The 144,179-nt window shown below is 43.7% G+C and overlaps 2 long non-coding RNA genes across 2 annotated transcripts; both read left to right on the top strand.

Annotated features, from left to right (window-relative positions):
• The first annotated feature begins 41,581 nt into the window (after nt 1-41,581).
• On the top strand, nt 41,582-140,474 carry LOC122461801. The gene is made up of 5 exons (XR_006283991.1): nt 41,582-41,629; nt 132,573-132,691; nt 134,196-134,260; nt 138,938-139,086; nt 140,186-140,474. It is a non-coding gene; the product is annotated as an uncharacterized LOC122461801 (long non-coding RNA).
• LOC122461802 lies at nt 78,140-100,443 on the top strand. The gene is made up of 3 exons (XR_006283993.1): nt 78,140-78,320; nt 82,307-82,460; nt 100,304-100,443. It is a non-coding gene; the product is annotated as an uncharacterized LOC122461802 (long non-coding RNA).
• Nucleotides 140,475-144,179: the final 3,705 nt, after the last annotated feature.

Genomic DNA, 144,179 nt, shown 5'->3' with positions numbered 1-144,179 from the left:
GTTGCCAGGCAGGAGCTCCCCTGCTCCTCTCACCTTTCCCCAGCCCTGCTCGGTTGCCTGCACCCTCAGCTCCCAGGCAGCTAGGTCCTGCTCTCTCTGAAGCTCAAGGGAGAGTCCTGAGCCAGCTCCTCCCTGAGTCCTTATAACAGAGCCAGGTGTGGCCTGATTGGGGCATGGCCCAGCTGCGGTTGCTTCCCCCAATCAGCCTAGTCTTTGCTCGCAGCCCCAGCCTTCTCCCAAGGCTGGCTTTAACCCTTTCAGGGACGGAGCGGGTGACCACCCCGCTACACCTTGGTACTTATGGAATAGGAATTATTTTGGAGAAGTTCTATGGCCTGTGCCTATATAGGAAGTTAGACTAGATGATCAGAATGGTCCTTTCTGGACTTAGATTCTATGAATCTGTGAAAGGCAGTGGGGAATCAGGCTCAGTTTGAGTGCACTAGTACAACTGGCCTTTTCATCCTTTTCAAGTGGCCTGAACACAGAACTAGGAGCCAGGAGAATCTGAATTCTAATCTGCACACTTACATTGATACCATGTGGACTTGGGCAAGTATCTTTGACTCCTGCATCTATAATAATAGTTAGAAGACCCACAGAGATGCTGTGAAAATTAGTTAACGTTTGCCAAGTTCTCTGAAAATTTAATGACCTAAATAAGTGCTTGATATTTTCTGTAAAGTACCAGCTGCATTACAGAATCACTGAAGTCTGGAATATCAAATAACTGAAGGAATTTGACAGTGGTAAGGGCTAACAACTGTGGTAGTGCCTCTTTAAGGGCTTGAATCTTAGGGTTAGAAGGGACTGCAAGGGTCATCTAGTCAGGGCCGGCTCTACCATTTTTGCTGCCCCAAGCAGCGAAGCAAAAAAAAAGAAAAAAAAGCAGCCGCCGAAGAAGAAAAAATGAAAGGAAGGGAGAAGGGAAAAGGAAAAAGCTGCCACCGAAGTGCTGCCGAGGAAGGGAAAAATATTTAAAAAGCTGCCGGAGTGCCGCCCCAAGAACGGCCAAAGTGCTGCCCCTTCTGATTTGCCACCCCAGGCACCAGCTTCCTTAGCTGGTGCCTAGAGCAGGCCCTGCAACTAGTCTAACCCATTAAGTCTGAGATCTGGTGAACAGGTGTCAGATCTTAGGAATGCTCACTGAAAATGCCCTGCCACCTCCTGCTTAAAGCTGAGGCTGTTGGCTTTAGGGCCTTACCTGATCACAACTGTAAAGCACAACCTAAGAAGAGACGTGGTTCCTCAAGACATCAGGGCCGCTATAGAGCTGGGCAGGAAACAGTTTTCCCATCCCACGAGTTTTCAAGATTTTGAAATTTCTTCCTGTCTAGAATTGGGATGAAAAGTTGAAATCTCAATATATTTCAAAATATGCTCTTTTAAAAGAATAAATTAACTCCATTTTTAAATGAAAACTCATTTTGAACCGAAAAATTGAAAAAATTAAAACCTTTTCATTTTTTTTTTCAAATTGGGAGATTTGTTGAAATCAGCCTTTGCCTGTAAACAGTTTTGGTTCTGACAAATCAGCATTTTTCAGTGGAAAAACATTTCATCAGAAAATTACTGACCAGCTCCAAAATCCAATGTCTTCACCTTTGCCTTCATCAAGAAACCAATATATAAACATAGCTAACTAGGATGCATGGCTGGTGTAAATGTTCTCTCTGCTACTGGTGGGGGAATTCTGCGCTACTGCACATGCACATAATTAATACATAATTGCTGCGGTTCTGCCTTTTACCCATCAGAGGGCACTGTCTCGAAAGAACAGCAGCCGCTCCCAGCAGAAAACAACTTCTTCGGTTCTACCTTTTGCCCTACAAAGGGAGCTGTGGAGATAGAACAAAGCAGCAACTCCCAGCCAGTGAGGGAAGAGAGAGAGCCTGCAGAGCCTTCTTCGCAGAGGGTCAGGTCAGGAGACAGGGGTTATGGGCACTGGGGAGATAGACAGCGTAGGGTGCTGGGGGGTCAGATGGGGGCTCATAAGGACAAGTTGGGAAGGACAGACTGTGACGGGGCTAAATGGGAGTGGAGGTACAGGGCCACGGGGGGTGGGAGGTGCAGGGCCACGTAGTGATGAGGGAGGGGGTGCAGAGCTACATAGGGATGGGAGTGGCTGGGGGTGGGTGCAGAGACAAAGTGGGATGGGGAGGGGGGAAAAGGACACAGAGGGACAGGGGAGTGGCTGGGTGGGGGCACAGAGCCACATGGGGATGGGGGCAGTGTGTGTCTGAGTGGGGGTGAGGGACACATAGGGGTGCAGGGGCCCATGGCGACGGGGTAGATGTGCCTGACTGAATGGGAGGGGCTAAGGTCTGCATGGGGGAAGTTCCCTAACAATCCCTCCCTGCCCCCCCAAAATACCTGGTCCATACTTTTCCCACCCATACCCAGCAACCCTCCAAGTTCACACCCAGGCTCCTTCCCAGCAATTTACATCCCTCTCCCTCTCTTATCCCTGACTCCCCCAAGCCTTTGCACTGCTTCTGAGGGGTGCAGGATATACGGTTCTTTATTGTAGTTTAAATGAATTATTACTCAGAGTTCTGTATTAATATGCCTAGTAAGGAATCTATCTGTCAAAAAACATTTCCTGAATCCTTTTTGTTGTCTGTATTGTTACCACCTGCTTGCTGACAGATATTTTGAAATAAATGACAAAAAATAATTGAAACTGGTGTGATTATATTGTTATTTTGACAAATAAAATATGCAGAATTTTGCTGAATTTTAAAATATTGTGTGTAGAATTTTTAATTTTTTGTTGCAGAATTTTTAGGTGCAGAATTCCCCCAAGAGTAAGAGTCTGCATAAACATCCACTTAATAAGTAGAGAGCCCCATTCTGCACTAGCTGAAGTTTCTATGAGCCCTTCAATACTTTGCTCATATAGAAGGCATTGCTGTCATCTAACATGGAGGACAAAGGCATGGAGAGTTTTGGCAAAATTTCCAAACGAAAAAGTCTCAATCTATTTGCGCGGCAGATGTGAGTAAGTGTTCTTGGCCACTGCTACTGCCCAGATAGCCTGAAACAGCTGACATGAATATGCTTGCAAACTTGAGTAAAAAAAAAAAGAGGTGTATTCTGTCGATGGATGGAGTAGAAACTCTGCTCTGCTTTTATCTCTGCTTGCTTTCCCCAGCCTTTGGATGTTTTACCTCTGTGCTGAGGAAGGATTGCATGGTTTTTCTGAAATATATATTATGATTGCATTGTCTATTTGATACATTTATGCTTTGTGGTCTTTTCTTGATTTCAGTGGCTCCAAGTGATGTCTAATAGATATCAAAGGGAAATGGAATATATATAAATATTACAAAAACAAAACAAAAAACTCAGCCTGCTAAATGAATATTATTATGGTTGCAAAGTCTAGCACTCAGAAGTTAGGAAATTCCAAAATAACATTGCTTATGCAACTTTAATTCAACCTTTTTGTACATATGCATTATGATAGTCTTTAATTAAATGAACACATACTGTTTTTTCACAGGACCCCCGCGTCATTCAGCTTACAGGATGGATTTTGCTCACTTAAATAGCAGCTATTCAATACTTCATCTTCATTGTTCAATGTACGGACCCAGGCCTTGTTGCTGCACACTATTCAAACACTGCTTTGAAGAAAGAATTATTCATTTCCTCATGGGGTTTTCCACCATACTTATCACTACTGTATCTGAATGCTCCCCTGTCATAAACATAAAGGGAGGGGTAACCACTTTTCTGTATACAATGCTATAAAATCCCTCCTGGCCAGAGGCAAATCCCTTTCACCTGTAAAGGGTTAAGAAGCTAAGATAACCTCACTGGCATCTGACCCAAAATGACCAATGAGGGGACAAGATACTTTCAAATCTGGAGCAGGGGGAAACAAAGGGTTTGTCTGTCTGTGTGATGCTTTTGCTGGGAACAGATCAGGAATGCAGCCTTACAACTCCTGTTAAGTTAGTAAGTAATCTAGCTAGAAATGTGTTAGATTTCCTTTTGTTTAGTGACTGGTAAAATAAACTGTGCTGGATGGAATGTATATTCCTGTTTTTGTGTCTTTTTGTAACTTAAGGTTTAGCCTAGAGGGATTCTCTATGTTTTGAATCTGATTACCCTGTAAGGTATTTACCATCCTGATTTTACAGAGGTGATTCTTTTACCTTTTCTTTAATTAAAATTTTTCCTTTAAGAACCTGATTGATTTTTTCATTATTCTTAAGATCCAAGGGTTTGGGTCTGTGTTCACCTGTACAAATTGGGAAAGGGGGTGTAGGGCTTGGGGGGTATTTTGGGGGAAGATGTCTCCAAGTGGGCTCTTTTCCTGTTCTTTGTTTAAAACACTTGGTGGTGGCAGCATACTGTTCAAGGACAAGGCAAAGTTTGTACCCTGGGGAAGTTTTTAACCTAAGCTGGTAAGAATAAGCTTAGGGGGTCTTTCATGCAGGTCCCCACATCTGTACCCTAGAGTTCAGAGTGGGGAAGGAACTTTGACATCCCCAAGCTTTAATTCATTTTTCTCCACAACAACTCTGTGAGATGAGGAGGTCATATTATCCCCAATTTACAGATGAGGAGTTGTCACAGAGATTAAGATAAAAAGTTTTCAATAATTGTGGGTGCCCAATCTGAGACACCTAGGAACTGATTTTTCAGAATCCAGAGCATTATATAGCATGTTCTATGTTCAGCATACAATCCCATTGACTTCAGGTGCAGGCCTCAGCACTTCTGCTAATCAGAACCTGGAGCAGGGGTGCTGGAACAGGGGGAACCAGGGGGCCATGGCCCTCCCACTTTTTGAAAGTGGACAGGCCTGGCCTGTCTACTTTTCACTACGGGCCCTGTCCCTGCTTTTCTCCCCCAAGGCCCCACTCCCCAGCCAGACTGGCAGCCACTGTTCCCTCTAAGCTGTGAGTGTGTGCGCACACACATAGATTCTAAACCCCGTGCATGCAGCAAAACACCACGTGCACAAAAATTTGCACAGAAGCACAAAAATTCTCACAGAAGAAATTTTTTGCACACATGGCCTGTCAAAAATTTGCACAGAAGAAACTTTTTGCGCACACAGCCTGTCAAAAATTTGCAGGGCAGATGGAGGGTCTGCGGCTCCCCACAGCTGCAGCTCTTACCATGGCCAGGCTGCGCTCTGAAGCTCAACCCCCTGGCTGGAGCCGGGTTGGGATAAGAGCTGCATGGGGAGCTGTGGGGAGCCTCGGAACTTCCACCTGCTGTAGGTCAGGGGATTGTGGGGGCGGGGACACGGGTCAGCAGCTGCTCTCGGGCTCCCTCACCCAGGGCAGTTGGAGGGTCCTGGGCTCCCTGGCCTGCTCCAGCTTGGCTGGGGGCAGGGCCTTGTGGGGAAGAGGAGGGGCCACGGTGGGGAGTCCCTGGTCCCCCACTTTTGGGAAGACTCCACCACCCCTGCCCTGGAGTATCAAGTTGGGCACCCAGGAAATGCCTACCCAGTCCAACTCCCTATTCCTCAGGCTTCTCATCCTAGACTCAGTCTCCTTGCCCAGCAAGTGCTAGTGCCTTCCTCCGGGCTCACTGTCTATGTCCTAAATTCCCACCCACTCTGTCAGTCCTCCTGCCCACACCCAGTTTCAGTCTCCTTGCCTAGCACTCCCACTTCCCCACACCTGCCCCAGTTCCTTGTCCCCAGTCCTTCCCCCCAAGATCCTTGTTCCAGTCTCTTTGTCCAACCAACTCCAGTTCTCTCCCCACACCCAAGCCTCTTGTCCAATCTGTCTCCCCTCCCTGCCCTCGCTGGTTCTTAGACCCTGCTTCTTGTCCAGCAAGTTCCAGTCTCACCATGGATCCCTAGCTCCTCATCTGATCTCAGTATCCTGCTCCACCGCCCCACACCCCATCCCAAGGTCAGCTGGCTCCCAGTCGTTGTTTCCCTCTCCAGCTCTCAGTCCCAATCTCTCTCCACCCAGCTCCCAGTCCCAGTATTTCTTCACTCTTCCAGTCCCAGTCTCTATTCCCAGCCAGTCCCAGTTTCTCCCCCCCTCCCACCAGTCCCAATTTAAGACTAATTGTTCCAATATCCTCCTTTCCATCCCACCCTACCCAGCCTTTTCCCCCTCTGCAGTCACATCAGATGGGTTACTCTTCCACACTGCCTGCCAACAGGGGTATAACTGAGAGCACAGGAGACACAGGCTTCCAACTCTTATTTTGGGTTCCTGGCCCCATCCTAGCCAGAGTAGCCGGAAGCAGCCATTATAGAGAAAGTCCAGGTTCTCAGCTGTAGCCCTGGGCTGGAGCTTGCTCAGCTGCTCTGTGGGAATGCTGCATACGTAGTCCAGTCACCTATGGGAGCTTTAAGGGGATGGAGCATGCTCAGTTGCTCTGTGGGGATGGTTCATATGCAGCCTGGTTAGCACTAGGACCTGTGTGGGGATGGTGCACGCACAAACCAGTTAGTGCTAGGAGCTGTGAGAGGCTCAAATATGCTCGGTGAGGGTGGAATCTTTGGAAATTGAAGAAGACTTTACGGAGCATGTGGGAACTATGATATTTCGAAGGATTATAATATGGCCAAATCTGGGCAGATTTTCACAGGGGTGGCCAAAGGCCAGACACAAGAGCCACTCTCCTGCTAAATTTCAAGTCCTTGCTCCAAAGCATGAAGGCACTAGAATAGTTCAAAGAAAGGGTTGCCGGAGTTTTTTAACATGTGCCAAACAACATATTTTCCCCTAGCCTCATTCTCAGAAATGGCTGAACTGTTTTGGCTGAGATGTTCCAAAAAGAATCGGCCTGAGGCAGACACCTTGCATAGAAAATTTCAGCTTGAATGGTTAACATTTGGCAAAGTGATAAGCAATTTAGAACAGGATCTTATAATGAGAGTTGTTGGGCAACCTTAATAGGTGGTGCTACCAGGCCTGCCTGTAATATGTACATACACATAGAGACCAGTTACTCATACCCAGTACATCTCAAAAGATGGGAGAACAAGGTGGCTGTAACCTCCTTCTTGCTCCCCTCGTCCTGGGGAATAACAAAGAGCTTCCCCTTGAAGTCCTCACCTCAACATGCTCCCCAGGCCAGAGGTGAGGGAATAGATGGTACAAAGCCAGTTTTATGCTGGGGGACTCTTCAGTGGCCCCTTTCAAGCTGATATAAGGTTCCTTTACTGTGACTGCCCCCAAAAGACCCCACCTGAGGTTGAGTATTGGGATCATAATCTTTGGGCAAGCTTTCTAGCAAATGTATTCATTCTGCAGAGTATCCCATTTGAGCAAACTGAGCTTGTTTTAAAACCAGAGCAGCGCTTAGTTTAGAGGTAATAAAAAGGCAATATATCATACCTCAAATGAGAATAAGAATTAGGTACATTTTTGTGGTATGAGCCTGTTTTAAACCTGAAGCTTAATGTTTAGTGGAATGCATAGCTGAGACTGACACTCACCTTGTATTGGTATCAAACCCTAGCATTACACTTATGTTCTCTCCAATGGAAAAACTGACATCAAGGAAACCAGCTCTTGGCTTCAGTTCACTGGAATGCTCTAATGATGCTTGCTACCAATTTTCTTTGAAACCCTACCTATTACAATGATTCAGAAATTCATTCCCAGTTAAAACAGACCCATAAATTATGATCCTTGATCATATGAAAACTGTCCATTCCCACTGCGCCTGCCTGACTCCTTGGATATGGATTACAGCTCTGATACTTGGAAAAACTCTAGTTTCTCTGGTTGATAGAACTGAAAAATCATCAGCCAACTCATTATCAGAGATGTGATGCTGTCTCTCCCAGAGGGCATTAGCACTCACTCAGCAAGGTCCCCATCATGCCTGTGGTTGCTAGAAGAAGCAGTGGTATTGCGTATAGTAATGTGTCTGTCAGCGTCATGAATCAACCTTCAACAATAGCGACTCTTCTGTATACAAATTCCATGAGATTCCTTTGCTGTTTTATGTCATGAACACTTTATAGCACTAATAACACTTGCTCTACAGGAAGAGTGTACTTAGACTCCCCTCCCTATTTAGACTGTCTAAAGTGAGATAATGTTACTATGCTCATTCACTTCCAAAATTATGCTAGTTATTGTGCCAAGTAAAAGACGCGTGCTGCCAGCCATTCCAGTAAGCTAGAAAGGATAATAAAAATGTTTATGGATGTTGTGGATTTCAACTGTTTAACATTTTTAAAGACCTCTACTGCCTGGGCCAATTTACAGCTGGTTTAACTCTTAAAAAATATCAAAACACATTACATACAAAAGAAATTAAGGAAACCATAAGCTACATACTCAAAGAGCTTTTGGCTGTCTTAAAAAAAAAGAAAAGAAAAGAGGTATAGCTATAAAATGTAATATCCCACCAAGTGAGGGAGAGGGTTATTCTTGTCTGGCTAAGGAAATGTGTTGCAATAATGCTGAAATGTAGCTCTTGTTTTGCCTCAGTACAGTCCATGGCATTGACTCTATTTTTATTTTAAAGGTGGGGTTTTAAAATTTCCTTATTTATGTTTTGATTCTCAGCATAAAGGATTTATTAGAACTATTCTAAGTATATTCTGGATGTTAAGAGGGCTCTAAATTCTAAATGCAGACAAGTCTCTAATTAATGCAACAGCCATGGGGTTGAGCAATGGCATCTGGAAGTTTAGCATAAACAACATCAAGTTTGTGAAGGAAGTAGCAAGTGGTTCATGGGGAGTCCCTCCCCAAACAGCCAGGTGTGGCCCGGACCCCGCCTCCATCCGACACCCCCCTGCTTCTCACCCCCTGATGGCCCCCCTGGGACTCCTGCCGCATCCAACCCTCCCTGCTCCCTGTCCCCTGACTACCTCCAGACTCCCTGCCCCTGACTGCCTGCCACCGCCCCATCCAACCCCTCCTCTCATTCCTGACTGCCCCCCCTGGGACCCCTGCCACATCCAACCACCCCTTCTCCCTGTCCCCTGTCCACCCCTGGAACCCCTGCCCCTGACTGTCCCCTGGTGCCCCATCCAACCCCCCGCCCCTCCTGACTGCCGTCCCAGGAACCCTGCCCCCATTCAAGCCCCCTGTTCCCCGCCCTCTGACTGCCCTGACCGCTATCCACACCCCTGACCACCACCCCGAACTCCCCTTCCCTTTATCCAATCCCCCCTGCTCCCTGCTCCCTGCCCCCTGACCGCGTTGCCTGGAGCACTGGTGGCTGGCGGCGCTACAGCCGCACCACCGAGAGCACCAGGACAGGCAGCCGTGCCGCCCAGCTGGAGCCAGCCATGTCCCTGCACAGCACAGAGCACCGGGTCAGGCCACGGCTCTGCAGCTGCACTGCGCAGCAAGAGCTCGCAGCCCCGCCGCCCAGAGCATTGCGCCGGCGGTGCAGTGAGCTGAGGCTGCAGGGGAGGGGGAATAGCAGGGGAGAGGCTGGGGGCTAGGCTCCCAGGCCAGGAGCTCCGGGGCTAGGCTCCCAGGCCAGGAGCTCCAGGGCCGGGCAGGAGGGTCCTGCAGGCTGGATGTGGCCCACAGGCCATAGTTTGCCCACCTCTGCTTTAGAAGAATATTTGATGACTCAGCAAAGAATAACATTCGGTGTAGATTTTCAAGAATGACTACGGATTTTGGCTGCCCAAATTCTTGGGCTCCCAACTCTGTCACTTTAAAGGGGCCTGGTCTCAGAAAGTGTTGTGTCCCTGCCCTCTAAAATATCAGCTCCTTTTGAAGTGTCTCGGGCTGGGGCACCCAAAAACCACTACTCACTTTTGAAAATTTAGGCCTATTAAAAATATAGGGACTCCTGTACCGCTTCTGGTGTAAAACTAATACTTCAATCTCACAATAAAGTCTGCTAGTGTAGACTGTTATGCTTCCACAGAGTGAAATTCTGGCCCCATAGAAATCAATGGCAAATCTTCTATTGACTTGAATGGGGCCAGCATTTCACTCCAGGAAGTTCGGTTTGCACTCCATTGGGACTTGATGCAGGTGTCTGTGTCCTCACTTGTGGGCCCCGTGGCAGCCTAAATGTGTTATAAAATAAACGTAAGATAGCAATCGGATGAAATTACATTGACTTCCAAAGACTTGTGCTAAATTTGACCCTCTGTGTCACAGTAACATTTGGAGAGAAGAGATATCTTTCTCACTAGATACTGTAGAAATCTTGAGGGGGAAAATGCTTTCTTGCAACCTTTTCGGTAAAACGTAAACTCTTAGCAAATTTCTAAGATAGGTAATATTTGGTGACTGTTGTAGGAAATGGCATATCAATAAGAAACATTTTTCTGAATTGTTCAGAGTTCCACACTCTTCATACAGTACTTGTGTAGTTGGAAGCTTTGCCCCATTTTGAATTGGCTCACTGAAGCTGATCTTGGAAAGAGTTTTTTCCTTCAAAGTCTAGTTGTCTGTAAACCTAGTACAAGCTTAATGGGTGAATTAAATGAATTCAGAACTTATGAAGAAAAGGCTGGACTGGCAGCTTAGTAGTCTGAATTCCTCTATACAGACACAGAACATGTAGAACCTAGGAAGAATCAGTGCACTTTCTTCCACACACTTCTCCACCAAGGTATTTTGACAATGCCCTGGAAGAAGGCAGGTTAGACTCCATGTTGTTCCTCCAGTCCTTGGTGTGTGCTAACACTCAACAAAGGTGCTTATCAATGCAATATAATAAAAATTGCATTGGTAGTTTTGTGCATAATAGATTGCTGTCTCCTTGGAACAGCTTGGAGACTACCAGCTCTTCTGCTCAGACTGGACTCAGAATTTTCAAGAGAGCTGACTTCAGCATTACTTGCTGAAGTAATGGCCACAAGATCAGAGGAAAGATGCTTTTGTGGTTACGGCATCAGCCTGTGACTGAGGTGATTTGGGTTTTGTCCGGGGCTGAGCTATGCAGGACCGGATCTAGGCACCAGCAAAGCAAGCATGTGCTTGGGGCGGCACAATTCCTGGGGCGGCCTTCGGGCCATCCGTTTTTGTTTTTGTTTTTTGCTTGGGCAGTTGCGTTCTCGGAGCTTGGGGTGGCAAATTTTTTGCTTGGGGTGGCAAAAAACCTAGAGCCGGCCCTGGGTCTATGGACTTCCTGTGTGACCATGGGCAAGTCATTTTATCTCTATGAGGGGGATTTTCAAAAGTACTCAGCACTGCCCTAATTCTGTTCCCATTGAAGTCAATGGGAATTTCACTCTTGATTTCACTGAGAGCAGAGTTAGGCCAAAGCTGAGTGTTTTTGAAATTCTACTTTCTGTGCCTCAGTTCCCCATGTGTAAAATGGGGCTACCACTCTTCCTGAGTGAGATGCTGTGAGGATTAAATCATTAACGTCTTTGAGGTGCTCGGATACTGTAGTGCTGAGTCCCATAGAAAGTCATATACATAAATGAAGAAAGAATATGGAAAACTGTTCCTTTAAGGTTTCTGCCAGAAGCTTACAGGATTTCATGCTCTTTTTCATTAATCAACATTTCAACAGCCTTGTTTAATCTCTGTTATTTCACGTGTGACATAGAGTTATAGAACTCTGAAACTGACACTGGCTTTTAACTATAATTCTGGGAAAAGAACACCAGCCCTGATGAAAAACTGCACAAAAGAACATTACTAATGACATGCCACTTATTAAATAGATGCAACAAGATGGAACACTACAAGATTTTGCAGAGAAGGCACACAATAAAATGATTTCTCTGGCTATAATTTTGATAGAAACATAAGAAAAGCCATATCAGAGCCTACCCTTGGAATTTCTAGTCCATTGTCCTCTCTCTGACAGTGGCCTGGACCAGATGCTTCATAGGAAGGTGTAAGATACCTCCGCACAGACAATTTTAGAATACTCTGCTTATAGGGGTAGTTTCTTCCTGACCCCATCAGTTAATGGTTGGTTCCTGGCCTGAAGCCTGCGAGTTTATTAATTAATTAATTAAAAAAATAAATATGGGATAGCTGTGGAAGTTAGTTTATATTATGGCCAATCCTTTCTTTGAATCCTGCTAAGCTCTTGTACTCAGTGTAATCTTGTGGCAGTGAGTTCTACGGTCATGCTTCCCTCTAATGCATTGAGGAAAATAGTATTTTCTTTTAATAGCTTTTAACTTTGTCTCTTCTTTGTCACTGGCAGTACCTTTTTCTCATGTTTTGAAAGGGTGAATAGGAGCACTCCATGTACAAAATAATGAATGGTAAAGATAAGGCATATTGCTCCCATGCTTGTCCCTCTCCTTTCTGAGTGGAATGGGACTAGATCCTCTGCTATGGCCAAGAACTGCACTGTGAAACTTCGTAGGAGTCTGAATGCAAAGATGGTCTTTGCTCTCCCTTGATTCTAGGCCGGCTATGTTCCAGGCAGCTCTAAGTTACACCAGCTACCAATAACCCAAAGGGCCAATTGCAGGACAGAAGGGCCTCTACACCAGCAGCAAAAAAGGTTAGGATAGTGGCCACCATGCAGCTTATGGGATCTTCCCAAGACACAAGTTTTGGATAGGCCAGACAAGACTTCCAAAGGCACAAAGGGCAAATGGGCACCCAATTCCCATTGAAAACCAATGGGAGTTGGGCACCTAACTCCCATTTGTGCCTTTGAAAATCCTCCCTGCTGGCTCTAATTGCTTTCCCCTAGCAGTGTGGGGCAACTGGAATAAAGGGTCTGGGGAGGCCCAATCATTTCAGTCTTTCTTTATCTGAAGATCTTTCCATACCTCTGACTAGTTCATCAGCCATCTGTGGGTACCTTTTTAATTTCTGCTATATCTATTTTGAGATAGGGTGACCAGAACCGAACAAAGTATTCCAGATGAGAGGTGAAGGTATATAATGGCATTTTAATATTTTCAGTATTAGTCTCCATCCTACTCCTATGTAACCTAATATTTTACTTGTTTTTTTTGACCATGAGTACATACTGAACAGATATATATCCATTATCATGAAGGTCTCTTTCCATAGTGGTTACAGTTCCTTTAGAACCCAGTCATTTTGGTTGTAGTTTAAAGGAAATACAAGCTTCCAAGATGTTAAATCCAACAAACTATCCCCTAGAAATTTACATACCCTCCCCGCCCAAACCTACCAGTAATCTTCTCTGGTCAAGGTAGCTAGCAATGAGATCAAAACCACATGAATGCTCTGGAGAGTGTAAAGGAACTCAACCACTCAGAATTGGCTCTGAAGGATTACTACAGGCTCATTCATCTGCTGATTATCAATGAAATCTGAGCCTTGTACCAACTTGCCAAAGGTACTTTTGACCCATTAACACATCATCATAATTCTGCAATAGCCTGAAAAAGGGGAGGAAAAGCCCACAAAAATATTTTCCCTTGACTGTAACTTGATTTGGTAAGTAACAATCTTTTCTGAATGCAATCTATGTAAGTCTCATTACAACAGTGGCCTTAGATAATTAATTAATTAACATGTTTACAGCAAAGTTTGTGTCAGTGTTTTCATCATAAACCCCAAGTCTTCTAGAGGTCAGGAATGAATGGCAGAGTAAGCGAGGCCTTTTAGACTTGTCTCTTTGAACTCCTATGCCTCTCACCTCTTCCATGATCTGTAAATCTGCCCACCATTACCTCCAAAACATTTTCCCACCGAAAATGTCCATGACCATTCCTCCTCTGATTCATGGGTTCATAAAATCTTCACCCTCCTCCCTCCCACACTAAATGGTCCCCACTAAGGCCAGTTCAACCCACTTCAATCCATCCTGGAAGCAGGAATCTTATCCTCTGTGATAATGACTGGCTCCCTGAACATTTCAGAACCCAGTATAAAAAATTATTCTTTCAGGTCTTCCGGACTCTCTCTGGGCTTGACTTTCCTCACCACTCTGATCTCATTCATCTCTCTTCCTATTTTCCCTCCACTACTCATGACAGAATTCATTTTGTTCCCCCATGTTTCCCTCTAATTCAGTTCAATTCATTGAGACTTTATTGCCATGACAAACTATACAAGCGTTGCCAAAGTGCAGGAAAAAAACATACCTCTCAGGGGTCTATTAGAGGCTTGGTATGACCCATCCAGGATAGGGTTACATGCTGTGTTTGGGTTTGATCCCCTGTGTCTATTTGTCATTATTGCCCATGCCTGATCCAGTGACAGATTGATACATAGTGTGATGCCAATTCTGTTGTCTATCTCCTTTCTCTCTGGGTCAGGAACAGTTTATCCTCAGTGCTTTTTTTATTAGATGTGTTTTATGATTCCTGATAGTTCGAGGAAATATCTTTCTTTCACTTTGTATTTTTGACATTGGAGCAGAATTTGTATTTCTGTTTCATTCTCTGCTCAGCCACAGTGGCTGCATAGTTGGTCTTCTGTGGTTGGGGTTTACACCTCCCAACTTCTACCTCTGCTGTTGTCACTGAGGCCTTGTAGACACACAAAAGTTATACCACCTGAAATGTCAAGGTGTAGGTAAAGGGGGATACAAGCACCATAGTTTGGATATAGTTACTTCATCTGCTTCCTCCTGGACCTGTCAGCCACCTTCAACATTGTTGACCAGTTTCTTCTTCTTGAAATCCCATCCTCCATTGGCTTCCAGGATTCTGACTCTGTCCTCTCTGGCTTCTCTTCCTACTTCTCTAATTGTTCCTTCAGCTGGTCTTGCACAAGATCCTCCCCATCCTCCCTCTAACTTTCTGGGAGGGTTCCACAGGGCTCTGTCTTTGATCCCTTTCTCTTCTCCCACTACACTTTGTTTCCAGATAATTTCATCTGGAAACACAAGTTTATCTATCATCTCGATGCTGATGACTTATAGAGCTACCTCTCTGCTCCATACCTGTTTCCTTCTGTCCAAACTAAAATCTCACATTACGTCTCTGATATCTTCTTGTGGATGTCTAGCTGTCAGCACAAGCTCAACAAGCCTAAAAGCAGCGCTCTTATTCTTTCCCTCCCCCAAGACCTCCCCACTACTTCCTTTTTCAGTCATTGTAGACAACACCACCATCCTGCCTGTCACTCAGGTCCATCCCCTGGGCCATCATTTCGATTCAGACTACTGTCTAGGTCCCCACATCCAGGCCATATCTAAGTCTTGCAATTCTTTCTGCTTAACAAGTTTAAGGTATGGCCTTCCTATCCATCCACTCAGCTAACGCTCTCAGCCAGGCTCTCATCTTCTATCTAAATTACTGCAACATCCTTTTCTCTTTCCTTGACAAATGCAATCTTGCCCCATTCATATCCATTCAGAATGCTGCTGTATTGTGACTCCTCTCTTTGAATTCCTCCACTGGCTTCCTCTTCCCTCTCGGCCAAGAATAAGTCACTTGTCTTCACTTTTCAGCTTATCCCCAGCCGAACTATCATGTCTTGTTCACTAACAAGATATTGACTCCCACCTCTGACATGAGGCCAGCCTCCAATCCCCACAAGCACCTCTCTGCTTTCTCCCACTTGGGAGAAGCTCCCCATAAACATCTGCAAAGCTACAACATTTTCTGCCTTCGCAACTCTCCTTAAACCTTACCTTTGTCATGGTCCCTACAGAAAAACTGACAACAGTGTGATGTGTTGGGGATCACCCAGACCCGTAAGGAGTTCTGTCACTGCCTGCCCTGTAACCTGAACGCTATGCTTCTATGGCTCAGATCCCTGACCTCAGTAGCTTGCCTACAAGCACATGCTCTCACCCTGGCTTCCACTATTTACTCCTTGCAGGGTGACAGGGTGACAGCAACAGCCCTTTCAATCCCGAGTCTCTCCAAATCCACTCTCCCTGAGTTCTTAAATACCAGACACTCAGATAATTTCCCCCTTCACAAGTGAAACCAACCCCCCAGTTATCGGCTCTGTTTGGCACCCACACTCCACACAGTTCGCACAACAGACTGTTAGAGGATACGCTAACAGTTTGCACAACAAAGACCTGCCCTTCTGTTTCCTGTTGCGAAACCTCAGACACAAGCCTTCCTTTAAAAGGCTTTATTCTCTTTTCTCTTAGCCTATGGTGACTCACTTTTATTCAGAATGTGGAAACCCTCTTGATTTGGGAGCGGGCATGTCTAAGTTCTGCACTTAGGAAGGAAGAATCCCATGAACCGCTACAGGCTGGGGACTGGCTAAGCAGCAGTTCTGCAGAAAAGGACCTGGGGATTACAGTGGATGAGAAGCTGGATATGAGTCAGCAGTGTGCCCTCATTGCTAAGAAGACCAAGGGCATATTGGGCTGTATTAGAAGGAGCATTGCCAGCAGATTGAGGAAAGTGATTATTCCCCTCTATTTGGCACTGGAGAGGCCACACCTGGAGTATCGTATCCAGTTTTGGTCCCTCCACTACAGAAGGGTTGTGGATAAATTGGAGAGAGTCCTGCAGAGGGCAACAAAAATGATTAGGGGGCTGGGGCACATGACTTACGAGGAGAGGCTGAGGGAACTGGGGTTATTTAGTTTGCAGAAGAGAAGAGTGAGTGGGGGATTTCATAGCAGCCTTCAACTACCTGAAGGGGGGTTCCAAAGAGGATAGAGCTAATCTGTTCTCAGTGGTGGTAGATGACAGAACAAGAAGTGATGGTCTCAAGTTGCCATGGGGGAGGTATAGGTTGGATATTAGGAAACACTATTTCAGTAAGAGGGTGGGGAAGCACTGGAATGGGTTACCTAGGGAGGTGGTGGAATCTCCATCCTTAGAGGTTTTTAAGGCCCGGCTTGACAAAGCCCTGGCTGGGATGATTTAGTTGGTGTTGGTCCTGCTTTGAGCAGGGGATTGGACTAGATGACCTCCTGAGGTCTCTTCCAACCTTAATCTTCTATGATTCTATTATTCTATTCCATTAACTTCAGTTGTCCAGCATTGTCCCTTCCTGAGCTGATGGGTACTTGAAGTTGGTTTCATGTAAACAACTGGCTTGGGAGGTGCTTCTTGCTGTCTGATCACTCCCTGGCTTGCTGTGCGGTGGTGTCAGAGCAGTACATAGGTGGTGTGACCTACTAGTCAGAGCTCAGAGTAGAGATAGGATCATGGATGGTCGCGCCAGAGGTCCAGCCGGAGTCAGAGTTAGAAGCCACGCCAAGGGTTAAACTGAAGTCAAAGTCAGAGTTGCACCAACGGTCAAACCAGAGTCAATAACTGGAGTTAGGGCTTGGGAGCAGGAACACGGTGAGGTAACCGGTCCAATGAATCTATATAGTTCACTTGTATTTGCAGGTATGGACTGTGATAAGCTGTGAAGTGTTTCATGGTACTTTTGAATGGAAGATGGTATACAATAAAACTTTGTGTTGTACTCTGAAAGCCGGCGCTGTGGAGCCCACAAGAGACAGGCTGTAGCAAATGGAAGTGATGCAAAAATGACAGGGGTGGTGGTGGTGGTAGTGGTAAGGGAATACGCATGTGAATGAAAAAGAGTGAGAGAGAATGTGTGAATGGATAGGAGAATGTGTAAATGGCCTGATGAATGATGAGGGAATGTGTGAGTGAATTAAAGAACTGTGAGCTGATAGATGGGAGAGTAGGTGGGTAAACCCTTGAACCAACTGTACTGAGTATTGATAGACTAGCCATGTAGGGCTGCAGTGGAACCTAGCAGAGAGAGGAGACAAAGAATAGAGGTATCGGTGGCAACGTTGCGGAGGCACTCAGCCCTAGAGTGGCAGACAGAACAGCTGAAGGAAGGGCTCAGATTTCCGAGGCCCACACCAAAAGAATAGTGCTGGGCAATTAGTTAAAGGCTGTTGTGGGGCATATAAAGAAGACTTGGAGCACTTTCTAACCCCCAAATAAAAGGCACTGCGACATACAGAGGGAAAACAAGCAATAGCAAATAGCAAAACATCAAGCAGAACATTCAGCTATTTTTACAAGCTTCTATCAGGGAAAATATAGGGGCAGAAAGAGAAGAAAAGCTGCTCACCCTAACGTGCTAATGACAATGGAAAGAAAATATGTACAGTAGTTGTTCTGAAAAACATGATTATCCCCATGAACCCTTTGGGGAACATTATTTATTGCAAAAAGAACAGGAGTACTTGTGGCACCTTAAAGACTAACCAATTTATTTGAACATAAGCTTTCATGAGCTACAGCTCACTTCATCGGATGCATCTGATGAAGTGAGCTGTAGCTCACGAAAGCTTATGCTTAAATAAATTGGTTAGTCGCTAAGGTGCCACAAGTACTCCTTTTCTTTTTGCGAATACAGACTAACACGGCTGCTACTCTGAAACCTGTCATTATTTATTGCAAGTCAACAGTTGCTTAGGCCAGAGGCTATTACCTGTTGCCAGATGAGATAGATTTTCTTCTGGCATTTGATTGAGGCCCAGTTTTCCAAATGCAGCCTCTAATTTTGCACATACTAATTTGCATGCTTAGTAAATTACACATACAGTATTTCCTGTGCTGTTAGATCAGAACAGGGAGGTGTAATAGACTTTGACTTTGGCCACAAGGGTACCAGGATGATATTGACAACTGAGAGAGAGTACAGCAAAGTTATCAGGGCAGGGGGGAAAGGATTGACTCATGAGAAATGATTGCAACAGCTAAATGTGTGTGAGTGACGGCTAAGAGAAGATTAAGAATCTCTTCACTTACACCAGTTTTACCCCATTGTAGCTCCATTGACATCAGCGGAGTTACTCCTGATTTACACCATTGTGAGCAAGAGGAGAGTAGTCTTTGACTGCCATCATTCAGAATACCCTGTGTATATGGATTCCTAGAGCTGCAGAAACACTGCAAGGGCAATGGATGTTTGCTGGCAACTGACTGCTTTATCAGTCTCCTTACGATTTGCTAAATGTTAGGCACAAGTTATAACTCATTCCCATTATTCAAGCCAAAGAGAGAGTTCCTGTAATAACTTACCACTGAATGAACTCAGTGAAAGTAACACAATAAATCCACAACAAAATAAGATTTACAACCAATGTTTATTTTTCTTTATAATTTATGGGTGATGTATTTTGTCAGAGTAAATGACAAATCCTGAAGCCATCCTATTTGATTGCTATAACCAATCAATATTATTAAAAACATGAACACTTCAGTGTATGAGTGACAATTCATAACACTGCATGCAGCAGGCTTTTTCCAGATATGACCCCTAGTAAATAGTCGGGTGGTAATGGCTGTAACATTTTGAAAACATTTTTTTAGGGGTGACTATTAAAGTGGCACTAAATGTTGACCATGCTGTGATAGTTGCCTTCTAACAAAAGGAAAGGGTAGAATTTTTTGTAATATATTCTTGAAAAATACTATTCATTTCCATTTCCTGAGCTAAGTACAATCTGACCTGAGCTATGTGAAATGGCTAACAAAAGGAGAATAAAGAACGAGGAATACTTGTGGCACCTTAGAGACTAACAAATTTATTTGAGCATAAGTTTTCGTGAGCTAAAACCCATTTCATCGGATGCATGCAGTGGAAAATACAGTAGGAAGATATACATATACACAGAGAACATGAAAAAAACCCATGAGTGTATGTATATATCTTCCTACTGTATTTTCCAATGCATGCATCCGATGAAGTGGGTTTTAGCCCACGAAAGCTTATGCTCAAATAAATTTGTTAGTCTCTAAGGTGCCACAAGTACTCCTCATTCTTTTTGCTGATACAGACTAACACAGCTACCACTCTGAAAAGGAGAATACTCTCTGTCAGTTGCGCACACACAGATACATACAGGGAGGATAAAGGCTAGTAATTGAGATCAGGGGACTGAGTGCCCAAATTCGGACTGCATGTATCTTACTAGTTTGTTCTTCTACAGGGTGAAATTAACTTTTTTGGTCTATTTTGATTCTCATGGGTTTGTACCACGTGAGTTTTCTTTAAAAGTTTAGATTTATTCCAATCCAAAATGGTGTGAATGAAGCTCATTACTAAACCAGCAGTATTTTGTTGAGCATTACTCATTGTCTATAGGTTAATGAGATTTTGATCAGTGTGGCTGGAAATTGAAAGTGGAAGTAGCTAAATGGATGATCATAGTTCTCTCTGTGCATCACAAACCCACCATGCAGTTAAAGATGACTGGCAAGCTATGCTCCAGAGAGATCCAAGACTAGAATAATGGGCCTGTTGCACAAGTCAGATATAAGATGTATTATCAGAGCTTTGTAGCCAAGTTTGTACAGTACAACTATAACTACTTCTGTCTAGTGTGCACAATTGCTCATTTGAATGAGCTCTAAAATTATTCTCAATTAAAAAAATTGTTATTGTCACACCTAACTTGGCCTCTGCAAAAAGTCCATAAAGCAGATGAGGTAGATTAGAAAAAAAATCAATATCAAGTAGTCATCACCACTAATCTGATGAGGGAGAAACTTTGACTACTGTATAAGCAATAAATCACTAATCACACAAAACTCCAAGGACTTGAAGGACTAAAGAGTCTGGCAAGTTTAAAAACACTCCTAATTGCCTACTTCACTTTTTAGCCAAATCAGTTGACTGAGAATGATTTGTAAGAGCTACGCTGACTCAATTACAAGTCAATACAGCACTGAACTTTAGAGTTAAGTGATTAGAAAAATAACATGGACCCAAACACTTCAAGTCTTTGTGATTGATTTTTGTTTCAAGGAGAGGAAGTTAGCACTGCACTGTATCTTTTCTAGCAGCTTCATACTACATCTTATACAAAATAATTGTGATATAGCAGTAACACACAGAGGCACTGATCTTTGTGGCTGCTTAGCACTTACCAACTCTCTTCAGTAAAGAGTTGACTTCTTATATAGACATTTTCCCAGCATGCATTTCTGGGTCTATCTTTTCATATTTAGCACTGTCAAGTAGCATCAGCTTTCAGGTGGCCAGGTGAGATCCTCTTTCCTGCTCTGACCCCTTCATACTGCTGGGTAAAAAAGCTGGAGTGGTGTAAAGGTTGCAAAAAAGGGGGGAGAGGTCCTGCAATACAGGAAATGTGGAAGACAGCTTTAAGGCTGCCCCCCAGGTTTGCAGCCCATACAGTAGCTCAGGGAGGTTATAGTAACTAAGGCAAGCCCCCAGGGCTAGGGTAGTGCAAAGATAGTTCTTAGAAAAGCAGCACAGAATCTTACCTACCATTTTGCGAAGGTCTGTTGCTTGCTGCATCTCCTTCATTGCTCCTCATCCTTCTTCTTTAGCTGGTCCTTAACTTTTGTTGTTTCCCTTTTCTTATCCCTGAAGAGCTGGCACTTTCTCACAAAGATAGAAGCTAAGGAAAAAATACAGGTAGGTTCAGTCAAGCCTGAATTGTGTTCATTTTCTGACCTCTTTTGGGGTTCTTTGCTTTGATTTTGAAAACCTTCCATTAGGGTGAGTGAAATGATTGTGTCAAAGCACTGCCAACCCCTGTGCTCAGGAAGCATGAGTCTGGACCAAAGAAATCATGACAATGACAGAAAAATCATGAGATTTTTAAAATAAATATTAAATTTTGGGTTTTTATTCTTTGCCTTCTGGTTTCTGAGACTTCAAGAGGCACACAGTTCACATTTTCAAGCTTTTCTCTGCAACCTCAAGGGCTAGAAACTTACTTAGTCTTTTGAATGAAAGCTGAGATTCTCTTGATTCCAGCAGCTGTGGCCGCAGGAAAAAAAACTCCAAAATATTGTGAAACTTGCAATACAATCATGAAAGCTGGAAAATGTGGAGTCATCTATTTATTATGATGATTATATACATTGGAGTAGTCACTTGTTTTCGAGTGCATTTTTCACACGGCTCAGACTAAAGCACACAAATTCATGTGTGAATTTTCATCCATCAGCTAAAGCATCTTAGTCCTGGATGGGCATTTTTAAGCTGAAGCTTGGACCAAAAGAGTCTATTATGCTACACCTTGGTCCTACATACAGTTTATCACACGTCTTAGGCCTCCTCTTTTCCATGTAAACATCAGCCTTTAAAGTTAAACAAAAGAAAATATCGGAAACATTTCTAAGTAATCTTCCCCCTAATTAAATCAGTTTTCAGGAAAATGGCAGAATTGCTTGTCAGGAGCTGCATGCTACTCTTCTGGACGCAATACAATATTCATATTCAGTACCTTGTTTACACTGGAATTTTCCAATAAGGGTCCCTTTAAGCTAACATTAAATGACTAGCTGAACCTCTCATCACTGAGACAGATGCAAAACTAGCTCAGCTTGCTGGGCCTGGGTTTCATCTACACACCTGCAAAACTCTTTGAAAAAAAAACTCAAGGGCAGTAGTCAGTAGCTAAAAAAATTATGATGGATAGCAGCAATTATAAACCAATAATATATGGGAAACAGAAAAGATTGCTAAGAATTTCCTGCCACATGCTTGTAGGAGGCATCTGGACTACATCTGGGAAAGCACACACTCAAGGAACTGCAGCCAGTTGGAGATACATGTCTGTGCTATCAAAACTAATGATAAAAGGTGCAATTTATGCTTGCTACTTTGTACAATAAAGGGATGGCGGAGGGAGACGCAAGCCAAAGCATTTCTCTGAACAGACGGAATATAATACAACATTAATTGGCTGAAAAACGGTAGAGATCACCTTGTGAGCTGTTCGCTCGCTTTATTGTTTAATTATGTCCAAGATGATTGATAACTTTCCTTAAAGAATGTGGTGCTGGGATTGCTATTAGCATAAGTGGTGACATGCAAATATGACTGACCTGAGCATTCAGATTTTGGCTCACGAGAGGCGGGTGCAGTCTAAAATGAAGCCTGGTAAGAATGCATTTTGCTAATGAGTCATTAAAAGGAAGAGGAATGGAACCTATCTGAAAGGTTTCTCTGCTGATATTCCAGAGCAAAATAATTGCTAAGAAAAATTTGGTTGACTGCACAAAAACTATTTTTTTTAAAGCATTTTCTATTGTGTGAAAAAACTTTTCTGATAAAATGAGAGCTTCTCAGTGATTCAGCACCTAACTGAGCTGGTTAACTTAAAGGCTACATAAAGGCCATGTCTACACTATAAACTTACAATGGTATAGCTACATCACTTAGGGGTGTGAAAAATCCACATCCCCTGAGCAACGCGGTTATACCCACCTAACCTGCAGTGTAGAGAGGGCTATGTTGACAGGAGGGCTTCACCTGTCAACATAGCTACTGCCTTACGGTCTCTCGTGGAAGTGGATTAACTATGCCAACATGAGAGCTTCTCCCATTGGCATAGTAGCATATTTGGCAGCTGTGCCTCTGCAAGGTTTTAAATATAGACCTGCTCAAATAATTGGGTAAACTACCCTCTCTGTTTTGTCTATGCATGCCTCTGCATGCAGATAAAGCTTAAGACCTAAACTATTTCATTTTGACCTAGAACATAAATTAAACTGAAGAGGTAAAAAGGAAAGTCTCAGATCTTAGGGCCAGATTTTAAAGATGCAGATGGTGCCTGGTGAGATACCTAACTCCTACTGATTTCAATGTAAAATCCCAGTAGGTGCCTAGCAAATTTGATCTTCATGATTCTGGTAGGGTCAAAAATCAGGGCATAGGGCTATAATATATAGAAAGAGGTGAATCTTTCTCTCACCTTTGACACAAGCCCCAGGCTGATTCATCAGTCCATTAATGCCACGTTGTGTTGCAAAAGTCGCTCAGATCGATTGGAGATGACCAAAGGAGAATTTCCCCTGTACCCCACTGGTGAAAATCTGGCAGACACAGCTTCTCTGGCTCCTACCCAGTCACCCCTTTCCTCTCCCCAGCTAAAACTGAAGGAGGGGGCATGTTGGGACATTATGGGAGCAGGATGCAGCTAGGACACCAATAGGAGGGGGTGTGGCAGAGCAGAGCTTTGCTACTCCTGATTCTCCACTGGTATAAGTTAGCACTTTCCTTGTGCATCCCTAACTTGCACTAGGGCCAGGCGGCTCTGAATTAGGGACCTGCAACCTGCTGCCTATTGGCCCTCTCTGCTTCATCCAAGTTGTGTTTGGATTGAGTGGAGAATCAAGGCCAATGGTTTTGTTTATGTAAAGTTTAATTAACTTACAGGTTTCCTTTATCTCCCTGAATGCACTGAAATGCTCAGCCACTGCTGTGTAGACAACATGGAAATATTTGATTACAAGTTAAATTCTTTTATTGGGCATGTGCGATTAAGTGTTTCTGACAGTAATGTTAGATCAAGCACAAAACAGATTTTCAGACATACAATGCACATGTGTTATATGACTCATGCATGAGACTCAGGGAGAATGCTGTTTCAGTGTAACTAATACATACATATTGAGAATTAACACTGTGCAGGCTGATTGCTGGATCCATGAATAATTGACTGTTATATCAACACTAACTAGATCCAATCCTATCTACCACATAAGTATCTATCAGTGGAAGGGATGCAGAACTTTGCTCTAAAGTTACAGCGGAAACATAGTTTCTACTCCAGGATCACATTTTTTGACTACATCTCTTTCAGGGGAAAAATCTTCCTTTGAATCTGAAATCTTTCTTTCATGGTTATAAAAGAATGTGTTACCAGCCCCTTTCATTGCAAAGCTAGTCCTCTAAACACAGCTAAATCACAGTGACTGCTAGGGTTGTTTGCGGAGGAAGTTTGCTCCTTAGCAGGGTTATTCACTGTGGGCTCAGCTGTGCCTTTAAGACACAGCCTGTGTTGGAGATGGTGGCACAGAGTTGCAGTTCCGTAGCAAATACCTCTACTACTGCATACCTGTATGAGGTTCATCATAATCTCCCCTGCCCACACTGGGGTCTGCTTTGGAAAGGGAAAGTATTGATGACCTTTTCTCTCTGACCGTGTCCCTTTCTGACTAATGTGCCCTAGGGATTACAGAGGCAGCACTGCTCAGCACAGGGACAGCAAATGAGCATGGCCCTTATGTGGGTTGTGGACATCAGAGAAGGCTTCACTGTGCCTGGCTCTCACACAGGTGGACAATCTCCCTTTTCAGGAAAAAATGTTCCTGTTCCCCCACTAGTGCCCTCTGGAGAGTTTCTGTAGGGAGGGGTAGCTTTAAAATCGCAGCACAGCCAGTGGGAGGGTCCCTGGGAGATGGGTTGCATCAGTGCATCCTAAGCCCACTGTCTTCTTGGCCAGCTCTGCTCATTTTTGGAGCTAGACGTGCAGACCCTGGGATCTCAGTGCAGTAGGAGTTGCAGGTGGCTTGGCTAGTGTGCCCACTTAAAGGCTACATAAAGGCCACGATAAGCCTTACTGTTGCCGATAAGCTGCGAGTAAGAAAGGGGTACCGATGCATTCATTCTGAAAGACAAAACAAAACTCAGTAAGTGTTGGTTCAGATACTGGGCACTCAATACCTAAATTGCTCCTGTGTGGCGTTGGTTAGACAATGGCAATCTCTGGCTTCTGATTTTCTGCTAAACTGTTTTACTGATGTCTCATCCTCCCAACCCACTTCCACCTCCAGCTCATTTGTCTCTTGCACCCTCTCTGCAATGCTGCCTCAGTGTTCCAGAGGCACTACCCACCTCTGCCCTCTGGAGGGAGAACCTGATCATTGGTACTGATGCTAATAGAGCTCTTGATTCTCCCCTCCCCATTTTTAATAACATAGGACATTGTTAATAGCACAAGTTCTGACCCTTACAGCAAGATCTGTATTTTGTCTTGGCAGGGTTTCCCCTTAAGCACTTTTTCCTTCTGTTTGTTCTGTAATGTCTACTTTAAAGCCTTTAACTAGAGAATACTTCCTGGCTAATTGCAGTTTGTTAATTCTCTCCACCGCTACACACAATTACAATAAAAGCATAACTTTTCCTCTCCAAAATAGACACTAATAAGGAACCTCTTTCCTCACCTGTTTGTGCCATTGTTTCAGCATTATTATTCCTGTGACAATTCCGCGCCTGATGGGGAGTTTTGTATTCTATGATGTATGTATTTGCTGCATTAAATCTAAACTGGAGAAAGTAGAAAAATGAACTGTACTGTATCCTGATGTTATGCTATACAAAGTACACAGGATCTTTTATAAGAGAGAAGGCAAATATGCCATATTTATTGAAAATACAACAGTTAGCATATGATTTTCAGGCACACAACATACACACACATACACGCAAAAGTTCTGCAGATGGTCTTTATTGTTACCAGTCTGTTGTAGCTCAAGTCAATCTAATGGCCAGTTAGATTGAGCACGAGTGAGGAGCTAGGTTCTGTCGGTCTTGATCCGATGCTCCGAGGCTTTGCAGGACCGAACCCAGAATTCCATGGCAAAACACCCCATCTTTATAGTTGTAAATTCCCAGTTGAGTCCATGCATTTTGCAATGTCATCCTATAATCATTAGTCCTTAAGTGGTGGTAATCTTGCGGTTTTCCGCTGTTATCATTTATTTGTTGTCTCGCCTTCAGGAGTGCCTGTCTCACCTCTGAAGTCGTCAATGCTGCTAACATGTTTAGCTTCGGATAAAATGGATATTTTCTGATTGTCTCCTGGTGTTTCCAAGTGTCTCACTTTTTCTTGACCATCTGGACATCTGGCTTTCACACCTTATCTTTTCCTGATGCATGCATTCCTCATTCACACAAACAGTCTCTCACAGAAACCTTCAGAGGTATACAGAATACATTGTAAATTAAGTCTTGCTAAATCTTATAACTAAAACAATTCACATTGGGGCTTCAGGCCCTCAACATTTCTCTAATATATTTATCATAGGACACAATACAAAATCCTGTCTTTTACTTACTAAACTTAAAACAAAGAAATGTATATTTAACTAGCGTGCCTAATTTGTAATCCATCTAGGAAACCATAGTAGACATTATAACTTATCCTAAAACAAAAGGGTGACCATAATCAGTCATAAAGATTGTTCTGGTCTGTCACTGCCTTAACATCACTACATATACTGGCAGTTTGTTAAATGCATTCCTACCAATGTCCCAGAGGGTCATTCTTAAAATGAAATCAAGACATACATTAGTACCTCTATTCTTATAGTTCAATTATAAAATCCTGCTCCTACACTGAGACATTGTTGCTGTTTATGACAGCAATAAGTCAGCTTGCTCTGTAGGTGCTTTGTGCACGGCCTATTTGTTTTGATTGTTATAACTGGAGAGTTTTATTTTTTTAATAACGTTTCAATGTATTTTTAGCAATGTTTTTCTTATGTTGTACAGCAGCCTGAGCATACTGAGAGTACTTCAGAAGTAAGTACTAGAGGGCATGATTTCACCCCTGAGATACATGTCTAGGTGGGTTCCTCTGCATGAACAGCTCCCTTCTTGTGGGCAAAAGAGACTAGCTGCCTCCATGGGAGAATCCTCCTACTTCCGTATGACTCTCCAGAGGGCCATGGGTGCAGAGTCATGTATAGGGGAGAAGGTTGATAAAATGCACATGGAGGAGGGGTGGGGCAGGGCAAAGAAGATGTACATTATCTCCTCCCAGCCACCACAAATCTTGCGAAGATTCTCTGGGAAATCATAAGACAGCCTGCAACATAGCCCCATTGGACCCCAGTGCAACACTCCTGTGGTGCCAGTGTGTGGAGGCTGGGTGGGTGGGGGCATATAGACATGGTACACTCTGTTTCCCTAACGGGGTCAGTGGGCAGGAATCTCTGAACAGGGAATGTTGTAGTCCTCTCCATTGAGTATTGCTGCAGCATGGAACTATAGGGACCCATTAGCGGTTTTGACACATCGGGGGACTCTAATGGAATGGGGCACAGGCAGCCTGGCCTAGCAATCATGGCTGGGCTGAGGTCTGCCCACGAGGGATGCTAATTGCCAGGTAGCAGCTGGAGGAATCGCAAGAGCCAGGTTCCGTAAACAAGAGCCAGGGTCAGAATCAGGCTGGAGTTGGAGACTGGAAATCAGAGGCATTACCCGGTTAGAACGGGAAGGCAGGAATCCGTGTTAGAATCAGGCTGGAGTCAGAGGCTCGAGATCAGGAGATCAAGCAAGGACTGGTGTTGTAGCAGGCCAAAGTCTGTGTGATTGTCCAGACAATTTCCTGGGGCAACCCATGGGGTTAAACAGGGGGCTTGACCAATCAGAGGGTTGCAAGGTACCATCACTCTCAGTGTTGCCAACTCTGATGATTCTGGCATGGGTCTCATGATAATTATTGTTTTCCTTAAAGCCCCAGCTCCTGGAGTCAAGGGGATATGTGATGATTTCAACCTTCACTCTTAAAGAAAAAGTAAGTCCTTGGGGCTGTGGAAAAAGGTTCAAAATGTGACCCCAGTGCACCCTAAAGGACCAAAAAGCAGAAGGCAAATAAAAAGAACCCCAAATCTGTTATTTTTACATAACCTCATGATTTTAAAGCCAATCTCAGGATTTTTAGTGAGCCCGACTCATGATTTTTGAACATTTGGGGTTGGCCCTACTGACTCTGACTCTCCTGAGGGCACTTCCTGCAGCGCCTACTCTCCATAGCGTTCCCTTGCTGTACCTCTGCATGGCCTCACAGTGGCACTATGGGAGTATCAGCCATCACAGGCTCCACAAACCTGGGTCCTTACAGGTACTCTTTAATAATGATTGGTATTGTATCTGGAGCTGTCACAAGGGTGGTATGTCCATTTCCATAACTGGGGGTGGATATTTCACCTCAGCGGTCTGTCTGGGTAGCTAAGCCAGCCTACGCACAAAGAGAGAGGCGACCATTTATGGGTCATTAAAAGAAAATGCCAGGGCAAATAGCTTCAGTGGCTCTTACCTGCTTTCCCCCAAACCAGTCTGAATAAGAGGGAATCAGACTGAGAGGTCCAAAGACACACAGTAAGATCTTTCCTGGTTAGGAGAACGTGAGTTGGTTCAGTTTGATTCCTTCAATTTAAGAAGAAAGTCTGTGTAATTTAGCTTGCAAGAAAGCTTAATATACGAGTAGACTGTTGTTTTAAAATCCTTTTACTTTCATGCTTTGTTCCAGCTGCTAAACAACTATACTTTGTTTGGGGGAAGGCTGCTGACCAATCTTGTTTTGTGTGTATTTTATCCAAAATGTATTGACAGTCAGATGGGTGAGGCTACAGGGACAGTACGAAAGTCATGTTCTCCCTGGTCACAGGTTCTCACACAGAGGTAATGCAGGTGCCTGAAACCCAGTTGGACATACAGGATGATAGGTAAGGGTAAGAACACATGAAGTAAGTGAATTCAGAAAGACCAGAAAAGGGGCTAGCCCTGTACTTGTTGCACCTGTATAATTTTTTCTAAGGCTTGGAGCCAATGGATTGAATTGTACTCTCTTACACGACGTAAATGCATAATATCTTCTCTGAAAGCAATGGGGTTACTCCAGATTTACACACGTGTAACTGAAAGGAAAACTCTGACCCAGTAGTTCTACTGAAAATGGAAAGTCACTTAATATCAATCATACGGTATTGGAAACCTCTGATTTGGAAGGTCTTCAAAGCAGAGGGTAAATCTTGTAGACCTCCCTTCCCTCCTCCCACCACTGCATATAAAATCGATGTTTTACTAGGATCAGTAAATAACTTGCATCAGTCAAATTCAAAGAGACCAGGCCAAATTCTACCCTTAGTTATGCTTGTGAAATCAGTTGACTTTAATGGGGTTGCATGGATGTAGTGGAGGGCAGAATTTGTCCTTGCATCTTCCATATGCTACTGCATCAAATACCTTTGAAATTACTTTTTGAAGTACACTTTTAGAAGGAAATCTGCAGAACATGGCGTTAGCCACAAGTCCTCAAACCTTCCAGCAGGCTGTGCTTGTGATTGTGTGACAGATCTATGGACAGCCTTTCCCACTGCCAGCTTTCAGACCTTTATTGAGCAAATATTTGATTTTAGTTGCCAATTCTTCCTTAATATAATGAAGTTGGATGCCTGTTTATAACCAGAAGGAAGTTTTGAACAGAACAAACTCGGACTGTTGAGAGGTGGCCCAGGATGACAGCCACTGTGCACTAGCTTTCTTCACTGGGGTGTGTGCCGTGCTACCAGACCTTGATGAGCACTTGGGAAAAGAGAAATATGATGATTCTTGTGTATTTTGTACTCAGGCTTTGCCTTGGCTTGCTTACAGGTGAAGTTAAAAAAAAAATCAGGGTCTCCTAATGTTTCATTATTTTCTTTTGAGGCTTTTCCAACCTTTTCCCCCCTAGGTCTCTTCTTGTGACCTCATTGTGTTGCTTGCCAGCTGTTGGTAGACACCAGAGCAGATTGAATCAATTAGTGAACTCCTTTCCCAGTGCCTGAGCTTGCTCTTGTGTGTGTCCTACACATTGCGGTAGCTAAAGTCTGACCTAAGACAATGCTGGTTAGTAGTTGGCAGTGTTGTTGGCAAGCAAGCTAAAAAGGAGGCTTCCTTTGTCCAAAAAGGGTTTGTCCCATTTGGTAGTTGTAGCTCATTGTATAATATACAACAGTCTGTCATATCCCATAACTGCATTTAACTTTCATTTTTTGACCAAGGAAATTATTGCTTATTAATTTCCTAACAATTTTCAATAAAAAAGTTATATTTGGAAAAGTAACAGGGAATAGTAATTTTTGCACACTCATTCACACGTATACTATACCCCTCATACACATGCACCACAACATGTGTGTGATTCTCACCTCCCTTGCACTGGGTAGATATAGATCTGGAGCAACTCCATGTAAGTCAGTGTGAAATCCCATCTGTGTTTATTGACCAGCCTGAAAAGAGACTCCATCCCAAATTTGTCCATACAAAGACAACGGGAAATCTTTTCATTAACTCATTCCCACTAATAGCTAAGATCAGGCAATTAATAACCAGTGAGAACCTTAATTTGCCAGATTTTGTTAAAATGGACAATAATATTGGGAAACTTAACTCTCACAGGTCTGTCTGTTTAAAAATTCTGAAGCTCAAGACAATTTTACATTTACACATATCTTTAATCCAAAAAAATGGATCAGAGTTTCCCACTCAAAATTCTTGCCTTCCCTTTAAGATTATAAAACACAAAAGTATATCATACTTTGGAAATATGCACTGCCTATCCTTGTGGAATAACTTCATTCCAATTGCCCTTAAATAAAGGTCCCACAATATGGGCACACTGAAAGAGTTAATTCTTGTTACAGAGATATTAGTGGGTACCAGTCGAACTCTCCATTGGCAAAATGGGGAATACTGCTCAAACCAGTATTAGCTCTAGACTTAGAATGAACATTTTAAGTGCACCCACTCTAAGTCACTTCAAAGACACTTTGGCTCCCATCCCATAACAATGCTCAATAGCTGCCAAAGGCAAGGAACGGCATGGACATATTACCCAGCCCTTTGGTCCTGAGAAACTGTCCACCTCAAAACAATGCAAGAACTACAATAAACTGACCTTCACATTTCTACCATTTATAGTAGTTTTTATGATCTAACAAGAAATATGTCTGAACAGTATCAGTCATTTCAGACAGGAAATGCAAATAACTTGAAACATGAAATAACATGAAAACCCAGACGCTATAATCTGTCCAGACCCTGCTGGCCTTTCCATCACTATCATCCTCCCATAGTTAGTTCATTAATAAGGATTGCTCTTCTGTTAGCACCAGCTTTCTCATTCCATACCTATTAGCAAAAGAACACAAGACATGCTGGCTCACCTTCAGCCCACCTCTAATACTGTCTGGCTTCTGGGTTTTTGTCCATCAGAGTTCTTTTCCGGTCCTGCTGCCTTTAGACTTTTATACACCAATCCCAAACCCCTTTTCCTTTAATAGTCTACCAAGGTCAAATGCACTGCACGTTTGAGTCACATTTTAAGAGGCCATGCTGGGATGATGAGAAAAGAGACAGGGAGATAACTGACAACTCAGTAAAACAAGTAAGTTAAGTATCTGAGCACTAGCTACATGTCTGTGTTCAGGCTGCCTATCAAAGGCTTTTCCACAGATTTTCTTTTTGCAGGGGAACACTTGAAATAACTGGGTTAATAAATGAGATGTGACTTGTGTGTGTGTGTGTGAGAGAGAGAAGGTTTGTGTTTGTGTTGTGCTGAGAGACAGAATGGGCTGAGGCAACACTCGTCTTGTTTGGAAGAATTCCATCTCTGATTCATTTATTTGATTAATTAATGTTTATGAAAGGCTTTGGCTCATCTCTTGTTAATACTGTAATGTAGCCCTTGGAATCTTTGTGAAAATACTGCATAAGTAAGGGAGACTATTATGGGAAACATCCAGAGGATAAATACAGTCGAAGAGTCTCTGTGAAGCATTAGGTGGTATTTTTATGATATTGTACCTAAGCACCCGTGTCGCTATTTGCTTTTCTTATTCAAATAGCAATATATTAGATCTCAGATGCACAAGTAATTTCTTCATATTTTAAAAATAACCATATTTCATGGGCGGGGGGGGGGGAGGGGGAAGTATCTAAAAGTCTCTGAGAGCTAGATTGAGCCTTCAAGCTCAGCTCTGAGTAGGGGATAGCACATATCTGTTCCACCCCAGGAGCAGCTCTGGAAAGGAAATGTGACTCAGTTTCACAGCTCGTCCCCTACACCTGTCTTGCTCAGGCTGGGGGGTGGGAATGCCCCTGAAAGGGCACAGCTTACTTTTCCCATGTGCTTGGCCAACTTCTCTGGTCAGCCAAGGTTCTGTCCCCTCTGTGCCCATAAGGAGGAGTGACCAGAGAATAGGGGCTACATCAGACCCACTGTCCAGGTAGGCAAAGCTAGGTGATGACAGGACTCTTACTCTACATTACTCCCTCCCTTGGCCAATAAGAGGGGCCCAGTCCAGCCATAATGTCCTGATATTCTGTGTGCTACCTTTGCTGAGCAAAGGGCAATAGATTCACTTTATCTTCAGATTGTAAACCCTGAAGGGCAGAGATTGCCAATTTTCTATATTTTTAACAGCACCCAGCACAGTGGGACCCCAATCCTGTTTGGGGCCAGTGGGCACTACCATAATATATTTCATTACATTTAAAAAACTATGTTACAAGGACATTAGCTTGCAAAGTCAAGCATGCCAAAGTTAGGAAATGACAGAGTATGGGCCTAAGTAATCTTAATTCATCCCCCTTGTACGCATGCATTATGATACGGTCTTTAATTACTTGATCATGTACTATTTTTTTCCACAGGACCCTGTCTCATTTAGTGAATGGATAGTTATTCACTATTTCTTTTTTATCCTCCACATTCAGTGTGTGGCCCTAGGCCTTATTTCCCACACTGGCTGTTATTTCTTCCAACACTGCACCAAATAACAGTATTCATTTCCACTTGGGTGTTTCTATGGTGTTCTCACCATAGTAATCGAGTGCTTCACAAACATCAATTGATTTATTTTCACAATACACTTGTGATAGGTGATGGTATTCTTAACACCATTTTACAGCTGTGAAGTTGAGGCTCAGAAAGATCCAGGCCAAAATTGTCAAAAATGTTCACTCATTTTGGGTGCCCAACTTGAGACACTTACACTGTACTCTGAAGAATGAGGGGCTATGTTTTCTGAACTTTGTTCCTGTAAATAAAAGCTTAAACTTAAAATTCAGCCCGAGGCAGACAACAAGCATGGAAAAATTCAGCCCAAAGAGTAGAATTTGAGAGCATTACAAACAACTGAAAACAGGGTCTGGGAAGTGTTAGACAATCTTAACTATAGGCAGTGCTATCCGCTCCCCCTACAATAATAGTAAAAATAGAAATAATGGAGGCAGAGAGGAGCCATCAAGAGACTCCAGCAAATAGGGGCAGAAGCAGCCAAAGCAGGGTCTGTTACACTTGAGGGAAGAGGGTAAAATGGGGGCTCAGCCAGGGCCACCCCTGCTCCTACTCTCCTAGACCCAGAATTGTGCAGGAGACACGCCTTACAATCTGGACTCAAGTGGTCTCCTCCTGTGTGGGCTGCAGAGAGGAACCAGCCCACAGGGGCAGAAGAATTGAGCGAACTTTATACTGTTTTGACTGCATTTTCTCTGCCCTGTGCTCACTGAGTTTGTTGCAGCCTTCGCCCTCTCACAGTCCTCTCCACACCTGCCTCTCTTCCCATCTTCTCCGGTGCCCTGTCTCACTCACATCCCTTTCTGTCCTTTCTCTTTCCATTTAGCTGATCCCCTCCTAAATAAACCCACCACAAAATAAAATATTAATTTAAAAATATTAATTAAAAACACAAAAATATTGTGAAACTAACATTGTTTGCTGCCATCACATTGTTCACTCTGCTGTTTTGTTCTAGCCCTTCCCCCAGTGTTTGCTGTCTTCTCTCAAATGTAAGCTCAGCTGGGTAGGAACCATCTAATATTCTGTTTGTACAGCACCTAGCACAATGCAGTATTACCAAATTCAAGAGATCAAAAATCATGAATCGACCACCAAAAGTCATAAGATTCGCCCAAAAATCATGATATTTTTTAAAAAAGATTATATTGTGCTATTTAGGTCAGTCTGTGGATTTTTGAACTCCCTCTGCCCATCCCCAGGTATGTGCGTGTGACAATTAGTGGTACCCACTCTCTCACACGTACTGGATAAGGTGATCTTTGGCTGCAGGAGCTCTTGCCCCCATCTCCTGCCCAGCAATTAATCCTGTCTCCCAGTGCCCCATCTGTTCTCTCCCCACCTAACCCCCTCAATTCAGCCCTCATCATCACTACCCCCTCAGTTCAGCCCATCGACCCCTACTGCCCTGAGTTCACACTCCCAGCACTCACCCCATCTGCTCAGAACTCACCATCAATACAGCCCCTCCACTCCATCAGCCCTCACCCTCCTCGCTTCAGCCCCCCAGCCTCACCTCTGCTCCTTAGAGTTCTTCACTTTCTCCAGGCCTGGGGGGTGGGCTGCAAACTGGGCCTGACAGCTGGAGCACCGACCGCGCCTAGGGCCGCTGTTAGGATTTCTAAGAGTATGTCTACACTGGCAGAGTTACAGTGCTGGCAGTTACATCGCTGCTCAGAGAGCTCTGAAGGGAAACCACTGTTGTGTGTTCACACTGACAGCTGCCTGCGCAATAGCATGTTCACACTTGCGGCATTTGCCACAGTGTTTGGAGCAGTGCACTCTGGGCAACTATCCCACAAAGCATCTCTTCCTCTTCTGCTGCTAAGAGTTGTGGGAAGGCAGAGGGGGTTATGGGGCATCCTAGGTCCTGTCCCAATGCCCCAAGATGCATTGCTTTGCATCCCAGCTATCCCTGTGCTTCTGTCCGCATTTGGCACCATCTTTCAGTGGTTTGTGTACGATGCAGTCTGTCTCTTCGGGCTGCAGGAAGGGATCCCACACTGTTGACCAATATGCTGCTTGCTCTCACTAACACATCACGAGTGGCAGTGGAGTTATTCCTTAAACTACAAAGGCAAGAGGAGTTCGACATTGATCTCACCACACCCAGTAGCTACAACATGAGATTGCTTGTCGTATTCACGGAGGTGCTGACCATAGTGGAATGCCGCTTTTGGGCTCAGGAAACAAGCACTGAGTGGTGGGATCACATTGTCATGCACATCTGGGATGAAGAGCAGTGGCTGAAGAACTTTCATGGGACTGTGTGAGAAGCCCGCCCCAGCCCTGCGGCGCAAGGACACGAGAATGAGAGCCGCCCTGTCGTTGGAGAAGTGCGTGGCGATTGCACTGTGGAAGCTGGCTACTCCAGATTATCGGATAACTGCTGGTTATCGGAGTGGGAAAGTCAACCGTGGGACAAATGTTGACGGAAGTGTGCAGGGCCATTAATCACATCCTGACCGTGATTCTGGGCAACGTGCAAGACATTGTGGATGGCTTTGCACAAATGGGCTTCTCTAACTGCGGAAGGGTGATAGATGGCATGCATATTCCAATTCTGGCACCAGACCACCTAGCCACCGAGTACATTAATCAGAAGGGGTATTTCTCTGTGGTTGTCCAGATGCTTGTGGATCACCGTGGGCATTTCATGGACATTAGTGCAGGCTGGTCCAGAAAGATGCATGACGCAAGCATCTTTCGGAACACTGGCCTGTTCAGGAAGCTGCAAGCAGGGACTTTCTTCCTGGACCAGAAGATCACCATAGGGGAAGTTGAAATGCCCATTATGATCCTGGGAGACCCTGGGAGACCCTGCCTACCCCTTAATGCCGTGGCTTATGAAGCCATACATAGGGAAACTTGACAGCAGCAGGGAGCGGTTCAACAACAGGCTGAGCAAGTGCAGAATGACTGTTGACTGTGCTTTTGGCCATTTAAAGGTGCGCTGGCACTGCCTATATGGGAGGCTGGACCTGGCCGATGACAATATTCCTATGCTTATAGCTGTATGCTCCATAATATTTGTGAAGGGAAGGTGAAAGCTTCACTCAGGGCTGGACCGCAGAGGCTCAGCCCTGGAGGCTGAGTTTGAACAGCCAGAGACCAAGGCTATTAGAGGGGTGCAGCGCAGGGCCATAAGGATCAGGGATGCCTCGAGGCAGCAATTTGAAGCTGAAAGCCACTAATATTTGTTGCTATGCTTGGGAGTGCAGGGCTTGTAATGCTAGGAGGTGATTGCGGTTGGTGCAGATGATGCACTGTGAAGGTTTAAGAAAATTGCCTGTTGCTTTGCAGGGCTCTGTTTGCTTTCAGTTAATGGAATAAAGATCGCTTTCCAACCCACACCATTCTTTTATTAAAAAACAACAACTGGAGGAGAGAGACAAACAAAAATACACATCAGCACTGTGGGGGATGGGGGAAGGAAGGTCCCAGGAGGAAGTGGGGTCCCAGGACGGTTAAAGATTTGTGTATGTCTAGGTATCATATGCAACTTTGGCCTTTGGAGTACAGTGCAGTGGGTAGTGTACTTCAGCAGGGCCAAACTGCAGTGGGAAGGGTGTTGAGTGCAGTGGATACTGGGAGTCCGCAGGGCTGGACTGTGACGGAGAGGAGTGGAATGCCGTGCGGATACAGACTAGAGCCAGGAGGTTGATAAGAGTGTGTTGGCAGTGTCTGGGGAGGTGGGGGGGCGGGGAGGAGGCATGGGAAATAGTTTTGCGACAGTGGCTGCAGAGGGCACAGAGTTGCTCGGTTTGCAGTGCTAGTAGCGCCTGGAGCGTGTCCACTTGGTGCTCCATAACATTTCAGAGCCGCTCCGTGACTTTGTTCTGGTGCGCCATGTTCTTCTTTTGGTCCCTCTTCTCACTGTCCCACCACTCCTTCAATTCTTGTTTTTGGGCTGCAGAGTGCATCATGACATCATGCAGAAAGTCCTCTTTAGTTCTTTGTGGCCATTTTCTAATTCTCCGCAGCCGTTCAGCTGGCAATAACAAAGAGGGAGGCTGGGCTCCCAAGGTCATATCTATGAAGCCAAAATGCAACATTTTACAGAAGCAGTATTGTTTGCAACACACAGACCACTGATTCAGTGATTTAAATCCGAGCCCATATTCACATACCTGTCGCTAACTGGCTGACCGCAGGCAAGCACATGAGCCACAAGACCCCCAAAATCGTGAGTAACCACAGGGGTAGTGGAAATCAGTGTTCCAGGACTGTACTGTACACTGGGCATGTGGCTCTTGGGGAGAGCCAGCACTATAGGGGGCGTGTTACAATCATTCCTGTCCCCACATTTTCCACAGGCTGTGTTCATTATGGAAGATATCTTGTTGCTGAGGGTGATCAGGGAATCAAGGGAGGGTCTTCTCCAAGACTGTGGCTTCTGTTCTGGCCCTTATGAGGCTCATCTGTGTCCAGCAATTGTCCCCCCTCCCCGCCCCAGTGACGGCAGAGTGGTGCGGGAAAGTTACCCTTAATGGGGCAAGAAACAAAGGAACTGCAGCAGCGGATTGCCCAGAATCTCCATGAGAGTTTCCTGGAGATCTCTGAGGCAGATTCCCAATCAACACCCTGTTCTTCTGCTCAGACTAGGCATGTGGTGATACGCGCATCATACAGAGACAAGCCTGCTTTCTACAATTGTCCTGTCCCCAACAACTCTTTGCAATGATTCCCAGAATCAAAGCCACTTACCAGGGGCCTCCTCTCCTGCTTGTGCTTTGCCAAGCTCTGACAGCTGTGGCTGGCTAACCTCTGGGATAGAGAAGAGCTCCTGACTCATGCATCTCTGACCTCCTAATCATCCTCTGCCTCTGGGTCTCCCTCCCCCTCCTCATGCAAGATTTCCTCCTCCTGGCTCAGTCCACTCTCAACTGGCACAAAAGCCTCCGAAGTATCCACAGTGGCCTTCGCACTGGAGGTAGGGTCACCTCCAAATATTGCGTCCAGCTCTTTGTAGAACTGGCAGCTCATGGGTGCAGCACCAGAGCGGCAGTTTGCCTCCTGCGCCTTGCGGTATGTGTTCTGCAGCTCCTTCACTTTGAACCTGCACTGCAATGTGTCCCGGTCATGGCCCCTTTCTGTCATGCATCGTGAAATCTGTCTGTAGGTATCATAATTCCTATGGCTGGAGCGCAACTGGGACTGGACAGCCTCCTCATCCCAAATGCTGATGGGGTCCAGCAGCTCGGCATTGCTCCAAGTGGATCTGGTGCATGGAGCTGGCATGGCCACCTGGAAAGATGCACTGAGACCACTGCACGAATCACCGAGCAAACAGGAAGGGGACTTTCAAATTTGCAAAGGAATGTATGGGGTGGGGATGACGGCTGGTCACCTGAGGGCAGGGCAGTAGAGTTCAAATTGATGACCAGAGAGGCAAGAACAGTCATTGTGAGACACCTCCCGGAAGGCAATCACAGCCTGCTGTAATCGACCAGGGATCTACACTGGCACCATGGCGCTATAGCCCCAGCGCAGAAAGCTGTTCCCCTCTCGTGGGGGTGGGTTTTTTTACAGCACTCCAACGGCGCGATTTCTGCGCACTAAGGATATGTCTTCATTGCCAACATCGAAGTGCTGCCGTGGCAGTGCTTTAACGTGGCTGTGTAGTCGCAGCGCCAGCGCAAGGAGAGAGCTCTGGCAGCGCTGTAAAAAACCCACCCTCATGAGAGGAATAGCTCCCAGCCCTGGTGCACTGTCTACACTGCCACTTTACGGCGCTGAAACTTGCATTGCACAGGGGCGTGTATTTTTCACACCCCTGAGAGAGAAAGTTTCAGCGCTGTAAAGCGGCAGTGTAGACAAGGCCAAAGTGGCTTGGCAGTGTGTACACCTTGGGAGTTACACCACAAAAATCTGCTTTACTAGGCAGAAACTTGTCAGTGTGGACAAAGCCTAAGTAAAATTAAGCCTCACTTTTAGGACTCTCAAATGTCAGGATTTTTTTTTTTCCAGTTCATTCAATTACTTATTTGAGGGTTGGCCTCACCTTCTTTATATCTCAGATGAAGTTTCTCTTCTTTGCTGGGGTGTAGCTCCCCTGTCTCTTGTTAACTTGATAGCTTTGTTTGTCTGATATGTAAATGAATTCTCATCGTCTTTCAAAGTAGTTTGGAATTAACTGCCCGGTAGAGAAACCACATTCCTTTGTTTAGGGTGGGTGGGATACGCCTGTTTGAAAGTGGAAACACATTTGTGCTGGCTGAAAAAAAAACGAATCCTGACATTTGAGAGTTCTCTCCTGAAATCATGAGTGAGGCTTAATTTTATTCAGATATCGCGACTCTCATGATCAATTCACGAGAGTTGGCATGTCTGATACTGGATCCCCAATAACCCCTCCCCCCCAGGAATCACCTTTCATGCATATCACTATCTGAGGTGCATATGGAAGGAACCATGAGTTTAGGAGACATACATTTCCCCAGTGTGCACCTCTGTGCCTTGTTTTGAAAATATGGCTCTTTAATATGAATTATGTATGACCTTTTAACTGCCTTACCCAGCATGTAGAAGTGCTGTCTTTTGCTTCACTGCAGTGGAAGCCTGGGTCACTGGGTAGTGATGATGGGTTGCAGCTTCTGAATTCCTGACCCCTTGCCTCTATCATCTTCTTCCTAAATGGCCTAGTCTCAGATTTCTGAAACATCAGCTGCAAAAATAGCAAAGAACATAGCCGAAATCCAGCTACTTAATTGTTGGGGAAACTAGGTCCATGTGTGCAGAGGAGAATTGCGTAAATGATTGCAGTGGACGAGAGATCCAAGGCTGCGCTGCTGTCATCTTTTAACCACTTTGATGAAAACTATATGGAGGAAAAGCTGCCTAAAATGAGCTAGAAAGAGTGGGGAAAGTGTCCAGTGAAAAAAAGCAAAAACTACAAATGGACACATCGCCTAGCAACACTCTAAGTTCTCTCCCTCAAAACTGCTTTCTCGATTTTTTTTCTCATGTGCTGGTTTATAGCTATAGTAAAAGTTAACATCTACTTTTGCAAGAGCTTAATTAGAATTACAGCTCTGAACACACAGATCTGATGAGATTCCAAATTCAGATGATTCACTGAAAGGAAGAGGTAACAGCATAAAACAGAGAAAGAACATTCGGAAATTAGCAAGACAAAACCCCCCAAATTCACTTCAAGAGCATAAAGAAAGGCAATAAAATGGAAATCTTCCATTTTATTCAGTCATTAACTTAAAGTGGTCTCCCAGAGGAAGCTGTGAGAGTTTAAACAATGTAAGTGACATTACAAATTTTAAATCATGTTGTTATGTTATTTTTAGGGGGTGGGGTGGGGAACTGTCTGAGGAAGATTTGCTGTGGTGTCATTTTTTGTGTTTGTTAAGGGGTCAAAGCTGGATAAAGTGGCAGTGACACTTCATCAGCATTTTAACGTTCATTCCATGTATTTTCAGCCTTTGGCGGCCAATCCTACATGCCAACATTATGCTCTTATCTAGGAGAAGCAGTGTGGTCCAGTAGATAGGCTGCTAGTCTATGAAGCTGGAGATCACGGTTCTATTTCTATTATCACTGACTTATTCTATGACTTTGGACAAATCACTTCACGTCTCTTGCCCTTCCCACCCTTTGTCTGTCTTATCTATTTAGGCGTTAAGCTCTTTGGAGCAAGGATATTTTCTTACTATGTGTAAGGTGTATGTACAGTGCCTAACACAATGGGACCCTGGTCTCATTTGGAACCTCTAGATCAGGGGTGGGTAACCTGCAGGCCATGGGCCACATGTAGCCCATCAGGGTGATTGCAGGCCAAGAGACATTTTGCTAATGATGACCATCCACAGGCACGGCCCCCCACAGCTCCCAGTGGCTGCGGTTAGCCATTCCCAGCCAATTGGAGGTGCAGGAAGCGGTGGACAGCATGTCCCTGCGTCCTGTGCTGCTTCCTGCAGCTCCTGTTGGGCAGGAACGGCAAACCATAGCCACTGCGAGCTTCAGGGGGCCATGCCTGTGAACAGTCAACATAAACAAAATGTCGTGGACCGCAATCAGATTACCCAGATAGGCTGCACGCGCAGGTTGCCCACCACTTCTCTAGATGTTACTGTAATATAAATAATAATAATAATATTATAATTGCATCAGCTGAGTGAGTTTTTCCTTAAAATAACATGAGGACAAGATGGCTCCGAGAACCTTTAATGTCTAGATTGCGGCTTCAAATGCTGCCCATTTCAGTAATAACACTTTTAAAATTTATTTTTGCCATTTTTCAAACAAACCTTTCATAATAACCTAATGGTTATTTAGTGGTTCAATATAAAATAACCCCAAAGCAACTCCTTCTTTAGGAGCTTCTTCTTTGGTGATTCCCTGGAATCTACCAGCTCTCTGTATTGCAGGATTGCCTTTGTATACAGATCTTTTCCCCAGCAGCCCTTGCTTGGGTTGGCCTTTTAAATTTGGCATAGCCAAGCAGCTGCAGTCTGTAAGTGGCCATTTTGGAACTGGTCTCTGCTTGCTGCATTCTTCTCTTTTTTAGCTGGTAAGTAGCTGTTATCTTTTCTGCTAGTTTTCTTTTCCTTATTTGATAAGGAGTTTCTTAGTACAGGATATGTGTGTGCATCACAAAAGCACTACCAGAACTGGTCCTGATTAGCAGCCTTTTTAATTGCATAAGCAGAAAGATCAGGGTTTGAATGGTAATGGAGCTCATTGCCTCACCCTACCAGCGAGGAACCACTTTTAAGGATGAGAGGGAGAGGCAATGAGGAAAACTTCTACTAATGAATTGCTTACAGGACTACCAATAATACTAATGTATTATCTCAGGAACATTCTTCTAAAGATGAAACATGTGTGTGCCTTACTGCCAGTGAGCACTTACTCCATTTGTCCTCTTGTAAGAACTTCAGTTAAAATTTTCCTAATACTGTATTTGTTATTAAAAGGTTTAATGATTTAGGAATATTTTTCTATCTTGGTGTTTCTCTGGCTTTGCATTGTTTCCTCAGTGCTAACATAGGGCCGCTGTCTGCCACCATTAATCCTGCTGAGTAGTATTTTAATCTGCAAGTTGTCCCATTGGATGAAGGGCACCACTTCTGGAATAAAGTGCTATTCATTGTAAATAAGGTTAACATAGGCTCATAGTAGGCTACCTTTCAAATAAGGTTTCGAAATACAAAGCAAATACACACAGGCAATACAGCATGTTGCCTGTATTTTCCACTTTCAGCTGCCACACCGGCTTTCCTGTTGCATCACTGACTTTGCATAGTATTCTTAGTTTTTTAATTAATGAACTGAAAAAATGCTGTGGGTGAAATCTTGGCCCCTTGAAGTCAATGGCAAAACACCCGTTGACTTGAGTGAAGCCAAAATGTCACCCTATGTTTTTATTATAATATATTCTTAACAAAGCAACATGCTTCATTATCCTGCAAAGAAATATAATACTATTTGTCTTGCTAGTGTACCAGGTTTGAAAACAATTCACTAAGAGAAGGTGTCGGATTGGAGAGAACTGAATTATTAGGTTTCATGCCCTTTGGTGATTAAAAAAATAGCTAACAGAGGGCTGAACTTGAGCTGTTTCGCATTTTTACAAGAATGTGTAAACAAAGTCAGTGGGTAGCCATGCGATGTCTTTTGTGGTCTGTCATGAAATACTGAAGATCTCTGTTGCTCTGCCCTGACCCTTCAAAACTCAGAGCGTGGGCCAAGAAAATATCAAGGAGTTTAAGAGCAAAACAGGGGTAGAGATCAGTGGGAGAGTGTAGCATAGGGGTAGTAGCCTGTGGGCTGAGTGAGAACTGAAAGGTCTGAAATCCTTTTTCAAAAAAACCCCCAAACCCTAATGTTTACTTTCTGCAAATAAAATCTCCTTTCTTTCAACCAGATTGCTATGAGTCAGAAGTACAATGAGAAGTGTCATGGCTTTTCTCCACTCTTAGAAATCACTCTTAGGTTGTTAAAGCTGAGTTGAGTTCCATCCTGAAAACTTACACCTGAAATGATATGATAAATCAGAATCAGGGACAGAGAGGAATATGTTGTTCTGTTTTCGTTAGGGACTCTGGTCATGATTGTTCCCCCTAAAGCTTGAAAGTTTAGTGCAGAAATTGCCAATCTGATATGCTGCCTGGGTTGGACAAAATTCTGTCAATTTCTTCACATCAAGAGGCATTACTTTGCAGAGCAATGTGTTTATAGAATCCAACTTCTTGGAAATTGCTCAACGAATTGCTCCCTGAGCTGGCTTAAATTTGTGAGTAACACTTCAGGAGGCATTGTCCTGAATTAGCAGATTCAGGCTCACAATGTTTTTCAAAATCCATTTAAATACAAACATGGTTTCAGAAAATCACACATCTGATTGCTTTCTAAGCCAGCAGAAACCTCTTTCTCACTGTTTCATTTCTGCTACAATATTCTTGTCTTTGGGGTAAAATTAAAGGTTTTTTTTTTTTTTTTGAAAAGAGTTGTGGGCATCTCAGTATTCCATCCGACTGGGTATATGGAAGCATCCTGAACTAGCCAGACTCCTTCATCCCAAAGCCAGAGGGAGACAGACTTCTGTAAAAGAATTCCCAATCCAGAATATCCTGGAAATCCCCTATGTGCTTTCCATGAACACAACTCAGGATGGGTATGTTTAGACATACAGCACTACAGCTGCACAACTGTACTGATACAGCTGCAGCACATCTGGTGAAGACGCTCTGTACCAACAGGAGAGAGCTTTCCTGTCAGCATAAAAAAACCACCTCCGCAAGCAGCGTACGCTATGGTGGCAGGAGACGCTCTCTCGCCAACATAGCGCTGTGCACACAAATGTTTGTGTCGGTGTAATTTATGTTAGAAAAATACGTAGTGCGATCTCTACATTTGGAAATACACATTGTATTCCGTCTTTCAGTATTGTGTCATGAAGATCAATGTGACTGAATTTCATTTTCCTGTTTCATTAAACGTGCGCATATAACAGTGGAATTGCCGTACTTTTCCCCAGAGATTCATGTTCAAGTCAACAGGGTATGAGTCACCTAGCTTTTGGGAACCTTGTGAATATTGTTCATCAGATAAGTCCATATCTTTTAGAAAAGAAAATCTACTTGATACTACTTTGTACACTTCACCTCTCCTCTTCATATGAGCTTCAAGTGTATCAATTATAGCGTAGTAAGTAGATCCGTGAAATTTATCTCCAGGATTCAATGCTGTTTCTGTTGCACTGCTATCATTTGCTTGTTTTTTCCTGATTCGCTTGTGGGACTGGGCTTCTTTGTAGTTAGTATCAGGCAAGATATCTTTTGATATGTCTTCAAATCTTTCAAAATCATTCCTCAAAGTGTTTAAGTGGTCTGCTAATGATTGACAGAGGTCTGCACATGTTTTCAAATCCAATTCTTTTTCTTGGAGAGCTTGACTTGTGTGGTAAAAGTGTTGTAAAATTTCATTCCACATGGTCAACATGAATACAAACTCTAGTTCTTGTATCTTGTTTGCAATGTTTTCTGCCTCTCGTATAGCTTCTCCTTTTTGTGATTGGTCTTCAGCTATACTTTCTAATGCGTCCACAATGTTTGAGTAGGACTCCAGAACTGCACTTTTTGCCACTGCATGTGCCTTCCAGCACGTATTAGAAAGAGATTTCAACACATGATCATTGCCCAAATATGTTTTAAGAACTGATTTTTTTGAAATATCAAATATCAAATTTAAAAAAAAAAATATTTTTTTTTGTGTGCCCCCTGCTTTGCTGGTGCCCTAAGCACATGCTTAGTCTGCCTATTGGATAATCCAACTCTAGCCAGAGGTTATACAGCAGAACAGTGATAGTGTAAGGAAAAGAGGGGAACATGTGTATTGACTTTTTGTTTGGGTTGGTAGTGGTGTGTGTGTGTGTGAGATAAAACATCTCTCCAAGCCACAAAATGTGGTATAAATATGCATGGGTAGTGCTAATTCAACACTTTTTAAAGGTGTGCCCATAAAGCACAATAGTGTCTTGATCTATCACTATATTTCTTTCCTTCTGCTTTTTATTTAACATGATTTTAGCAAATGTTACTAATAAACCATAAGAATCTATACAGGAAAAAATGTAAAGGTGGAGAAGAAAAGGCACTTTGCCTGAGAAAATCCTTTTACAAGACAAAAGATATGTATATGTCATCTTTTTATTATACCTGGATAAAACGGCGAATAGTCATAGGCATGCACCATATGGATGTGGGGAAAACATGCTGATGAGAGGTCTGATGATGGGTCTTCTATGTTTAGAATTAATCTTCAGTATCAGAATGAAAAGCTCCTTGTGCTTTGCTGTATATTCTAATTTTACCAAGTTTGGGTAGATGAGATTTATTTCTCTAAAGCAGCTAGATGACGGGGGTGGGGTGGTGGTAGAAATCTTTCCCCACGAGCAAGCGTGGCTGTAGAACTGCTGCATAGAACAGTGAAAGAAACAGTATTCACGGCTGGTTCATGGCCTTCTCCTTCTCACCGAGAGGAGACAGGAGGATTGTGCCCGTCTGGAACCTCCTGTTCTTTTTCTGACCCACTAATGCCCTTGTCCCCACCTGATGCCTGCATACTACCATGTGTGGGTTCCCTCCAGGAGCTTAGGTCTGTGTTGTGCAGGGGTACATGTCATCTGTGTGAAACTGCTGGCACTCTTCTGCACATTGCACAATGGAACAGCTCTGGCTCTCCTGCCTGAGGAGGAACTTCTGCACCCATCAAAGCTGGAACTGGATTTGGGACGAATAAAGCAAACTTTCTTCCTACTGAATTCCCATTCTTACTTTGCTGTGATAACACACTGAAATATATGTAGACATAGAGAACTAAAACAATTCAACTGGAGTGGTGGTCCCAGTTTTATGAAGTATCTTTATTGGATATACCATATAATTACTGCTCTGAGCAGGGGGTTGGACTAGATGACCTCCTGAGGTCTTTTTCAACCCTAAATCTTCTATGATTCTATTCTTTAATTTCCTTTGTAGAATTTATATAGCTTTATCACTGATTGACTGGAAGGAAGTGTAGCTAGGAGACGGAATGGCAATTGAAAATTAGGGAATATCTCACAGCAAAGGATGAGGAAGGGATAGTGATATTGCATTTGATTTCTTGGTCTGGTTTTACACTGGTGTGACTTCACTGACTGCAACTGAAATACTCCTGATTTATGCCTGGGTAAATGTGATCAGAGTATTTGACTCTAGGCCTGAATCTGCCAGCCATGATAATCTCAGTCGGGCATAGCTCCATATTCATTCATCAACTCAACAGTTCTTTATAATCCTTACACATTTTTCACTCAGTGACCCATGCGTTCTTGAGTGTGGACTGTAAGTTATCAGATAAAGAAGGGTCTTCAGTTGATTTGTCCCCACCCCCTGGTTACCTGAAAATGTACGTTCAGTCACCTGTTTGTTTGTGACCTCTCCTTTCAAGAAAAAGGTTCCGTATAGATGCAAGTTGTTTTAAAATTATAGTCTGACTCCTCTGGACATTCTGAATGACCCAGGATGAAATAGTTAAACTCACTGTGGAACAAGTTTGTGGCGGGGAGAGTAATCCACCACATCTCTGCCAGGTTCCTGCAGCTAATCTTGGTGTGACTGCAATTAGATTTGATTAATGCTGGCGACCTGCTGTCCGGGCTCCTCTGCTCCCCATTCTAGTGAAGAGAGTAAAGATGCTCTGGTGACTCATCTGAAAAACTGGAGGTAATGGAACGTCACGTTAGCTCTGCTGACACAGTTGGTTGCTCCACCAGCGACTCGGCAGAGCCAGCATTGCTTGTCGAACAATCCCATTACTTACAGTCTGACTCTTGTGGATCGGTCAGTGCAGCGTCTGGATCTCGCCTTCATAAATGGTGACATTTAATTTAATGGGAATTTTTTTGACCCTTTAGATTTGAAAATACCATGGTTCATATGCCAGTCTGATGCCTAGCTGTGCTACACATTACAGCTGTGCTATTCCACTCCGTCCCTACTAATTTCCCATTAGTATGGCCGATAGCTACTTCATTTCTTCCAAAGCCCAAATTGCTCTAAATATTAAGAACATTTTCCTAACATATTTTCCTAATATTTATTCTAAATGTTTGAGCAAACTGCTGGTTTGAATTTGAGCCTTGAAATGCAAGTAGTTGAATGCAGTTAATGAATGCCATTCCATTCCCCTGTAAACCCATGACCTAGATCAGGGGTTCTCAAACTGGGGGTTGGGACCCCTCAGGCGGTCACGAGGCTATTACATGGGGGGTTGTGAGTGGTCAGCCTCCACCCCAAACCCCTCTTTGCCTCCAGCATTTATAATGGTGTTAAATATGTAAAAAAGTGTTTTTAATTTATAAGGGGGGGGGGGGGGGTCACACACAGAGGCTTGCTATGTGAAAGGGGTCAACAATACTAAAGTTTGAGAACCACTGACCTAGATGAACACAAGCCCATTTCAGTTGTGAAATGGTAAGAATCATAATATGTCCTTTGCCCTAGGCTACGCTAGTGATTCTATTCTGCTTTCCAAGCTTTGGAATATTTGCGGAGCAACCAGGGCTGCGTAAGAGTTACATAAAAGGATCTCTCTACTGGAGTCACTATAAAGAGGAAGGGAGGGAGGAGAGTGGGGAAAAAAAGGAAGCTGGCTGTGTATCAGTCAATCACAAGAGACTTTTAATCCTTAGAACAAAGCGAGGTGGGGATAAGAGTAGTCATGCCAAAAACTGTTGCTCTACTGATCAGGAGAGGGAGATGTTGATTTCATTTCTGAAGCATCTGGAGTATCTGAATGAAGAAAGCAACACCACACTTCTTTTAAAACCTGTTCTCTGTGCAGTCAGCACACTGACTGCAAGAGTTCTGTATCCCCTCCAGCTGGCTACCAGTATCTCTCTCCCTTTACGTTGTCTCAGCTCCTTCCTAGTCCCACCCATGTTCAAATTACTGTCCTTTGTTTCAACCTCAGAAGAGAGGCATCTCTAGCTTTCATGTTGTTATTAATGACATTTAATACTGTAGTGCCTAAGGGCCAACCAAGAAAGGGGATCCATTGTGCTAGGCGCTGGACAAATATGGTGTAGTAGACAGACCTTGCCCCAAAGAGTTTATAATCTGACTAGACAGGACAGATACAGGGTGGGGGAAGGGACAGGATGCACAGAGTGAGCAATGTGATGGCAGCAAGCAGCAGGTTAGTACCATGATCTTTATGATGTGGAAGTGGGTTTCCTTAGGAGGGAAAAAGCTAAATGGAGCGGGAAGGGAAGGGGATGAGGGGGACAAGGCAGGGGCGTAGAGAGCAAGAGGGGTAGATGTGGAATGAAGTTTAGCTGAGGTGCAGAGACTATAAAGTGGGGGAGGGAGCAAATGGCCAATCAGCACAGGGCAGAGAAAGTCCAGTCTGAACTATGGAAAGTGTTCTGAATGGCTGAAAGCCCCTGCTTTGGATGCTTCTGAGGCTGCTCCTACCTCCCAAAGTCTGGCTGGCTCCTCTCTTCAGTTCTCCCCCAGGACCACGTAGTGTAGGGTGACTGTATTTCCCAAGGGGAAAATGGGACACCCCCAGCTGCTTGCCTGAGGATTCTCCCTCCCCACGAGGCAGTTGTCCGGTTGCTGGAACCCTGCCACTTCCCTTCCCCCATGAGGCTGCTGGAACCCTCTCAGCCCCTGCATGCTGCAAGGCTGCCTTCCCGCCCAGCCCTGCCTCCCCCCTGCGTGAGGCTGGCATCTCCACTCTTCCCCCATCCCGCACGTTCCTGTGCGGCTCACCCCACTTTTCTGAAAAAAATGGGCATTTGTCCCCTTTGCTCTTGCCAACTGATCAAGTCAAAAAAAAAAAAAAAAAAAAAAAAGTTGGGACTGCCATGTCAGGGCTTAAAAAAGGGACTGTCCAGACCAAAATGGGATGTATGGTCACCTTAATGTGGTAGGAGGGAGAAGAGGAGAGAAGCCACCTGGGTCCTAGTGCCCTCATACTGTGTTTGTGGGGGTTAAGTTTCCTCTCCACAGTTCTCATGTATCCTCCTGGACCCAGGATAGGGGTGACTCCGTTTTGCTCCTTCCCTCCAGTGCAGCAGTCCCTGCTTTGGCTGCTTCTGGTCTTTCTAAGTAAAACACTGACTGTGGCTTTTTGCTTTTAGTACATAGCTGTGATTGTGATGATGGTTTGTGTCGTAATAAGGATACTACCAGTCATATTGTACAAGTGAATCAAAATACCAGAAGTGCTGATTTGCTTTTTGTACTTTTTGATAATCCAGAAGGTTTTTTCATTTGGATGATAACATTTACCCATCCCTTAAAAATAACACAGACACTGGTTGAATTCTAATGTAAGCTGTGTCTGTGTGCTACGTAACATCCACATAAAGTAAACTCAGTGCACTCTCTCCTCAGAATGCTGTCCTTGGCGCCCAGAGCATCTGAACGCCCTGAAGATGTGGGGTTCCCTCAGGACCAGATTCTGTTTCCCTTACTCATGTGGATTCCAACAGAATCATGTGTGGAGTAAGGGTGCTATTCAGTGTGAATTAGAGGCCCAGAATCTGGCCTTTAATATGGGTGATTATAGCTGGGTCTAATCCTTGGAATCCAATGAGCTGCCACCTTATCCAGGAATGTGTTGTGCTTTGTGATGAGGGTAGAGTATCCTACATATTTGTTGCACCAGAAATGACATTTTAAGAACAAAAGCCCAGATCCTCAAAGGCTCTTCCATTGTAGCAGTGGATACATCAGATCTATTAATTGTTTCTTTACTCACAGTGAATAGTGCCTTACTCCACTGAAATCAATGTGGGGTAGTCAGAGTAAGATGTTTCTCACTATTAGTAATGATATTAGAATCTGACCCTATAGCATTTTATGTGCAATGCTACTAGAAGGAAGCTACTGTATGTCAGACATTTCCACAGGGCAATCTTGTGGATGCTAGAACCCAAGCTCGGAAGGTAACAAAACTAAGACCAAAGATCTAGATTGTGTTTCATTGGAAAGAATGTGTCTATGTAATCTCAGTATTCTGGTCCTAATCATAAAAGAATAAATCTAGTAAAGCTGATTATTTTTCATTGAATTTTCAAGTGTCTTAGAAACAATTACAAACTAGGGACAGTAAAGGAAAATATAAGGTACAGAACATATGACAATGCCCCTGTGAACATATGCTGCAGCATAATTTGGCTTTCCAGTGTGAATACAAAAATAGAGATAATTTACTGTGGGTTTGGAAAGTGTGTGACATGTCACACTGATCATGGCAAACTTCAGCTTGGCATGGTGCCGACATTATGTTTTTATGGTTTGTAGAACACAGAAAGAAAAGATTTTGCTCAATTTTTTTTTAAAATTCCAGGTTCAGGATTTGATGGATTGGATTCTGGTCAGAATTTGGGAATAAATATAAATGATTAAACTTAAACCTAAATTAAAATTCCTTACTTGTTACCATAAGACTATTTTATTCTTAAAAGCTGAGGAGACTGTTTGTTTTTTGTATCAAAAATATGTGAAGAAAAATTCAACAATAATGCTAAATTTCTCAATGGCCAAATTAAAGCATTTACCTGATTAGAGAATTCTAGCAAGTAGTAGGTTGTTCTAAATTTGGTGGTTTTACAATATGTGAATATATGTACCAACTTGCAACACAATCTATGTCCCAAAACTTTTTCAAACTAATTTTGATTGAGCTGTAGTTTCATTTTGAAGTACTAGTAAGTACATACCTGGTGTCACTCTTATGTTCTATTCACAAAAATCCTTGGTGTGATTATAGTTTGTAAGTCACAGCTGTTTTTAGAGTCTGAACATCAAGCTAATCTATTCTGTTATATGCAAAGTTTGTCTGCTGCATATTAAAGACCTGAGTTTACAGGTATGGCTGATCATTTGCAGAATTTCCTGATTTATATGTACTATCCTGTAGGCATGCAATTGCTTGTACTATTCATGTAGGCATGCAATTGTTAGGCCTGCAGTTGCACAGGCATGGCTTAACCCTGGTCTACACTACGAATTTAGGTCAAATTTAGCAGCGTTAGGTCGATTTAACCCTGCACTCGTCCACACGACCAAGCCTGTTTTGTCGACTTAAAAGGCTCTTAAAATCGATTTCTGTACTCCTCCCCAGCAAGGGGAGTAGTGCTAAAATCGACCTCGCTGGATTGAATGTTGGGTAGTGTGGACGCAATTTGACAGTATTGGCTTCCGGGAGCTATCCCAGAGTGCTCCATTGTGACCGCTCTGGACAGCACTCTCAACTCAGATGCACTGGCCAAATAGACAGGAAAAGCCCTGGGAACTTTTGTATTTCTTTTCCTGTTTGGCCAGCATGGTGAGCTGATCAGCACAGGTGACCATGGCGTCCCAGAATCGCAAAAGAGCTCCAGCATGGACCGAACGGGAGGTACTGGATCTGATCATTGTATAGGGAGAAGAATCCGTGTGGGCAGAACTCCAAAAGACGAAATGCCAATATATTTGCCAAAATCTCTAAGGGCATGATGGACTACAACAGGGACACACAGCAGTGCCACGTGAAAGTTAAGGAGCTGAGGGAAGCCTACCAAAAAACAAAGGATGCAAACGGTCGCTCTGGGTCAGAGCCCAAGACATGCCGCTTCTATAATGAGCTGCATGCAATTCTAGGGGGAGCCCCTACCACTTCCCCACCACTGTCCATGGACACCTGCAAGGGGGGAGTCTCATGCAACAGGGATGAGGATTTTGTGGATGAGGAAGATGAGGAGGTTGAGGATAGCGCACAGCAGGCAAGTGGAGAATCCCTTCTCTCTGGCAGCCAGGAACTGTTCATCACCCTGGAGCCAATACCCTCCAAAGGTGGGCTCCCGGACCAGGAAGCCGGAGAACGCACCTCTGGTGAGTGTACCTTTGTAAATATAATACAGGGTTTAAAAGCAAGTGTGTTTATGATTAATTTGCCCTGAAGACTTGGGATGCATTTGCAGCCAGCATAGCTACCAGAAAAGTCTGTTAATGTGTCTGGCAATGGAATGGAAATCCTCCAGGGACATCTCCATGAAGCTCTCCTGGAGGTACTCTAAAAGCCTTCGCAGAAGGTTTCTGGGGCGGTCAGCCTTATTCCGTCCTCCATGGTAGGACACTTTTACCATGCCAAGCCAGTAGCAAGTAGTCTGGAATCATTGCAGAACAGAGCATTCCAGTGAATGGGTCCAGGCTTTGGTGGTATTCAAGCAACATCCGTTCTTTATCTCTTTGTGTTAGCCTCAGGAGGGTGATATCATTCATGGTCACTGGGTTCAAATACGGGAAATTTTGTTTAAGGGGACATTCAGAGGTGCCCGTTCTTGCTGGGCTGTTTGCCTTTGGCTGGAAAGAAATCATCCTCGCTGTTAGCCATGCGGTAGGGGAAGGCCCATTCATGCTGAGCTGTTTGCATTTGGCTGACAGGGATCTTCCCTGATACTAGCCTGTGTGTGTGTGTGTGTGAAGCGATCATCCCAGAGAATTGGTGGGGGGGGGGGGGGAATGGGTTGTGCTGAACATTCACCCTAAAACTGCAGCCCCTCCTTTTAAATGGCCAACCCAACGGGCTTTACTTGGTATGGGAAAGGAGAACACTGCTGTTTGAAACCATTCCCACATGTTAGGAAGGTTGAAGAAGCCAAAACCCTTTGCCTTACCATGGCTGCCTGCAAGCCGAATTCTGTTGCCCAGCTGAGCATGTGATGTCTCACAACAAACCGGCAGGCACTCAATATAAGAGGCAAAATGCGACCTTGTACCAAAAGCACATGTGCTATGTAATGTGAATCACTTGATTCAGTGTGAAATGGTCTTCCCTTTGTTCTCTAAAATGTATCTTTTAAAATAGTATTCTCCCTTTTTTCCCTCCTGCAGCTGCAAATGTTTCTACGCACTCCCAATCATCTCTGTCCCAGAGGCTAGCGCAGATTAGAAGGCGAAAAAAACGCACTTGCGATGACATGTTCTCAGAGCTCATGCAGTCCTCCCGCACTGAAAGAGCTCAGCAGAATGCGTGGAGGCAAACAATGGCAGAGTCCAGGAAAGCGTTAAATGAATGCAATGAGAGGAGGGAGGAGCACCCCTAGAGGAGGCAAGATGCAATGCTGAGCCTAATGGGGGAGCAAACTGACATGCTCAGGCATTTGGTGGAGCTCCAGGAAAGGCAGCAGGAGCACAGACCGCCACGGCAGCCCCTGTATAACTTCTTGCCCTCCTCCCCAAGTTCCATATCCTCCTCACCCAGATGCCCAAGAACACGGGGGGGAGGCTCCAGGCACCCAGCCACTCCACCCCAGAGGATTGCCGAAGCAACAGAAGTCTGGCATTCAATAAAGTTTGAACTGTAGTGTGGCCTTGTCCTTCCCTCCTCCCCTCATCAACCACCCCACTCGGTGCTTCCCTCCTCACCCACCCCTCCTAGGCTACATTGCGAGTTTTCCCCCTATTTGTGTGATGAATTAATAAAGAATGCATATTTTGAAACAATTACTTTATTGCCTCTGAAAGCGGTGATCAAAGCGGGGAGGTCGGTTGGCTTACAGGGAAGTAGAGTCAAACAAGGGGGCAGGTTTTCATCAGGGAGAAACAAACAGAACTGTCACACCGTAGTCTGGCCAGTCATGAAACTGGTTTTCAAAGCGATCTCTGATGCACAGGGCACCCAGCTGTGCTCTTCTAATCACCCTGGTGTCTGGCTGTGCGTAATCAGCGACCAGGCAATTTGCCTCAACCTCCCACCCCACCATAAATGTCTCCCCCTTACTCTCACAGATATTGTGGAGCACACAGCAAGCAGCAATAACAATGGGAATATTGGTTTCACTGCAGTCTAACCTAGTCAGTAAACTGCGCTAGCAAGCTTTTAAATGTCCAAATGCATTCTACCACCATTCTGCACTTCCTTAACCTATAGTTGAACTGCTCCTTACTACTGTCCAGGGTGCCTGTGTATGGCTTCATGAGCCATGGCATTAATGGGTAGGCTGGGTCCCCAAGGATAACTATAGGCATTTCAACATCCCCAACGATAATTTTCTGGTCTGGGAAGTAAGTTCCTTCCTGCAGCTGTTCAAACAGACCAGAGTTCCTGAAGATGCAAGCGTCTTGCACTTTTCCTGGCCATCCCATGTTGATGTCAGTGAAACATCCCTTGTGATCCACCAGAGCTTGCAGCACCATTGAAAAGTACCCCTTGCAGTTTACATACTGGCTGCCAAGGTGGTCTGGTCCCAAGATAGGGATATGCGTTCCGTCTATTACGCCACCACAGTTAGGGAACCTCATTGCAGCAAAGCCATCCACTATGACCTGCACATTTCCCAGAGTCACTACTCTTGATAGCAGCAGCTCAGTGATTGCGTTGGCTACTTGGATCACAGCAGCCCCCACAGTAGATTTACCCCACTCCAAATTGATTCCCGACTGACTGGAAGCTGTCTGGCATTGCAAGCTTCCAGAGGGCTATCACCCCTGGCTTCTCAACTGTGAGGGCTGCTCTCATCTTGGTATTCTTGCGCTTCAGGGCAGGGGAAAGCAAGTCACAAAGTTCCATAAAAGTGCCCTTATGCTTGCGAAAGTTTCGCAGCCACTGGGAATCATCCCAGACCTGCAACACTATGCAGTCCCACCAGTCTGTGCTTGTTTCCCGGGCCCAGAATTGGCGTTCCATGGCATGAACCTGCCCCATTACCACCATGATGTCCAAATTGCCAGGGCCCGTGCTTTGAGGGAAGTCTGTGTCCATGTCCTCATCGCTATCGTGATTGCGCTATCGTCACCTCCTCGCCTGCTTTTGCAGGTTCTGCACATACTGCAGGATAATGTACGAGGTGTTTGCAATGCTCACCACAGCAGCGGTGAGCTGAGCGGGCTCCATGCTTGCCGTGGTATGGCGTCTGCAGGAGAGCAGAGTTGCAGCAGAAGCGGTGGCTGACGACGGATGCCACGAGAATAGATATTTATACAGCACGACGGGAGGACCTGTGAGGTGGATTCATGGCATCAGGAGAGCAGAGTTGCAGTGGAAGTGGTGGAGAAAGACGGTTAGCACCGTGTACGTTTCCCGAGGAAGAACACAAGTACCTGGGAGCACATGACAGAGAACATGGAGAAATTCGTTATTGAGACAAGAGGAGCAGAGCAGAGTTGCAGTGGAAGAGGTGGATGACTATGATAGTTAGCAGTCGTACTGCACCATCCTCTGACAGCAGTATGGCGTCTGCACGGAAAAAAGGCGCGAAACGATTGTCTGCCATTGCTTTTCACGACTGACAACGTGTACCCAAAAGCACCCACGACAATGTTTTTGCCCCATCAGGCATTGGGAGCTCAACCCAGAATTCCATTGGGCAGCGGAGACTGTGGGAACCATGGGATAGATACCCACAGTGCAATGCTCCCAAAGTCGATGCTAGCCATGTTACTGTGGACGCACTCCGCCAACTTAATGTGCTTAGTGGGGGGACACACAATCAACTGTATAAAATCGCTTCCTAAAAATCGACTTCTATAAATTCGACCTAATTTCGTAGCGTAGACATAATTAGACAATCAAGCCGTAAGTGTCAGCATGGAATGAGTTGCAAACCTGAGTTGAGGCTTGCAACCATACCCAATACAAACCCCATGGGAACTGACTACAAGTGTCAGGTTTGGATTAGGTTGGGTGTGACTTGTATAGCATGCATTTGGATTCTTATCCCTGAGAGCAGTTTGTGGCAAGCTGTGATGTGAAACTATCCTGAAACAGCCCACTGTGGGCTAACTGTCTGTGTGTGCACCCTGCTGATGTGTGAATGAACAGTTTGTTAATGCACTTGGATCTAATCCTGTTTCAAAGGGACTAGATCAAAGCATGTTAACAAACTGCTTGTGTGCTTGTCAGTGGGGTGTACAGTCGGTCCACAACAGGCTAGATTCATACCCTAGTTTGTTGCAAACTAATTGTTCATGTAGGCAAACCCTTAGTTTGAAATGCATATTTCCGGGATTATTATACTGGGGAGGTTGTCGGGTTAGGTATGAAACAACTCCACACTCTTGGGCTTGGTGTGGGTTTGGGATTGGCTGTGGTCTGGTTGGGTTTAAAGATTAGGCCCAAGCAGATCTTTAAACCTGATGGCATTAATGTTCCACTAAAAAAATAAAAATTAAGGGTAGGGGCGCGGTGGAACACTTTGGGAATAGGAATAACCATGTCTGACTCTTTTGCTGAAGGAAAGTTTGCAATGGGATCTAGCCTGGATGTCACTCTGAATGAATGGAAGTGAAAATTGCAAACATCCAAGTATAAAGGGACAGGAGAATTATTGCATTACAGATTGTGGAACTGCCAGCTCTTAGAATTACAAAGCAAGTAATTTTGACTCAGAATTATGTCTTGCAATATTATAAAGAGCACAACTATGACAAATGTTGATGAGACTATTAAACCTGTGTATGTAAATTACTTGTAAATAAGGCATAATTATAGTACACTCTTCTTGAATATAGAAGGATACTTGCTTCTGTTCTTGGTGTGTATTTTAGCATGGTGCCCTACCGACCTTTGGCAATCAGATGCAGTATTTGTTTTATGACTAATTTGGGCGTACATTTCAAATGAACAGGTAACTGAATTTATTTCTGTTTTTTTACGACATCTCTAATTCTGAAGAAATATGCTTTCATATCTAAAACTTTGTGCCAAGTGAGTATTTAATTGTCTTTACCAAATCTAAGCCACAGCAGAAAACAACTTCAGTTATTGTGATGGTGGGGAGAAATCCACAGCTTGTTGCTGAAGATTTGGTGCATACACTAAAGGCACTATGCTACTCTTTCAGCCCTGGAGATATGGTACAAAATCCTAATTCTAGAATGAGAAACTCTTGTTTAACTTGGGAACTTTTTTCATTTTTTCTACCACCCAAACAAATGAAAATGGTGAAGGATTAAAAATGGTCTGTTCTGTTGCAAGTGGCTGGGTTGTTCTGGTTTTTTCTTAACACGTGGTGGTATACGTATATGTTAAATGCGCGCACACAGCAGAGGAATGGAATTGCTAATACTGGCTGGTGTATGCTGTTTCTGTGCAATTTTATCCAATTCTAGAAGCTACAAAAGTGTGAGGCACCCCTGGTGCAGTGGTGATTTCCAGGTTTCCTTGTGTTTTTTTTTTTTTTTTTTAAATGGGCTTCCATGGACATTAAAGATTCTTTGCAGAACTCACAGCATTACTAGCTGCAGATAACACCCATTAGCCATGCTCTTCAGCTAATGGCACCATTCACAGGGTTTTTTTTTCTTATATTCTAATACTAACAAACTCCTGAAGTGCAGTTCTCAGACATTCTCCAAACAATGTCTGCCATTTCTGCACAAACCTATATGAGATTTTATTAATCTGAACAAATATATAAACGTAAAAGCTCATTTTCACCTCCTGCCTAAGTGAGATTCAAACCTCCTATTTCACTGGGTATTCTGTTGTACCAGTTCCTTATGGTTTAGAGAGAGCTCATTAGTATGATCTATCAGTACATTCACTTCCATCATGCTGAAGCAGGCAATCTAGACTGGGTGAAACTTTAAGGATTTGAACATAGAAAGGTGTGCTTTTTGTTGCTTCTGTTAATTTTCGGTTCTTTAGAGAGAGTAAAGGTCTAGGCCAAAGCTCCTTTGAAAGTGTTTTCATTGCCTACAAGGGGCTTTTGGATCTAGCCATAAATACATTATGAAATGTTTATTAGTAGCATATATTTATGGAGCAAAGTCATTCAAAAAAACCAAACATCTTGCTAGTCCAATGAGACATGTAATCAACTGGTTGAAATACTGACACTTTTCCCACCATATCCACTTCTGCAGTGAAAGCTGTTCTTGATGACATCAATGCATTTGACTTAATTATTTACTGAATTACTGAAACTTCATTTTGGTAGTATCATTAACTCGGCACAATAGAACATATCCACAAATACCCATCAAAAGAATATACCCATTGAAAAAAAAAAGACATTTTCCCTACATGAAACTATTAGATACAATACATCAGTGGATAACACTTAAATTACTACCTGTCAAAAGATGATACCTGTTAAACTTCTTGTAAATCAAACAATAAATTACAACAAGTTTAGTTGTTAGGGAAAAGATACATTAATCTACAAAGTGACATGATAGAAACTTTTATTTATACATGTCTTGAAGGAATAAACCTATGATTTTTTTTTATTTTTTTTTTTAAAGAAAAGTACTAGTCGGACTTTTTGAATATCTTCAGTCAGTTATTAAGATTCATGTTGTTATTTCCTCATTTATTCACTAGATGGCAGGACAAGATCAGTATGCTCAGACTGCAGAAGCTAGCAATGGTAATTTCAACTGACCAAAACAAAAAAATCACAGGCAGTACTGAAACTGACCAATTTGGATGAATGGGAATGGAAAGTGAAAAAGGGAAATAAAGTTTGTTTCACATAGGCAGAAAAATTCATAAATTTGGACTTTCAAGCTGCCATTCTCAGAAGCAGAGTACAGTAATGGCTAAATTGCAGACACTAGAGTGGCAAAGTGGAGTCTTTTTATTTAAAAGAGACAGTAGAACATATAATAATGAAAGTAACTTAACTTGCCAGTAATTTTCTCCCTGTCTGTTATTAGTGAAGACACTTATATTTGAATAAGAACTTGTTTCTTTGTCTCTCAGCTTCTCTTTCCGATAATTCAGTGTATTCACAACCTTATAGTTCTGTTGCTATAAAAATGAATTGTACAAGTTAGAGATGGAAATGACACATTTTCATCTTAGCTACTCCAGTGTAAATTCAGAGTAAGCAAGAGCACAGAATCTACCTCATTGTGGAACATAGTACATCCCCTTGGCAATATAGTATTGTTTCTTGCAGTACATTTTCTGGTGTTTTGTCCAGAGTAGATGGAGATTTTAACCGCTTCTTCTGGGACAGTATACCATAGACAAAGAATTCTCACTCTGTGTCTATACTCCAGGATCAAGCAGCAGGAAAAAATGTGATCTTTTTCCCCCCCCAATCTATATGTTTATCTCTGCATTTATACTGTGATCATCATATTATTATCAGAACTTCTATGAAGAAAGCAACTGCTGTTAAAGACAAATACCTTAATTTAAGTAGCGGCAGTGATAACTTATATGCATCTTGATAGGTTTCATTGACTTTTATATGAGAGACTTTTAAAATTGCCTTAACTTCTTAATGCCAAAATCAATACCCCTTCAGTGTCTCCCACAGATCCCTAATAAATAGTGTAATGACAGAACTGCATTTTACTGCTTAAATATAGGCAGAGTATTTTTTTTTTTTCACCACAGTAGGAAAACTTAAACCAGTTCAGGTCAGATGTGAGTCGATCAGAACACCAGCAAAGTAGACAGAAGGTTACCAAGCTATTGTTCTTGTGAAACCTCTTTCATGTGCTCTGAGGTACTTAGATCAATAGCCTAGACTTAGTGGCTTTCATGATCCAAGGACAGCTGGCTCCAAGGTGGGATTTTCAAAGCTGCCTAGGGGATTTGGATGCTTGAGTCCCTTTAACATGAAAGGGAAATTGGGCATCACAATCCTGTAAGAAGCTTTGAAAAACCTCAGCCATTGTGTTTATCTTTGCCCCTTCAATGGATCTTGCTGTAGCTATTGGAACTCAAGAGCAATATTTATCGTTAGGTAAATAATGCAGGTAGCAATGAGAAAAATATATCATTTCTGAGTGTGGGTTATCTGCACTTAAATTCAAAATAGTGTCCTCTTTAGGAAAATATCCTTTGTCTTCATACACTAATACTGTCACATAATTTACATAGGCAAAAAACAGGATGCAACATAGATTTGCATATAAAGTGCTCTTTTTCCATGATTAATTCAATTCTTTTGGTCATATACTGATTGAGACTTTAGACACTAGGCAGGAAAGCAGGTAACTTAAAAGGAAAGAGTTTTTTGCTTAAAAATAAGTTAAATTGAGTATTAAAACATTAGAAGTAAATATTCCTTGAGACCTCCTCCAAACATACTCATTCTTCAACTTCTGCATCAGCAAATTGAACTCCCCCTGTCTGGTGTTGAGTCCCTTCAATTCTTGTGAGTTCAGTAAGAGTAGGAATGGCTAAGCAACTAACAGGATTGGGCCTCAGAGGAACAGCGGGGAAAGAATGTACATATATTGTCCCAACGCTGTAAAGTAGCATCTTCTATGATGACAATTCCTCGGCATCCTCATCCTTCCAAAGGAGAGTGAATATGCTCAGCAGCTTGCAGACCCTGTTGGTTAACGATTGTGTATGCCTAAAGATGTACACAAATCTGCATAATGTGTGTTATCTGTTGCACAAGGAACTTTGTTAGGGTACATGAATGTTCGGCGATCCAGGTGGGAATTATTGGTTATCCTAAGAACATACAAGTGGATGAATTTGGATGAGATCATTGCGAGAAGACACACTGGTATCACATTGACTCCAATGAGAGTTGGGTGCCTAGTTGCTATCTAGGCCTATTATAATCTTTCCCCATGAGATCTGACTGGTAAAGTGGTTAGAGCTCATACATGTACATGGGCGGCGTCGGAGGAAAGCCCAGGACACCTGAAGCTACTACTGACTGCAGTTTTAATTTTGTTGCACTATGTGTGCAGGAGTACTATGGAAATCATATAGTTCCCATAATCAATTTAGTTATGCTTGCTAATATGACTACAGTAATTTGGTTTAGTAATCTGAGAGAATTTGATTGTGCAAGGGAAATCCATCGCTTGGTTTGGGCAGCTAGCAGAGTAGGGGATGGCAAATACTGTTAAAAGATGGTTGATCCTCAGGATGTTGAAAGGGCACAAGAAACGTTGTAGCACCCTGTGAAATTAACTTGGTACTTCTGATTCAAATTGCAGACACCAAAGATTTTGTGATTGTTGCAGAGAAAGGTAAAATGGTCTTAAAGAGAGAGGGTGACAAACTGGATGGGCAAGAATTTTTTCATATGCAGTTATGTACATTTGTTTTTACAATAAAATGGTTAAAAAGTCAAAATTTGAGGAAAACTTTATTGTATATGGAGAAATAGCTAGAATTCTGGATAGCTTTACCATCTGCTTTATTTCTCTTACATTTGTAGGTCAGAGGTTTCTATTTCCTTTCTGACTTTTTCTACCCTTCAATGGAGTGTGTGAACCGTTGCATGAAACCCAGGCTTTGATGTAACCAATGGAAAATAGCATTTTCCACACACCGCAGCTTAATCTGACATTAAATAAAGGATCACTGTTTTATATCCTCTTGTTATTAGTTCTTTCATGGATTTCATACTATTCCTGTTTATGAATAAATCCAAATGTCAGACCAACATATAGAATGTCAGGATCTATACACATCTCTGCAACCTATTGTATTTATTTAGATTTATAACAACAAGGAAAAAAGTTCCTGTACTGGATTCTAGGCACTTTTGACACAATTATTAAAAAAAACAAACATACATATGTCCCAGATGTCAAAAATAGTTCCCACCAGGGCAATGGAACTATCGTACTGAGTAGTAATTGATTATTGCTGTAGTAGGAACTGTGTGAAATATTTGTAATGAAACACATGAGATATAATAGGTTTCAGGTTACACTACAGGTTAAAAACAGTACATTTTTGTCACAAAGTCCACAAATCTTTCATTGGGCTAGTTTTCAGTGAAACAGGGAGAGTTCTGATCTTATCTTACAAATATAGCAGTGGTGTTTCTATTCTGCCCTCCACTGGCTCTGAACTGTTCACAAAACAGAAAATTTGTCACTTTTAAAAGAATTATTTTGTGGGCTTGTACACCAGGAACCCCTGGGCCAAATGACTCCAAAATTTACATCACACACTCTACCTCTGCCCCCTGACGTGTACAGCAGTTTGGAAGGTTTTTTTACCTGATAGAGCTAGTTAAGAAATTGTTTTTCTCTGAAAACTGAAAATAAGTACAGCTAGGCTGGAGCTGAAATATTTTATCTACTATCCAAATTTTTCACTTTTCTGCTTTTCAACAAAATCCTGAAAAAAATAAAATAATTGAAGATGGATGTTTCCTGTGGAAACTTTCATTTTGATGAAATAGCCATTTTTCATCCAAAAATTGATGGAATTTTTTTGACCTACTCTGCTGCCTTTATGGATTTTAGAGGCTCTCGATAGCCTCAGCTATACAGTTGGTGCTGCTTCTCCATAATTTTTAGATTTATATAATGCTTGTATCAACTTACTCCATGTGCATGCATTTAAACTTAACACATATATTAAATACTGAAACAATTGGTAGGTTGACCCAATGACAATTTAAGGACGCAACCAAAACCAAGTTTAAAAGCCTCAGCGTACAGATTTTTAACCCTTAATCCTCTCCAACCCACTCTATCAGGAAATAACTGAATAAAAAGAAATTATATGATTGTATTGAAATAAATAGTTATCTTGTTACTGGCAGAAATGGCTACCGCATTCCATCCAGGTTGCTCTTTAAGGCTGAGAGGCACTGTTAAAAACCCAGACAGGCTATTTTACATATAATGTGCCTTATTCTGCTGTTGCAGTGGAAAGCAGAAGTAACTTCACTGAAGACAATGGAATTGCAATAGTGTCAGTGAGCGGTGAACTGGGCCTTGTGTGTGGAAATAGCATAACTCTGATTTGCATGTAGTGACTTCCTTGTTTTGGGTGGATCAAGAGCCAAATTTGCTTGTCTTTTTCCTCCCCCAAAGCTCCCATGAGCTGCAATTAGTCACCAGTTTCCCCAATCTTCTATCCTGGCAGTCATAAAGAAGGACATGAATTGTGCAAACTCCCTTCTTCATCCTACACTCTATTCTACTTGCTTACAGTATGACCAGTGGTCTCTGCCTATCTGAAACCCTAGCAATCCACCATGGAAATCCCTAACCCAGTGGGCCCTGGTGGCCCCTATTGTCCATGCGGCTTTCCAGTGGGATGGGAATGGATGGTTTTCATCATTGCATCACTCCAATAGTTTCTGGTTCCCTTTTTCCATGGGGTCATATGATTTGGGTAAGAGAAAAAAGTGTGTTTGCCCCACAGCTCTATTTATACCTAAGCCTGGTTAGTAGAAATAGCATTCCTCACTGTTGCAGGATAATGTAACACATAAATAGAGCTATCAAGATTGTCAAGCAGCCTTTGTGGTTGTCAGAGCAGTGATGTTAAAAGAAAGTGTTTTTTCCTCCCTTAAATAGCTTTTTTTCAAACTGTCAGGAGAGCAACTTGTGAAGCGAAGATTTGCTTTTGCTTTGTAGCTTTCATTCTCTGAGATGGTTTTAGTAGTAACTATGATGAAATTATATAGAAAATAACTTAATTTCCATCAGAATGTTAAAATGGGTGGCTGTGATTCTTCAAAATGTCTTGAGCACTCGAGGAAATAATTACAGCTAAGCGAGAGCTGAAATATTTTATCCACTATCCAAATACCTGCAGGTAGCCCAACTTGCATGGTACCTGGGAAGGCAGGGGGTATGAATGTTTGATGTTCAGACTAATTACCTGGCAATGGTTGAACGGGGATGAATCGCTTCTCAACTCATTGGCATTCAGCAGCACTACTGCTGGATGAAAGAGAAACAAATATGTAGAAGTGCAAGAAGAGAGGAGACAAAGGGCCAGATCCTCAGCAGGTGTCAATCAGCATGACTCCACGTTGACTTCACTGGAGTTAAACTGATTTATACCAGCTGAGGATCTGACCTGAAAAGAGCAGCTAGAATAAAGCCATTTCTTAAGAATGCCATGAGCTCTCCTTGGGATCTATGCAAACCCAAGCAATTAGGTTTCTAAGCATACAGGGGCCCACGCACATTGGTGACTATGTTATGTGGCAATTAGATCACTAGCTAGAAAATAGCAACCAACTGACTATGGACCCCCATGGATATGAGGGAAGAATGGGTGTGCCATTAATGCCCCAAAATCTCAATACCGTAGACTCTATCATTCCCTGCCCTAAATTCTGAGTTGCTATCTGTTCCACTACTTTTCTCAATGAGACAGGAGGTAGTTGTGTGTAAAAAATATGTCAAGACTGGAACCATAGTGCTTAATACCTGTATATAATACTGGGTGCAGCTACTTTATTCTTTAGTGTCTCTACCACAGATTTTAGATTTCATGAGCCTGATCATCAGCCCCATGCTCATCTCCTTTGTACGGCTCTCATGATACAAAAGGGATGGAAGGCTGGGAATCCAAGGCTGGTGTGTGACTGTTGTAGTCAGTTATACTGGCACTCCAATATAAGGGGTGCCTCAGGGGCTGGAGGGGCGATGGCTTATCTTCTTCTCAGAGCCAGGTAAAGGCGGGGTATAGGGGCTGCAGCCTGGGGGCCCTGGCTCAAGGTGGGCTCAGCCTCAGATTTATTTTTGCAATGATCTCCAGGCTGCTAAAAGGGGCGTTCAGGCTGCCTGCCTGCCCTGGCCCCACGCCACTCCTGGAAAACTGCTGGCACATCTCTGCGGCTCTGGTGTAGGGGGAAGGTGGCTCAGAGCGCTGCCCCCGCCCCCAGCACCGTCCCCGCAGCTCCCATTGGCTGGTTCCTGGGGACCTATGGGGGCAGCGCTTGCAGGCATGGGCAGAGCATGGAGACACGCTGTCCCTCTCCCCCCAGGGGTGCGCAGAGACGTGCTAGCAGCCGGCCACTTCTAGGAGTGGTGTGGGGCCAGGGCAGGCAGGCAGCTTGAGCTCTGCTGTGCTGCCGGCCGGAAGCCGCCTGTGGTAAGCACCTCGCACCCCTTCCTGCACCCTGCCCCAGGTCAGAATCCCCTCCTGCATCCAAACTCCCTGCACCAAACTCCCTCCCAGGAAAAAGATTTGTATACAGGGGCCCCACAAAATCTAATAGCCTCAGGGCCACAGGAGAGTTAATCCGGTCCTGCTTGTTCTCCACCAAGCATGGACTGGTGAAACTGGTCCCAAAGACTAAACTCTTTGGGGCAGGGACTGTCTTTTTGTTCTGTGTTCAACACCTACCAAGACCGGGCCGTGGGCCATGACTGGGGCTTCTAACTGTTACCACATTACAAATAAAATAATGATGATAATAATAAATAAAAACTATCCCAAAAATCAAAAGAAGCAAAGGTAGCTTTTAAACCCACATTTGCTCACCCCCAGGTCCTGTGACAATCATAATTTGGACTATCCTGAGGAATTGGCTCCATGTTTGAGCCAAGAGAAAACCTTCGGGTTCTTTAATGGTATTCAGTAGGATCTTTGTGTTTCCCAGGCTGGAATTTAGCCCCAATACTAGGCTGGCCTTCAGAAGCTGCTGTTTGGGGCAGCTATCTAGTTCTTCAATAATTTTTGTTTGCCAATAAACTGCAGAGTTGAGATTTCAGCAAGATACAGAAAATCTGCGGTTATTGTACAGTATATTGGTAGGGTGGCGGAGTTAGCTTGTGATATTGCCGTGGAATTAATCCAGTTTGCAATGTACATGGACAATATGAGTAGGGCTACAATTTTGTCATGGAGGTCACAGAAGTAATGGAATCCGTGACTTTCAGAGACCTCTGACTTGAGCCCATGGGAGCTGCAGGGTCCCCCCGCTGCCTGGCTGGTAACTGCAGGGTTCCTGGCTCCTGGCTGCCACAGGTGGTGGGGCCCCTGGGAGCTCCCAGCTGCAGAGAGCGGATCCTGCAGCTCCCCATTTTGTCATGCATATTTTTAGTAAAAGTCACGAATAGGTCACAGGCGTCTCTGAATTTTTCTTTATTGCCCATGACCTGTCAGTGACTTTCACTAAGAACATGTATGACAAAATCTTAGCCTTAAGTATGAATGATGTTAAAAGTGTTGCAGGCGCCATTATTGGCCCACAGAAAGATTCAGCCAGAAAAAGTCTCTCTGCAACTGTGACTATTTTAGGCAACAGCCACCGAAAAATTTTCTTAGTAACAGGTATTCTATATTGTCTAATAGGGCAAGGCCTTGGATTGTTGTGGATTCTTGTGGTGGGTAGCGAGGTATGAAATCAGAAGTCCATGCCCACATATATACACACACACATATTCCATGATTGCCAGCTAAACTGCACATAGTAACATGAGAAATAGCATTCCTCTTTCAAAACTTAACCTCTTCCTCATGAGCTAAGGAAAAATCATGTGTAGCTCATACTCTAACACAGCTGCTACTCTGAAACCTGGCTTTGGGCTTATATACACCTTATAGGCCGGTTGCATACAGTTCAGTAGTGGACAGCAATACACATACCAGTACATTACAAGTCAGATTAGAATGCAGACAGTGTTTGTGCCAGGAACATCCAGGGTTGAACCCAGATGCAGTTTTTTTTATTATTTTTACCACATTTAAAAAATACTTTCATTTGCTGCTTTATCCAAGTCTGTCAATTACACCTTTCTCTAAATGCTATGAATAGTGCAGCCAACCATGGGGCATTTATAATATTACCGGAGACTAACGTGAAAATGCTGGTGACTTAACAGAAGGTTCTGCATAATAGCATACGTAGGACGGAGATTAGGGCCATTGAAACACCTAATAACAGTTGTGGCAAATTGCCAGCACTACTATGATGGGCCTTATGCTTTCTCTTCTTGGGTGGGGGTTCAGGGTACTGTTTCTTGCCCCTGAACTGGGGTATTAACTGGCCCACTAGTGTCCTAGAGGAGGGGAGTGGAGAGGGAGGGACCTGGGCCCACCCTCTACTCCAGGTCCCAGCCCAGGGGCCATAGGGATAGCGGTAAACCACTAGAACTAGCGGTTCCTTCCCCAGGCTACTTCCCTCTCCTGCCCTTCAGCTTGTGGGGCTTCCTGTCCTCCCTCTGCACAAACCAGGTGTCCCTTTACCTAGGGTGTTGGTCTTCTTAACCCACGGCAGCACTTCTCCAAACTCTCCTCTGCTTCCCTCTAAACTGCTCTCTCCTCCAACACCAATCCACTCTGCTTCAACCCCTCCTCCTGGCTGATTGAAGCGGGGGGGGGGGGGGGAGTTATCATGTGACTGGCTTCAGGTGCTTTAATTGGCTTCAGGTGCTTTAATTAATTTATAGCAAACTTTCTTCCCTCTACAGGGAATAAGGCTCCCTTCTACACTCTCCTGCTGCCCTCTGGCCTGGGCTTTCCTTGCTTTTGCCCCTGCTTTAGTTCCCTCCCCCCCCGCCCCCCGACCGGGCCAGACGCTTTTTCTTCATTTTTTTTTTTTTCTGTTTTTCTTTGCTGCCGTTCGAGTGCTGTTCGGCTGCCAGCTTGCCTGCCAGCCCCCCCACACCTGCCCTCGGACGCTGCTACTGCTTCAGCTGCAACCCCCGGAGGAGGGGGAAGGACTGCCGACCCGCTCCCCGGAGGAGGGGAGTGGACGCCCCCAGACCCAACCGTTTTGCTGTTTGTTTGTGGACCCGCAATTAATCGTCTTCTTATCTTTGCTTGGCATTTTTGGAATGCTCCACAAAGACCGGGAGAGAAGACAGCTGACGGAGACATCGCCTAGGGAAGCTACAAATCATCGTGGAGGGGGCCGTAAGACTGAGTAACTTTTCAACTGTACTCTCGTGTGGGGGGAGTTTGACTGTGTCTTAACTGCGTTTGTAGGGGCACAGGGGGTGTGGCACGGAGCTGCCCCCCGATCCATCGGTGCCCCCCCCAACACTACTACACCCATCACGGCCCCCCCCCCGCCGTCCGTCCCTGCTGGCAACCTGCCGGCTGCCTCTAGCCTCAACTGCTTGCTTTGAAATTCCATCATCCGGACCAGACACAACAGCCGACCAAACGAGACTCTTTGAATAAATGCGCGTGGGTCCGCATTCCCCCCCCCCCCCCCCCCGGACTGCCCACCCCACAGTTTGCCCCTACTATCTGACCCCAACCCCTGTTTCCTTCCCCTGTCCAGTCCGACCCATTTGGCCACCCCCGCCTGCAGCCCAACAGGGAGAAGTGGTTAATCTGCTTCCCCCTCCTCCTTCTGGTGTCTCCCCGTCTCTCCCTGCTCACTATGGCGGGGAATGAGAGGGGTGAGGCCCCTCTAACAATCTCAGTTGCCCCTCCCCCACCTACCCCCCTGCCCAACCCCCAAGCCCCCCTCCCCACCACTGCTGCCAAAACACCTGCCACCGCCACCGCTGTGGCATCGGCAGCTGGAGGCACCGGGGCGACTATTGCCGCTGCTATGCCCACCGCCCCCCCAGATTCTAGGAAAGCCCCCCCGGTTAGCCGGAAAGGCCAGGGTGCGAAGAAGGGGAAGGGCCCCGCCACAACCACCAAGCCCTCCATGGCAGAGGCTGCCCCCACCGCTGTGGCCTCGTCATCGACCATGGTGTCCCTCCCCGCTGTTCCCTCCACCAGCTCTGCGAGCGTCCCTCCCCCAGCCCCCAGGGCGTATGCCTGGGCAGTGGCAGCCCCCCCGCCTGCCTGCCGCCTCGTCATCCCGCCCACCCACCGCCTCCTCTACCATCAATAGCGGCCGGGGCCCCTTTCCCACCATGACCAGGAAGCATGGCGTCCGTTGCCTCCTGGTGCCCACCTCGCCCCACGTGGAGACATACGTGCAGGCGTTGGCGAGGGTTGTCGGACCCATGGCTATTGTGGTGGCCTCCAAAATGTACGGGAAGGTCGTCTTTTTCTTAGCATCGGAGGCTGCCACCCAGGAGGCAGTGGAGAAAGGCCTGGTGGTGGGGGGGGGTGTTTGTCCCCTTGGAGCCGCTAGAAGACCTGGGCGTCCGCCTAGTCCTGACCTCCGTCCCTCCTTTTCTACCCAATTCCGCTCTGTTACCAACTCTCTCCACCCTGGGGAAACCCGTTTCCGTCATCAGCCCTCTCCCGTTGGGCTGCAAGGACCCCACCCTCCGTCACGTCCTTTCGTTCCGCCGGCAAGTGCAGCTTCTACCGCCGGCGGCGGCGCATGACGGAGAGGCGCTTGAGGGGTCCTTCCTGATCCCCTACCAGGGAGCCCGCTATCGGGTCTACTGTTCCACAGGAGAGGCCCGGTGCTACCTCTGCCGATCAGCGGGGCATGTCCGAAGAGACTGCCCCTTGGCCCGGTGGGGAGGGGCACCCGAGACCCCCGAGACCCGGCAGGACATCGGCTCCGTCGTTGCCGATGCCCCTTGGCCGCCCGAGATCTGCAACCACCTCTCCTCCTGCTCGATCCACCGCTGCTCTTGCCCGGGCCCAAGAGACACCTCCCCTACAATGCCCAGACGAGCGAGGGAGCCCCGCCCTTGCTGTTAACAATCCAGCAGAGCCTATGGAGGAGGGTGCAAAGATATTACCAGGCATAGGAGAGGGCCCGCCCTAAGGAGAACCGTCCCCCCCTCATGTTGCCTCACCGTTACCCCCCCGAGCCCCTGAACCATCGCCTCTGCCCCCCGACACGACCCCTGCTAACCAGCCCCCAGACGATGCTATGGAGGGCTGGACCCTAGTCCAGGGAAAGCGAGGCAAGCGGAAGGCTTGAGCTCTGCTGCACCCATCCGATGTGGAGGCCCCCCCGGAAGACCAGGAAGGGAAGCACTGACACTGAGCCTTCCTCTATGCCCACGAGCAAGATCCATCCGCTGGTGTCGGGAGGGGAAGACAAAATAGCACTGGAAGGTAGAATCTCCCCTCCACGGGAGACCCTCCCCTCCGAGACCCCTGAGGAAGCCCCTTCTGCCTGAATATCACCCGAACCCCCTGCGAACCCCGAAGCGACCATCGTAGCGGGCGCCAGAGGGGAGCCCCCCGGGGTGGCAGAAGACGACCTCTCCTCCATGTATGAGGAGATCGAGGCCCTAGGTTTGACCCCGGTCACCCAGGGAGAGAATGACCTACTGCCGGCTGGCCTCGATCTGGGCAACCTTACCCAGTCCCCCTTTCCCCATGCTCCCTCCCCCTAACCGCCTTCCCGGGCGAGCACCCTGCAGAAGGTGGTCCACCACCTGAGGCCACGGCAGCCAAATCCACCACAGAGCCTGCGCCTAGCATCACTGGGAGCCCCCTCCCACCCCCTTAACCCTCGAATCTGTTTGGGAGGCACCACCTCTCAGCTGCTTGCCTCCCGAAGCCCAGAACCTCACCTCTTCCCCCTCCCCCGCCCCCACCCCCACCCCTGTCCCTGCCCAATCCACCTCCTCCTGCAATGCTATTGCTTCCCCTGGGGTTATTTCCTTCCCGTTTTTTGCGGATCCTCCCCAAGGAGCAGCCTTTGCATTTTCCTGCCGCGACCCATCAGGAGCTGCAATTTTCCCTCCGCCATCCTCTTCTACCCCAAGGCTTGAGACGGACCTAATAACTTTAGCCTGTCAGACGCCCCGTTGGTGGTCTGCACCCTGCCTGCCCGCCTCAGCGGACCACGAGGCTGCACCAAGAGCCCCACCAGGGAATAACCCGGAAATCGCAACCCCCGCCACCATGAGCTGTGAAAAGCATTGCGACAGTTTTTAGAAGACATCCGTGGCTCCCGCAACAGGGTACAGCTAGATCTCCAGCTATGGGGGGACTTTGATCAAATCCTCCAGGCCACAAGGGCCCTTATAAAGGAGGGTAAAGGGAAAGGAAGGCATGGTGCCGTGGCCTACGGGCGGGCCCGCAGCTTCCGTGACGATTTACTCACTTATGGGATGGGTCACGGATTGTTGCGCGACCCGCCGGGGGCTGCGAACACCCCCGCCAACAAGGAACCCCCACCCCCCAGCCCTCCGCATGATGCCCCTCATTATTGCAACCTTGAACACCAGGGGCTGTAGGATGGCTCTCTGCAGGTCCCAGGTGCTCTCTTACCTTCGGGAAGGGGGGTACTCTGTGGTTTTCCTGCAGGAGACCCATACCGATCCGACCGCCGAGGACAGCTGGTAGCTGGAGTGGGGGGACGGGGTCTACTTCAGCCACTTCACGATTCGACAAGCTGGAGTGGCGACCCTGTTCTCCCCCAACCTACAGCCCGAGGTGCTAGGGGTCACTGAGGCCGTGCCGGGCCACCTGCTGCATCTCCGAGTCCGTATGGAGGGGCTCGTGGTCAACCTCATTAACATCTATGCCCCGACAACGAGCCCGAAGCGGCCGCAATTCCATCAGCGGGTGTCCGACTTCCTCAGCACCCTAGATTCTCACGAATGCTTAGTCCTGGGAGGGGACTTTAACACCACCCTCGAGGAACAGGACCGCTCAGGGGCCGAGCTGAGCCCGGCTGCTGTGAACATTCTCCGAGAAATAGTTGAACATCACTCCTTAGTAGACGTCTGGCGTGACCACCACCCAGATGACACTTCCACGTTCACCTTTGTCCGGGTGGAGGCCCATCGGTCACACCACTCTCCGGTTGGACCGTATTTATTGATCCCGTTTCCATCTTTCACAGGCCCACTCCTCCAACATTCGGCCAGCCCCATTTTCTGACCATCATCTAGCCACCATAACGGCCTCCCTCTGTGCAGAGAGGCCGGGGCCGGCCTGTTGGCACTTTAACAACAGCCTGTTGGAGGATGAGGGCTTCGTGACGTCCTTCCTGGAGTTTTGGCTGGCCTGGCGAGAGCAGCGGCGTGCCTTTCCCTCGGCGCGGCGATGGTGGGATCTAGGGAAGGTGCACGCCAAGCTCTTCTACCATGACTACATCCGGGGCACGAGCCGACGGAGAAATGCAGCGATAGAGCAGTTGGAACGGGAGGTCTTAGAGATGGAGAGGCGTCTGGCCGCCAGCCCCGAGGACCCGTTCCTCTGCGGAGCATGCCGGGAGAAGCGGGAGGAGCTCCGGGCCCTCGAGGACCATCGGGCCCGAGGTGCCTTTGTTCGAACCCGCATCTGCCTCCTTTGGGAGATGGATCGCAGCTCCCGTTTGTTCTGTGCCCTGGAGAAAACGAGGGGGGCCAAGAAACACGTCACCTGCCTTCTAGCAGAAGACGGTGCCCCCCTCACGGATCCGGTGGAGATGTGTGGGATGGCCTGTGACTTCTACACAAGCCTTTTCTCCCCGGATCCGACCGATCCTGGTGCTTGCAGGGTGCTTTGGGAGGAACTCCCCATGGTCAGCATGGGCGACCGAGACCGACTAGAGCTGCCTCTCACCCTGGCCGAGTTCTCGGAAGCCCTCCATCGCATGCCCACCAATAAATCTCCGGGCATGGACGGGCTGACCGTGGAGTTCTACCGCACGTTCTGGGACATTCTTGGCCCAGACCTAGCCACTGTCTGGGCTGAGTCTTTGCAGGGCGGGGTCCTCCCCCTTTCGCGCAGGTGCTCGCCTTATTGCCGAAGAAGGGGGACCTCCGCGATTTACGAAATTGGCGTCCCGTCTCACTCCTTAGCACGGATTACAAAATCGTAGCGAAAGCAATCTCGCTGTGGCTAGGGTCCGTGATGGCGGACGTGATCCACCCAGACCAGACCTATACTGTCTCGGGTCGCAGCATTTTTGACAACCTATTTCTAGTCCGAGATCTTTTGGAACTCGGGCGTAGAGACGGTCTGTCGTTCGCCCTCCTGTCTCTTGATCAGGAGAAGGCGTTCAATAGAGTGGACCATGGGTACCTCCTGGGCACTCTGCAGGCATTTGGATTCGGACCTCAGTTTGTGAGCTTTTTCCAGGTGCTGTACGCTTCCGCGGAGTGTCTGGTTAGGCTCAACTGGACCCTTACCGAGCCGGTCACCTTCGGGCGAGGAGTACGGCAGGGGTGCCCCCTCTTGGGCCAGCTGTACGCTCTGGTGATCGAGCCCTTCCTCTGTCTCCTCTGCAGGAGGTTGACGGGGTTGGTGCTGCGGGAGCCGGAGCTGCGGCTGGTCCTGTCAGCGTACGCCGATGACGTGCTCCTCGTGGTCCAGGACCCAGGGGACTTGGCGCGGGTGGAGGCTTGCCAGGCCATCTATTCGGCAGCCTCCTCCGCCCGAGTCAACTGGGTCAAGAGCTCTGGCTTGGCGGTGGGGGACTGGCGGCGGGTGAGCTCCCTCCCACCCACACTTCAGACCATCCGGTGGAGCGCGGGCCCACTGCTCTACCTAGGTGTTTACCTTTCTGACACACACCCTTCTCCGCTGGAGAACTGGCAAAATTTAGAAGGCGGGGTGATAGAACGGCTCCGGAAATGGACGGGGCTACTCCGATGTCTCTCCCTCCGAGGGAGAGCACTGGTGCTTAATCAACTAGTCCTGTCCACGCTCTGGTACAGGCTCAACACCCTGGTCCCGGCCCCGGGTTTCCTGACCGACCTCCGGACATCGATTCTAGAGTTCTTTTGGTCAGGAATGCACTGGGCCCCTGTTGGGGTTCTTCATCTACCCCTGAAGGAAGGAGGGCAGGGCCTGAAGTGTCTGCACACTCAGGTTCGTGTCTTCTGCCTCCAGGCCCTGCAGAGGCTCCTTTATAGTGCAGGTAGTTCGACGTGGAGCATACTGGCGCACGCCTTCCTGCGCTGTTTCCAAGGGCTCCGATACGACCGGCAGCTCTTTTATCTTTGTCCGAGAGGTTTTCCGCGAGACCTCTCCGAGCTGCCGGTCTTCTACCAGGACCTCCTCCAGACCTCGAAACTGTTTTCAACGGCCAGGTCCGTGGCGGCCACCGTGGGAGCAGATCTCCTTGCGGAGCCCCTGCTACACAACCCCCAGCTCTGTGTGCAGGCGGCGGAGTCCCACTCGGTGTGCCAGAGTTTGGTCCTGGCGGAAGTCACGAGAGTCGGAGACCTCCTGGACTACGACCGGGGAGACTGGCTAGATCCCGTGGTGCTCGCTCGGAGCATGGGGCTCTCCAGACCTCGTACCCCCCGGCGCGTACTTCAGGAGGTGAAGGCCACCTTGACGCCCGCTGCTCGGGCTTATCTCAACTGAGCCCTGCGCGAGGGCGCACCCCGCCCACCCTCTACCCCAGGCCCGCCGGACCTTTCAATTGGGCCCCTACCCCGTAGATCCCAACAAACCCCTCACCCTTTCACTGTGAGCCGGCTGCATGAACTGCAGTCGGTCAGCTTCCAAATCGCGCCACGGAAATATCTATACACACTCACGCTTCACACCCTTCACGCCCACACCCTGGTGTCCCGCCCCGATACAAAGTGGCGGGACCTCCTGCCACCTTTAGAGGGTGAGCAACCCCGGTGGGCCAGCCTGGATTCCACCTTGGTCCCGAGGCCCATCGGGGACATTAGTTGGCGGCTCCTTCACGGAGCTGTGAGCTCGGCCGTGTTTTTGAAATGGTTCACCCCCATCCTGGATACTTGCCCTTTTTGCAATGTGAGGGAAACCCTGGCGCACGTATATTTGGAGTGTGCCAGGCTGCAGCCCCTTTTCCGGCTCCCTACAAATATTTTATTATGCTTTTGGCTACACTTTTCCCCTCACCTTTTTATCTACACACTCCCCATCTGTGGCCCCACAAAATCGCGAGATCTCCTGGTTAACCTCCTCCTAGCCCTAGCTAAAACAGCCATTTATAAAACCAGAGAGAGGAGGTTGGCTAATGAAGCGTCCTGCGATTGTAGGGCCGTTTTCCGATCCTCAGTACATTCACGTATCCGGCCGGAGTTCCTCTGGGCGGCGTCCACCGACTCCTTTGACACCTTTGAGGAGAGGTGGGCGCTGTCCGAGGTTCTCTGCTCGGTGACCCCGTCCGGTTCCCTCCGTCTGACCCTTTGATTGAGGGGAAGAGCGAGAGACCCCAGCCCCAGCCGTTGCGTCAGGAGAGGAATAATCGGTGACACTGGGCGTGGCACTAGGTAACTCGAGGGACTGGAAGACCATGAGTGTCGAGGAAGCCCCTCCGCTCTAGGCCACCAGGTAACTCAGGAGGGTGGAAAACCACGAGTGAAGCCCCCCCCGGCTCTGGGCCCAGGCGCCTGAACACTTCTCCCTCCTGAAGGCTGCTGTGTTTTACCTTGTGTTTGCTTTTGTTGCATAGTTTTGCTTTATCCTTTTTGGTGATTCCTTTTAAGTGTTACACAAATAAAATTCTTTTCTGCTTCAAAAAAAAAAAAAAAGGCACTCTCGTGCTGCTCTCTGGCTATGCTGTATCACACATTCTAAATAGAAATAATTTAATTAGGGTAAAAGTGTATTAAATAGATTCAAGCATCAACTGATATTTCTCACTTCTGCTATTAAGCTTTTACGTAGAGTAGCTAGCCATAATTTAGTATAATGTACTGGTGTGGAAGTAATAAAGTATAAAGGCTTCCTTCCCTTTCTTGCAACTTCCTTCACACCAAGGTCAGTAAAGCTTAGTGGGTCTTTAGCGATGGTAGGGAAAGGTAAGAGTGAAAAACTCACTATGTGTTGGTGGTTTGTTACCAAAACTAATCAAAATTTTCCTGTATAGCAGGAAATACTTCCACATGGGTCCACACCTCTAATCATGCTGGGATACTTGAGCTCTTTCCCCTGTTTTTTAGCCATGATGACTTTCTGAAATCTACCCTCTCCTCATTCTGTAAAAGCAATTTCCCCTTAGTTAAAAAATAATTCTTTCGGGGTTGAATCCTTGATGCCAACTTACTCTTTGCCCCAGTCTTTTTCTTTTCTTTTTAAACCAGAAAAAGAACCCATTCGAATAAGGAAAGGATTGTAATAAGAGGAACAAAGGTTCCATTTTAAACAGACTCAAAAGTGATTGAACTGGGCCACAATAGAAACATGTGACATGCCCGTAAGGTCCTTAATGGCAAAAAAGGAAAGATTTTAGGAAAGATGTTACCTGATCACTTACCCCATTCCCTCCTGTTGTCACTTGCAGATGCTATGGATATGGTCCTGGATCTTCACAGTCCTATGCCTCTCTGCCAATTAGTTAGGCTTGGCAGAATTCAATTTTAATTTTTTTTAAATAATTGTTATGGATAATATCAAGATTTTTTTTTCAATTTTGATCAATTTAAATTTTCACTCTTGTGTGAAATTTGTGTGTGTGTGTGTGTGTGTGTGTGTGAGAGAGAGAGAGAGAGAGAGAGAGAATAATTTCATAGCTGTAGATACTGGGATTCAAGAAGTTAAAGCTTTACACATGTTAAAACACAATCTGTCAACATCACATGTCGAAATATACAAAGATATATAAATATCCTTAAATCAACAAATTGTACTTATATTTACTATTCATTCACTAGTCCATTTGTAACAAGCCTAATTCAAAAATATACATCACTGGATTTTGACTTGAATAAATTCTCAAGCTGCATTTTTCTTACTTTGCCTACCTGTACATTTCAATTATCCTCTATGGAAACATTTTTCTATTGTTTTGTGAGTCTATGGTGAAATCAGCATTTACTGACATTTACCAACAAATATCTAATCCTCTAATTAGTGTTGCCAAAATCTCTAGAGTATTTGTATTGCCCACTGTTAGCAGCCAACGTATGACTACCTCTGCATGGGTGCGCTGGAGGAAAGGGTTTCCTTGCATCATCTCCCCAGGTGGATAGCCAAAATTTGGCCCATAGTTTCTCAACAGGTGGGCAAAAAACATTTACAAAATTCTTTGTAAATATTAATTTGAATAAAAACTACCATCAGTACTCACCAACCCTTTTATTTCCTGGCTGTGTGCATTCATATATGAAAATGTTTGAGGAGAAGCAAGGTGTCACAGATACTTAAGGTTTGTATTTGCAGGGGAATTCTTGCTGTAAGAAGAATTCATAGGGCCATCATGAAAGCTCTGGGAGTCATTTAGTCAGGGAGCAGAAAAATTGCCATGTGACTTAGGTAACCAGTCACTCACAGCATGTGTACAAATTGCAAATATTTCTGCCAAAGCGCTCATGAGAATCCATGGCTGAAATATGTTCATCTGAACCATTTGTCTAAAACTGAGCAAATTAGTGAAACTTGAAGTCTGTTCATTGATAGGTTGGAAGCACAGAAGCGGATAAATGTGTCAAGTAAATTGTTCACTGCAAATGGCTTGCCCTGCTCTAGTCTCCTCTCCTTGAGTATGTAACTCCCATTAATGAATATTTATGAACAGTTAATGTACATTTAGAAGAGAATATACTCCTTGAACTCTGTGATTTTATCCTTCAGTAGAATGCAGTTTCATGCCGAAGAACTGTCAGTTCTGTTTCTCTGGCCATTCCATTCCATCATAAGATAAAACTCTTCTCTTCCCTTTATTTGATAATCTGCACATTACACGCTGATATAATACTGTCACTCACTCAACAATGGGGACTAAAAAAAGAAGCTGACTGCAAATGATGTCACCTCATTGGCAGGGAAGTAGCTTTTTGGAATCCTAACCAACGGTCCCTGTAAATTGTACACATGTGCAGCAATCTTGTCTAATCTGCACAGGTCAGAAACTGTGTCATTCACATCTCCTCTGTGTGGCCCCAACTGGGATGTGGAGTGGACCTTTCAGAACCTGCCCTTCTGCTTTCACCTATCCCCCATGACAGAGTGCCATGCAGCCCTGCGTCCTTGCTGCAGGGGGAATGGAAGTGCTTCTGGTTTTGGGGGATGGGCTTCAGGGAGAGGGAGGAGAAGGCAGCAGCTCAGGGACAACCCTTGGGCAGGAGTTCAGGGAAGGAGCCTAGCTCGGCTCTGCAGTGCTGGCCTAGGGTAGTGGAGACTCCAGAGCAGAGGCCTGATGGGGCCAAAGCACTAACCACCCCACCCGGCCATTGGTTTCCAGGGATGTGGTGGTTGCTGCTGGTGAGAGGTGGCAGGGGAAGGAGCTGGGGCCAGGGCCTCTTCTTGGGAGACCCCAGTTTGGGGGTCTGAACCCTCTGGTTAGGGGGAGATATGCGCCGACCACCACTGGGCTCCTAAGGCTTCTGCTGGGGAGAGAATTGCTTCCCACTGGACCATGTGAATAATAGGGACAAGAACACTGGAGAGGAATCTGCCTGGGGCAGCCCTCCCTACACATCTCTCACCAGACACTGCAACCTCTCCTTACTCACCCTCAACCCTGCACCTCCCCACAAACAGTGTAAGAAGACTTTCTTTTAAAGTGTAAGCTTGCCCAAGGACAAAAATGTACTGCTCAGTGGAGTTTGTAGTCCACTTAGTACAAAGGAAATTTAGAGGGAATGTGGATCCTAACACTGTTTTTTTTTTCTTCTTTGTAGTTATAGGCAATACAAACTGTAAGCGTGAGAACATTACGCAACAAGGGAAACTGTCAACCATTAATCTTCCTATTCACCATTGTAACTGTTGTGGGAAGGGGACAAAGACGCTCTGGCACTGAAGACTTTCTGCATATCCGAAGAGTAGGATGTTAGGTGGGCTAATAAATAGAGTATTGGAATGAGAGTTGGACTCAGGAGACTTGAGTTCTAATCCTGTGTCTGTCACTGATGTGCTGTGTGACTTTAGGATTTACCTCTGTTTCCTCTCCTTTTGCCTGCTTGCCTAGATTAGACTGTTTTGGGTGGCAGGGACTGTTAATGAGTGTTTTTGTACAACATGTAGCCCAGTGGGGACTGGATATAAGCTCGGGCCTGCAGTACAGATAGCAAATAATAGTATTTAGCTTCGTTGCGCAAACTCAGATATTTAGATGTTCACAGCTACATCCTTGTCTACCTGTTTCAAAAAGTTGATAATTCGTGCTATAAAGCTGTTTTTCCTGATTCACTCAAATTATTTTTCACCGTAAAATAAAAGTTTTCCAGAGCAGAATTTCATATAATTAAAGTAAAATTTACATATGAATTGAAAGGCAGGTAACACGTGGCAGATGATTAATAAGTAAAGGAACAAGCTGAAGGTCTGATCCAGAGTCTAATCAAGTCTTTCCATTAACTTCAGGGCTAACAGCGTTTTGGATCAAGCCGTAAATTAGGAACACAACATAACATATTATTTTTTGTTCAGTGTTCAGACAGTGCCTAGCACAATGGGGTCCTGCTCCTTGCTCTTCAGTGCTACCCAAATGCAAATAAATAATAATTTATTTGGCTTTTTTTTAGTAGAGCAAGAACAGTTTCATGTCCTGAATAAAACCAAGATGAAAACAGTGCAATAATTTCAAACCCTAAAAGATTTCATAATTTATTTAGATTATTGTGAACCAACTATGTGTTTGTTGCTCCTGGATTTAGCCAGGTCTGTCAAACATAAGAAACAGTATTTGAAACTGTTGCGAAAGCTGGCAGCAAGTTGCTAAGCAGTGTAGTAGTTTTGTACATGCAGTGCCTCATCATTTTAATGTCTTCCTTGTCTGACATCTTTCTTGATTGTTCATCAGACAAATCACAAAACGCCAAACATGATGTGAAGTATGGCAGGGTCTGTTTGTTTGTGTAATTCCATCTGAACATTTGTTTCCTTTGATTTTAAACTAGTAGTGATATAATTATAGAATCTGTTGCAGGGAAAGATTCTTTACTTTTTCACTATAGTGGGGAAACATGTAACTGTCCCTTTGAAATTTTTAATGTCTGGGCTTGAGGAAAAATTGATACAACATTGTAATTCATAACTTTGCTAGGAGAAAATAAAAGGGAACAATTGAATGCTGTGAATGTCATGCTGCACTTATACTTAACAACTCTTGAGACTTTTATGTGAGCTAGAGTATGGTCTGGTAGTTAAAGGAGAGGACTGAGTCAGGACTTCTTGGCCTCTATTTCAGTCTGGGAATGACTTTCTCTGTGACCTTTGGCCAGTTGCCTGGGTGCATAAAATTAGGTACTGAAGCTCTTGATCTTGCAAGCTCGTGTGTACAGGCAGACTCTTCCAACCACATGTACTCCCACTGAAATCAATAGTGCTGTGTGGGCTTGGGGGACCTCCCATGCACAAGGCTATATGTATTTAGCAATGGTTCTTGGTTCAGGCCACTCGGAACCTAGGCCACATCTGGGGAGGGGATACTGTCAGAAATTATAACTCAGAGAGGCAAACAGTATCACTTGGTACATAGATGGGAGAGACTGGTAAGACATTGCTACCAATTCATCAGAGTTTGAATATCCTCAAATTAGAACATTTGTTTACAAATAGGTTATAAAGTAGCTTCTGCATTTCCTAAGACAGACCCATAATCACTGGACTAAATCTGGAAGAGAAAATGCCACCAAAGTGCTTTTGTCAACTTTGGTTGGTGTCACTGTGACTTTCTTCTCCCTGTGTACTCCACTGTTCCCTTTCTCTACATATCCTCCCCTTGTACCAAGGACCTGTGCAGTATGTGCACAATGAAACCAATGGGAATCTTTCTACTGTCTTAAATGAGCTTTAGCTCAAGCACCACATGCAAGCAGAAGTGGCTCCTAGTACAAGTGAAGCAGTGAGTGAGTGCAGCTTAAATTCAAGGGATACTGGCTCCCTGTCCTGTTTGCATATCACAAGCTCACTCCCCATAGACTCCTCTCTCAATGCGATGATGGTATTTCCAAGAAGGGAATGAAGTCAATGAAGCAACCAATCGGTACCTGTGGAGCTATAAGTTATCACAAGTCCCACATTCTAGAGCAGGTATTGTATTTTCAGGAAATATAAGAACACTATAGCACTCTTGTGGTTGGGCATCAGGCATCAGCACAGGGACATAAAGAACCAGCAGAGATTAGCAGGTATCTGCAGTATGTTCAGTAGTAACTCAACAACACCTCGGAGCAAGAACTCTATGCATCATAATAACCAGTGTACGCAGTTTATGGTGTTGACTTGAACAATTTCATCACCACATTTCTTTCAGAATCATAACTAACTGCAAAATGAAAGGACTACATTTTAACACTCATTCAAATGGCGCTTCAGTTACTGGCATCTGCTACCAGCTACGACAATAGTGAATAAGATATAACTACCAAAGTACTTAGCACAAAAATTTGATAATCCCGTTTGCTCAAGCATAAAAGATTTCTAAATGAGTGTCTGCATCTCAAATCTACACATCCAAAACTTTATCCTACATTCCAAACATTTGTCATAAGCTCCCCCAGGAAGAACCGTGATTAAACTTTGTGTCCTGGAGTAAAACGTGAGGCGTTATCATCTTCTCTCTAAAAAGGTTTCACTAATCTTGACACTTCAGCACACAGTTTAAATTTAGGAATCCTGGATACCACTAAAGGCAGTTCAAGTCTTCTACATACAATGAAATACAACATATCCTCACTCACCGGCTTAGGTCAGAGGTCATCTTTCACCCTTGCCTCTGGTCAGGAACTGAATGACATCCTGAACAACTGGCACTTTGTGTTTTATGATGCCAAGTGACAGTGAAGTAGTTTATAATATGATCTACAGCCTTAAACTGTCTAGAGGGACGTGGAGATGACAATGTTTGATAAATCATTCATGATGAAAGATTAATTGCCACAGAGAAATGAAGCTGAAGAGGCAGAGCATAGGCTACAAATAGCTGTTATGTGTACTCTAAGTACTCTAAGTGTTTTTTAACTCTGAACTGCAGATGTCTTGCGAAAGGAGTGAGAAGGGAAAGGTATTTACTTGGTGCCCATCAATGCTATTGTTATGAGTCTAGCAGAATATCCACCAAAATAAACCCAGCTTTTCAGGGGCTTTATAACCTGAAAATGCATCAGGCAGAAACTAAATATACAAGTAATTTTTTTATGTTATCTCTCTCCAGAACACACATACACAAAATTTAGCACATGCATAATGCCTTACTAATGTGAACTAATTAAATGTCACAATGTCTCTAAAGGGGAAAGTAAGGCATAGGTTAATGGCTCGATTCTCATTTACACTAAGGCTGCTTTACTCTGCTCTGGCACTGTAAAGGGATCTTAAAATGGATATAAATTACATTTACACTTGCATAAAGGCCCCTTTATGTTGCGACAGGTGTGTACACTGGCCTAAGTGTAACTGAGAATCAGATCCCAAAGCCATGTACACTAGTGAGTTTACAATGGCACAGCTGTACTAATGCAGCTGCACTGCTGTTAAGATCGATCTATGCCAACGGGAGAGGGCTCTCCCACGGACAAAATAAAACCACTTCAACGAGAAGTGGTAGCTGTGTTGGTGGGAGAAGTTCTCCCGCCGACGTATCGCTGTGCACACTACCACTTATGCCAGCGAAACTTATGTCACTCAGGGAGGTGTTTTTTTTCACACCCCTGGTTGTCATAAGTTTTGCCAACATAGACATGGCCTACGGTTCTTGACAAAGGCCGCGGTGGAAATCATTGTCAGACATGGAACTAGAATGCAGGAATACTCTGCTCTGAGTCCTGCGTTCAGTCTTCTTGACTATGTTTCCTTTTCTGCTCCTCCTTATGGCCAGAGGTTACATTGATGGCTCAGCAGGAGAGTCAGCTCATCTGAATGCAGCTAGCCACCAGCAGCAGTCCCTGAGGCACCTCTACGGCACAGACACAAATGAGCCTGAGGTCACAGCAAAACTGAGAGACCCACCATCGGCTTCACAGGCTCAAAAGGTCAGTGCTGATGCACTGGGGGTGGGGGCTGGAGAGGAGTTATATGAATAACTTGTACTGTCCGCCCCCGCCCCCCCCCCCCCAAAAAAAAAAAAAAAAAAAAAAAAAGGTCACTGTGACCAACCTTCTGGTCTAGTGTTTTGCTTGAAATTTTCAAGGCTAACCCTGCAATGTATAACCCTATGCAAGATTACTGTTAAAAAATGGAAGCTGATATTAACTGACATTTAAATAGCCTGCAAAATCAACCTTGGGGCTGAGGGTGGAGATTCCAGTCAGCATTGCAGCCCACAAGGCAGACCATAATTTAGGCCCTCAGTTTAAGGGTGCTGTTTAAACATGAGTGATCATTAGGCACCTAAATCTTCAGTGGGAGTTGTGAGTGCTCAGTACCTTTTTCAATACAGGTTACCTGGCATTTGATCCAAAGTCCATTAACTTCAGTGAGCATCAGATTATTGCCTACATTTAGTTGCCTAAATACTGAAATGTGAATATTTGGGTCAAATTACCCTAATTCTAATACAACAGACTTATTCATTGGCACACATGGCTTCCCAGCAATTTCAAAGTAGTGAGGCTATTGCACCAAACAGCCTCCAGATCCCACCAGACTTAGAAAATCAGTAAAACAGAAGATGTGTACATTACTGAAAATCACCTGGTAGCAATTAAAACAATACCTTCTAAGAAGAGAAGATGAACATGCTGTTGATTTAAACCTTGGCAGTGACTGTTTTGTTGGATATATAGGAAGCTTCACATAACATTTCATTAGTATCACAGTGAATTAACTTTATAGTGGTGTAATGCTTAATCCAATTTAGGTTTAGTGTTATTAATGATACAGCTAGGGAAATAGTTTTAAGGCAATTAAACAGTAGTATATAATGTTTCCAAGCATCACGACTGGTAGGCTGATGGCATCACAAAATAACACATTTTAAAAGGGAATTGAAAATGGAAGGGTCGCACTTTCTGATGATTTAATCCTTTGTGTTTGGAAGGGTACCAAGCCACATGAAAATCTATTCTAGAAGTTACAGTGAGTGAGTGAGTAGTGTGCATTTATAAAAGTACATATGCCCTTCCTTCTGCTTACAAACAGCTTGATCCGCATGGAGTGCATATATTGACTTTACCATGAATGTTTTTGGTTTTGTTTTGTTTTAAACAAAAAGCAAGTGCATTGTTGGCTCTGGACTCAAATATAACACTCAATTAGGAATAATAAAGGTTGTACAAGCAGAGTACATTTGACATTCAGAACACGCAGGCTAATGTCTGAACTGAGACAAACACACCACAGAACAGACGTCAGCAGAGTATCATCAGAGTAATGACCATATACTTGTCAATATGTGGAACTCCAAGGTGGTACAGTGTAGAGAAAAGCAAAAGCCTTGTGAATAGAGTATACTGAGTAGCTTAGTTCAATTCGTTCTTACCATTTTCTTCAACTCTCTCTTTCCTTCTGCCAACTACGTTTCTAGTATTTTATTGCCTTAATTCAGCACATCAGACAACCCAAGGGATGAACCACCATCCTCCCCATGTAAAAGTTTCTGAATTCTCCCTGTAGCTCTTTCTGTCACCCCTCCTCATTTTTATTGTACCAGCAAGACTCTTCTAATCCTTCCCTGTCTCCTTTCTTCTTAATCCCCTTTAATTTCTGGCCACAGCCCACAATGGTTCTTTCCTGTCCCCATTTTATCTTTGTCCTCTTTAGGTTACACATTTTGCTGCACACTTGTTTTCTCCTCAGAAATTTTCCATAGCCCTTGAACCATCCACCTCCCTATTCCAGGCCCTTCCTGTTAAATTTTCTCTGTTGAATATCTGTTCCTTCAGTACAAAATATCTCCTTGTCAATAATCTTATGAAAGATGAGGTGTAATGTGACTTACAGCTCGAACAAGTAGATCAGAAAGGCCACCTTTTCCAGAGTCCTCAGCCCAGCTTCCACTTGTGTTCATGGAATTTGAGATCACAAACACTGACATGCGCAGGTGACAAAATTTGCAGTACGAAAGAAAAAAAAACCCACATTTATTTCACCTGTTTGGTTTTTCACATTTAAATCCTTGAAACTTGTACATGGAAAGGATAGTAATAAAGAATTGCATACCCAGACATGCACAAATGAAAGCAATAATTTGAAAACTAGTCCCTGTATTGTGGTTGCAGTGCTCTAGATACACTTCTCAGTATCCTCCGCTTACCTCTTTTCACATGCTCAGTACTAGCCTCTCATGCGCATCTCTCCTATATTCCATACTTTTCTTCCTCTTCTTTGTGCCCAGGGCTCTTTGTGAAATCATCTGCTACCTTTTAAGAAAACAATTTAGTATCTTGACCCCCATGCCCTTTTCTCTTTCAGGGCCAGATTCTGATCTCAGTTAAGTCACTGAAGGAGTGAATAGCATCTTGTTTGGTTCAGTCCCCTCCACATTTGTTCCCCTACATTTTTGTCATTGTCAACAACTCTGTTTCCTTTGGCTCTTCTCTAAGATCTGCCACTGCATGAATCTTTCTTAAATCTAACTTCCTGTTACCCTAACATTCTCTCTACCACCTTGTCTTACCCTTCCCTACCTCAACAAAGTACACCAGAATGTCCTGGATTGTCATCAGCCTGGCCAGACATAGAGAACAGGACTTGATCCCTGTAACAGGCAGCCTGCCCCTTTAAGGGCCAAGGGCCCTGGGTTCTGCCATCCCTGTTCAGTTAGTCCCACACCGCTACACCTGGATGGGATGTTGGACTTAAAAGGAGGAAAGTCCAGTAGTTGAGGCAGGCTGGAGAAGAGAGCAACAGGCAAACTGCTCCTGTGTGGGGCAAGAAGTTAGCCTGGGGCTAGGAATTGCCTGAAGGCTGCAGCCTGCCAGAAGCCTTTGGTAGGAGGGTAGACTTGGCTTGGACTGTTGGGGGTGACTGGTGCCCAGAAGCTGGTGGACACTAGGACAGGCTGTTGCCACTGATGCCTGTCTGCAGAAAAGGGCTGAAGGTTGAGCCCAGTGCATTCAAAGATTCTTTTTGTTTTGTTTTGGTAGGGTTACTATATTTGAGCATTCAAAAAAGAGGACACTCCACATTGGGGTGCTTCGGCCCCGCCCACAATCCACCCCCACTCTGCCCCAGTTTCCGCTCGGCCCCGCCACCGCACCCCACCTCACCCCCTGGCCCGCCGCTGGCTTGCTGTGTCTCTCCTCAGTTCCCCACACACCGCTCGCCTCCTCCCACCTGCCACTCACCTCCTCACTCCCCTGCCACAAACCCCCATGCCAGCACCACCTGCCGCTGGCTCGCCACTTGCCTCCTCACCCCCGCCTGCGCACCCGCCACTGACTCGCTCGCCTCTTCACCCCATCCCCCCACTTGCCTACTCATCCCTCCTGCCGCAGGTCCCTCTGGCTCCTCGGATCAGGGGCAGTGGAGGGCTCTCCAAGTGCTGCGCTCGCCACAAGCGCAAGCTCCGTGGCTCCCATTGGCTGGGAAAAGTGTCAGTGGAGCTGCCGGAGCCGTGGAGTGGGGCTTGCAGGTGCCAGCAGCGCGCAGAGAGCTCTCCGCCCCCCAGACCTGACCCTAAGAGCCAGAGGGACCGGCCTGGGGGCGACGTGGGGAGTCCCGGCGGTGCTTACCTGGGGCAGCTCCTGGGAAGCATCCGGCAGGTCCCTCTGGCTCCTGGGGTCAGGTCGGGGGGTGGAGAGCTCTCTGTGTGCTCCCAGTGCTTGCAAGCCCCGCTCCATGGCTCTGGCAGCTCCCATCTAGGGTTACCATATGTCCATATTTTCCTGGACGTTTTTCGATATTTAAAAATTCCTCCCGGACTGCAATTTAAGAACTAAAAAGCCGGACATGTCTGGGAAAATACGGACATATGCTAACCCTAGTTTTGGTGCTGTTTTTTGGCTTGGACTAAGGGACTCTGATCTCTGGAATGGGTAAGAACATAACTGTGACCTGAGGAGGGCCAAGTCACTGTATCCCAAGGAAGAGGCAGGGTGAAGAGGTTGCAATGTCACCCTCTGCTGTGAAGGGCATTCTGGGATGGTACATCTTGTACCAGCACCTTTGTCCTTCTTTATGGAAGGGCCCTATAAATAGACTTTACACCCCAAATGTTCATATAATCCACAACCCTTTACTGGGGTCTAGATCCTGCTAATGGCTGTAGGAGCTGTGCTCATGGATTTGGGGTGCGGGGATCTGCTTAGTGCCTGACCAAAAGAAAGGACCTTTTTGGAATAAGAATTTGGTTTCTTTACCTTATAAGTAGAATCTGGGGCTTCTATATTCAGTGGGTACATACGGGGGCTGATCTGAATCCCATTGAAATCAGTGGGAGTCTTGCTGTTGACTTGAGTGGTCTTTGAACCAGGCCCATAATTAATTCTGGTGCTATTCAAAAGGGCCTCATCCTGCAGCCCTCATTCAGTCAAAATGCCCATTGACTTCAACTGGAGTGCTACCTAATTCTCGACTACATGGCAGCACCTCAGATTATCTAAAGCAATGAGGGACAATGAGCTGGGAGAGGTGAAGTCACAAGTGAATTCTGAAGATTGTAAAACTCACATTTCCAGGCATAGTTGGGCTAATGCCTTACAGCTAATAACCCGTATCACCATATGTTCTTAGTAAACTATGAAGTGTTTTATTTTGTGGGCTGTGTTATACTGTGGTCTGGTGGGGAGCGCTTGTGATTCTATGTTAGTCTGGTTGTGCTTTTAATCTTGTATGCTGCCTTGGGCTCAGGTGCTTTAAATTCACATCAAGTAAATAAATGTGCAATTGGCATGTCTGTAAGACCCTTTAATGTCACAGTTTTAGGCAACAAGCTATAGTTTCTCTTGAGAGGGTTTCATTTCTGATCTTATTGTTTTTGGTTTGATTCAGAGTCTGTTCTCTGTTGCTGTTTGCCATACACTATGCTACAGATATATTTAAACAAATGATAGATGTTAGTTCCAAATATTATTCTTATTCTAGTCCTATCACCTGCTTCTCTCCATGGTCTCTTTAGTATTGACAAAATAGCTTTCATTTTACTTTAAGCCATCAAAATGCACTTAAGAGGGGAAATAACATGTCTACATCCTCAACACTGCAGTTTTATTGCGTAAGTTGACATGCCAAAGATATGCAATTAAATGATTTGGAGTAACACAGCACATTTTCCATATCCTATCTGGATGAGATCTTCTGATGAGAAAGTATTTTTGTCTAGATACACGCATTTGTGTAACTGGATTTTTTTTTTAATTAAAGGATTTATCTGCTGGATTTGAATCTTTAATTATCTATGTGAACATGCACAAATATGATTAGAACATTTGTTGTGTTATGAGAGTCAGTACACAGTTTGGCACGAACACAATCAGGCTGAGGGGAAAATGCTGCATGGAACATGGCTATCTGACATAGGTTTACTTGTCTGTTTTTGTTTAATCTATCCAAAGTTATCACTGGAGACTAGGTAAAAAACTGAAAGTTTGCAGAATTCAGCTGGCAGTTAAAATCTGCTCTGGGTCTCATTTGCTGTTGTGGAGTTGCTCACACCACAGCCAAGTCAGTGTGAAATGCCATCATTCTGGCTTGGGAGGAGTTTACACTCACTTGTCACTGACCTAAATTACTACACAAGGTGCAGGGCAATGGATGGTTAAGCCCTGAATGTACACATTATTTGGATGGATTTCCCCCACTTGGAAAGTGCAAAGAATTCCCCCATTGGAGGGGAACTCCCAGGTGTGTCAGATGTTTCAGCTTTGGATCTTATGGCCCCCACTCCTTATCCCCCAGCATAGGGGGCACATTGGGGAATGGAGAGTTATTTGTGGGTCTTTTCGGGTGTTTGGTGGGGTGGGCAGAGGCCTGGCAGAGCACTGCTACAGCAATCTTGCATTGACTTAGACTCCTTTAACTACACTAAGTCAATAGCACTAAAAGCTCTCTGCATGCATCAGAGTTGGAGCTGGCCTTGAGAATCTAGGAGCTGGAACTGGTTCCCTGCTGTTCTTCCTCTGCAATGAGCAAAGCTCTGCACAGGAGAGGATCTAGCCCCAAGGGTCTGCCTGGTGAACATAATTCCATCGTGCTGTGTTTTCCATTTTTAATTTTTCTGTTTTCCATTTAGTTTTGAGAACAGAATCCTTATCAGCATTCAAGTCATAATACAAGTAAGTCCTTAGCTGAGGCGATGTAAATAGGTAATTAGTAACTGTCAATTAATAAAACAGTGGAGCACAATAACCATAGACTAGTTCTATAGCCTGTAAAGAAACACCACTTCCCATCTTTGTCACAAACTTCCTTTCTTTGAAAGTTAGCACTTTCATGTGGTACAGATTAGTAGATGGGTTATACCCACTGGACCAAACTTTACTCTGTTATACACTATGCCATTCCAATTCCTTCAATGGAGTTGCATGGGCATACAGGAAGGTAAAATTTGGCCATTGGTTTTGGACTCAACCCAGTTTCCACTTGCACGTTCAGTTTTCAGGTATGCCATTTCCCCTCAAAATTTCCTAGAGAGGGCCCGTGTTTTGTAGCTAATTTAAGGATGGGATATTGCTGGAGCCTGTTTATGATTTTGGCCTAAGGATTTCTGAAGCTGCAATCCCTGGAAAATTATAAAATCCTAGAAATCAGAAATGAAAAAGGCTCATTACAATGCATCATTCAACCTATCCTTATGCCAAAGCAGGGTTGTTCTGTGCAGTTTATTCTCTAGTGCTTTGTCCAGACTTGTTTTAAAAGGCTGCTACATGCTGCTCACAATTGGTTCTGAGTGTTATATTCTTTAACACTTAAGTGCATTCTTCTTGAAAAGCATGTATTCACATTAAAAATATATTAATCAAATGGACAAGTTAATTTACATGCCTCTTGGAAAACATAATTCTGTGAATGACCAGTGAGTAGCCCATCTAGTATTTATTTATAATGAGGCTATCCAAGGCTCCAATTGCAGGAATAATTTTATGAAAGATGCATACAAAATTCTATTTGGAACAATGTCCACCACTAAAGCCCTAAGAATCCACCAAAAGTGAAATGATTACTCTTGCCTAGTTAAAAAAACATATTTCAGAGCAATAATTTAGGGACAGCTTCCCTTTTCTGCAGCACTGCACAGTGCAAAGACAAGAAACAGAAATGAGGTTAGAAATGGCCCAGACATTGCATATGGAGGGAAGTCGCAACTAGGCTGCCTTTCTCTCCTTAGCTTATGGAGATCCTTTTGCCTAAATACCATGTGGTTGGAACTCCATTGGTATTTAAGGACTGGGGATGGAGCCGAGGAGCAGCTGTTTTGCAAAGCATGCTCTCCTAGAATGGGGGCATAAATTCAGTGGGATATTGCAGCAAAAATTATTCTGGTCAAACCGCAGAGGTCAATGGGAGGTTTTTGTGTGTGTGAGAGAAGTAAGCAGGCTTTAACCCTGTAAGTAGTAGTAATAGTTTTGAAGCTCATTAAAAATCAATCTTCTCACTTCAACTGAAACAAGTGATTTTTTGTTAATTTCAACTAGTCTTGTTTTGGTGCCACACCCACATATGTATTTTGGTTAATAGAGGAAAACCCCTTTATAGCCCAGCAGCCAAAAGTTCACCCTCCCCATTGGAGGCACCCATCTTTTCCCAAGAATGCTTGACTTTATTGGGCAATTCATGCAAGTGGTGAAAGCTTAAGTTTCATGAGTGATTTTGCAGACTTTATGATTGCCTTGTCATGGAAAGAAGGTGTTTAGAGGACACATCAGGGTAGCAAAATATCTTTTGCTTTTAATACTTCTGCAATTCTGGTATCAAGTGGCATTGGCTGTTTTTTAAATGCTAATAGCTAAAATCTTGAAGCCCTTACTTGGGGCCAGATTCTGATACCCTCACTCACATCGATTACCTTGCCCCTCTAGTTGTCCCATTGGCTTTGCGAGAACTAGAAGAGAAAGATACTACACTCAGTTTGAAGAAATGTATGAGAATCTTGCCCTCTATTTAAATTCCCATTGATTTTAACTAGGGTTCAGTTGAGTAAGGGCTAAGGGAAAACCTCATGATTTGGCCCATGTCCATCAGATAATACCAATAAGGCACAATGCAGCAAAATAAATGCCTGATTTCTGCATAAGGCCATGGAAGCCCCGAATTACTGGATTTTGTGGAATCAGCCAAGAGCTTACAGTATGAAAGCCAGACATTTTTACTGAATCAGGCCCCTTAATGAGGAGCTACTTTAATTTAAGTGTGACCCTTCTAATAAAGCTCCAGTTGGTGAATATCTCAGCTGGTAAGATTTGTAAGAAAAGCGTGTCATATTTTAAATGGCTAGGATGAAATATGGTGTACAACTTTGCACTCCATGGGAGTGCATAAAAATAAATCCAAGATGAATAAGACTTGGCAGGCTCTTTCACATATGATCTCCCTGCTTACAGTATGATTTGCTCACACTACTTTTGACTCTGCTGTAGAGTGCAATACAGTCCAGTTCAGACCCCAAAATAACTGTGTGGGGCTACTAACTCCAAGGGTGGAGAGAGACTTAATCATGCAATGAATCTATACCCTGTGGAAGGAGTGGCTGTAATCCCCTGTGGTCCTGCCCTACCCTGAAGAGCAGAGCCAATTGGGTGTGTCAAGAGAGCAGACTCCACCTGGTTTAGGGATGGTACTTGCATACTTCCCTCTGCACACCAGGAAGTTCAGAGAAATAATCTGCCTCTCGGAGGAAGGTTCTTTCCTTGGTGCGGCACTGCTCCTGACTCATGGCTGCACCTAAATGGCACAACTGAGCCCACAGTGTAGTGCTAGGAGTACGCACACAAGTGAGTTGTGTGTTGTAGTGTCCATTAGTCTCCTTGGGATGACCGAACAGGCCCTCAGTCGGAAGGAAATGACCACTTAACAATGACAATAACATCACCTTCACATCTCTATCTAGTCCCATTCCAGTCTAGGAATGGGGATGGGCTTCAGAGCCCGAACTCCAGCCTAAACGTTGTCTACCCAGCTATTTCTAGAGTGCCACTGGGAACCCCGCTACTCAAGTTTATTGACCTACGCTGGAGGGGCTCTCTTCTGGGAGCTCTGTTGACAACCCTTGGAGGCTATGAGATCCTGAATGAACATACACATCCCAGGTGGACTCTGAGATCACCCAGAACAATAAACCTTGATAACTGCAACATCAGGCCTGACAAGCAGTACAGAAAAGGGCAAGCTAAGATAAGTTTCACAGCCAATGTCTGATATGCATTTATCTGCATTCATGATTATTAATGTTGACTCATTATTCATTAACAACATTAGACTCTGTGAAACTCCCATCCGTATAAGCAGTTTGCTGGAGAAGATGAGGGCGTACATACTTCTCTTTTCAGCAGGGAGAGATCACCTGATAACAGGGACCCAACGGCATGACTTGAGAATGTGGCTGGAGAGTCACTTTAGGAGGGTGGAAGTGCTGTTTCTTTTCCCTGCCTGTTGGGGGCTAGGATGAAGAAATTAATGTGGTTTTTTTAAGATGATCTATTGAGTTACCAGACTCCTTAGAGACCATGGTAAGTTTTTCCAAATACCTGAAGACACTTTTCCCTATACATGGGAGGCAGTCAAACTGCCACACTTTTCCCCTTGGACCTGCAGGACAGGTGTACCCTGAGCTACCAGTCTATGACAGACACTTGCTCAGCAATATGACACAATAGTCTGAGCCTTGGTTCAGGCCAAGGATTTTTGCCACTTATTACCTTTATATGTTATAACATAAACCCTAATGTTTCTTGCATGTGTCAGTTAGCTGTGCTTTGTACAGTACCAAACAGCCCATGTTTATAACTGAATCCATTTTGATTTCATGCTTTTCTATTTTCTGGACTCTGCTAATCAAACTGGCTTCTATTTAAGATACCTGGAGGTGGAGGCTGTTTTAAGTTGGGGTTGGATGCATTTTGGGACCTTGGAAAGAAGGAAAGTGAACCTTAGAGGAGGCTGAGTCAGGAAGAGAGGTAGATGATAGGTGAAAGGAGTTGTGGTTCTCCTCCTCGATCAGTGCTGAGAAAGGGCTTGTGCTAGGCCACTGTGGGAAGGAGAAGAGCCAAACACCCAAGTGGTGCTAGCAGTAGTTAAGTCTCTTTGCTTTAGTGGAACATAAACCTCCCCTCCTCTTAGGGCTTGTCATCATATAGTGTGCTACACTGGCACAGCTGCTTTAGTGAAGATGCTACTATGCTGATGGGAGAGCTTCTCCCGTCGATGTAGTTAATGCACCTTCCCAGGGAAGCAGTAGCTATGTTGATGGGAGAAACTTTCCCGTCGACGTAGCGCCGTGTACAGAGGAGGTTAGGTCAATATAACTATGTCGCTCAGGGGTCTGGATTTTTCACATCCCTGAGCAATGTACTTATATTGATATAGGTCTGTAGCGTAGACCTGGCCTAAGCAGAATTGTAGCCACACTACATCTATCAGGTATTTACTGAGCCTCTTAGATAGCATAATGGAAAAGAAATGAAGCAGGCTGATTTATTTTGTGCTCTGGGGAAGGGTTGTTGAGGCTTACAGAAACGGAAAGAAAGAACAGTTAATTGCCATTCTCAAGCTAACATGCACGTACCCCAGAGAGACTTCCCAGAGATCGAGAATAAAATCCTGGCTCCACTGAAGTCAATGGCAAAATTCCCATTGACTTCTGTGCAGCCAGGTTTTCACCCAGAGAGACTATGAAACTAAATGGGAACATGTCCAGGGCCTGGGAAGGAACAGAGCTTTAACACTTCCCATACATGTGCTCTGATTGCTGGGGTCACTGTTTAAAAAAAAAAAAAAAAAAGGCAAGAAATCCTATTCCTTGTCATGCAAGAAACTTTCTGGTGAATGCACTGAAGTGCTATGTAGGAAATGCACAATATCTACTCTACTCCCCCTGTTTACAACAACAAACTTTAAAGGAGTAATTATTAGCAGTAATGGATACACGTTTGGTCCTGTGTGTAGACTGGTGAATCCCCAAAGTCAGGTACCTAAGTCTGAGAGAGACCATTAGGCATATCAGCATAGTTGTTATCTATGTGAAAGGAAATGAATAGGTCTTCAGAAGAGAGGTTAACTACTTCCTTAAGGCCCAGTCCTGTTCTCTCTCAAGTCAATGGCAAAACTCCCCTGACTCAAGTGTGGTGCAGGTTCAGGCCCTTAGAGACCACTACTAGTTTAGAGTGAACTGAAAATCACCTTACCTCTCAAGACCTAAATTCAGGTCCTCATGTTTCTCTGTTTTCCCTGTGAAATAGTTCATGACATAACTAACACCTAAAACAGAGCAGTGTGCTGCATTCCAAACAGTGCATTAGGTGTTACTGAAGTCAACAATTGTAGAAGGGGATACAAAATCCCAAGGCTTGGTACTCCACCATTGACAGATAAGTGAAGGTAAGCAAATGATTTTAAACCATTCAGATTAAGAGTGTGTCTCACTCCATTTTTTCTAAAACAAAGCATATTTTCTATTAATGATCTGAGATCTTAGGTTTCATGTTAATTATACTATGTTACTGTTTACGTAAGTCTGCAGAATGCTATAAAGAAAAATCAAAAGGAGAGATCCCTGTCTCAAGGTGTGGAATGCTAGTCCTTGGCAACGTTCTGGCTGACTCACCCAGGATTCTTTTGGAGACACTAGGGGAGCACACCCCAAGGTGGGAGCGACAGCCTTTTTCAACATGAAGGCTGTGTGTACTCTTCCTACTCCAGTGACAGTTCAGCTCCTCTGGCTATGTGGAAGCAGGTGAAGAAGTGGCTCTAACTTTACCTCACCTCTGTCTTTGGGGAGTCTAGCACTGCTGGCTGAATTAGGCTCCTTTGGCCATGTGTTTAAGAAGCCCAAGGCCTGGGAATGCTCTCCTGTATCTATTTAGCTTGTCTATTGCCTCATCATGATATGTTTGTGGTTGACCTGTGTGCCTGGGCACAAAGGTGCCTTCTAGAGTAATCTCCTACCCCTTCACACCAACTCAGGGCCAGCCATAATGTGATGTACCCATGCTCACACTATCAGCAGAGTCCAAGCATGGAAACGACCATGGAAACTGAACTATCCCTTAAATACCCTACATTTGTATTTATTTCCCATAACATATAAAATATTTCAATTCACATTTAAAATTTCACTGGTTGGGTATAGATAAATTTACAGGACACTTAAAATGTATTCTTTTAGGATCTTCATACTAAACACCTAAGCCACAGTAATATTATAAAAGAGTGCTCATTAGGTGACACATCCCTCTGCAAATAAATATAGGAATATCTGGAAACTAAATCCTTCTTTCAGCATCTAAGTTTACACATTCCATTTGGTCTAACCATGAGGACAGAATGAGACCACATCCAATCAATGACTTATATTGCTGGCAGAGCCCCTGCCCCGTTTGCACATTGGACTAGGAAATGGGAAGGAGTTAGTGTTTTGTCTATCAGAGAGGTTTTTAATAAATGGCCCATGGGGAATCTAAGCTCTTGTTACAGCGAGTTCCATTTGGAAGAGAAGTCTGTAATGGAGGCATGGTAATAAAGAAGTGTTAGAATTACAGTATTTTGCGAACATATTAGATTAAGCCCTACAAGAAGGTCGAGTGCCTGGGTTATCTAATCTGCTTCTGTGTCTGGTTGAAGTTCTTTAATGATCAAGAAATAGCTGATTTTGCAAAATGCTTTCCAGCCAATAATGAAATAATAAAAACAGCTGCATCATTTGTTTTCTTAGGGCTTTACAGTGTAACAATCCAAGCTTTTGCTGAGCTTCAGCTGCACTGGTTTTAGAACCAGTAATATGGAACTGCCTTGGCAGGAAATAAAAGGCACCTCTCTTCCCTTCCTCACATAGACCATTCCTCTTCCCATGGTACATTTTTGCCGATATCTGACATTAACTCTGCTGTATTCCTATTGCTCCAGAAAAGACTTTCTGTTCCCATGGATGCCATATTCAGCTGGCATTTCTAATACTCAAGTGCACCCCGGGGTCCTTTGCACTGCCTGTCACAGGAACCAGGCCAAGATCTCAGTAGCATAGTACCAGAATCTCCTGGGCTCAGGTGTCAGTCAGGGCGTCTGAGCTCTGAAAATGCTGATGACCCTCCTATATGTTATCATGCAGATTACCTTCTGAGATGTGGCAACCAATGGAGAGGATTCTGAGAGTAAATCTGAGCTTCTGATATGGTTCCACGTCTCAGTATGAAAAAAATCAGATCTGCTGCAATGGGAGCCCTGAAGATATAGGGCTGTGAGTGGGAGCCTGGGGACAGCCTTTAAATACAATGAGGGAAAAGACAGTTGTGAAGTTCCCACACACTTTGACCAACAAACACAATCTAATTGGATAGGAAAGGGTCACAGGATTAGCCTAAAATGAGTCATGATTGGCTGGTCAATACAACTTGAATTCATTTATTGGAAACTATTTTTGGATACAGAGGCAAACCCCCTATTACATGGGTTCATCAAGTCTGTTCCAGTGTTGGACTCTCAGGCCATCAAGCCTTTGTGGTTGTGCAAGAACGGACCAAATGGTGAATGATCACTACGGCCAACTGTCTGGCTAAGCATTGAAGAGAAAGAGAAGTAGAGTGTTTGGCAAGCAAAAGGTGTAATACTGTATTTATTATCTATGTATATAAATTTAACTTTAATCTAAACCTCATCTTGCACCTCTATTTTAGATTATATGCTAAATCATAACCACTGCCAAGGGACTGGTGAGGAAATATGCCCTTCTGTTGTACCTAAAGTGGCAGAGCATACTGACACATTTACGTTTCTCCCATCTGTTGTATGCGATGTGCCTTGTGGCCTAATTATTATTCCCCTTCCCTGGAGTCTGTTATCTTTCATGAATGGAACCTCTTAACTGAACTGCAGCTCTATATACAGGTCTATCATATCTATGCAACATTAACTTAGCAGTTCTGAAATAACTGCTTAGAATACATTTAGTAATAATAATTAATGCTAATACTTTGAATGTATACATCCTCTTTTGACTGAGAATTGCACAGCACTTCTACAAACGTGAGTAAATATTATGCCCAGTTTAGAAATGGGGAAACTGAGGCACAGACAGGTTAAAGCCTTCATGTTCAGAGCGTACACTAATTGTGGGTGACTCAGTTTCTGAGCAAGTTGGACACCCAAACACTGAGGCACTAATATTTGTAGATACTGTGGAAAATGGGGGTCTAAGTGACTGGTATCTATCTACCTAGGCTTTTATTCCTCACTTCTGGTCATATACTGTGTCAGTGGCAGAGCTGGGCCTAGAACACAGGCATCCTAACACCCAGTCTCCTGCTTTAACCGCCAGAAACTGTCTCCAGAAGTGAAATACAACTTGGTCTCTCTTAGTTTGTATGGCAAATATGCAGCTTCTGATAAAACGTAACCCTTCATCAGGGGCTCAGTCTTCCCACATCTCTTAAACTTCTCCCCCACCCCCAGTGCTTGTGAAATGTGCTGAACTGATGCCCTGAACAAATAAAGTCCTCTATCCACAGGCAGCAGTACTTTTTCTTTGTTTCCACCCCCACCTGCAGTGGCCATATCTAGCTGTGAGAGGATAGTTGAGGTTCCATGGTCCTGTCAATATTCAGCCTCTTCTGAGATTGTGAACAAGGGTACAAATTAGTGCAAGTTGTGTGGTGGTGTGACATAGACACAGTGCTGGGTAAAATCCACAGCCAGTGGAGCTACACTGATTTATACCAGCTGAAGATGGATCTGGCTCTACTACAGTGTTTTCTAACCTTTTTCCATAGGTCACCTTTTCCCATGTCTGGACTGCCCAGAATTCATCTCCCCTTTTATCAATATGGCAAGGGCATTGGTGGTCATGACCCCCCTGACACCTGTTAAAGAACACCTTGGGATTGACCACTACAGGCTGAGAATGTATATCAGATTCTGCTTCTGGAGGGAAGCATTCACAGTTCTGCACAGGGAAACCCACGTTCAGCAATGTCGTGGAAAAATTAACCAAGTGTTGTGTTTGGATCAGAACCAGGTCTGAGGCTCCTTTATTGATTACAAGCGCAGGGGGGTAACAGCTCTAAGTAGCTGCCCACCAATGCAAAGCACATGCAGCTTTTTAAAGCTTAAAACCACAGACTAATTACACATACTTCCGTATTAATTACCTTATTTGGAATACATTGCAAAATTAACACTGGTTAAAAGCAAAACCAAACTTTTCCTGTTATTGACAGGTGTTTTCCTTTGCGGTTAACATTTTTTTTAACTTCTAGCGGTTATGGTTACATTTCTTAAGCTGTTCTGTGTGCAATCGACCCTCAATGGAATTTTCCACACTCTTTTCTTATGCTTTATATACACAGTTAGCTTGACCAAAGTTTTAGGCCTACTTGGGAAGTTTAGGCCTACTTGGGTCCACTGAATTTTTCCTCCACAGCAAGTCACCCTTGTCTTTTCTGAGCTCAAACAAGTAATCCAAAACCTTGCCATCTGTAAGCCCATGAGCTTCAGTGTGGAAGAAGAGATGCTGATGTTCTGTGCCCATTTCTTCACCTCAGACAGTGCGCTGGACTTAACTGTAATAAAGTTTGCAGCTTTTTCAGTTTCGCTGCTATCCCTTTGCTGCCAAAGTTTCTTGGTGAATTCACCAGTGGACCAACATTGCTTTGGGCGCAATAGACTGGATTGTAGCCACAAACCCACCTGTCATAGTTCAGGCACCATCAGTACTAATACCAATTACAATGATGCCAGTCCAACCCAGCTGCAAGAATGGATTGTTGGAAGCCTCAAAGTTTGTTCTCCGCTGTAGCATAACCTGTGAGAAGACAAAACAGGAAGTCCTCATGTATGGCCCCTTCCTGCTTGTGCTAGACAAATGTTAAGTCGGGCAGAAGAAGACGTAGTTTCATCCAGTTGTACTGAGAAGATCTAACAGCAGCTCTTCCGAAAATCTGCAGCCATGTGAAATTTATCAGCTGACATAGTCATTGAAGAGGGGAATCGCTTGGGCTTGATTGGCAGCAGAAGTTTTCAAGATAACATTAATAACATCTGGAACAGGGTACAGTCAATGTTTCCTCAAATATGAGGTTTGGTGGCTTTCTCTAATTGCAGGGACCCCAAGCATGATGTTCAGAGGGCTTTCATGTTTGCAGTATTGCCATTTAAGAAATCAGTCTTCTAATTTTGTAAATCAATAAGTTTTCACTTGAAGAATTCAGTGGGTTTCTTCTGCAAAGAGAAGATGGCCTAATGCTTTCTCCTTCTATGGTTGTATGCATGCTCCAGAATCCTATTGCCAGCTACTGAGGCAGCTCCTTTGAAGTATTGACATAGCTGGAGAGCCTACCAGTGCACATTTTGGTCTGAGCCCATCAGAGAGGAAAGACATGCTGCAAGTAGTTAGATCTATAGGAGAGGGAAGAAAGACTAACAAATGGGGATGATGGTCCTGACTGATCTGATGTCCATCACTACAGGGAACATGCATCGTAACTCAATTAACTTCCCTTTCAGGACAACATTGGAGAACAGGAGGCAGATCCCAGCAGCACAGTAAGACAAAACACAAATTACTGAGTGCCTGGCTTCAGCAAAATGATGAATTCTGTGGCATATTGGGGAAATTGGCCAATTCCGTGGCTGCAGAGTCAAAGCCGAAGTGAGATGACTGGAGCAGTTCACAGTTCTTAGAGCTATTTTGTTGCTCTGTCAGCAGATTCAGGCAGGTACTTCTTCATCGGTTTATAGTTCACATTTCTGAAGTGGAGTATCTTCACAACTGTAACAGCTAGGAAGATAGATATATTTAAATATAAGGGTAAGAGAGAGAGGAGGGAAAAACTGAGGGTAATCACAACCCTCCTGAAACTTGTTTGTGACACCACCCAGGAACTCATGACCCACAGATAGAGAAATCTCCCCTACTGGACAATGTCCAGCGGGAACTGGACTGAAATCACCAACCCATTTCATCTAAGCCCCTGAGCAACCATAATATTGAAACAACTTTTGTTTACTACCAACCTGGGCTGTACTTAAACTAGTGACTTAGCAGTTAAACCGGAAATGATGAAGACCGTTAGCTAGCCATCACGGCTTCCCCTCACCTTCCTCAGATTTATTCTGTAAATGAACAGGAATATATTCCCAGCTGATTTCCTGCTTTGATTCCACTAGACCCAGCGGCTGGCTGTGGAATTTTAGCTGAGCTGCTTGAAACATGCTTTGGCTTCTAACAGAGAATCTTGAAGGGAATGAAGCCATCATTAGCAATTCAGTTTTCACTGTAGTCTGTTGGTGTGATTGATTCAGCCTCCCCTTCCTCTCACGTTACGTAGTCACACAGCTATTTTTTACTTTTAAAAACTTAATCCAGTACAGAACTAGATTCTGCCACTTACATATCTGCACAAGATGCTAGATGGCAAATTCATTATTCCAGACTGGGACTCGTGCCCTCAGCAAACATATTTAACGCACATACACTGTCTGCACTCATGGCCCATCTGTTTGGATGGCATAGTGCCTGATCCTTGGGGCATAGGATCCAAGTATTGATGGGTTTAATTTGGCAATATGTATGACGCTGCGAATACCATCACTTCTTCAGGAGGTACCTCCTTGGAGGCTGTACTGACACATTAGAACCTCATAGCCTCTTTCAACTGGTGTAATAACTTTTACATTTTGGTACTACAGAAAGAGTGGCTGAGTGGTGGACAAAAGGGAGACATGGAGTTGAAGTGTGCTTGTTTTGGCTGCTAGTAGTGCAGTTAGATCTGTAGTTGTTGTTGTCTGTCAGGTAAATGAAGGCCTCATGGAGAATCAAAACACCGAGTTATGAGAAATCAGTGTGCCAGCAATGCCACATGTGATAATGGCTCCAGATGACAGAACTACAAAGAAGAAAATCCAGCAGGGCCCTCAAAATAAGAAAGCTACAGAGTGAATATGATTCTTTTGAGTAGCCAATACCAGGGAGTGCATTGCACTTTCCTGTGTTTTAAAAGGTTTTTAAAAAAGAGATCTTCTACCTGTTTGATCTTCTCTAGTATCAATCTGATGGTTCAGAATAGAGTTGGAGATAAAAGCACCCATCAGTTACAGTCAATTATCTTTGTGTCTACGTCTATTGCACTAAACTACCCTTCACTGGTGGTGATGTATTGCCATTATTTCAATAGAGATGCCATCTTTTAAAATGACTTCATAATAACAGGGCTGCTATGGGTAGGATGCTTGGGGCAGGTGAGAAATCCCACACAATCTAGTTTCTGTAGTTGGGAGCGTACGTGTCTCAGTAAAGGAGGGAGAATGGTCCAATGGCTTGGGCACTACCTTTGTACCCAGGAGACACAGATTCCATTCCTTGCTCTGCCACAGACTTCCTGTGTGATATTGGGCAAGTCAGTTAGGCCCAGATTTTTAGAGGTAATTAAGCATTGCTGCGCTCAGTGTTGCAGTGCCTAACTTGTTTAGGAGCCTAAATCACATTTTCAAAAAGGTTTCAGGCATTTAGGAGCCAAAATCCCAGTTAGGCATTGCAACATTGAGAACAGCAATGCTTACATACGTCTAAAAATCTGGGCTCTGTATCACTGTTCTCTATCTGTAAAATAATAGCACTTCCCTAACTCACAGAGGGGCTGTGAGGTTAAATACATGAAAGATTGTAAAATGTTCAGATACTGTGGTAATGAGGGCTGTATTCAGTACCTTAGGTAGAGAGATGTGTGTGCAGATATTGAGCAGAAACGTACTTAGAGTGGGGTTTTCAAATGTCCTTAGAGGATCTGCATGCCCAGTTCCATGACAAATTATTGCAAACTGGGTGTCCAAATTCCCTTGGCAGCTTTGAAATTCCCACCTGTGGCCTGTTATTAATTTTGCCAAATGACGATACAGACATTTTAGGTTGTTATCACACTTTTTTTTTCCATTTTGAGAGATGTTACTGATTTCACTGTTTTTCTTCAATGTTAAGTAGAATCTGTCATTACGATAGACACGTACACATTATGATAGACACATACATAGCTTGCACTTTGACAAATTTCTACCTGATTTTATTTGGGGACCTTGTTTCTAGGTTCTCACCATATATATGTAAAATTCGGAACCCACCTATATTTGACAATATCCCTTTAAGAGAATTCATTGAAAACTTCAGGACAGAACAAGCAGATATGAAGAAAAGGAAATCATGGGTGACATATAAAAACCCTAGGCAGTATATTGGTTAAATATAAATCAGTGATTTAGCAATAGGTTAGTATTTCCACCTTCTTGCTGCTCCTTAATGAGTCTTTCAAAACTGATAACATTTTAATGTAATTTTGATTGCCTTATCCTGGATGTCAGTCTCATAAGTGTGTTGCGTGATGCCAAATTACTCTGCTCAGAGGGAGTGAATATAATTAAAGGTGCAAGCACTCTGTTTTTGATAAAGGGATTTGAAAAGAGTTTATTTTGTACTTAAAAAAATTGAGTTTCATGGAAGTAACTTCAGACTTCAGTTATGCCTCTGTTTAACCCGTTCTTTGCCACATAGTTGAGTAGTTCCATGGCTGTTCACTATGGAAAAGGATATCAGTGAAACAGATGTACATATTGCCTAATCCATAGAGACTTCTGGTTCTGAATGGCCTTCCTAGAAAGTGTGGCATGTATTCCAATCATGCGCATGGTGGATTTAATAGGGATCGACTTATAATGCAACCCCTGTCTCTGTATTGACTGGTAACTGACTAGCCATTTTAACTGTTACATTGCTATCTTCATCAGGCATGTTTGCAGTAACTTTACACAACACAGTTGGAACCAGTGGAGCTGGGGGAAGCAATGAACTTCCCCACCCAATGTGGACACTCTTCCCCAGAAGCAATAATATTCTCCAAATATTTTAGCGTTTTAGTCAGCAGCAGTGAATATTCAGTTATAGTCTAATCAAGACCTCTTTCCCCACCAATACATCCATCCTGCCTCACCATTCAAGCCCAGTGTTGCCATCTCTTGTGATTTTATTGCAGATGTTTGATATTTTCCTCACAGCCCCAGCTCCGGGAGTTGAATATTGCCTTTCACTAAAAAAAAAAATTAATAATAATTTCTAGCTGTCATGGAGAAAAGTTTGAAAGTTTGAAAATGTGACTGTAGTGCACCCCAAAGGCTCAAATATCAGAAAGCAAATTTAAAAGAATCCCCAAATATTGTATTTGGTAAAAGATCATGATTCTTAAGCCAATCTCATGATGTTGAGGGGACCTGACTCATGATTTTCAAACATGTGAAGATGGCAATACTACACTGCTTTAAGTAACCCAAATCTCACTTTATTCACCACACCCATCCACCCACCCCCGTCCTGGTTCCCAGCTGCCTGCCTCCCTTTGAGCAGCAGGCTCTTTCCTCCTGTTTCTCTCTTTCCCCCTTGGGCTTGATCCTGCCATTCTTTTTAAAGCAACAGTGTTTACTGTATTTTATGGGTCTGTGAATATTGTTCTACATTATTTATATTGCAGTAGCACATAAGAGCCTCAGTCATGGACGAGGACATACAGCATACATACAGTAATAAGACTGTCCCTGCCCCAAAGAGCTAATTTATGCTCTGGTTTGAAGTCGGATTGTGTTTCATTATTTAATCTCTCTTGCTATCGCCACATAACCCCTCTGAAATAGAGGATATATTAAATAAACATCGCTTTTTTTGTATCATCACCCAATACATCTCTTACGTAAGCAAAGAGGGAGTTGGTCTAGTGGTTAGATCAAGGAACAGGGAGTCAAGATTCCTGGCTGTTGCTTCAGACTCAGCTACTTTCTCACTGTCTGACCTTTTATAACCAGGGTTGGTTGAAAAATGGGAATTATTTTCAGCAACAAATTGTGAACAAAATTATTTTCATTTTGTTCAAAATTTTTTGCTGAGTTTTCTTTTTGTCGATGAACTGATTAAACCAAAACATTAATTTCATCACAAAAAATTAAGAAACTTTTGAACGATACTATTTTTGTTCAAAAAGCCATTTTTCATTGAAGAAATGTGCCGTGAAAAATTTCAGCCAGCATCACTTGCATCTCTCTAAATGTCTCTGTGCCTCAGTTTCCCACCAGTGAAATATGGATAATTGGGGCCAGATTAAAGCACAAGCACATGTTTTTGGCCCTGGCACCCAGTGTGATGTGATGACAGGATCTCGGCTTTCATTTAAAAATAATGTTCCTAGTCTTCATGATTGCAAAGGAAAGTTTTTGAAAACATGACTTGAATGTAAACTTTGCAGGGCATCTACTTGACTACAGACAGCCTGCCATAGAGGGAGCAGCAGAGCTATGGAGGGAGCTGAATAGTCCTACATCCATCAGCAGAGTGAGGGCCAGTGCTCTCAGGAGAGTCCCTTGCTGCTGCTGCTGCTGATCCCAGCCTGGAGGGAACAGGAATTTGTGTAGATGGGGAGGGCCTCATGTGGTGCTTTGCCTAGAATCCTGGATTATTTTGGGGTAATGATGAGAGCTGGGGGAAATTTTTCAAACAAAACTTTTTTTGGTGAAAAATGCAGATGCGGCAACACCAATACATTTAACACACTCGTGTTGATTTTGCCAAATTGTTTTGGTCGGAGAAAACCCTCGACATTTCCTTTAAAGACATTCAAAATGTTAACGGCTCAAAAAAGTTTTGTTTCAGGTTGAATGAAATGTTTTGCTTAACTTCAAATGAATTTTTTTTTTTTACTTTTTTCAATGTGGTAAAACATTTCATTTTCAGTTTGACCCAAAACAATTAAAACATTTTTTATTTAATTGCCAGCAAACCAAACAATCCATTATTGGTCCAGCTCTAATAACTATCCCCACCTCAAAAAGAGAGTGCGAGGCTCTGATGAGGGAGCAGGGGATAAATCCCACCTAGGTTAATCAGGGGGTTTGCAGGAGTCTGAACCCAATCAGACCACAGGTGATACCTGTGATAGGCATAAGTGATCATCAAATTCCGCTGTGGAGGAGCTTGGTAAATGGAGGACTACAGGGCAGTGGGAAGAAAGGCCGGGGGGTGATGCAGGTGAGAGGAAGCTGGGAGTGTCCTCTTTTGGGCTAAAGGCAGAGAGATACTGATGCCTAAAGGGTGTTTGAACTGAAGCTTCCCCTCCAACTGTGAGTTCAAGAGTGAGCATCTCCTGCTGGAACTTCAGGGAGCCAGTTAGGTTCCTGTGGGAGGCCTGAGGTATCAGGGAGAGTCCGAACCCAAGAACAAGGACAGATCCTGGATGAGCCAATCAAGCAGGACCAGCCTTGTGGGTGGGCGAGCAGGGCGGTGGCCCTGAGTGCTGCCAAATTCTGGAGGCACCAAATTAACAAATGGGGGAAAATGCGGGAGTGCCACATTGCTCAACCTGTTTTTTATTCCTTTGGTGACAGCCAAAAATGTTTTTTGTGCTGAACGGCAGAACACTTATGGCCAATCCTATTAAAAGGGGTGGGACTTACAGGCGGAAGGCCTGGGGAGTTGAATGATGTAGGGGAACTCATTTGCAGTAGCCCTAACATCATGAGGGTTGTCATTGGCGGGAGGAGATCCAGGACAGCAGCAGCAAGGAGTCTGGCAGAGGAGACCATATCTGCTCATTATAGGATCCCTGGACTGGAAGCCAGTGTAGTGGTTCCCCAGCAAGCCACTGGGAAGGTGGTGTGAGCTGCCTTAGAGAAGGGCAGTTGAGAGCTGCCAGAGAGAGGAAAGGAGGGACCCATAGGGAAGTGGATCTCTTTTCTCCACTGCACCTAACACCACACCCAACCACAAGGGGTGTACCAGCGATTGGTGCATCCTTCCACAGAGGCCTGCTGAATTAATGTTTGTAAAGCACTTTGGGATACTCAGATGACAGATCCCAAAGCACATTGAAGTAAATGGAAAGAATCTCATTGACTTTGGGTGGGCTTTGGGTCAGGCTCTACATGCTCCGTGTTTCTTCCTCCCATTCTATGGCTGATTTTATGGTGTAGCTGGGGTATTTTAATACTCTTTTTTTCCCTCTGCTAAGTAGCAGTTGGCCAAACTGAGATGGAGAAGTTCAGGAGCTGCTCGTCTACCCATAATGGGGAGCCACTTCTGCAAAAGGATGCGTGTGTGCATGGCACAAGGCTAAACACCTTCGAATGTGTGCTCGCGTCTCATAATAATGTGTTTCACACTCGCCAAGTGAGAGCAAATGAGTTAGGTCAGCCAATGAATCTAAATAGTAGTTTGAAGGTTAGAAGGGACTTTAAAGAGCTTTCCTGGGTGTGGAAATAGTATGGTCTGCTTTACAGCTCCAGTAGGTTTGGAGGGGAGCCAAAACACCAAAAGAAAACCCTGCGTGGCTCTAGACCAGGAGTTCTCACAACAGATTTTTTGGTGGCCTCAAAATACAGCCACCAACTCTTGCTGGTGGCCGTGCTTACAATTTTTTCTAAAATACTTAATTACCTTTAGGAAAAACAAACAAATATGCACATACACATGCCCAAATAATTGTAATTTATTGAATCTTTTTGCAGACTCAGTAATAAAAATAGTGTACAATTGTCTCTCTTCTTTACTGGAATACATCTGAACAGAAACAAATATGGCGCTCCGCAGGTTCTTTTCTTTTTTGTTGCTTTGTTTTGGTTGCTTTTTTTTAAAAGACTTGCGAGCTAGTAAGTCTGCTGCTGTGAAAAGTGATATTAACAAACATACAAATATCACTTTTCACAGCAGCAGACTTACTCAGTCCTGGCAAGCCTGGGGCCAAATTAGTGACCTCCCCATCCAAGGCTTAGAGGGGAAGTGGGGAATGAATGACTGGCAGGAGGAGGCACTGGGGGCCAAGGGCGATGGAGGAGGGGGTGAGCCCCGCAGCCGGGAGTTGGAGCTCTGTGGCCAGAGCCTGTTGCCCGCCACCACAGGGCTGGAGCCCGACGCTACCCTCTCCAGGAAGGTGGGGAACTCACTAGCTGCCTGCTCCTCCAGCATGTGTGTCTCTGGGAGGAGCAGGGTTCAACGGCTACTGGTGGCTCTGGGGGAGGGACCACTGCTTTCCACCCCTCCTCCCTCTTCGCTGCCCAGGAGGCTGTGCCACAAGAAAAGCCCCTGGTGGCCACATTTGAGAAACGCTGCTCTAGACCGTGCATGGAGAGAGTTCAAAAGGGAGATCTCTTGTTCTTGCGACTGACCAGGATTTCAGTTTTTTTGCAGCATGATTTCATTACTCATAGTTACCTAGATTTATTTTGTCCTGCTGGAGGCACTTACCGGGCACAGGGGCAGATTTAATTTTAACTGAGGTTTGGACCTGGCTGTAGTTATAGTTCCATTAGTCTGGGGTGGAGGAGGGAAATCAAACTGGGACTGCTGATTTGCCTCTTGGCGGAGAGGTTATCAGGAGGGAAATAAATTTGCAGTAATAAAACCTGTTCTTGACATCCCCTTATGCAGAGGAGCAAAGGTTGTGATTAAATAGAGGTTAAGCATTGACACTTCACAGCCAAAGGAAGGGGAAAAGGGCAGGACTGGATGGCTATCTGTCCCGTTGGACACAGGAAGGTTCAGGGGAGAGGGTTATAATGGATTCTGAATAGCCATAAAGATCTTTCTTCTGCATTTAATTAGTAGAAGATGTGGTGTCAATTTAAATAATTTATTGCAGTCTATGATTAGATTAGGGGTGAGATTATGGAGACATCTGTGGCTACCTGTTGTGCACTGATTTGGATCTTTTCTTCAATCAATCTCTTTCAAGGCAGCAGGGTTAAATAAAGTTGCCTGCGAGAGCAGAGTAGATTTTCCTCCCATCTAAGAGGCAGAGATTAGAAAGCATTGTGAAGACGGCAAAATATCCTTTTATTTTGTTTTCAGACTCTTCATGATTATTATTTTTTTCAGTGAATTTTGTCATAAGTGTGATGGACTGTCATAAACATAAACCCAGCCTTGTTCCTGTGGAAACACACAGGGGAAAACATTAATTCCACCCCATTCCAAGCATTACTGAATAACTATACATGCAAATAAACTGTGTTCATTAAAGAAGAACATACTCTGGCTTGTACACGGTCCTCTGCACTATTCAAGCCCTGAGGCCAGGCTTTGTGTGGGGGCAGAGTGACAGAGCAGGTGTTCATGCTGATGCCTGTCTGTCCTGGCTCATCAGACACTAGCATGGAAGGCAGGGATGGGTGTGGGACAGGGAAAGGGTTACAGAATCCACACCAGTGCCGTTGAGGCAGTGATCTTAACTAGAGCTGGGCGACGTATTTTGGATGAATAGTTAATTCACCAAAAAATGCAGTTTTGGTCGTCCCAGACACAATTTGCAAATCTGACCCATTAGTTTCGTCTGGGGGAAAGTTTTTTCCCAGCCAGCAGTCTCTGTGCACACAGGGCCCTCTTCATATCAGTTAGCATAGTGGCTAGGGATGTGAAAGACTGGGGTTTGAATCTCCCTTCTGTAAAGGAGGGACTTGAACTCAGTTGTGCACCCTCCAGGCAAGGGCCCTAACCACCAAGCTATATCGAGGCTATTCTGCTTTCAGTCTCTCCTGTTGAAGCTATTCCACTTGGTATAATACTGAACTGTTCATTGGGCCAAAACAAGAGAGAGACTGACTCTATAGCCTGGTGAATAAGGCACTACCTAATTCAGAGAAGGGATTTGAATCCCTACCTCCTGGACTAGTGTCTTAACCACCAGGCTATAGAATCCTTTTCTCTCTCTGGCCCAATGAGTATTTATACACAGTGGAACAGTTTTAACAGGGAGAGAGCAAGCAATCCACCCAGAATAGCCTATAGCCCGCCCATTAGAGTGTTGAGCTGGGAAGGGGAAGATCAGAATACAAGTCATTGCTTTAGAGTGAGCAGTCAAACCTGGGTCTCCTGCATCCCAGACAAGTACCTTAACCATTGGACTAAAGGAGGACACATTGAGGCTGGCCTGAAACATATGTCTCAAATCTGTCAGCACATTCTGAACATATTTTTAACTAAACCAAATATTTTGCCTGATTTTTTTAAAGTTTTCTGGCCAAACCAAAAAATCACCTACTTATCCAGCTCTAGTCTGAACACCCTGCACAAGTAGCATGAGGCGGCACAGTGACTAGAATTCCAGTCAGCAGTAGTGGCCCCAAAAATGGGAACAGACCTACAACCCTGTATGCTCACTACTTGTTGAGGAGCAGATAGCATCCATATACACACACACACAGGTTCTGTGCATTTCACCTGAACGTAGGGATGCTGTATTTTTATTTTGCTAATTTCTGGTGATGTACATTTTTCTGTGAAAATCCCATGTACTATGCTGCACACTATATCTAAATTAGTCAGCATGACTCCTTGTGGTGTGATGCAAAGCTACACTGAATTAGGTACACTGGTGATGCAATCATTTGAAAATCTTTAATTTTGTTGAAATAGTTTCTCTTATTTTTATAATTATTTCTAAAATATATGATGATTGCAAATGTTTTGTTTATACTGTGGTCGAGCAATTCCATTTCTGCCTGACCTTGGAGTTCTTCATGGTTATAGGCTTTTGGAAATGCTGGCCGACTGTACAAATAAGGATGTGCACTGGTGTTCGAATTGCAATTTCCTGACTCTTTGAATCTTAAGACATTTCTTATTTATTTGCTATTTGTCTTGCACCTTAAAGTGCTAACAAAGTAATTAAAAATAAAGGGATTCTCGATCTAAATCTCCATTCTTTCACTGTCATCCTCCTCTTCTACGCTTGCCTTTCCATCAGTTTTCCTTCCCCACTCTACACTCTGCTGATACCACAAGTAAAGCTAGGGAGTAGGAATGGGACCTACCAGATCATCATATGGTAAAGAAAGGCAAATGAGTTCTCTCTGTTCCATTCTCTTTCCATTCTGCTCCTCTACCCCTTAAGTGTTTTCTTCTTTCCTCTTCTATTCCTCCCTTTCTTCTCTCTCCTGTCTTCCATTATATTCCCCTTGTCTTCCATTCTGCCCTGTTCACTCCCCTGACTCCACATAACCCCTGCTTTCTCCTGAATTCATAGAGTCAGGAGGTGAGGGATAGCTGATAAATCCATCTTGTTACTGGTGGGATTTCCAAGAGAAGGGGAGCCAGCAGTGGAAGTGAGAGCAGCCCCTGGAGTTGGAAGAAGAGTGAACAGGGGGAAAGCTCTTTCTTTAAAGGAAAGAAAGTGGATAAGACATTCCTGTCTGGGACCTCTTTCCCCCTTCCCTCCATATGATGCTGCTATTACTCCACTTACTGGTAGGCATGGTTGATAGCCTCAAATGCCAGGTTGGGGAGCCTTTCCCTTACTCACTTCACATTCCCCCATTTGGTGAGTCTGTGCTTCACCAGAAATAAAAAGGGGAACTCCCCCAACTCATGGAGAGGAAGGGGGAGATTTCCCTCTACTAAAAGTAGAAGAGCTGCATACTCCTATGCTCCTGCTTACTGGTTGTGACAGTGGCTTTGCCACCATTGGCAGCTGGCTGACAGGTGCACTCTATAACCCTACAGTTAGTTAGTACTAAGGATTCTCTCTTGACCTGTTGGCTCCAGGGATCAAAATGTTGAGGCAGGAGCCTGCAGTATAGACAACTGAGGTAGAAGTACTCTAAGCTGTGTGCTGCCCAACAGTCCCCTACTTGCATTATGGCCCAATCCTGAACCATGTGCAATCAATGGCAATACTTTCATTGACTCCAAGACAAACTATTCCCCTATTGGCTCTTGAGCCCAGAGGGCACAGTTTGGCCAGAACTCCATGGTGTAGCTCCTTCCCTGTGGATTGCTACTTGAGTTGGGGGTACGGGTATGTCGTTCCTCTCTGCAGAAGTCATATACCAGCTTATTGGTGGCTCAACCTTGCTGTACCATATAGAGGTGAAGTCTGAGACTCTGTTTCACGTCCCCTGCTGACATACATGCTAGATTATGGTGTTTTGATTTAGTCCACGTGCAATAGTAATTGGAATCTAGAACAAGAAAAATGTTTAAAACTATTTGAATCTTGTTCCCAGTGTGATAGTACTTTCCATGTTAATCTCCTATTAAACTATCCACAGGCAGCAGACAAAGGAATTAGAAACACATAGGAGATTGAAATATAGCTACATGTCTGTCCTTGATATAGCTGATTTAGAATAATGGCATCATTTTCCTGTAGAAATCTCTTCCTTTGCTGAATGCTATTACTCTCAGTAATACCTTTTGTACCTTCAGTTAATATAGCCATATAACAAATGCAAATCTGTACCGGCAAATGCAGACTGCTTGAACTTTAAAATATTAATTTTAAATGTAGCTATGGCTATTTTTAATAGTCATTTAAAATGATCCTAGAAAAGCACACACTGAGATAATGAGATCTATAAATATTAGTTGGCATTATTGATTCACATGGATTGCTTCTGTGGATTATCCCCATTTACCACATTTCTTCTTGTGTCTCAACTAATCAGTAATTTGTGATTTTAAAAGGTATTTCTTCAGATGGGATTTTCACATGAGCCTAAGGGATTGAGACATTCAACTCCCGCTGAGTTTCAGTGGGAATTGTGTACCTAACTCCGTTAGACTCTTTGGAAAATCCAGCATTATTTTTTTTTCTTGTCTCCAATTGAGTTTAGAATGGGATTTTCAAATGCATTGGCCTAGCTGCTCCTGTTAGTCAATGGTAAAATTCTCATTGACTCCAATGGGAATAGAGTTAGGGTGGAACTCAGCTCTCTTGAAAATTGCATCCTTAGTGTTCATTAGGCAGGAAGGGGAAAAGTCTTAACATTTGCAGCTTCAGTGGAACACGCTTGCACAGGTGCCTGCGTGAATCTTCCCTATCTTAGGACACTCTGTGCACGAACCAGGGATGCTTGCAGTCTTTCTCCAGGGATTGCAGAGACCAATCCCTATGTCTGGAGTGGCTCATGAACATGATTGCCAGCCTCAGGGCAGACTGTCAAGAAGCAGGGCACAAACTGCGAATTGGTTGTATGTTCTATAATTAGATTTCACCAGTCAAGTAGCAAGAGGGAACTCCACAAGTCCTATAATGGCCTTACCATGGAGTCACAGAAAGTCCTCTTGGGCACACTGGTCTATCTTGCCACCCAGGCAAGAAAGCCTTTGTGATAGATGGCCTATTACACCAAAAATCACAACAATATTCAGGTTATTCCCAGTCCCGAAGGTCCGGTCACTTACCCCAAATCAGTTGCACCTCAGATCTCTTACCAAAGATAATGCTTACATCCAATCCTGTAATAACTAATTGAAGATTTATTAACTAAGAAAAGAAATGAGAGTATTTACAAGATTAAAGCAGGTAACACATACACACAAATGAGTTACAGTCTTAGATTCCAAAAGCTAATAGAAATTTCTATAATAAGCAAACTCCATATGTCCTTAGGGCTAACCCAGGCAAAATGGCTGTGGATCCTTTGCTTATGCTTAGTGTTTCTTGCCTCTTTAAAGTCCAAGTAGCAAGAAGAACTAAGCCCTGGTCTACACTGGGGGGGGTGGGGATCGATCTAAGTTACGCAACTTCAGCTACGTGAATAACGTAGCTGAAGTCGACGTACGTAGATCGACTTACGGTGGTGTCTCCACTACGGTGAATCGACTGCTGCCGCTCCCCCATTGACTCTGCCTGTGCCTCTCGCAGCGCTGGAGTACAGGAGTCGACGGGAGAGCACTCAGGGGTCGATTTATCGCGTCTAGACTAGAAAACATCCATTCACTTAAAGAAATGAATCAGATAATGTTTTAAGCTACCTGAACTATTTTTATACCTCTCTCTTTCCCACATTGTGGGACAGATTCAGAGGTAAGCTAGTATAACTTACATCAACTTCTATACCACTCCATGGGTAACTAATTTAGTATAGACTCACATTCTTTCTCATGCTCATGACCACTTACCAATGTGTACTGTAATTTAAATCCATTCAGAGGTGATGGATAAAAAAGTGTAAATGACAAATCAGTAAGTGGGTGTGATGCTAACAGAATCAAAGTCAATGTCTACACACACGGACTATAGCGGTGGAGTTACAGTACTCTAGCTATATACCCCCATGTGCAGATGTAACCAACAGTGATTGAAGGGGCTTCTCCATCACTGCCAGAACACCGCCTCCCAAGCAATGGTAGGTAGGTCGACAGAAGCATTCTTCCTTCAAGCTAACCATGTCTACTCCGGGTGTTAAGTCAGCATAGCTTTCGTTCTCAGGGGTGTGGACTTAAATTTTAAGTGTAAACTGGGCCTGATAGGATATGTCTACAGTGCAATTAAAAACCCTCGGCTGGCCTGTGGTAGATGAATTGGGTTCATGGGGCTCAGGTTAAGGATAGACATTTGGGCTCAGTCCAGAGTCTAGAACCCTGCATGATAGAAGAGTCCCAGAGCTCAGACAGCAGCCCGAGCCTGAACAGTAAACAGCCCCTTAATTAGAGCCCCGTGAGCCCAAGTCAGCTGGCACAGGCCAGCTGTGGGTATCTAATTGCAGAGTGGACATACCCATAAAGTCTAAGTTAGTGTAGAGAGCAGGAAGAAGGTATAAGTTATACAAGGCTAGAGTCCCCTCTGAATTTGGTTCTGTGTCACATCTGGGCCTTGGCAGGTTGAACTACTTATTATTACAATATGTGCTTCCCTTTCTTCAAGTTTCATTTCAACATAATACGAGAAAGAGTGACAAATTTTGTGTGTGTGAGATAAGACATCAGCATTTTGTCTTATCGGAATTGGTGATTCAGTATATCGCTAAAAGCAGTTTTAGAGCTTAGGAAAGAGCATTATTGATCTTCAGGAGTCTTGTTGCCAGAAAATATATAAAAAAGTTTAATACTATGACGTGCAGCTTCATACTAGCAATGTTGCCAAGATTTTTTCCGGAAATCAACAAGTACGAAAAGAGTTTGAGGGGAGGCAGTGTTGGTGATTTTTCAGAAGGGTTGGAGGTGAGTTAGCTGTTCATGACCTTTGTGCAAACTGAATTTCTATGCGCTGCTTGGAAAACGTATTCCTTCACATTTTCAGAATCTCTACAGTAGTCATAGGGAGACAGAATTGTTTATAATATATTAAAGCCCCCACCCCCAGTTTTGCAATAGATACGCAGTGAGTGTGTGTGTATGATACATCTATAAAAAATATACACATGCACATGCACACTCCAAATTAAGGCACAGGAACCAATATGATTATATGCCAAAATTTCAGTGAACTGATAGTTGAACAATGCTTGTATTAATGAGTAACAAGTAATTCTCCATGAAGCAACTACTTCAGTCGCATGGTATAGTTAGATAGCAAAAAAATCTGCTCTTTTACCCTTCTGTAAATGCTGTGTAAGTCTGTTAGAGCGCTTTAGTCTTCTCAATATTGACTATCATCCTGCTTCAGGCCTTGCACATGACCCACTACAAATCACCATCGAGGGACAGACTTTGGAGACAGTTGAACACTTTTGCTACCTCTGTAGCCAACTTTCTCAAAATCAAAAATCAACAGTGAGATCCAGCACCGGATCCAGTGCGCAAGTGCTTCCTTTGGGAAAATTGCTCTGATGCGTTTTCAGAGACCATGACCTATGGTAGGACACCAAGATCCAGGTGTATAAGACACTTGTTGTTTCTACACTCCTCTATGGATGTGAAACCTGGGTGACCTATCAACAGCACCTCAAGAGTCTGGAGAGGTACCACCGACAATGCCTCTGGAAGATCCTTCGCGTCAAGTGGCAAGATCACTGCACTAACGCCAGCATCCTCACTGAAGCCAATGTCACCAGCATTGAAGCAATGATCCTCATGCGCCAGTTTCGCTGGGCTGGACATTGTGTGCGGATTCTAGACTCCCGCCTTCCAAAACAAGTCCTCTACTCTCAGCTCACCCATGGTCAGAGATCCCATGGTGGTCAGAGGAAACGCTACAAAGACACACTGAAAGTGCATCTTAAGAAAACTGATGTGGACATCACAAGCTGGGAGGAGCAAGCCACCAGCCGACCCCAATGGCACCATATCCTCCATCAGGCAGTGGCCTGCTTCGAGGAGAAGCATTTTGACCTCAAAGCTAAAAAGAGAGAGAGAGAGAGAACTTTCTCACAGCAGGCAGCTGGCGTGCCATGAAATGTCTGTATCTACTGTATGCAGATTTGCAGTTGCAGGATCGGACTCCTGAGTCATCTGAAGACCCATATGTAAATCCGTGGGATCGCCAATCAGTAAGTCTATTAAGGCCAGTAGAGTTGCTCTGGATTTACACTAGTGTAATTGAGATCACAATTTGCTCCCACTTTTGATGTGTCTAGATATTCACTTGAGGAAAGGATTTTTTAAGTTAGGAGTTTATGAATAAGTACTACATGCACATGTACTGTCTGCACACATTTAGATTATATTTTTGCAGATATCAATTGTGAGCATCTATATACCGATATGATTCTCTATTACTTATTATTCAAGTACTGACAGTGCACTTAGTGCTGTATAAGATTTTTTTAAAAAAGTTCCTGTCCCAAAATGCTTGCAGCCTAAAAGCAAGTTTATTAAAAATTTGAAAGCAACTAGTGACTAGGGATCTAAACTCTATATTCAGATATGGTGTAAAATTTGTCTTCATGAACAACTAGCTCACGGCAAGCTGGGATGTGACTTTATCCTGCCCTAGCCTGCCGCAGACTAACTAACGGTGTGAACCCTGCTGACATGCATTAACAATTCATTAATGTGCTCTGATCTAGTCCCATTTCAATGTGGACTAGATCCTTTTTCAGAATGGACTGGAAACCTCATGAAAGCAACTCTGCTCCTATTGTATCAGCGCCTTTGCTTCCATCTGCAACCTGGAAGTGCATGTAGAAGAAAAAGGATGGGGTGGGGGGGAAATGCTAACTGAACTTATTCAGACCTTACAAACAGATCAGTTCAGGCCTTGGACAAACGTGTAGTGAAGTCCCCCTACCCCCAATGGGTTTGCCCATCTCTAACTGTTGCTCTCAGAATATTTGAATGTGTTTTTAGAAAATTTCATTCATTGCATTAAAAGCCAGTGTGATATGCGGGGTAGATCCCTTATGTGGTGTGACTCACCCTATTCCCTACAACATGCACCCATCTCTCCTTCCTCAAAGCTACAACCCAGCTGGAGAACATTTGAGTCTGAAAATATGTCTGCTCTTGGGTGATTCCCAGTAACCACTGTGGTTGTTATTTGCAGGCAATAACTTAGACCAGAATTGCTGCTCTATATGCATCAACTCTCTCTCTCATTTCTATCGATACTGAAAAATTTGTATTTCTAATAATAATTAGAGAGGGGCCCCAACTCCTGCCCCCCCCCCAAGACCTCAGATCACACCAACCCCTAAACTTTGGAGAAGTTTGAATCCTGATTCAGATTTTGCAGCTTGGTCCCATCTCTATTAATAATACTTGAATATGTTCCACGACCTTGTCAGCACCAATCTGTGTTTGTGGAATGGCTGAAGTGCAGTGGTTACCAGGAATTCAGACTATGTCCATTACGGACACATCTGAGTCAGAAGACCTAAGGCTTCTCCCTGTTCTGGTTATTACACAATTCCAGATGGTACTATGGACAGGATTTTAATGGTATTCCATAACTAGGCTAAAGTGTTGGACATGACTAACATCCCCACACAAAACAGACTCCTCCCTTAGAAGTACGGGTTAAAGTGCTTTCATTTCAGTGGGAGTGCCTAAGGCTTTAGCCTGGTTACAGAACACAGTTGAGGTTCTGTCTATGCTACAAACTGGAAACGTGATAACTATGAACGGGGGCTGTGTTAGTAATAACTTGAGGATTTTGCCTTGAGATTTATAAGCTCCAGAGATGCCTTCTAAGCATTCCCCCCCCCCCCCCATCCCTTAGCTGGTTGGCAAAGGGGGTGGGAGAGCAGTGGGAAGAGTATCAAGTCCTCGCTGAAATAACATTTAATGGAGTGGATAGTATTTATTAGGAGATAGATTTGTGCATGTTGTACGTAGCCCGTAGCAAGCGGCAGTGCAAGGCCATCCATCCCTACAAGAAGCACCCAGTGCCTTTCTGGAGTGCAAATTACCAACTGCCATGCAGTCTGCTGTCTGAAATGTAGGTGGGACTGAGCCAATCTCAATGCAATCCGGGGCTGTGCATAGCATAGAGGCTGCCGTTCTGTCTAGCTCTTGCAGCGGCTGTACATGTGGGGCGGAAGGCCACTTGTGGCTGCCACTGACAAAAGAGAATAGAAAAATATTAGGCACTCAGCACCTTTTCAAGCCCTTATACACTTGTTAAGTGTGATGAGTGTATATATGATGCAAATGATACTTCAGGACAACTGGTGCTCTCAACTGTGCATTGATGTCAGTGCATTAGAATGGTGCAGCACCATAAACGGGTGTGCAGGGCCCTCTCTCCCTTTCAACTCCTTTCAGGCAATGTGCACTTCTGGGGGCACATGGAAGGAGCAGTCTTTGAGTCCCTTGGAGTGCTTGGACTGTGACTGTGACTGTAGGAGGCACTTATTATGTGCCTGTTGTGTATTTGGTTGTTGTGGTAATAGAATCTTCTTGTTGGTATGGCAACTGAGTTAGATTATTAGGGGATAGCTCAGCCAGTTTTGGCTGATTCTTGTTTAGTTCAGTGTGTGGCAATAAATGGCTGGTTGTAAGGTTTACAGCTCTCTGTGTCTCCAGTGATTTCTTCCTAAAACTGCTACCCCCAAGGATATAACAGTGCCCTCCCCTGTGCATCACTGCAAGGGCTCAGTTATTGCCTGAAGCATCTCCTTTAAAACGTCCCCTCTGTTTCCGGTACAATTCTGTCTCCTTTTGTTAAAACTGACTTCTACCAGGTTGCCACATATTTCCTGCTCCCTGGTTAGGAGGAGGCCCATAAGATGGGTTTCACTGTAACACAGATTGTTTTACTGAGATCCTTTCACAAGTCTTAAAGTGCTTTGCAGAACTACAAATATTTATCTCCCAACTGTCAGTTCCAGTGAGATTGTATATAAGACAGTATGTCAATTCACAGCTTGTTCTGGGATACCGAGGCATGGTGGGGTGAATTAGATAGGGACTTTAGTAATGGCCTAATTCTGAAAAGTACTGAGCACCTGTAGTCTCACTGATGTCAATGGACATTGAAGTGGACATTTTGGAAGGTCAGCGTCTCTGAAGATCAGGCCACTTGCTTTAAATTCTCTAGCTTCTGGAATAACATTGCCAAATGATTTTTAAGGATTTAGCCATTCAGTCAATTTCCATTAGAGTCAATGGCTAAATCTGCTGCACCTATTTAATCATTTTACCTAGATTTTTAGAGGAGGCTACAATTGTTACAGATGTGATTTTTTTTTTTTTTTTTTTGCTATTTCATTCAGTAGTGGCTACAACTAATAATAATGAGCAGAGCTGGGTGGGAAATGGTTTTCCCATCCCAAGAAAAATGTTCAGGCTTTGCAAAAATGTTCCCATCCATAATTGGGTCAAAATCAAAACCTATACAATTTTCACAAACAGAAAAATCTGAAAAACAAAAACAAACAAAACCGCACAACCAACACTTTCACTTGTGTCAATCAAAATATTTTGGTAATTTCAAAATTTCTCATTTTGACTTTGACCTTTCTTCGCTGAAGCAACTATAAATTAACTTAAGTTTCCAAACAAAAAGTTCATTTCAAACTGAAAAAATGGAACATTTTGTTTCAAAAAATGTTGAACGGGATGTTTTGAGAATTTTCAAACTTTTTGCAATTTTTTTTTTTCAGAACAGGGAATTCATTGAAACTTACACTTGCCATCAGAAACATGGAAGTGCTAATTTTTGCTCGTGCAACAATTGTACTTGTCAAAAAAAAAAAAGAAGAGGTAGCCTTAGGCGCAGGGTTGAAGATCTGAACACATGAATGGGAATATTTTAAATTGGTCTCTCAGTTGTTCCTGTTTTTCCTTTACCAGTTAAGCTTTTATTGTGACAAAACAGTATAAATGAAAAGTACTATTGCTGCTTAATTCATTACAGTCTGTGTGCGTGAAGCACCTTTTATGTTATATTGTATACTCAGTGATCCCTGAGTGCATTACACCTTGTGTGTTCTTCACTTTCAGACTGTTAATGGTTTACCAAGTCCAAGTGAAAATGTAAATCTCTCAGACATTTAGTGTGTGCTACCATTTTTATAAGTTCTCCAGTAGAGAAAAGCATAGGTGTTTCTAATGGCACTCACAATTGTGTGGGTATCCAAATGGGTACAGTTTGCCCTTAGACCCAACCCATAATTCTGCCACCCACCTACAATCTGTTAGCAGGCTTGCTCTGGTAGGGCAGGTTTAGTTCCTGTTACATTAAACACCCTAATGTTATATTTACCATTCCCCTTGATGACAGTAGAACTGTGAGTCCTGCATCGATATGGAAGTACTACATAAGAAAGGAGAGGTAAGTAGACACAGTTTTGAAGGATAATGTCCCCTCCCCCAGCAATAAAATTCTTCTGAAAATGAAGGAGATTTCTTTGTGGGAACTCTCCTCTGATTAATTTTTTACACGACCCTCCCTGCTGAGATATTTAATTATACAGCTTCAGACTTATAGCACTGAAGCTCTTGCAACCAGACTTCAGAGAGGAGAGAGGGCCATAGTTCTTTATGCATATATAAGCAACCATCATGTAGAGAATTAGCAGCTTTTGCAAACATGAGGTGAAATCAGTAAAGGGCTTCGGGCAGGCATCATCTATAAGGAATTCAAAGTCATTTTCAGTCTGTGAAATAGCTAGGAAGTATGTGCTTGGGAGAAATGACTGGAAATGGAGTTCTGCTTGCACAGTTTCAGAAATAATATACCAAAAAAAGATGGCAAGGGAATCTGAAGAAGAAACGAACGGTTTAACTGCAACTCATGTGTCACTATTATAGAATCCTATTCAGTTCAAGGAAAATCAAGTATGGTGGATTTAACTTATGAGATAATTGACTTGCTTAATTATCATTTTGAGATTACTGAGAAAAATGCTATATTGGAGCTAAGTGGTTTTATTAGATCCATGGTTTTCAACCTTTTTTCATTTGTAGACCCCTAAAAATTTTTAAATGGAGGTGCACACCCCTTTGGAAATCTTAAGATATAGTCTGCAGACCCCCAAGGGTCCACAGACCACAGGTTGAGAACTACTGTATTAGATAGTAGTTTTGCAACATTGGATGTTGAGTTACCTGACTTATTATAATTGCACAGGTTATTTTTTTCCAATGGTGGTATAGATGCTGTTCAGTCTTTGAGCCTAATTATCATCCAGTACTTCCTTAACTTCCTTTCAACCGCTTTCTCTACATTTCCCTTACAGCAATGGTGCTTTGGAATGACCTCCATTTCTTCTTCATTAACAATAACTATATAAATACACACAAGGACCTGATTCAGTCATTTTAGACCAGTGTAACTCTCCTTTGACTTCAGCAGAATCACTCCTGATTTATTCTGATGCAAATGCAAGCAGAACCAGTCCCCAAATCCAACTTGTACTCTAAGGGCATGTCTGTGTGGCCCCACCATTTAGACTAGGGGGCACAGGCACCAACTTTTCCTTTGCCTTTTCCCTGGGGGTGGTCAACACCTGCTTTGCCCTGAGGCCCTGTCCCCACTCCACCCCTTCCCCCAAGGCCCCGCATTCACTCTGCCTCTTCCTGCTGCTGCTCTGCCCCCTGCCCTCCCCAAGGCCCTGCCCTTGGTCCGGACCTTCCCTAGGGCTCCTCCCTCACTCTGCCTCTTTCTGCCCCCTCCCCAAGGCTCCTGCCCACCCGCCACTCTCTGCCCTCCCCCAAGTCCCTTCCTGAGCTGCCAACAGCCACCGCCCCCTATCAGCTGTTTGACAGCAGTGCAGCCCCCATCAGCTGTCGGGTGGCAATGGCGGTGCCCTCCCATCAGCTGATGAGTGGGGGTGGAGAACACCTGTGGCAGGCAGGTGCGGAACCCCTACTGTTTTTTTCCGTGGTTGCTCAGTCCGGGAGCACCCACGGAATTCGTGCCTATGCTAGGGGGTGTAAATTGAAGTGTGCACTGATGTGTAACTGCCCCAAATAGACCCTGCAGTCGCAAGCTGAACAGTACCTAGTTTGCATGCAGGACGACGTTAATGTGAACGAGGTACCTTTTAGTTTGCATTCGCAGGGTCTACACAGGACAGTTACAGCACAGCTCACTAGTGCATGCAGTAATCCATTCCCTCTCCCCATAGTTGGAACTGCAGGATTGTGTACACAAGCTGTCAGTTTCAATGTGGCAGCACTAATGTAAGTAAGAACCTGGCAGCATGCACGTATGTAAAATGATTCTGTTTCTTGATACTGCTGTTATCCTTAGGGAGATGCCGTCAACTTAAAAAAAAATCACACTGTGAGAAGTGTTTTTGCCATAGTACTATTTTCTTCTATTTCTTCCCGTTTGTTTACTGTATGCATTGAAAGTGCTTTGTGCATTGTCAGTTTACTTCACTTGGGACTATGGATGCTCAACACTTCTGACAATCAGGCCCCAAATGTCTTAAGTTAGGCACCCAAAAACAGAGGAATCCATTTCTGAAACTGTCAGCCTGAGCCCTTGCACTACAGGGTCCACTACTTGACGAAGTCTTTGCGTAGCCCAATAGGATTATAGTCCAAGTCTTTAACTGATAAAAGCACTCAGTTGCTAATTTCAGATCAGTTGCTGCCTCCCTGTAAAATGCCAGCATTCTGGAGAATGCTGCACTCGTGCCAGTCACTTCTGCTGCACTCTTGACTGGCTTAAAGTATTTGACTTCAGCCAACAAATGCAAAGAATTCAGAATTACAGCTGAAACTCTACCAGCTCTTTTACTTTAGTTTACTCTTCCTGATTGTGCCAAGTTTCCTATATCTAGACGTGTCAGAACTTTAGGTAATGTATATATCAGACACATACCATGGCACTCAGCTGCACCCAGTTATGGTGGATATCAGTTATTTTGAACTCTGTTATACCTACCCCTCTCATAAAGAAACTGGTTCTACTCGGTTGCTTTTTACTACACTGTATTGACATCAGGAATTCTGAATCATGGAACAGAGATTATGGAAAAAGTAATAATTGTTTAAAATGGATCCCATTTGATTTATTAATAGCTACATCAGAGTAAATCAGAGTGATTTTACTGAAGTCAAAGGAGTTACAGTGATCTAAAATGGCTGTGAGATCAAAATCGGATCCTTTTGGGCAGTGTTAATGAAAAGGACATCTATGGATGAAAAGCACTATATCCATAGATCTCAAAATCCTTTACAAGGGAGATCAGTATCATTACTGAATATTTTGTAGTTAAGGAGGCTGAGGTACAGAGAGGTGAAGTGACTTGCTGAAAGTCACCCAGTAGTTCAACTGGGAATAAAACCCAAGTCTTTGGGTCCAAGCCCAAAGCTCTATCCACTCGATCACAGTACTATATTTTCAGTCCTTTCCTTCTGTCTGTGGGGGTTTTGCCTGTATTCCCTCATTGGGGTGAAATCCTGTCCCGATTGAGGTCAACGGCCTAACACCACTGACCTCAGTGGGAATAGGATATCACCCTTTGAGTCTTTGTCATGCCAGTATCATGTATTTGGGTCTTGGGAGACAGATCTGTGGCGACAGGCTTTGAAAAAAAAGCTGCCATTTAGTCTGCAAAATAAAGTGGCCACGTTTTCCCATTGTTTTCAAAGCAATAAATTACATCAGGGATTCTCAACATTTTTATTTCTGAGCTCCCTCCGCTCCCCCCAACATGCTAGAAAAATTCCAGGGCCTAGCAGAGGGGAGGGAGCCAGAAACCCTTGGGCTAGCCCCCCAACCTTGCTCCTTCCGCCCGAGGCCCCCCCCACCGGAGCCCAGCCCCCACCGTGGCCGCTGGCCCCTGCCCCAGGCTAGTGGCCCCAGCCCTCCGGAGTGCCGCGAGCCAAGGTAGCACGTCCCCAACGCTGGTCCCAGCTGGGGCCATGGTACAGGGAAGAGCAGGGCCACACCTGGCTGTTTGGGGAGGCTCAGCCTCCTCCAGCCTATGATACCCGCCACCCATGGCATAGGCGTAGTTTGACTTCTATTTGGGAGAAGGTGGGGGGTGGGGGCAAGTAATGGCAGGGCTTTGGCCAGCTCTGCACAGTGGAGTCCAGGGAGGGAGCACCACCTCCACCCCCTGACTCACCTCAGCCAGCCACCCACCTATCTGGGGCTGTGTGCCAGTGGCTACTCTGCGAGGGCTATGCTGGGCCCAGAGCTGCCCAAGCAGCTCTGAGCAGTTGCGTGAGCAGTCAAAGGGGGCTTGGAGCTGAGGAGCAGCCGCAACCCTGGGCACCAGCAGCAGACGGGGGAATGCCACGGCTGCCCACTCCATGGCACCACCAGCCAGAGAAGCAGCTGCCCCATACTGCCTGGCTCCAGCTTCCCGCCTAGGACCTGTCCAGAAGGTGGGGTTCAAGGGGGCTGGGGGAAAGGAACTGCCCCACTCTGGGTAAGGCACTGTAGTTTGGGGGGGCAACACCCTTGTGCCCCCTCACCTTGCGCATGGGCTCAAAGTTTCTGTCTGTGTCAAGGTTTCATCCCCCACCACATTCCTGGCTTCAGTGTGGGGGGAAGGAGCTTGGGGTTTCAGCCCTGTGCCACTCCCTGCTTCAGCCGTGCAGTGGGCACCCAGGCTAGAACACCGGGTTTCAGTGAAAGGGCCCACAGACCCCCAGTTGGGAACCGCTGAATTACATGATTCCATTCTCAGTGGCAGCTGCTTGGTGCTGGGTGCTTTTTAAAACACTAATCCCTTCTTTAGGTGCCTAAAATTGGAGCTTGTAAAGGAGACAAATTTGGCACACTGTGTTGCTAGTAGTAATGGTTAAGCCACTTAGAATTCACAAAGTATTATTTAGTGAGCATTTCTTTATAATCATTCTTCTGCTAGGATGTGAATTTCAGTGCCCCTTCTGGAAGCTGAGGACCAAAAACTGTGGGGGGTAGCCCTGGTATCCTGGCTAACATTGTTTCTTACAATAGAAACAATTTCTGATGTCCAAAGCTGTGTGTGAACTATTAGCGAGTGTAAAATGACTTTGATTTCAGTGGGAGATAGGTACCTTTTGAGGCTCTGGCTCGTAGTGACTGTAGCCCCAGTAATTAATCATTACTTTGCAGAGGGCTTTGAGAAGTCTTTTATGCTAAAAACACTCTCTGGGCTGAATCCTCAGGTATGTCAACACAGCATATGGTACACTTGAGCAAAGGCAGCCAGGGCTGCTTTAAATTGTAACATCATTTCAATATGGTGCAATTCCTATTAGAAAAGGAATGCCCACTTAGGGTAAAGCTGTTGTGCCAAGGAAAACTAGATGTAATAAGGGGGTTCTGCTGCACATCTGTATAGATAGCATTGCGCTTGGATCTGTACTTTCCCCAAGTTTTGGAAGTAGTTGCATCCTTGCTTGCAGTCCGGATCTGTTGCAGAGTTAGGCCTGAGTTGCACATTTTGACCAATTTTGTTCAGCCCAGGAAACTGAACACTTTCAAAATTCAAGAGTATTAGGGTCCATAGTTCTGGTTCATGCTCATATTATTTTATATAAAGTAGTTCTGTAAGTAGCAAAAGGCACGCGTCCACACTGATGTTTAAGAGCCTCTAAAATTGCAGCTCCTAAGTGTTCTATCATGGGCTGGCTACAAAATAATACTGCAACTACCTGAAACTTTGGGTTTTTTTGGACTCAATAGTCAGAAAATATCTCAACCAGTTAATCCTTTTTTTAAAGAAAATTTACATGTGGGCTACCACGTTTAAGCACAAATGACTGGAAAAAAAAGAGCTCAAATATAAATCCCTCGAGACTGGGTTTACAATGGAAAGACTGACAGACCTTTAGGCATGGTGTCGTGGCACTAGCAAAATGCTACTATAACACTGTTTTAGTATACGAAAGAGAACGAGCAAATGCTGCTCATAAGAAAATGTACAGCAAAAGGTCACTCCCGCATCTGATATAAAAAGAATGTCACAGCATAATTTTTCCTGTAATTAATTTTGTTTTATAAGCCAACATAAGGACTGCACACATCATTTTCATCTGGATTTTTTCTGTCCCGGTGGGGCTTCGTGCAGACCAAGAGCAACAGAAAATAATGGGAGCAACGGAATAGCTTGTGTAGGGAAATAACAATACATGTGCACAGCACTCCAATCTCAAAGGTTGTTTCTTTCCCCCAAACTAAATAAAAAGTGGGTTTTTTTTTTGTTTTTTTAACTAAAAAGGAACCATTTGGAAACAATTACTAAAACAGCCAGAACAGGGGTTACCTATCTGAATTAAAATGAGAATCAACCAAAAAAACCCCAACAACAGCCACCCCTGACCCAGACCTCAAATCAAATTGGATTTTTTTAAACGTTCAGTTTGATTGGGGGTTTTATGTTGTTCCCTCCAACCCCCATTTCCACATGCCTCTTCACTTTCTGGTTTTGACTATTGTGGTCATTAAAATGTCAAATTATCAACAGCTACTACCTGATATCAGAGATTAACTACTAATTGAGATCATTCTACCATAAGGGTGAAAACCATTTATGTAGGGGACAGAATTTTCGTAGCTTGTTCAAGACTAGGGGTCTCACTCCCACTGCGGGGAACCACCTCAAATCTTACCACTTTCCAATGCTGAGCACAAATCTTCTACTGTGCCTTGACAAATGAAAGCATATAGCACTATAAACCAAAACAAAATCCATACTTTTGTGGGGGAGAAAAGAATCAACAAGGCACTTTATACATCAGAGGCCAGTCTTATTGCTTAATGCATCTCTTGAAGGTGCTCACGTATACGAGGCATGGTATAAAAATCTAAATTGCATAGAACACTTAAGTAATTTCCTATTCTAATATAAGGAAACAACCGTGATATCCTCTATTAGAAAAATAGTACAGTAATGGTATAAAAAACTGCAGTAGCACTATTGGAAGTTGTAGTATTTTAGAATATTTCTGTAGGAATTATATATACATATATTATAGAAAACAATTGCATCAGCAAAGTTAAGTAACCATTCACTTAACAATAACAACCACTGTGTATGGCATAAGAGGAACTATTTTTGATTGGCACCACCAGAAATCATTGGGGCAAAGACATATTTTGTTCTTGAGAGATTTATAAAACAGAAGTTGGAATGAACTTTGGATAAATAGCATTTGGATGCTCATCAAAACTGAGCCAAAACGATGCTTAATTTAGGTATCACACCTGACATTTAGGGGCATTTTATGACCATACAAAAACCTGGGCTCCAATTCACCACCTCTCGCTTAGTGAATAGTAGTGACTGCAGAAAGCCAGTGACAGTTCCTACATTACCCTGGCAGAAATTAAAATTGCAACAAAACTTATGCCAGCAGAGGATCGGAAATAGTGGAGCTTGAATCCGCCATGCCCCTTCCTCCTCTTTGCTCACCACAGACCCCATTACTTGCGTCACTGCATTCCAGGTTACAGTCCCCCATCTTAGAACTGTGTCTACATTCTTTGTTCCAAGATGTATGACTCTGCATTGGATTTTAAAATGCATGTTGTTCAAATCAGCCTGCCATACCAAGCAGTGAAGATTGGCCTGTATAACTGACCTTTCACTATATATCAGCCACCAATTTGTGTCCATCTGCAAATTTTACTCGTAAATCTTATATTTTCTTCCAGCTCTTTCATGAAAATATTGAATAGTATAGGGACAAGAATAGATTCCTTCTTGACTTCACTAGAACCACCCCACTGGATGATGATTCTTTCTCCATTTGCAATTACGCTTTGAGATCTACCAGTTTTTAATCCTTTAAATATGGGCTACATTGATTTTACAGCATTTTTTAAAATTAGAATATCATATGGAACAAATTTAAATATCTTAGAGATCTAACTTTATTATATGTTACATTTTATTATCCAAATTTATGATCTCCCACGAAAACAAGAAGTTTGTGTGACAAGAACCATGTTAATTGACATTATATTAGCATCCTTAATTTTTTACTGATTTGATCCAGGGCAAAATCATGGAAAGACTGATATGGGATGCAATGTCAGGCTAACCAGCCTATACTTACCTGTGTCATCCTGGTTACCTTTTTTTATGTATTGGTAAAAAATTAGCTTTTTTTAAAGTCCTCTGGAACTTCCCCCCACATTCAAAGACTGTTAAAACAAACAATGATGGTTCAGAGGGCTCCTCTGCCAGTTCTCATAATACTCATGGGTGTAAGTTTTTCAATCCTGAAAATTTGAAAACATTAAACTTTAATAGTTGCTTTTTAACATCTTCCCTGTTCATCAGTGGAATATAAAGTATTTCCTTATCACAGTCACATATCAATACATCAGTCAGCTTCTTTCCAAATACAGAACAGAAATATTTATTGAATACTTCTTCATTTTCTTCATCCTGACTGATAATTTTGGTATTTTCATCCTGTATCAGGCCTATACCCTTGAAGACCTCTAGTGATAATAAGGGAAACTGTACGAGTTGTGAGGCACAGAACACACTTTTGCAAGCCATTTCAGTGTTTGTCATGTAATGGGTCTTTGGTGAGCAAAGAGACTGATTCTGATCTCACTTCCACCAGTGTAAATTGGAAGTAAATCCATTGAAAATACTGGAATTATTCCAGTGTAAAACCAATGTGGCACAAATCATTCTGTACAGGTGACGATGAAAATTGTAAATACCTTACACTAAAATGTAGCATTTTTTGCTAGCTTATTTAATGGTATTTGCCACCAGCTGGATCAAGAGTTTCAGATTTCATTACATTTCAGTCTAACAGCTGGTTAAACTGACGGGAGTGACACAAAATTGTCCTTGATAAGTTTTGTCTGAGCCACAGTATTAGCAGTCACATTTTCCTCCTCCTTTTACTTCACCTAAGGCTCCTTCTAAGTGCTACATGGCGTATTGAGCCACTCGTAGTGATAGATATGTAGGCGTAACAGCTTTTAGGAATGTTGGTTCTCTTTGTGGGATAAATAGGTTCCTCAAGGCCCGTCAAACAACTGTCATTCACATAATCCTTGTTGTCTTTTAAAATATGATAAAATTCCTCCTTGTCACATCACACAGATCATAATGAAAGGGAAAGATTAACCTCCTGATTACCAAGGTCCATTTGCTACACCCTCAGCTAAATGATAATCACTACAAATCAAAGCAAAGAGCATTATACACTTTAGCATGGTACTTTATAACAATGATTTTGCTTAACAGACATGCCCATTAGCACCTTAATCCTCAGTCAAGTGTGAGCATGAGAATACTTGTTCAACCACAGTGAAGAGGTACTGATGGCTAACATATTTTCTCATTGCGGACAATGTATTTTCGTTAAAATTCTAAATTGATTTATTCATTCTGCTTACTAGCATTTGATTGACACTGACTTTATGGGTTCTCACGGGATGGGACTGTATCCAAGCAACCAATTAAATCCTTAACACACTCCTTTTTAAAAAAAATAAAATACAAATACATACAAGTTAGTATTTTTCTTTTCTTTTCTAAGGTATTTTCTGATACTTTAGGCTTTTGGATGGTGATATCATTAAAGCACAGGCAGGAAATTCTCTCTCCATTTTTTTTCCTTAGGAGCGGAAAAAAATCTATAATCAACCTTGACTAATGCTGATGAAACCTAAAAGCAAAGTTTTGCAAACAGAATTTTTTTGGGAGGAGCGGAATTGGGGGGGGGGAGGTGGGGCGGAGGAAGGGGATATTTAATAAAGATCAGGAAACACACGAAAGCTTGGGGAAAAAAAAGGTTTTTTCCTAGATGTAATGTGAGGAGGCTGCAGGGCAAATTTGCTGAAAGTCTCCTCTTGCCATTTTCACTGCTTTTCAATGGTTTCTTAAATCTCTTTTTTATTAAAATGATTCAGAGTTAACGGTCGTCATTAAATCAACTATAAATACATTGAAACAAGAATAACACAATGTAGTTATGAACATCAAACTGAGTAGTAAACATTAGTTCTCACTATCATATATTCCTACTCATATATTCCCCTCTCTACATGAAGTGGGTCAGATTTCACCTGGAAGGCACTGGTCATTGTTGCATGGCAGTGCATAGCCACACTGCCTCAGGTGGCACTCTAGGAGGGACTATGCCTCAGGCACAATCCCTCTGGGAGCTGCCGGGAGCATAAGAAGAGAAGAAATGATGGTCCCATCTTCTAGGGTAGTGAATGTGCTCTTGTGACACAGAGGCCCATTGGTGGTTCACTACTCTGTGTCAGCATCTCTTGTCAGGCCTGACATACTTGCTACACCTAACACACTGTGGTCATGATATATCCCCAAAAGGTGGCATGACATATATCATTGGAAAACTAATAACTCACTGATCATTCGTATTATTGTATAAGGAGAGCTATAGACGTGTGCTAGAACTGTGTTCTTAAAATGTGCTTGGCAAAGAATGTATAAACACAATCTACCTTGAACAAAATAATGTGTATTTGTTTGTCTGACCAGCCTGGTTGTCTGGCAGAGGCAATGAAGGTACATTTACATGCAAGGTAAACAAAGTCATCAAATTAGCAAGTGGTGGAGATAGCCTCTTACCTATGGGGTCTGAACCTGAAATGATAAACAATTGAATCAGCTGGTTATATACAATATTACTGTATTATAAAAGCATATTGAGTATGGTCCTGTGAAACCATGTGACACACTGGTGATGAAGGTCATTATAAAATGTAAGTATTAACACTATATGAGGAATCATAGATACGTACTGATAGTATGCTTTAAAATCTGTGATCAGACCCAGGGAGAAATAGATTTTCTCCCAGACAGGAGGGAAGGAAGCTATCTACTTGTCTCCAATGTAGATTAAGCAGTGTGAAATCAAAACAATAGAAGCCTATTTACATATGAATCAGCAGGAGGATGGGAAGTCCATGGAAAGGGAAGAACAGCAGGAAGCCTTCCTGGCTTTTGAAACTTTCGGGTGATACAAGTCAGGCAAAAAGACATTTGAGTTGCTGTGATGGAGCGGGACTCACTGCTGGGGCACTTCCTGCTGGCTGTCATGGGAATTAGCTCTGTTCACCAGGGCGCCCTCCACTGGTGGTGCCTTGCCACCATCATGTTTGTTCCAGGATCCATATCACTCTCAGGACTGTGGCATCCTCTTCAGTGACACTCTCCTCCAGCTGTGCCACACTCTGTGTTCCCCGCTTCTGGGGGATCTGCAATCTTTGTCCAGCCACTCTCGCAGTGGTAACTGCTGTTCATTGTCCCAGGGCCAGCTCCAGCACCGTCTTCTGCCCTTACCTCATGGCCTAAGCCTGCAGGCCCTAGCAGCCAGCCAGGAGCTCTCTCTGGTTTCCTTGGTCCCTGTGTGCAGCACTGCTCTGTCCTAGGTGCTGGTGCTCCTTCCTCCTGCTAGGAGCCTGATCTTCTCCCCTCAGGCTCCAGTCAGCTACTGACCTCTGCTCTGCCCTGAAGCCGTTCTTATGTGAATCTTCTGGGCCATGATTGGCTGCTCCTCTCAGCCCTTTTCTCATTGGCTGCCTCTGGCACAGCCTCCCGAGGGCTTGTCTGACAGTGAGGGCCAGCCACCCCATCACAGTTGCCCATCACTTCGGGGATTCAAGGAGACCAGAGCTCTTGAAATCCCAGAAAATTGTGTCTTCAGTCAAGGGGGTTGAAATCTCTCTCAATTGATTATAGGTGAGAAACCTGATTAGGCAAAGTTTGTAAGTTGCTGAAGTTAAGGTTTAGTTTTAGAAGCATATTTTTACTTTTGTTTGTTTGAACCATTTCCGTCCTTACTTCTTGTAATTGGTGTCACTAAAACCTATGCTTTTTCATTAGTAAACTTGTTTTACTATAAACCAGTTCCATGCTGAGAGTGAAATAAGTGATTTGTCAAACACCTATATTATATTAATGATTCCTTATAGTAAAGGAGTGCCAAACTTAACTTCTGTGAGTGTTCCAGGAGAGGGCTGAATGCTGCAGAGGCAGATGGTTTTGGGGAAACTCAAGACTGGTAGAGGTGGTGCTGGGGTCACTTTACAAAAAGCAACTAGGCGGTGAAAGCCAGGGTATGACTTGCCTGCTTGTATGCAGGCTGTTGGTGTCCGGACTGAGAGCCACAGCAGCATAGCATTTAAGGCACCCAGAGTTGCAGGGTAGGTGGTAACACCATCCCTTATTGGCCTAAGTTGAACCCCAAAACATCACAGCTCTCCTCTCAGTGTACAACCAGAAGAGCAATGGCCTTACATGCTCACTGCTCTTTTGAGGGAGGTTTGCTCCCATTGGAGTGCTAGAAGGAGCAATTATTTGCATTTGGGCCTCCTAGCACACTCCCACAAGTGAAATTCTGGATTGTTTATGTTGGGTAAAAGGATTGGAACAGCATAGCAGTCCTAAAATCCCTGGTTCCAGCTAGGGAGAATTTCTGCAGCACAGGGACCCCTCATGAGCCCTGATGTAGCGCATGGGGCTGTGGGTGAAAGGAGTGCATCGGGGCAGGGCTGCAGCACCTAGCCCGGCGAGGAGTCTGAGCAGTGCTGCTGTCCCTAGGGCAGCCCCAAGAGGCTTCCATAACAGGTCTGTCTAAATTATGCCATGAGCACTCTGTCCCCTGAAACAGTCAGAATTGGGAGGGTACAAAGGTGGCCTCCCCCTGGGCCGTGAGTTTTGTTTTTCACCTCACCTCACTGTTTCCCTCCCTCCCACCTCTCCCAACCGCCCACATGCCTACAACACAAGGGTCAGATACTATCTGGGCACAAAGTAAATAAAATGTCCATGAAAAAAACCCTGTTAAATTCTCAAACATTAAGAAATGACCAAATTAAATACAATAGAATATAATGTCAAGTTTTTACAACCTTATATACATATCGTGTCTTGAATTCTTTCATCACATACATTATCATAATGGTCCAGGATATGTTTTATTAACTTAAAAATGTCTAATTTATTTTCAGCTAGAAGCACAGCACAGCCTGATTTGAAATTGGGTGATTGGGCTGTTAACAAAGGAGCTAACTTAGCCTCAAATTTAGGTGGCTGACAAATGCCAGCCAATTTCAACAATACTCCTTTTTGTTATTCTTAATCTGTGCTATGTTGTATAAGAATAGTTTTCTATGTTCCCTTCATATACATGATTTAATGGATTCCTTTTTGCCTGATGTATGCATCGTAGTTGCCAGTCCTACAAGATGCCATGCTTGCATCCAAGAGTATAGGAAAAAGTATGACATTACACTGTATTATTTGAAATATGGTATATGATCACAGAATTAAAGAAAGGGCCATAGCAAATGGGGGAGAGTTAAAGTTGCGTGTGTGCAGCTTTACCTTTATAATTGACTGTTGTTTGGGCCCTTAGCCATACAACCCTGAAAATCTTTTAACAAATGTTTCAGTGGAATTTCCTAGAATGTCTTAAAAGAAAAATGCAGAACAAAAGTATTCCATAATGTGGAACAATTCCGACCAAACACCACTGGAATGTCTATACATTGCATCTTACCGGTCAGCAGATGAGAACACATAACTTGCTTCCCCATTCTCACAGAAGTCTGACCTAAGGCACAATGTGGTACTGGGGCTGTGTGCATTAGGAAGGGAAATTAAATACCCTCTCTGTGTGACACTGTCTACCAGGGCAAAAGTCTCAGCCATCTGTGGACGTTCAGTCCTACAGGGAGACAGCAACAAACCCTGAGCTGTGTGGCAGATCTCCAGGAACCTGTGAGAGGCACAACTCATTGAGCTTCCTAGGTTCTTCTGTATAAGGGATGAAGTACCCTTAATCCTTTCTATGAACTGTAAAATTAAATTTAAAAAAGTAATGTACATGAAACAAGCAGCGAGTTTAATTCTGAATTCCTTATGGAAAGCTGTAATCCTGAGGGATAATGTGACAATATCATGGAAACATAATGTCATGAAGTAGAGAGAGAGAGGCTAAAATTGAGCATGTTTTCCCCTTGTGGTTTTTCCCCCAGAAGAGTGTGACTAGTGAATAAAGCTGCAGCAGGACTCCTAGAGCTCCCTTAAGCGACAATGTGCTTAATGAGATCAACAGAGTGAAACATGAGTAAAACAGTCTGACAGTACAGTGAAGGTAAAGCAAGTTGCTTATATGAAATGTGGCTTTAAAAAATATATATACTTTTTTACTCAATGATTTATTTTGAAAGAGGAACGATCAGACGTACAGACAAATGACACATTTCATCGACATGAAGGAGAGTGGCACAAGATGATGTGTTCAAAGAGGTTTTTAAAGGTTTTAGATGTCAAGGGTTGAAAAACATTTGACAGTTGACTTGTATCATGTGGTGAGTGTCCTCTATCCCTAAGATGGTTAGTGTGGTCTTGCATGGATCTGATTGAATTACACATTTTGTATAAATCATCCAATGAATGTAGCCCATTTTTAGTTGGCAAATCATTCACAAACTGATCTTGATTGCTACTATTAAATTTGCTGTTTATAAATACTCATCACTTTTTATTAAAACAAGTTTTAGCCTATGACTTAGTAAATTGTTCATTTTACCTTACTGTTTGTATTATTATAACATCTAGAGGCCCCAGACTGAGACAGAGGCCCTACTATTTACTGGAGAAACGCTTAGTTAAGATATGGTCCCCGATTTATAGAGCGAGAGTTGAGTAACTGGGAGAGTTGGCAAAGGTCTGTGGCAGAGGCAGGAACTGAGCCAACTTCTCTGAGTCCTAGTGCAGTGCATATTCCCAGGATGATTCTTCTCTTCTGGTTCGTCACTATACTTTACACACCAAAGTTACAAATCATTGCTTCTTTTCTCTGATTGGAGGAGTAAAACTTTTTTTAAATGGGAGAATAAGGAACGATCCTGTATAAATAAATAGCAAATAATGAGTCAGTCATGCCCAGAAGGAATTTTTAGAAGAGTAATTGCTTGTTCTAAACTGATTTAGAAACATTTTTTTCCAAATGCGTATCAGCATAAAATTCAAATAATCACAAACAACTGATCACTCCAGGAAAAACAGTTAAACAAACTTGCCACACTTATTCCTGAAAATATTTTTGAATCTGTTTTTATATTAGACAGCTGTTACACATTTAGATTGCTTAGGCACAAAACTGAATGTCTCTTCTGTAGACCCAGAAATCTTCATATCACAAAACAGTCTTACTGAAATGGGAGAAATGTCTTCAAATGCTCCTTGTGTAATTTGTACTTTCATTGTTTTTTCCTTTCAATAAGAAAACTTCTAAATCCTAGGACTTGAATAAATGAATGTCTAATTCCTAAGTAGGACTGTAAACTCTCTGAGTCATGTGGATATAGGGTTAGCCAGAGGTTACGAAACTTCTAAAAATCATTGTGAACCCAGATTAGACCAACAGGCTTCTGTTTAAATAGTATGACCCACCATATGAAACCAATATGAGACCAGTAGTTTTAGATGCCCGTATCTTTAACTCAGGAGCTTAATACAACTTCTACACCTATTACACTGATATAGAAATGGTATGGAGGGTTTTATGAATCCTTATTACAAATTAAAATGAATGGATGTGTCTTACCTAGAACACTTACCTTTTTATTTGTCTCTTTGATCACATCATGCAGGTGTCCCAATGTTAACGGTGCAATACCCCAGCTTCCTGTCTGTCAATGTAAAAACAGAACATATGGTAAGTGAAAAGTATGGTGCAGAGTCAAACAAAATGGTTGTTCAAGGGAGAAGGTAGAAATGTTTAATTGAGAGGGAGCTGGGATGGCAGCAAACCACTGTCTTTGCTCATCTATGCAGGGAGATGAGCAGTCTCCCTGGGTCTGCTACTCCCCTGCCCACCTGTGTGGGAAGGGAGGGGGTAGAGATGTGACCAGAAGAGCTGTGCTAGTGTTGAGGGAGGAGGTAATCTGTACCATGTGTACGGCTGGTATAGATTATGCCCCAGATCATGGGGTCAGTCAATGACTGAATTGTGAGTGGGTCAGGGTTGGTTGCTGGTCTGCTCCTGGCTACTTCTCAACAGTCCTGTGAGAAATAAAAAAAAAATTACGCTCGGAAGTGAATTCCATCTGAAATTACTGCAGGAATGTGAGTATGTAGAATGTAATCACCTGAGCTGCAGCTCTGTTAAGCGGAGTCTAGAATGTGCAACAGAAGCCAAGTCCTAACCACGTTTTCCTGATATTCTATCAATAGGGGCCGAGGGATCCTCATTTAATAGGCTCAAGTTCCATTATGGCATTTCTTGGTTACATAACATGGTATCCTATCATATGTCTTAAACTACAAAGAACACCTCTCACATATGGACAAAACACATTTCAATAAAAAGTGGCTTTTTGTTTGAATTTTTTCATGGAAAAATGTACAGCCCTTTGATGAAAAATGAACTTTTATATAAAAACCGGAAAATATTGTGGTTGACAAAACTCAGTTTTGGGCTTTTGAAAACCCAAGATTCCCCCAAACTATACAATTTTTACAAAAATATGTTTAAAAATCGATTTTGGTTTATTTTTTTAAACCCCAAATGTTAATGAAAAATTGCGGGGGGGGAACTAATTTTTTCATTATTTCTCAAAATTATAACTGATTTTTTTTTTGGACTAGTTCTGCTCATGTTTCCATAAGCTGATGTGAAAAGGGTCAGGGACCTAGCTTATAGCTCATTTATTTGTATTTATATCCAAGTTGCACCAAATGTAGCAAAAGTCTATTGATTTGTTAAAAATGTGTAAGGGCCTAGTTTTTCCTGGATTCATGTCCTGTCAACCCTGTTGACTCCTTTGGAAGAGAGGGAATTGCATGGCTTATAAATTAGGGCAAAATGTGACTCTATATTTTTATAGCCTTGAATTAAATAGTATAGGTCAAATTCTGTTGTCAGTTGGGAGTAACCCTACTGACTTCAGTGAAGTTACTTTCTATTTAAGCCAGAGTGACTGAGAATGGAATTTGTCTCCATGTGTGACTGCTTCGGCATAGTAAAACTAAAGAGGTTCCATTTTCATGAGTAAGCACACTGTAAATATTTGTATTTATGTGAGAATATCACATCATACAGCCTCTGTAAACTCAGAAGAAAAAAGGAGTACTGTCTAGTTATTGAATGGATTAATCTTTTATGGCTCCTGTTGTTGAGATAATATACTGAAATAAAAAAATAACCCCTGCAAATAAACGTATAGATAATTAGGTGACACTGGAACAAAGAACACCTGCCCTTTGTGAATTGTTATTTCAATTTAGATTCTTTTACCTGCAAAGGGATGAAAAGCTCTTCTCTATCATTGGGCATGAGGAGACTAAAACAGGGTTCAGAACTTTGTCATGAGGAGACAAAGTTTTATCCCATTTAGTCCAGAAAGCTTTCTACTCTGCTCCTCACACCCTGCCAGTCAGATGGTTTGATTAAAGTCTCTACTCTGATTTTGTTTTGTTGTGTGTGAAACATGGATGGTGCAGAGAGCTTCTAATCAGCAGAACCTGGCTGGGAGGTAAATCCCCTTAAAGGATTGAAGTCTTGCATTGTCACTGCTTCTCAGTGAGATTATAGGGGAATGATGTTTTGGATGATTAGTCAACCTTGACAGGTCTGTGGTGGAGCTGGTCATAGTGTCTATTTCAGAAGCTCAGCCATTCCCATTTAATTCTAAACACAGAGACCAACCAGAGATACTCTATCTGAAACTTGATTTCAACCTGTTATGGTTTCATGCACATGTCAATATTCTCTGCTCTGTAATGGTAATCAATAGCTAAAGAAAAAAGTAAATCTACATGGAAAATTATTTATCAATATGTTTGTTGTACAAACTGTCTTTTGCTGGGCTTGCATCCTCCAATTGCATAATAGTCATTGGTTTTAATTGGATATTGTTATAGTCTGCATTCCAGGCAAGATTTTTGTCACTATCTCCCTCTGTATTTGCTTTTCAAATTGAATTTTCTCTACCGAAGAGAGCTGAGAAGGATGGTATTTAACACAGTGGTATTCATTCAGAATACAGATTATATACAGTATTCCCCATCCCTCTTTTAGGATATTTAATTCCCTGACAAACTATGAAAGTTATCAATAAAAATCATAAAATTTATCAGTAACAGACAGGTTGCAAGGTTTGTATTTGGATAAAAAATATCCTCTTTTTAGTTGCTTTATCATCACAAAAATTTAGAAAATAAGACTGAAGGCAAAGAACTTCGGGGCAGGGTGTGCACGTGTGTGCATGCGTTTTCTCCCCAAATGCCTCTTTAGATTACTTGATTTAGTTATTTTAGCACTATAAATAAAATGCGTTACTTGTAAATAGCATATTAATTGATGTTAATAGGAAGTAACTGTATTACACATGGCTCACGCTCTCATGCTAAATTAACATTTACCCTCGAGCTGTGAAATTTATTGGTGCACAGGCCCAGCCTTATAAACTCAAATGTTAGTTGTTATTTAAATTCCAAACATGGAATATGAGGATAAAAGTGTGGGTAGATTTTTTCATTCCCTGCATCTATAAACAAAATTCTTCCCTGGATGTATGAAACATTTAACACCTCAAAGGAAATGTTATAAAAATGTAGGGTGGATGCAGAAATTATATTTTCTCATTTTTCTTACAGCGACATTGTACTCTCCAAAGGACAATATCATAGAAACGTTTGCCCCACTAGATCAGACAATTAGCTTCAGGACTGGTTATAAGCCCTGCAGAAATGCCAAGACCGCTCTTTCTCAAAACAAAATACAATCCCCCTCACCAACTCCTGTCCAAAAAACACTAACACAAGGCCAGATTTTGCCTTACATAGGTGGGAGGAATAGAGGGAGCATGCAAGGACTTCATCCTCTCCTCTCACAGCTTATATAAAGCCCCAGCCGAATTGCAATCCCTGGTGTGCACATGGACTGCTCCCGCCCTATTACCTGTGTGTGTATGCTATTCCAAAGAGGGGAGAGAGGATCAGGTAGGAGGTGGAGCTCTGATATCCACATCCACCTTCTGCAGTAATATTTTCAACTGCTCTAGTGTATTTGAACATATATTCCAATCATTTAGATGATGTGGGTCATTCCTTTTGCTATAGAAGTGGTTCAGTTATAAATTGTTTTGTATTAGGACACGACCTAAGAAGAAAACAGGCAAAGTTCATTCACTGGAAATAAGGCAGACTTCATCCCTTATTCACGCTACCAGAGGTCCTCCTTGTACATGATCTGCTACTTTGTGCTTAATGTTTATTAAAGTCCTTCTATATCTCAAAAGGGGGGGGGTGAAACAAATTTACAATTGCTGCTACTAGAAGAAATTGTATAACTGATAGAATTTAATCTATTAGTTATGTTTTACTTTTTATTAGACATTTGTTTCCCATGGTCTCCAGTATAAACTGTGTCTGATTGCTTTTAACGTCGTTACACCGGTGTAATTGTTTCATATCTATGAGTGTTTTTTGGTATGCATAGTAGCCAGACACCAAGACTGACAATTTGCAGTTAATGTCACCAATTCAGATGCCGCATCTCCGTTCTGCTACTTACTCCTATTTAATTATAGGGTTAGAGAGGAGGTGAGTAATATTCCAGATTCGTTTCTTGCAGTATTGTAGGGTATAACTTGCCATACACTGAGTTACAACAGAGTATTCTTTCCCAGGTGTCTGGCTGGTGAGTCTTGTCCACATGTTCAGGGTCTAACTGATTGCCATATTTGGGGTCGAGAGGAATTTTCCCTCGGGTCAGATTGGCAGAGACTTTGGGGGCTTTTTGCCTGCCTCTGCAGCACAGGGCACGGGTCAATTGCAGGTTTAAGATAGTGTAAATGGTGGATTCTTTGTAACATGAAGTCTTTAAATCATTAACTCAGTCAGGGGTTAGGGGTCTACTACAGCCGTGGGTGGATGAGGTTCTGTGGCCTGCAATGTGCAGGAGGCCAGAATAGAACTAGATGATCATGATGGTCCCTTCTTGCCTTAATGTCTATGAGTCTGTACAGAAGGTTGCAGGTGAGGGGATAAGAGAGGGGATTCTATAGAGGACGAGTTGTTCTGTCTGTAAGCAATTTTTCTAATTTTTCTTTTTGAGTGAGCGATATAAACAAGTATATGTAATCACGTAACAATAAGAAAGAATCAGTCACTTTCTTCTTGCACTGAACAAGGAATTTATTAGAGTGAGGAATACAGTTTATCTCTATAGCTGCTCTGTTTGCTACTGTGGAGCAGCTTCATAGAATCTTCCACAGCTTCCCTCCCTTATCTATGCTTGGTGTCCTGCTACACATTTAAAGAAAGAATACAGCAACCCTCCCATATGTATGCTTAAATAGAGGTGACAACTGATTTTCATATCATTTAGATCACGAATAATCAAATCACAGTGCAGCTGGTGTGGTTCTATTGAAATGAGATATGTTCCACAGTATCTCCAGCACCCTCTAAATCATTAGAGACAGTTACAATTTCAACGTGAGGAGCAAATGATTAAATCCACATGCAAAAATTAAGGTAGGAATATGTTTGAAGGGTGGATGACAAAAATTGCTTAACTGTTTGGTTTGACTCTTTGGGTATTAATGGGCTGAAGACACTCCACTAAAAAAATTACTGAAACTAAGGGAGGATTTGAGCAAAAGATTCACCCGCTAAAGGTCATGTACGGAGAGGTTTAGACAGAAGCATCTTGTATAATACAAAATGTATCAGGCTAAACCTAATCCACGTGGATAACACATTTAGGCCTCTCACTGACAGCAGGTCAAGCGCCATCTGTATTTGATTGAATAACATTGTATCAAAGACAACATACGCAGGGCCTACCAGAAGTTATCAGAATTATCATTTCAATTAAACAGATGGCTAAGGAATCAAATGAAGAGCCTTTGAGTGATAGGCACAGAATCAATAATGTTTTTTCTGGGCTCTACTGATTTATCTTTGTCCAGGCAGTAGAATTGATTTATGTCCGCAGCTATATTTTGATAAGTCAATGTTAGCTCAACTATTCCTAAATTAATATCCTCTTTTCTCAGGGCTTACTTTTCCCCCTCCCTCAGCAGAGGGGGAAACTTACATCAAGCCAAACTGATTTTGCTAAGTAATTCTGTGGCTAACATCGCATAAATCAAGCAGAAGGATGGTCTCTGTAGTGTTGCATAGGGTGGAAGACTTAGAATTTGGCAAAAGCATTTATTTGTTGCCACTCTGGTGATAATGTACATTTCCTCTTTGTTGCCAGCATACTCAGCCTACATTTGTAAATGGTTAGGATTTTTGTTGTGAAGCATGCAGTTGTGGGAGGAGTGTAATCCCCTTCAATAAATAACAATGGGGGTGGGGGGAATAAAGAGCAAGTGAGAGACTGTGTATGAGAGAGAGGAAGGGGAGAAAAACATAATTTCTTGTCATAGACAGGGTTCTACTTATACATCATGTATTTCAAATGTGAGTTAAATTATACAACCCATTGAATTCATAATCCCCTGTTTTGTGTCTAACAGCACCCCAGGTGATACTATTTTGCTTGTAATAATGTTAGATCTTTCTGTTGCCAGTAGCCAGATTTGCCGTTGTTACAAATTCTGTTGTTACAAATTTTGTTTTTCAGCTCGCTGAAATATTGGAGAAAGTTTTACAAGCACTCCATGGGATGTTGACTGCTTCTTTCTTTTATAGTGTGCACCCATTCCTATCTCTGGGAGCACTGGCATGAAATTATATCTGTATGCAAATGTTTTCAAAACTACCAAAAAGAAAAAAACCCAAACAGGAACCATCTCTACTTTTTCTTCCCTGATTCCCAAATACTAAACCTATTCAAGTAGCTTACTCACAAAGTTTGAGCAAATAGGGCTTGCTGATAGCCTGGATGGTAAAGAAATCTGGGCATGGCTGAGCCAAAAGGGAATTATAGTTAGAATTATGCTGATTATTATTACTATCTATTTGATATTTATATTGTGGTAGCTCTTAGAGGATTCAACCAAGTTGTGCCCCCATTATGCTAAGCACTGTACAAACATGCATAATTAATAATCCTTACTGTTGGGCCTTCATACATCAAATAAAACATACCTGCAAATGTTTTCAAAAATTTGGAGTTAAAAGAGAAAAATCCTTACTATTAATGAGAGTGTAAGTTTGGGAGATGGTGTCATGTAATAGATGAGATGGGGAGGCAGAAGGCGTGGGTTCTAGTTCTCACACTGACTTGCGGGATGAAATTGGGCAAGTCGCTTACTTCTCTGCCTTTACTTCATTAATCTGTAAAATGAAGACAATTTGTGCTTAACCTTAATGCCTAACTCCCAGGGCTGTTCTGAGCCTTGCTTAATTAATATTGGTAAATCCTTTTGAGATCAGAAGGTGGAATCATCATAATGAAACACATAGCCTACTGAGGACCATGGCACCAGCCAGAGTGACCATGTTTGTTGGTGTCACACCAGGCATCGTGTAGTGAGGTTCCTAGATCTGGCTCAATCCAGCGAATCCTTCCATCTCTGGGGAAGCCTCCTGGGCAGCATCAGGTAGGGTCAGACCTTCACACGTTGATGGAGAGTTTGAGAGAATGGTGAGCTGGGGTGTTTTTGTCCGTCCTGGTGACATGGCCGAAAAGCATGCAACGCCGCTTTTCAATATAATCGGTGGCTGAAGGAAGGTCAGATCTCTGCAAGACTATACATTTCACACAGAGGCAAACCATTTTATGCTCAGAATTTGGTGCTGACATCATATATGGAATGTCCCTAGCTACTCCAAGTCTGTCTGTGGAAAGGTCCAGTTTTTTGACCTGGGGACTGGTAGGAGCTATACAAATGCAAAGTATTGTTGTTATTGGGAAAGGGGAAATGAAAAAAAAAACACAAAATTTACCTTTGCGTAGAGAAAAAGTATGAGACACAAAAGTCCAAATGGTAAATTTAAAAAAGAAAATGTTATAAGTGCCAGGAAACCAGGAGTTTAGAGTAAAAGCACCCTCACAACCAAAATGTGTAACTATTCATCCAAGCCAATTCACTGAATCTTTTGATGATTGCCCATCAGTAATTACCATCGTTAAGCAGCATTTGAAAGCGATATAATTTAATATTCCAAATCAACTTTTCCATCAAAGTATAAACAAATAACCCTCATCAAAAACATCTGAAGCCAACGTAAACTGTAGATCAACCTGATCTTTTTCTTAAGCAGTTCGTGTTTGGTCGCTACTTGGACATTTATATGCTCGACACAGTCCCCTTAACTCACTATTTTAAGTAAAACTTTTTTTTTTAATGTGTCTCTGAGATTTTGGTCGTAACAGATTGAATTAATGATAGCAGAAAGTCTCTTTAGAGGCAGAGGTTACCTAAAGGTAGAATTGACCTTGCTGGTATTTTGTTCTTGGCTACACCTCAGAACATTTAATGCCCAGTGGAGTCCATTCTCTGATGATAATGCCTTCTTCCCTTGGTGTTATAGAACACAAAATAATGAGAGGCACTTAGATATCATTATAAGAAAGAGAACCATTTTCCCACGTGTACAGATAAAATAAAGGGATTTTTTTCAAAAAGCAAGTAAAATGTCACTAAAATCTTTTGTTTTTATCATAACACTATAAAATGATTGTTTTGTTTTATTATAGTAAAGCTAGATAGTCTGTCCCATATGTAGAAACATTACAAGAGAAGCATAAGTAGAATTTATCAAGATAAAATCATTACAATGTTACACCAATAGCAACACTTCAGGCAGATTTTCAGCATCATAAACCTGGTGCTATGGTTCAGCATGTCACACCACCACTTCTCCTTAGCATTTGCATAGCTACGATTGTTTTACTAAAACAGCTGTCATTCAAATTTCTGATGGAGTGGGTGGCAGACACTCCATAGTTACCATTGCATTTTATTAAACAAAGGAGACATTTACTGAGATGATTTCCCCCCACCCACCACCACTTCTCTGTTCAGTTTGAATTCAGGGAATCATGAAAATACAATAAGTCAACTTATTGGAGATTTTGGAGAGGGGAGAAGTATGATCATTAAGATGAAAACTGCAATAAAGAAAAGTTTATGGATTAAAAAGTAAACAAGAACTGTGTGAACAGATATGGATGTAAAGCAAAACTACAGATTGTGGACTTTTCACCAATGTCATGAAGAAACTAGATACTCACCCCTTCCCATCACACACCAAATATAAATGCGGAACCCTGGGTTTCATTCATTCATTTTTTTAGCTATACCTGAAGGGTAGTTTTCATACAACCCCACCTCCCCAAAAAACAAAAAACAACACTCCAGGGAGAATATTTTTCCCATGTTAATTTCATCCTTATGATCAGCTATGCTCAGGATCTAAGGAGGGAAGGGGGCTTGGAAAATTCAGATGATTAGTAGTGGGTTACAGTGTCTCACCTCATTAGGTTAGTGGTTTGGCTTCAGACCAGGTAGTTAGTGGCTGATTGTCTGGCTGTCTGATGGCATATGTGAAATAAGTTGGTGATCTCAGTCCAGTTGCTAGTGGACTGGTGTCTGCACTGCAGCCTTCCTCAATCACAACTGGTAACCTTGTTGGAGGGGAAATCATGGACAGACAGGGCAACTCAGCTACTCTCTCAGAATCTGTCTCTTCCACCAAAGGTGGCTGTTCCAGATCAGGAGTCAGGCATGTTACCAAAATCATCTGTGAAAGCCTGAAATCCCTGTACCGTACCTGTTCAGCAAGGATAGCCTAAATGAGGATGTGGTGGGAATGTGGACACTCTGGGATATAACCTTTGAGAAATTCTTATAAAAATGTACAAAAGCAAAATCTTTCTGACAAGAAATTCCCAGGTTTTATACATAGAGTACAAAGTCAGAGAAATCCAGTGTGCAAACAAAGGTACTCTAATGATCCTTCCAAGGACTTTTCCCTGTGAGGAAGTTTCCTCCCACTCTGTTCCCTGTGACAGATCAGTTCCTCCCAAGATATTTCCTTTTGGCAAATCAAACTAAACTGCTCTTTGTGGCTTTCTCTCTCTTACTGGGTGACATTCTATATTCATCTACTTTGATTGATTTTCCAATGAAAGGTGCAATTCTGGTTCACTCTGAATCTTGGCTACTCCAGATTTATACTACCTTGGAGAGCCTTAAAATTCCATCTTTCTTGAAGAAAAGGGGTGTTTTGGTATTTGCCCTGCAGGGCAAAAAATCTCTTATACTGCAACCCTAGGAGGTTTTACGTGAGTAAGGACTGTGGGATAAGGCCTCTTGTTCATAGTAACCTGTGCACAGTAATCTATTTTGGTTTTAGTTTTCATTTGTATTATTTCATTTTTGATGGCATGAACCACTCCCATCCAATCACTTCTTTAACTAAAAGCATAGGAAGGGTGTACTACAGAGGATTTTCTCCTTCTTTATTGCCCGATACATAGCTCATTGAAGTAAGTGGGTGCTTTCCATGATGTCAATGGCCTTAGGATCAGACCTTCACTGTATAATTAGGTAATATCTTATTTCCCTTACTGTCATAAGAGATACTACTTTATGGACTGACAATATCCACAAACGATCTCTGGTACCATAACACAGTGATTAAACAACATTATTTTGTTTCTGAGA

The sequence above is a fragment of the Chelonia mydas genome, chromosome 9, assembly GCF_015237465.2.
Source record: "Chelonia mydas isolate rCheMyd1 chromosome 9, rCheMyd1.pri.v2, whole genome shotgun sequence".
Classification (NCBI taxonomy): domain Eukaryota; kingdom Metazoa; phylum Chordata; order Testudines; family Cheloniidae; genus Chelonia; species Chelonia mydas.
The sequence above is the reverse complement of the archived record's forward strand: the minus strand, read 5'-3'. Positions and strand labels throughout refer to the sequence as shown.